The sequence below is a fragment of the Hirundo rustica genome, chromosome 3 (genome assembly GCF_015227805.2).
Source record: "Hirundo rustica isolate bHirRus1 chromosome 3, bHirRus1.pri.v3, whole genome shotgun sequence".
In the NCBI taxonomy this organism is placed as follows: domain Eukaryota; kingdom Metazoa; phylum Chordata; class Aves; order Passeriformes; family Hirundinidae; genus Hirundo; species Hirundo rustica.
In genome coordinates, this window is record NC_053452.1 from 76739697 (window position 1) to 76883875 (window position 144179).

The 144179-nt window shown below is 36.7% G+C and overlaps 1 protein-coding gene across 3 annotated transcripts; it reads right to left on the minus strand.

Moving 5' to 3' along the window:
* Positions 1-4274: 4274 nt before the first annotated feature.
* On the minus strand, positions 4275-104409 carry MANEA (mannosidase endo-alpha). Of its 3 annotated transcripts, XM_040058424.1 has the most exons (6): positions 104360-104409; positions 98591-99183; positions 95184-95293; positions 92887-92963; positions 8705-8931; positions 4275-4321 (listed from the first exon to the last, which is right to left on the minus strand). In XM_040058424.1, exons 2-6 carry the CDS (start codon positions 99138-99140, stop codon positions 4311-4313), a joined length of 975 nt encoding a protein of 324 aa, XP_039914358.1. In that variant the 5' UTR covers positions 99141-99183; positions 104360-104409; the 3' UTR covers positions 4275-4310. The 3 variants fall into 3 exon arrangements, with proteins under 3 accessions (XP_039914358.1, XP_039914356.1, XP_039914357.1); XM_040058422.2 differs by lacking the exons at positions 4275-4321; positions 8705-8931 and adding an exon at positions 86605-91608; XM_040058423.2 differs by lacking the exons at positions 4275-4321; positions 8705-8931; positions 104360-104409 and adding exons at positions 86605-91608; positions 102722-102774.
* Positions 104410-144179: the final 39770 nt, after the last annotated feature.

Genomic DNA, 144179 nt, shown 5'->3' on the forward strand with positions numbered 1-144179 from the left:
CCATTATGAATTAGCCAAGAACACAGATGTCATAAATTTGGAAAAAGAAAAAAAAGACGGTGATCTGAAAAAGTAGTTTCCAACTTGATCTTATCCACTACGACAAATACTAATACTGAAAGAGAAAGTAGGATAGGATGATGGCAATTCATTAAATTATCTTTTTGCTCCTAGGCTGTGGATGTCTGCTATACAACTATAATTTTTAGGACTGTGTTGCTAGTTTTATCTTTTTCAATTAATTCATGACTCACCAAGGCATTTGATTGGAAATACCTCATTGGCTGGATTTGGAAGATTGTTATATATGTAATATTTTTTGCAATACTATTTTGTCTCGTATTTTATATGCAGCATCTTTAAAAAACAGCATCTGGAGGAAATAATTGTCTTTCCAATTCTTCAATAGTACAGAGATTTCCCTATATTCCACTTTCCTTTCCCTTCCTTTTTCATTTTCTCTCTCATTTTCTGTGTACCCTCAATACAGGAAAACCACTGAAATCATAGGAATGAAACTCCCAAATATTTTCAATACTGTCCTCTCTGTCCTTAATGTGGAGTAAAAAGGTTATGATTAGCATTGTCAATAGCTCTGGTGCTGCCAAAGGAAAGAACACAGGAAGGACAGGAAGGGAAGAAAATCCTCATTTCTTTAATAGTCATGGTAAGACATCAGGGTTATATTGTAAAAAAATCTTGACCTTAACCCTATGTTTCTGCATTGCTGTGATGGCCCAGATTTTTTCCAAGTCAGCTTTGACAAGCTAGTCAGAAGCTTATTATACAGCTTCAGTGCATTATGGTCTTGCTAAATTTTCTCCTCTCCCACTGTTAAATGAGCATGACTTGAAGTTATACACTCAGCTGTAACTAGAATAAAGATAAGGAGTTCTATGTGGGTATGCAGGGAACAGGCCTCTTACCAGAAAGTGCTTTAGGAGAACTGGACTGGTAGCTACAGACAACTTACAGATGATGATTTCATAGCATAATATTAAGTATTTTTTTTGGTGAAGATCCAGCTCAAACATTTAGTGTTAAAAAGCATATGTTCAGGATATTTTCAGATATGGATAAGAGAAAGTTTTTGTGATTTGAAAAGGACTGCAGTGGGTAGAGGTTCAAGTGACGCATTTCCTCATTTGGGTAATATTCATATGGCATAGGCAAACAGGCTGCTTTCCAGGGCTTTCTCATTGCTAACTCAGAGTACTATTCAACACAGCCCATGGTGGTTATGGTTACTTGGTTCTTCTCCTTTAATCTACCAGACTAGACATTTTATTCTAGTGATCCATTATTTCATAAATGTTAGGAAAGAGTAATTTAAGAGATTAAGTGAGTGTACACTAAAGATTTAATCACAGAGGAATCTTGGTTTAAAGGCCTTGTTTAAACCTCGCATAATCAAAGTGAATATTCAGTGAGTTATTGCAGTTTTAATCTGTGCTGTTATATCTGTGATTCAGCATGACACTACAGCTTTCATATTTTCTCTTCTCCATCTAAAAGCCTTTGAAGGATAGCTTCTGCTATTCAATGCAGTATTTGGACATTCTGGGGAGATTTTCAGTAGGAATGTCAGAGGACCTCCATTTTAAGCTTTGAGATTTATTCCCTCTGTCAGTGTGAAGACAGACCTTTAGTTTCTCTTTGTGCCTTAATTTATGTACAAAGTAGAGCTACACAAAATGAAGGGCTATGCAGAAATGTAATGCTATTTTTAGACAAGACATTTATTCTATGCAAGAGGCTCTACACCCTCAAACATCTTCAGATCAGGTGATATTTAATGTGTTAAGCCTCAAAATGAAAGACATCTTCGGAAGTACTGCACTGCAGTTAAAAGCAGATAAGCATCTAAATATAACAGCTCTCCTGGTGTCAAGAGAATCCTCAGAAAATTGACAGGCAATGGTGTTCCAGGATACCAGTTCCAAGGACTCCGGTGTACTGAATTAATGCTGTTGTTGGTTTCAAGGAATGCTTCTCTTTGGGGATGCTTTCCTACCCGTAAAGAGCAAATGAATAAAGATCTTGTCTTTCACAGCAAATAAATCAATATGCAAATATCTTGAATATATTAAAATAATGTGACTATATGGACAAGTCATACAGATATCTGGAGTGCTGATAGGTTATCTGTATCTGTAGGAAGAGCTTTCATTTAAAAATATAAAAAAGCCTTAATGCTCTCTACAGATATCACTATAAATGACGAACAGGAAAAACAGAAAAAGCTTTGTTCAGGTCAATAAGACTGTATTTTATCAAACTTTATTACGAGTGAAGACACATCTATTTCAGAGCTGATAATAAAACTGTTTTATTGAAAAAGAGGCAGTTTAAAATTGTTGTTTCTCATTTTTCTTTTTTTGGCTGAGTAAATCAGAATCACTAGCAGAATAGCTGCTAGTGATTTCTTTCTAATAAAGGTTGCTTTGGGAAAAAAAGCTGTCTTTCTGTCATCACGCAGCTCAAAAGATGGATTTTCATGTAACTTAAGACTAAAGGCAATTACATGGGTCACCAAAGAAAGTTGATATGAAAATTCTATTCACCCTTCTAAAAAAGGCTACCTGGGAAATGAAACAGATAATGGGGGAAGGCTGAATGTTTTTTTTCAAGCTAGACCATTACTCTTAAAGTCTTTATTTTCTGATTTAAAGAATGAAAGTTTGTTATAAGTTTTTAAGAGATTTGAAGCTGCTTAGAAAGTTAATCACACCTTTTTAAAATAGAATAGCAATATATAACCGGTATTTATATCACAGCAATATTTGACTGGTTTTTACTACCCATAATCTGTCAAAGAGAAAAAGCTTGGCAATTAACCCTAGAGGACTCCTGAATTCACATAGACATTACAGCCTTTCTATCTAGTAGCTTGAGAGATACATGTGCTCCGTTTGCTATTCTCCACTTTTCCTCCATGTAGAATTGCAACAGCGTGGCTGGACAGAAGGGTCAAAAGCCCATTCTCATATAAATGAGTATGTGTATTTAACATGTGAATTCTTGTCTAACGGCATATTCCCTTTCCTATGTGGCTTTCAATCTTAATTTTCAATTGTTTTCGCTCTTCTCATTTTGTTTTCATTTCTCCTTGAATTTAGTGGATTTAGTTCAAAAGAGGGAGAATGCTGCAATTTTGTCTGACCAAGACAACATCCCTGTCTGGATGTGTGTTGAATAAAAGTTTTGCCATAATAACTAAATTTAAATGAATATAAGAAAGCAAATTGATTTCATGTTTTAGATTCTGACATAATAAAGGAATGATAAGATGTTCTTTTTCTGTTTGTTTTTTATACAATGTATTTTTCATATATAGTCTTGAGTCTAACTATTCCTATCCCAGGTCCTCTGGTTCAAAAATGATGGTTTATATTTGCTGGCCAAGCATAGTCACTGAGGATGTTCCTATGAACCTTTTTTTGAACCACTGAGTTTGATTGCATTGTATTGATATGAAATTTTCACCTCAAATTTCTCTGTATGTTCAAGAACACAGACACCCCCTCCACTGCTTGCAGTTTTGTCTTAACATTCTTTGGTTTTCCAGACCTTCCCTGCACTATCTCCCATCTCAAATTACTCCCCCATCCCTTGACCTTCTCTCTTGAATCACCTACATTATCTTACCTCACATTTTCTTCTTCCTCTTTCTCTGTTTCTTGTTTCCTTACCCTGAAGTATTCTTCTAATTCCTATGATAACACTTTGTTTATATTTATATCACTATCATTTAACTTTCCTTATCTACCAGTTTTCTTTCTCTTGTGCACAATTAAACACAAAATAACAATTTTAGTCATTTAGGCTTCACTCACTAGAATTAAGGATAACGGAAATCCTTTTGAAGACTTCAGAATATTGCCACACAAGGCCATGAGAATTTTTTTAATGTGCATGTCAGCAAGATTTGTGATGTAATTAATAGACCTGAAAGCACTACTTGCCATCTCCTAGGATGAAAAGTATATGACAAAATAAGGAAGGAAATATTCCCTAATTCCATCATTGCTTGTATGAAGCAAAAGACACAACATAAATCCCAGAGAATGCAATGTTTCTTTCCACAGATCATCACATAACCTGTTCACAAACTAATGACTTCACCTGAGAGCTAACAGATGTCAAACATGATCATAGTCCATTACAAGTGCACACCACATGCTTTGAACTTCCATCTTTCTAAAATACACACGTACATATTGTAACACTTTTTTTCTAGAGAGAAGACGGTCAAGCAGATCATCTAATACTTCCCTAGAGTTCTGACTGAAGAGCAAGGGGCACTTATGTTATTTCCAGGCTTACCATATACCAGGATAACACGGTGATCCACACAGGACAAGAACACATGAAAAGAAGCAAGACAAATGGACATAAGTGAATAATCTAGTCACTTTTTTCTTTTCAAACAGATGTTTTCCATTCCTACTACCAACTAGACTTTAAATATAGTCAGTATGCAGCATAGAGAAAGAGTGCTACAAGTATGAGGCCAAATAATTGCCTCCTTATTTTTATCTGTTACATTGAAGTAAAAGAAACTGAAAACAAGGTATGCTATCCTTACTCTATTTTTTATCTCTACAGTTGGGTAGAGTTGACCCATAGATGTTACACATTTTTAGATGGGAAAATAAATGCTGCATATGCTTTTCAAAGTTCCTGTACAGAGAGAAATATGAAAAAAATCTGGTGTGGAATTTTGGGCAAATACACAAGCATGGAAAACTAAGGTAACATCAACATCTTTGACTCTTTTCCTTGCAGAACAGTTATCACAGTTTGAGAAAACCAAGAAGTGAAGCTTGAATTGAAAGAAAAAAAACAAGCCAACTGTTAATATGTCAAGTGAATTGAAATGAAATAAAAATGAAAAATAGAAATGCAAAAGAATAGAAAGTATGATACTCAGGGATTGTCACTTGGGCTAATTGAAAGACTAATAGCTTTGGTGAAAAGAAAAGACAGTGGGAAGCTTGTGCATTTCACAAAAGACATCCTTTCTGCACCTAATCTGTAATCTGCCCATTTGCATCTGAAAAATTATATTGGCATAAAAAAAATGTTACTGTGTAACTGGCACTGTGTAATGGAGAAATGACAGACAACATGAAATAGGGCAAAAAAATTTTCCCTTGTTAAAATGAGTCAAAAATCAGGATAGAGAGGGTATCAAGAGGACCTCTCTGGCACTGTGGTTCCAGAGTAGTAAAAATATTTTTTAAAAATCCTATTTTTAGTTTAAAAAAAAAGAGAGAGAAGTATATGCATATATGCTGCTAATAATTGTGTTTCAGAAATGTCTAAGTATCAAAATAGAAAATCCCAACAGTATTGTTTACTGAGTACACAACTGGTCAGAGCAATTAAATTCAAGTGTTCTTGGAGCCTTTATAACAGTTTTTTTCTTCTGTTAGCTAATTTTAATATTTTTGACACTTTAATTTTCTTAAAATATACTAGAAATAAACGAATCACTTTCTTAATGTCACTTTGCATACAATCACATTTGTTTTAATAATGTTAAGAAATTATGAAAGACAGAATATTTGATGATAATATGGAAATATAATAACAAAGAGAATCATTGTATGAACATTTCTTAAGAAAGAGTCTGATGGGCTCTTGAAAAAAGGATGGAGTTTGTTCTTGACTATTTTAGAGAAGAGTAATTTTCATAATTTGACATGTTTGTTATAGCTTTGTCAGAGATGTCATAATTGAAATTTCATTTGTTTTCCTTGGTAGAATACGGCATCCTGATATCAGAAACATGAAAAAACATTTTGTAAAGTGGCCAAGGTTAATATTGCAATTGATACCAGAGATGTGATTATACTGCAATATTTCTGTTCATTAGGAAGCACAGAGTATCTGAGAAAAACCCTGAAGGTTTTTAAAGCCACACTGATCTGGGAGTAGCCAAAGAAATATAATAGATACCTAATTGAATCTAACAACTCAACAATAAAAATACTATTATAGGTAATTATTCAAACAGACAAAACCTGCAGGATTTATTGTGTCTCCATTTACCTTTCAGCTACATTTAGGATCCTCAAAATATATCACACTGTACAACTGCCAGCTAAGAGCTGTCCCACAGCCCTTTTCCCCCTGACTTTCAGTCCTTCCTTGCAAACAGCTCAGAAAGGATGGAGAGCAGTAGACTGACTCCTAAGAAGGTCCAAGACACGCTAAGTGGCTGGCCTCTATGCCAGTGTATGACACACAGAGGAAGGGCAGTCACATAGGGAGTTCAAGGAAAATCAAGAAGTATCTTAATTATCAGTGTGATCAGTCCATGGAATCAGAGCTATCACAAGGTAAATAAGTTACAGTACCATAATTCCTCCATCAAAAATTGCATATGAATTTTTTTGGCTTGTACTGCAAGGACGAACTGTACTATCAAAGTGAGTCAGAGTTCTAGAGAGGCCTTGGCTGCACCCTCAGGTTAAGGGCTACCAAGTTCTGAACTGGGTATACCTGTTACTAATACTGAACTCTAAAATCAAGTTCAACTCATTATTTCTGCACTATATTCAGGGAATTATCTGAGATGAAAATTTATGCCTTATTACTGATGCAGACCCCTTAATGGTCAGATGTCAGCACTGATTTGATATATTTTACAATTTTTCTCTGAATAAAACAAATGGATAAAACAAATTATAGGAAGTGAATGTGTACAATGAATATAATGCCCAAAACCCTCAGAGGAGTAATAATATAGTTCTGCTGTATTATTCATTATTTTTGGTTCTTTTGTGCTTTTCTTTAATGAAATGTGCTTTTCTTTAATGAAATTCACTTTTCTCCACTGGTCTTATATCTGTTATGCAGTCATGAACTTGCAATAGCAAGAAGTAGTATAAAATAAATTACTCTTATTTTAATGCTTACTGCATTCAAATAGATATTTATAAAATCTAATGGTCATATTTCTATACTTTATAATTTGTTCTTTTATTGCAGTGAAGATACTTATGACTAAATATTTGGGGCCTAAGGGAAAACCTGACTGCCAAGGTCTCTCATGATTGCTGGAGGAAGACCTGTCTGCACAAACTGAAGCACAAAAATTAAGCTGAGTAAAACGATTCTTATTTCAATACATAAAAGTAGAATAAACAAAGTTTATCAGTTCTCTAATATACAGTTCTCTAAATATGGGCACCTCATGCCATTTGGAGCTCTCTGTAGAATCTGAGCCTTCTGCTGTGTCCTTTGGAGGGATAAGCAGAAACCAGGGGAATGTTGTAATGCATCAAAACCACTTTGAGATAGTTATGTTTAGGCAATGAAATGTAGTTCTCTGTCAGATACAGCTGAGACAACAATTCATCTGATCAAATGCTACTGTCTGCTGAAAACTTAGTTGGATGCCTCCAAATCCATTGACTAGAAATCTGTAAGCATATAGGGCTTGAATGTTTACTTTGTGTGGAAATACCCACACAAAAGATACTGTGATGACAGTGTCTCTATCTGAAGTTGAATCCCTTCCTGGCACTCGGGTTCAAGTCACTCATAAAGATATCCAGAGAGATTCTTGTCTTTTTATACAATGGTTTTCAATGCAGCTAAATGCTGACAGGCATTTAGATGATTTTCTTTACTGTTGTTGAATAATACCATACCTATAAAATAGCAATTTTGCTGCAAGATGCTTTTATAGCAAGGGTTGTGAAAGACGGTTTTTTCCTTGTTAGATGCCATTACCTTCTTATGTGCATAATTTTCATCACTTTAACTGTAAGTTTTCATATTTGAGACACTGATGAGACAATCATTTTGGGGCAATTACCTGATCTTTCTTTTTATGTCCTCAATTCTTATACAATGAGAAACTACAGTGAGAGTTCCCTATTACCTTTTCCACGTCTTTCTTGAGTTTGAAAAGACATAATTACAAACACTTTGAAGTGAAAGCATGGGCATAATTGTGCAAAATGCTGTTCAGCTGTTGGCTACTCATTCTTTATGGCTTATATCTTCTGTTTGTATGGAATTAAGACTACATTGTATAGGTGTTTCCCTGAAAGAGCCAATGTCTCTGCATGTGAGGATGATGTGTAATAATAAAAACGCTATAAACTTTGCAGCTTTTTTTTCACTGGTGATAAACAATAGGAAATGATAACACAGAACCTTGTCTGAACTCTTCGTAGTAGACTATCACCTTGTACTAGATATAGGATATCTGAGATTCAGATAAAAGCATAGATTTTCCCCCACACAGGATGTTCATATCATAAGGCTATAGCCCCAGACGGCAAAGAAAATGGAAGGTGAGATATTGACTTTTCTGTCCTTCTTTAATGCTGTATAGAAAGAGAAATTTTTGCTTCTTCAGATACTGGCTTCATTGTAAATATAATATTTTCTATATTAAGGCTTTAAAAAGATAAAAGCAGATTTACAGCAGACTTTGTTATACAAAAATAAGGCAAATGTTGTATGCCTAAATACAAAATGTAGAAAATGTACACCTTAATAGAATAGTTCATTATCCAGAACATGCTTAATTTTTTTTACATAGAATTTCCTTCTTATTTGCGATTTGACTTTCTTTGATGTGTCCTTAGGTATGCCCACAGTTAACAGTGCAGAAGAACTTGATACTGGTGTTATCCCTTTGTGTAAATCCCAAGAAGATTTATAAAACAGGCTTGTTTACCTTGATTTTCACTCACTGAAATGAGGATTTGGTGCACCTGGACTCTGGTAGCAGCTGGTTCTGCTGGGTGAGTGGGGAAGTATCTGCCAAAGGCAAGTCTGGCATGGGTGTGAGTGTGGGCAGATGTTTCCACAGGTTGTCTGGCTCGAAAAATGCGTGAGAATATGCCAGGTTGCAGAAGCACAGTGAAAAGTTCCATTATCTCTAGTGTTTTACAGATATATTGGCTAGAGGAAAAAAAAAAGTTGCATTGTAATGCAATGTAAAACTTTTGAAATGCATTTCCTTTTGAAATGTTCTGCATTGTAAAACTATAAGATGCAGACATTTCAAAAGGAAATTGAGATCCCAGAAAGTTTGACATTCATATTTTGCCTGCTATCTTTCTCAAGGAGTTCAAGCTAATAGCCATTCCCAAAGAAAGTGTGCAAGGACAAATCACAAAATTTGTTAGTTTTGTTCTGGCTTAGCCTGTGCAATGGTGGAGTTGCTCAAACTGAGGTAGAGTAAACCTGTACAAAGTCATATCCAGTGATGCTTGGGACACCAAAGAGTGAAAAACCAGGGCAATAGAAAGGATATAGATACATTCAAGGAAGGATAACATAAGAATAGACATGTTTCTCTGTGTTTGACTTTATTATGTGTTTTAATAAGATTGTAGAATACCATAACAAACAATACTAGAAAAATATAATCTTGAGCTGTCTGCCTTGAAATGACTATTATTAATAAGCACACGATGCTTCCGTCCCTTTACCCATTTGATGTAAGTCCCATTCAGCATTAGTATAATTATTCTTTAAAGAATATATTCACTTAATAATGTAGATGTCATTTATACTAAACAGCACTTTTTGCTTACATAATAAAAAACCCAACAATATAATAGATCATGTTTTACACTTCTGCAGGGAATGTTCACAAAGCTGACCACTGATGGGATAATATTTTGTAATTTTATGGTTGCCAGTAAAGTGTTTTACTGCTTTGAACATTTTCGATGCAGTCCCACTCAGAAACTTTTTTTGGTATCTGTCATGGTTTAAGCCCAGTTGGAAATTAGGCTTCAAGCAGCTGCTCCCTCAATACCCCTCTCTCTCTGCCATTCTGGTGGAATGGGGAGGAAAATCAAAGTAAGACTTGTAGGTTGATATAAGAACAGTTTAAAAATAGAAAACAAAGTAAAATAGAGTAAAAACGGTTAATGGTAATAATAGTAATAAAAAATACTCTTATTTATAATAATATGATGGAAAAAACCCTCAAGTGATGCATAATACATTTCCTCACCACACACTGACCAATGCCAGACTCTCCTTCCTCAGTCCAGCTCATCCCCCTTTTCAAGTAACTTCCCCCAGTTTATATACTGGGCATGACACTCTATGGTATGGAATATCCTTTTGGCCAGTTTGGGACAGCTGTCCTGGCCATCCTCCCTCACAGTTTTCTTTGTGCGCCTCCTCACTTGCAGAGCACAAGACCAGGAAAAAGGTCTTTGGCTTGGAATATACACGACTTAGCAAAATCCAAAACATCAGCGTATTATCAACACTATTCTCATTCCAAATCCAAAATACAGTACTGTAACAGCTACTAGAGAAGAAATTAACTCTAGTCCAGCTGAAACCAGGACATTATCTTAAGATCAGGTAAATTTGAATGAATTATGTAAGACTGATGTACCAACTCCAAGAAATAAATCACTTGCTAAACCCAAATTGCAGAAATTCCACAAACTGAACCTGTTGTAATGCATTAATTGGGTTTATATTTCATCGGATTTGTAATGTTCTTTTCTATCTGTCCTTGCCCAGCAGTGCCCATCCCCCACACTGAAATGTAACTTAACTCTGTTCCCCTCCCGCTTCTCCCTGATCAGGTGGTGCCTCTGGGCCCTGCCTCTGGGCCCTGCCCCCTGGGGAAAAAGCCACGATGGGGGAGAGGCCAGGGCTCTCTGGCATCGGCGAGTCATCGGGAGAGGTCTCCAGCAAGCAAAGCAGGCAGAACTTGAGAATAAAAGCTGTAATATCCAACCCGGTGCCAGAGAGCAGACTCTTTTGCCATTGGCAGCCATCTAGTCTCATGGGGAAAACTACATGAACTTGAGTAACCAAACTTTAAGCTCATAATTATTTGTCAACACATGACAAAGCTTATGATAAAACCCGCTGAATATGAATATTTCTTTTATCTGGAGAAAAAAGGAAAAAAACCAACTCTCATTCAACTTTTAATCTGCAATATAGAACAGAAAGATACAGCTTGTCCTGCATATATGAACTTAACCTACAGATTAAACCAAAATATAAGGAGAATATGGATATTTTAGCTATGAAAATTTCAAATATGGGAATGATAATTTCAAGTATTGTGTGTGATAATTAATATGAAACAGAGACAAGTCATTTGTAACTATCTGATGGGCTGAATATCTAAAAGAAGTCTAAACTAATAAACAGTTCTCAAAGTAGAAAGTGATGAAAGAGAATGAGATGAGATTTGTCATTGTGTGATCAGGCAAAGAATGTTGGCAACAATGATTAAGGAAGGTATCAGTGAAGAGGGACTCAGCACTGTGAAAGTACATCTAAAAGGCTGCCTTCAAACTCTGGGAACATTTTTGTACATTGCTACAGTTGTGTCCTTTCTCCACCAAGTGTATTTCCTTACTAGAAATATCATGATCAACATTTATCTGTGAGTAAATTATTCACATCTATTTAATAGCTGAACTTGTAAAGTCCCCAGTGCTTCTTGACCCACCAGCCTGAAGCACCTGATTAGACAGGTAGAAGTAAAAGGCTGTAGGAATGTCACAACCTCAACTCTTCTCATTGCAGTGAAGTTCTACTTCTCATCAGATTTGTAATTGATCAAGAACTGTCACTGACAGCTGACTAATACAAACTCTGTTTTCTTTCCCCAACAAGACTGGGAAATCACAAGACTCATTTGATTCTGGTAAGTTATTTCTGTTCCCTGAGATTCCCTGTCAGCAATGTAATCACAGGTATCCCTGTGCTGTCCTGCAAAGTTTTTCTTATTTCATTTTCAATCTCTGTTATCTATTGGAACTGAGCAAGATTTTGTCCTCACTGAAGTTACAGACAGCAAAGAAAAAGAGCTGTGCATCAGGAAAGAGTTGTTTTCTTAATTTTGTGAAGCCTCTAGCGATAGACTTCACCATGTACCATATGATGTGAGCTACACTACATGTAGGCTCTGATTCAGCAAAACACTTAAGGGCATATTTTGAAAGGAACAAATGGCAGTTATGCAATGATTTGCAACTGAGGATGAAAATCTTAACTATCTGGCTGACATCTGTGACCTTTAGATTTGGGACTACAACCTGTGTAGCTGCCAATACCTCTTTCAGGGCATAACAATTCAGCAAAAGGTAGAAGTGTCTGACTTGTTTTAGGACAAATTACCACCAAATCTTGTTGTACTCACAGTCACCTGTATACAGAAAATGCAAAAGCACATCCACTGTAAGACTTAGACAAAAAACTAGCTGCTTTCTGCACAGAGTAGATCCCTTGGGAACAGAATGCTTCTCCCTTGGTAATACTAGGTCTTAAAAGATCTAATATTTGCAAAAAAGAGGGAATTAATATTTTATATATAACAAGCTGGATGCAATCTTATCATTGTCTTCCCACTTATGCTAACACAGAACACCTGGAGGTGTAATAAACGTTTTGTATCTGTGTTGAAATAATGTCAGTCAGCACTGTAGCAAAAGTGTTGAAATGCAGTGAAGTCTGGAGTGACAGTGTGAAATGATCATGCTGACATTGTATATTTTTTGATGTCTATAGTTTGCTTCTCTGCCTCAGACTTGTCTGGAAACATTTGCTGTCTTCGAACAGCTTTCCATACTTCTGTAGACAAGAAGAAAGAAAAAATTATAGACTGTATGAAGCAAGAAGAGAAAAAGTCAATAAAATTTATTTCAATGGTTTGCCTCTTAAGTCACAAAAGCAGAAGCCAGGAACAAACTCCCTAAAATCAGTAAGACAAATTAATTTTTGACTCATGTGGAAATCAAGAGTAATTTTAATATCAATAACTGTAGTGAGAATAAGCCTAAAGTCTCACATTGCTGTTTGGAAAGGTTGTGAATGTAAAGATGCCTCTTTCAGCCTGACCTGCCCAGGAGCAGAAACAGTGGAAATATCACAGGAAATGATCTTCTCTCTCACACAGTATTATTCATAATAAAGCAACTTGCAAAGCAATATGAATATTTTTTACTGTCAAATATTAAAGATTACTGGCATGTTCTCTGGCATGTTCCTAAGGGTTGTTTTGGTTTAGGGGTAAATATCACATGATTAAGCCATTTAAAATATATGTCTATTATTCTTTGCAACAAAAAGTTCTAATTATTTTCCTGGTTCAAAAGATCTTGAAGCAGATTGTCTCTGAAGAAAATAAAAAATAATAATTTTGAGACTGATTCAGGGTCTTTGGAAATGATGACAAATCTTTTCAAGAATGTCAGAGCAAGTCTGTAATGAGGCTACATATATAAGAAAAGTAAGGAAGATTTAGCCATATTAGTTTTCATTAATAAAGACTGATGTTCCCTGGGAAATGTGTAAATCAAAACTTAATTTTGTGCTTGACATGCTTATTCCATTTTGAGAATTTGATATTTTGCAGTGAAGACAAGACATAATTTATATTTTAAAGGGGGTGGCATTTTTCATGCTTTTGATTAATAAATGAGCATTATGAAGCTGATCCAGGAAATTCCTGCATATCTTGTGAGGCGCTGATTTTTCTCATAAAGTCTAGAAATTTATGTAGAAATTACAATGAAAGTTATCTTATAGGCATCATATATAAGACATAAATAAATTCTATGATTTCAAATAAAAACTGAGCATTGTAAAATCCCTTAATGCAATAGTCCAGTGAAATAGTTTACATATTGAATCTGTTGTAAACTCCCTGCTTATACATTCTTTATTAATATATGAGGTCTTGTTATTCTAAGGATGAAGAGATTGGGAATCTTCTTCCGAGTGCAAAGTTGGCTGGGCCCCTCTGATGGCAAAGTGCTCCCACTCTCAGCCTGTCCCTGGCAGCAGACTCCCACATCACTTTTCTTGGCTCTTTTACAACCTCATAATGAGCCAATTTAAACTGGCTAAACAGTGCTAAAGCTCAGAAAAACATTGAGTGTCTTTGTTACATTTTTTTCCAATTTGTTGGTGAACCAGATTATGGTGCAACCACAAAAGATCAGTTTCTGGGTGGTGGCTAAAGGTCAGAGGTGCAGACCTGTCTGCACATATGCCAGCAGCTCTCAGATGAGCTGAATCTTATCTTTATTAAGTGTCCTTGAGTTCCGGAGGTTCTCCTCTCAACAAAGCACTATGTCACATAACAAGGCAAAGAAACCTGACATAAAGGAATTTGTCTTTCTAGAATCAAGACAGAAAAGAGAGTTGTGATCAACCCATGAGGTAAAACATGCTGGTATAATTTAGGTTAAAATAAAGAAATCTTGGGGCTTGCAGGGAAGCTGGCAGGGAAATAAAATACTAGGGTGGGCGGGAGTCCAAAGGAAGATCAGAAAGGGGAATGTGTACAGGCTGGACCAATTTTGCAGGTGTTGATAATACTTCATACTGTTAGTGTGTGACTGAAAACAGAATTGCCTCCTTATTTGTAGGTCAGGAAAACTCCGTGCTATTGCTAATAACTTCACAAATCCTTGTTGACTTTCTAGTTATGTTCTGTCTGTGGGAAAGGGAAATAAACTTTGAATAATAGGCAACACTACATTCATTCAATCAGGGACAAATGTCCTCAAAATTTTTTGGGAACCAAGTCTTCCAGGGACTTGCAGAGCACAAGTCTTCCAGGGTCTTGGTTCTTCAGAGGCAAGTGAGAGGTGTTTTACATCTTTTTGTGTTAGCTATTTGTGATCACCATGACTCTAGTGTTATTCTCAGTGAACAGATGAAAAAGTATTTCTTTGAATTCCTCCAAATTAGTAATTTTTTGTTTAAACTTTCTCTGTTTACAGAAAACCATTGGTAATTACCACTACCATTGGTAATTCTGCCACGAATGGTCATGGAAAGAGACTAATCAATTAATGATGGTGAATATATCAGTCAAATTTCACTACTGATTTTTATAAATGATAGTCATTTATTGATTGAAATTATTTTTACTATAATTGTCGCTGTGTCCTTTCTCGGAGCAGTGGCTCCGTTCACCCAGGCTAGCTCTGACACTGCGATCAGTCGGGGAACACTCCTCTGGATCCTGGGAACCAGAGGAGCAGCCAAGGGGGTTTTCCCCTTATCATGGGAGAGACCTTGCCGAAGACAGGAGTCAGACTCAGTTAGAGGGAAAAGTCCAAGATGTTTATTCAGCCCCACTTGGAGACACCAGAGCCTGAGGGAGGCTCTCCAACCAAGCCACCTGGGGTGGTGACCTCCAGGATTAAATACAGGGCAGGGACTAAGGAAGAGGACAAACCAATACCCAATGACAGACAAGGTGGGAGTGGAACCGGGTTGGAGGGACATTCAAAGAAACCAATGGGAACATAAAGGGAAGAACCTCCTCAGCTCCTGCCCTATCTCTCGATGTCCTTACCCGAACTCTCCAGAGGCTGGGAGGAACAATCGAATGACAGACAGGGCCCGTAGGAGGGGACCGGGAGGAATGTGGGGGGGTGAACAGGGAAGGGGGGCAGGGATAAACCTCAGAACATAACATTTCTTAGGAGAACAGGGGAGTACAGAACAAACCATTACAGCGAAAATAAAGAACATAAAATACAATACAAAAATAAATAATACAGAGCACAATGCAACACTGATAGTCATTTATTGAGTCATAATCTTTCATTTCTTTTGTCTTGATATAAAATGTCTCATCAGCCTGCTATACACAGGTACATACAATTGAAGCAAATTTTTCTGACAGCTGAAAGAAATTTGAAAGAGAAGCTTAAGAGATTTAAACTATTTACATCACCTAATATGCATTGTCTGATTGTAAAAGAAGAAAGTTCTTTGGTCTTTAAGGGTTTTGTAAACTTAGGCTCAATAGGAATTTCCATTTGGGTCTCTGGATGAAATCTGAAAGACCATTACTTTATAATCAGTTGGAACAGAGGAAAGGAGCAGTTAGATGCAGAAAACCCTGAGACAAGCAGTTGTGGGTTTCCAGACAGTAAAAGTTCTGTGGATGAAAGGCAAAGAAAAGGCCTCCAGATAATAGGAATTGATGGTGACTGGAAATAACCCCAGATTCTGTTAAACACCACACTTTTGCCCCTCAGAAAGCAGATGTCTCTGCCCTGGTTGGCTGTAAGCTCTGTGCAATGAGTCAGCACTGCTCACAGCCAGGGTTTTATAGGCACACATTATGGATTAAAATAAATTCTTTTGAATCCTGAATGTATCAAAATAAGCTGACATTCCCACAACAGGATCTATGTTTTACATCATTTTGTGTTAGCTTAGTTAACTTCTCCTTTCTGTAATTTGAATGAAAGAGAAGTGTTTTTAAAGATCATTACCTTAATGGACATTAGTGCCACTGTTTCTGCAAAGAAGCTTTTATTTTTTTACCAACACTCTTGGCAAAGAAAAAATAAAGTACAATAATGACTGCAAAACCATTCCATTTTGCAAGGGTAGATCAGATTAAGCTGTAATATGGACTGAATTTTATTCACTTGTCTAAATCTAGTAAATGTTTAAAGTAATGATAGTAACTGAAAACTTCTTTTTACCAAGCCTCTCTGTTTTCTGTTTCCTTCATTTTCCCAGTTTAAATTAACAAGAGTACAGCCGAGAGTTACACAATAGCAAACAGAGAAGTATCACTGCAGTATTTCTAGCTGAAACAAGGATATTATATACTACATGAACCAGCCAAGCACTCAGAGTCATCTAGGATATTGACTGCAAATTTTTGAGAAAGAGCTCTCCATTCACTGGTTATTTACTCATTCTAATAAATTTCCCCTGCTTCCCTCATTTGTTCAAGTATTTGAGAATAGGTAAGTAATCTGGGAAATTTTCCAATTTCAACTATAAAGTAATAAATAATTGAGCTCCTTGGCACTTAATGCATGAAATAGGATCCTTGTGGTCTGAAACAAAGACTGAATTCAACAATTTCACTCTGGCAAACTCTATTTTCACAGTGGAGTTAGCACTATGAAGTTACAGTTCTGTCTGCAGGAGACAGAGGTTTCTCAGAGGCTGTTCCAGTACTGAAATGAATTGATTTGGGAACCATGAGCTGTTCATGATTGTCTGTAACTTTCACTTATAGTGAAAAGCATTTTATTTTTACCAGATAGGAGACATTTGATTGCTTATAAATCTGTTCCAGGGAAGAAATGCAGAATAAAAGAACTCTGTAAGGTGAGTCCTAATCATATCAGCTAATAACCACCCAGAAAGTGATGAGATACAACAGAGAAGAAAACTGGCATGAAAGAAGGCAAAAAAAAAAAAAAGGAGCCTGGCTTTTTTCATCTGAGAGCATCTGTTCTAAGTGCAGGGAGTCCTGTTTCTCACACTGAACAGTGCTTGCTACAAAACCAGAAAAGCCAAAGGGGTGGGAGCTCCATCTCCCAAGGAAAATTCTGTAACCTTGAGATACCTGTGGTCTTTTTTTTTTTTTTTTTTTTCCCCCTGGGGCCCAAGGTGCCAAAACTCCCACGCAGTCATATCTGCTCCAAAAGCTCAGGAAGCCTTCAAGAGTGAAGTTCACCCTAAGGTAGGCATCCAGAGACAGGCCAGCTCATGTCCTCTCCAACTCCACCGACAGCAGTGGAAATGTAAGCATCTGATGTATGCAGACTTCTTTGCGTGGACAACCAAGTCTGAGAATCTTAGCCTCAAATGGAGCCTCTCCATGCATCGCTCATTGCCCAAATTGCTGCTACATCTGTGCTGTTAAAAACAAGAGAGGTTCAGGGCATGGGCTTGGTGTGTCCTAACCAGATTGTGTTTAGTGGTGTAGATATACCTTATGTAAGCCCCTGAATCCCTTCGGGCTACAGAAGGCAAAGAACATCAGCAGCTGTGGCAATAACTTGTTGTATACCTATTACCTCTTACCTCAAAGGAGTAGGATTTCTTCCTAAATAGAGAGAATTCAGCACTGCTTTGACTCACTGACTCACCTAATGTAATGCCTTGTTCCTAGCCACGAGGATGGGCATAAGCAACATAAGTAGCAACTGCAGGAAACTGAGACAAAATAAAAGAGGATTTTTCTGGTCAGTGAGGGAATGGAGAAAAAGTCTTAAGTTTTAGATTCCAGTGTCTGCAATGCACAGAAGTCCTCTGCTTTTATTTGGATGTAGCCTATACCCTTCATCTGTGAGAAATTTGCATCTAAAAGGAAAATAACATTTCTGATAGAGATACGATTATGAAACTGCTTTTGGAGCACCCGGGCCAGCATTTTGCCTGGTTTGTTCCCCATAGTAATCATTTACCAAACAGAACAGACAGAAAAGCTTTCTGTTACAAAGAATGGTTAACTGGGCTTTGGTCTCTCCTGGTGGTGCAATTTATTTAATAAGTCTTTTAAGCTGTTGTTTATCCTGGTATTTTACAATGTATTACTGGGAACATAAAGGTTTTTTTTCCCCCTTTTGAACGTGATATAAATGAATCTCATGAATAGTGTCTGTAGGTAACATTTGGCTGTCTTCCAGAGCAACAAAGAAGATGACGCTGGGATAATGCTCTGGTTTTTTGGTTTTTTTCCTTGATTTTTCAGTGAAAGGGGGAAAAAAATTCTATCCCACTGTGAGTTACAATCACTCTTGAAAGCTTTCTCCACAAAAACAAGAATGGCTGAAATGTTTGGGTACAGCAGAAGAATCATAAAAATGAGGTACCAAAAGCATAAAAATTACTGATTGTTTACCTTGTGATTCAGCCAGTAACAACCCCACAGAGAACAGAATATGTAGCTGCACAGGATATAATATATACCGAAAGACAGTGGAAGATATTTTAGTATTTGTTTGTTAAATCAAAACTTTTCCCCTTTTCTGTACCCACAGAGTAACTTTTACTCCTCTCCATCAAGCTGAAATTTATGGCTAAGATTTTACCTTGCTTTTTCAGTAAAAATTGACAAAAGGAAGAGACTCTTAAAATTGTCCCCACGCTTGCTATATTACTTGGTTTAAACTTCCCAGGAGCTGTCAATTTCCAAGGACAGCACTCAATCTTTCTTCCTTTAGCTTATCAAAGTGTTAATAACAGGTGAATAACAGCCCTCCAATGCAACGTTTGCTGCTTCTGAGAAGGGACTCCTATGTAGTTTTGTCTCTGATCTCTGAAAGCAACACAATCAGTTTATCTGTGCTACATGAGATAATTTTTACTTTATGTATCACCCTTTTAAAGTTCACACCTCCTTGGTCACATCATGAATTTTTGAGAATGGGTGAATTAATTGAACAAAGTAATTGCTGGGCGCTATTCTGTAAAATATGACTGCATACATCTTTAAAAGCTGCATTCAATGAGGAAAAGGCCAAATTCCAGACCCGAGTGCTCACTGCAATGTCTTTTTCTTCACTGTTTGGCAGCTCTTGATGTCCCTATGTGACATATCCTATTCTCTGAGCACACACAAATGTAAAAATATTCTGTATACTGAGAGTGCTAATGTCCTCACAGCCCCTTGAATCTCCTTCAGAATTTATTTCCTATGTAATTAATATTGGTTGTGTCTAGAAGTCCTGATTTTAAGCAGTGATGGATATATTGAAAGCAATAGCCAAATCTTAGAGTATTTTAATGGCAATTTTGAAATAAGGACAATCTTAATATGAAAGGTCAATTTATTCTAAAATGAAATATTTTTGTCCTTATGTACTGAATCATATTTAAATACCTCTGAACATTATTACTTTTTGAAGTTCGCATTTTCTGTCATGCTTGCATTTTTCCCCTGACACATTGTTGAGAACAGTGGTAAAACTATATAGTTTATATCCGTCGTTTCCAGTATATAAAATGTCTCAATTTATAAGAAATATTGGCAAGAAACCTATATGGGAAGAAAGAAACATTTTAAAACATCATTGCTAAAAGTATTGCAACATAGAGATTCAAAAGAAATGGGACTTTCTATAATTAAAATTTATGCTAATACTGTTCATTACTCTTGATGTGGTGGAGGTTAATAGGCTTTTTTTTACTTTATAAAGAAGGGTATGCAAATCAGACTTCTGGGCATGAGGCAGTTTTAAGTTTTAACATGTGCTAATTCTTCAGTGGAAGTTTTGGAACCTGATTTGTGTCTTTCAGTGGAGATATTTTTCAGGGTGATTTCACAGAGGGAAATGGAAGAACTGGAAATTACTATGGACCAAGCAGGAACATCAACAAGGCAAACTATTAAAACATTGCCAGTCCAAAAGTATTGTCTGGAAGTCTAAAATTTGACTTTAAATATTTTCTTTTAGTGTTCATCCTGCAGTGGCAAAATGGCAAATATTCTGTACTTTCACAGAACCCCTAGCAATCAGATGATGTTCTTTATATGTCTGGCAAATTATTCTTTGCTATCATTCTCCATTCAAGAGAATTCCTACCAATTTAGAAATTAGTATAATTTTCTTTCCAGTCCCCAAAGAAGGGACTGATTTTATTTTATATATATATATATATATATATATATATATATATATACACACACACACACACACTACTGTTACAATTTTGTGCCAATATTTAGTGATAGACCTTTACTGTTCAGTGATCACAGTAATATTCATTAACAGTAATTTGTAGTAGCATAAGAAATTGAAACAACATTCTTCAAAACTAAGTCTTTATCAACAAGATCAACTCTGCTTTACTTTAGTGGTATAAGTGGTATTTTAATTCAATTATTTCATTAATATTCAATTTATTGACATCTTTTTAGGGACTGAGTCAATGAAGACCATGAAAAGAACATCTCAAATTCTTGGGGAGACGGACCTGATCACGCTGGAATACCCTGAACTGCCTCTGAAGAACAGAAAAGCACACATTGGCGAATGCAGGAGTAAACAATACCATATTTTTTAAAGGTAATTTTCCTAACCATTGTTCAGCTTAAGAACAGGGAGACCTAACGAAATACTTATTCCTTCTTTTAATCTTTGAACTTTCCACTTGAGGCTTTAAAAGTCTGTTCTTTAGTTTTTGACTATGTCTTCACATGTAATGAAGGAATTATTCTGTAGGATGCTGGGAATTTGCTCTGTAACTTGAGAGCAAAGGTAGTCAAAAGGGATTTTTCTTCTTGGAATCAAAGTATCGGACAGTTAAGATTTTACAATGTTTCTCACAAAGGTAAGGGTTAAATACAAGTTGGGTTTAGAAAAGTTCCACTCAAGGAAGGTTCCACTCAAGATAGATAAAAGACTATAGATTTAATTTCCCACAATGCCTTCTTGATTTACCTGTGATCAAAGAAAAAAATTATAGCTGATGTTCTTACAAGCTGAAAATCCTCTGCTAGGATCAAAAATCTTTATATACTAGAGAGTCTAAGGGACTCAGATTGACCTGAAACCCAAACTTTGATTGAACAGCAGCTGTTCATGTGGTATGGTTTAGGCTATTTCTTATGGCCTACACACCAAAAGAGTCTCAAAACTCAGATTTGGTGAGCTAATAAAATGCAAACTGGCTACTGAAATCTTTCCCTACCCAAATTACTCACCAAAGATACTTCTGGATGGAGAAGAGCCTCTCCACTATATACAGGTTTGGAGTGATGCAAATGAGTTCAGCAGAGGGAAAGAGGAGATATGCACACATCTCAGCTCCTCATGCAAGTGGAATCAGAAGCAAATGAGGGGGAAAAGGACATTTTGGCAGTTTTTGAGAAGCCACATTACTGCAGAGCCTGGGCTGCTCCTGTCCTGGGGGTAGTGAAAGATCTGGCTCCTGCAGCCTGCCAGAGCAGAGTCAGGGGCATTCTGCTTGTGACACACTGCTCCGGAGTTTCCCCTCTAGTTGTTGTCTGAGAAAAGCAGCTCTTTCAATGGCTGTTGCTGCAGGGAGAAACCATCTCAGTCCCTGTGGCTTAATCCAACTCATTCAAAGTTGCTCATTGACTAATTAATGACATCTAATTAACTGACAATCAGTGCGTTATATATCCAGGATATATAACTATATATTATATATACTATATATAATATATAGTTATATACTATATATATATTCAGGATCAATATTGACAATCCAACAAATAAATGACGATACCAGACACGTACAGAGCATTAATAAACAATTCATTTCCCAGCCCCAGTAACTAATCCCCAGGAACCTCTCCTCCCCTGCCTCCCCCTCCCCTCCACCCCCCAAGTCCCCAGTTATCCCCAGTCTGCCCCGGGCCCATGGATCACAAGCACTGCCACCCTACCCGAGTACGTTGCTGCAGGTGTCACTGTCAGGGCATGGGCTCCTACCAGGGCAGTTCCCTCCTTTTTGTCAGTGGAGGGGGAAGCACACAGGCATTCCCAAAACCACAAACTAATCTCCAGGAAAGCATCAGCACAAACCTCTACACGCAGATACTCACCCCAGCATCCACACAGCCTTATGCTTGACTTATTCTCCTTCTGGGTTTTGGAACAGAAAAAAATTTTATCACTTGTAATAGGACTGACAAGGGATGTAAACACAGTTAATAACCCTTACAATAATTTAGTCTTGTTAGTTGAAGTACATTTTCTTTTTAAATGAAAATTTCCTGTTTCTGCCAAACCTACAAATATAGGAAGGGTTCTTATCTCCCCACTAATTTACAGGCTATGCTAACTGGGAAGCAATCAGCCTTTATAGCTGCCTTCCTCTACAGATATTAAAGAAAAATGAAGCTATTAATGGGATAAAATCAATTTTACCGAACAGTACTCTGATAAAAAAAAAGGAGTTGATGGTTTCAGAAAGGGGGGTAAGGAGTAAATTGATGTGCCACCAGTGAAGAGTCATCACCCATTAACTATAGGAAAGTCAACACCAGCAACATGGAATTCCCTTGATTTTCTGTGAATATGTTAGGAGGCACTAAATATCTTCATTCAAACATGGTGTGTGATCTTAATGTCACGTGGCTTCGTTATGGGTCACCACACCTCTGGGCTAAACAAAAGACAAATAAACAGGCTGTGTAATACCTGCACAATAGTGGGCCTTCAAGACATTAGTGTTTTTTTGACGTTAACCAGGGGAAAAAAGATCCACAGACTTTAGCCTGCTTCCTTGTTTGTATATAGTTAATTTTAATTTTCAGACCTAAGAGCTTTCAGATGTACAAAGTACAAGCTGAGTTGCACAAGTGGATGTTACTTAAGTAAAGTTATTTTTCCAGACTAGTTTAGGAAACAATGTCAATCCCTAGTGTGATATCTGGTAACACTTCCATAGAAATATGACAGAGTTGGCTCTGATTCTGCATGCTGTTATCTTAATTTCAAATTTCATGCTAACATGCATGACCAATTGATTTCCTGTACTTTTTACCTGGAAATTGTTGTCATTTCTCTTTCATCAATTCACACACACTGCCTTTTTGGCTTTAATGACCTTTCCTTGCAAGTACCATGCTATGCCAACCAAAACTGACTTAACAAAATTTACAGACATTACTGCACCTTTTGGAAATACAGGGTGTTTCTGGAGAGAGAATGGGCCATTTTCTCTTCCTTTCCTTCTAGTTCTGAGTGTCAGAGGTGCTGCTTTCCTTTCCCCTCATGTGATGTATGAGGCAGAACAGATAATATTCATCATTCTGTCAAGTGGTTTCCTTCAAAGTATATATATATATATTTATATTTATATTTATTTTTTATATATATTTATATTTATATATATATATATATATATATATATATATATATATATATATATAATTAATTTTTTTTTTTTTCCCCTGAAAAGAGGATGTAAGTTTCCTGGTTTGAACACCTCCAGCATGGTGTGCATGATCTCTTACTATTCTCTTAATTGTGTTTAAGGGAGTCAATGCATTTTCAATGACCACAACTTCACTGCAGCTGCAGATACACACACTGTGCTTTGTAGTTTTCCCCATGAGACCAGATGGCCGCTGATGGCAAAAGTAACAGTCTGGCTCTCTAGCACCATGTGGGATGTTACAGCTTTTATTCTCAAGTCCTGCTCTGCTTGCTGGAGACCTTTCCTGATGACTCCCCGATGCCAGAGAGCCCTGGCCCCTCCCCTGCCATGGCTTTTCCCCCAGGGGGCAGGGCCCAGAGGCAGGGAACAGAGGTTACATTTCAGTGTGGCGGATGGGCATGGCTGGGCAAGGACAGATAGAAAAGAACATTACAAATCTGATGAAATATAAACCCAATTAATGCATTACAACATTTTCCCTTTTCTTATTAAATTAAGAAGGAGGAAGGCTCGGTTCATGGGAGATGCTCAGAGTTCAGACCTTGAGTACCTTTAAAGCTGCAAAAGAAAAATGATCTTTAGTGCAAACTGTTTAGAAAAACACTGTTAAGGAGTAATGATAATTAGAAGGAGAAGGTTCGGCACTTTCTCCTCCTCCAGGCAGCACTGGCCACTTGTGGGCCCTCTGCAGGGGGTTTTGCAGTTTTAGGGATGAAAGGTTTCACCCACTCAGCTGGCACCCTCTTGAGACTTGGGGAAGTGGACACATAGGCGTACCCACGACCCCAGGTGACCTGATCATGAGGACTTTTTGTTTCTCTGGTCGCTGGATCCTTTACTGTCATATCCAGTGACTTTTGCTGAAAGGCAGAACTGGTTAAAGCAGGATTATTTAGTTTAACATTTACATTTTCTAGTTTCTTTGAAAAATTCCCTTTAGCCCTTTGAGACCTCCCACCCCCATTATCCCAAAAGTCCAGAAATGGCTTCTTCAAAGGGCATTGAGATGCCCAATGTCCAGCCTGATCGCACAGAAGACACATTGTTCTTCTCTTGGGCGATGGCTGTGGTACACGAAGCACAGTGTTTACAGCGGCTTTTTGTGGTGGCTTGACTCTGGAATTGTGGTTTTGATGAGCTTTTACAAAAGGAATCTTCCTGGCACACACGTGGAGCATGTCATGTAAAGTTGGAGCTGGTTCTGTGGACAGGCTGAGGATAGCTGCCTTGCACTGTTCATTTGCATCGGCCAGAGCCATCTCCTCCAGGACCTGTTCCTGGGTTCCCTTATTCTTAACCTGTAACTCGATAGCTCGTGTTAAACATTCCACAAATATTACTAAAAGTTCTTGATGGAAGCTGCTCTATTTTACTATAAGGTTGGAAAGACTTATCGGGCTGGGTTGCTAATTGAATTGGCAGATTCTTATTACCAACAGCCATTTCAGGATTTTGCCAAAGCTCCAGAAGCAATTCTTTTTGGAGGTCTAAGGGAACTGTAGTATTTCTTGCTAAATTTGCTTTTAAACTGTTGCAAAAGTATTCTCTTTCATATCTGAATTTGGCCTGAGCTTTGCATAAACCCTGAATCGCTTGTTGGGGGAAAGGGTCCCAATTACTGTGGGCAGCACCCTCTCTTTTTGATTGTTAATACGTGAAAGGGGTGGCAGAAAAGTCGGGATCACTTCCTGCTTCTGGGTTCCCGGCTTCCCCCCCCTCCCCCCTCCCGGGGTGTGGGAACTGGGACTGTGGGCAGGGAAACCGCGGGAAGCAGGGGCAGGGAGGGGCTGGAGGCTTGAGTCACACGGGGAGGAGTCGGAGGGCAGAGGTTTGAGGGTAGGGGGCAGAGTCAGAGGAGAGGGCGGTGCCGGGGGCAGCACTGAAGGGAAGAAGGGGTCTGGGGAGAAGAAGGGATTGCGGGAAGGAGGGACAGACAAAGGGAGAGACACCTCCTGGCTCGGGAGCACAAGGCTTCGGCCATTTTGGACAAAGGAATCCCCTCCATCTTGTGACCCCCCCCCCCACCTGGGGACCAATGAGATGGGAGGTTTGAGCACTCAGACTGCCTGCAAAGGTACAAGCTGGGGAAAATTCACAAAGAACTGGCTTTTTTTCCTTTTATTTTGCTTTTGCAATGCAAACTTAATTTTTAAGCTTTAAAAGGCAAAAAAAGGAGGCATCTTCTTTGTTCTTAGATGAGCCAGATCCAACTATTTTTTTTCTTATAGCCTCCCAGAATTCTGGGGAGCTTATTTGCTCTAATGATACATGTGGAAACTGAGAAAACAACCACAGAGTTATTTTTTTTCAGCTGTTTCTTTGAATAATGGGTCTCGTCATTATTCAAGGTATATAAAATGTAATAATAAACTCTTTTGTGAGGAACAGACAGCCTAGCACCCATTTTTGGCTCAGATTTTGAGTTTCTGTGTCCTCTTTATTGTGACTGAGAAACTGAAAGGAAAAAAACTCGCTGGAGAGAAAAAAAAGCCAAAAGGGGAAACAGTTTCCTTTTCCAGTCCCCCAGGATGCAAAAGAAGTGTGCTTCTAAAGCACTTCGAAGGTTTCCTCTGAAAGCAAAACCTTCCCCAATAAAAAAACCCCTTTCCCTGAGGAATCCCACCTCTGGAAAAGATTTTCCCTTAGAAAACCAAAAGTAATACTCACCAAAATTCCAGCGTTCCTTTCCTTTCTTTCCCAACCACTCCTTTTGCCTGAAGACTGACCCTTTTTGGTGCAAAAAGAGCTTCTAGTCTTGGTCTCCAGGATTAGTTATCCACGAACACGTGGTCACTCTCCGGAGCTGCTTGCCGGTCGTTAGAGCTTCTTTGCAGCATTCCGATGGGATTTTTGAGTCCAAGGGAGAAAACTGCAGGCCTGGCCTGCAGAATCCTGTGTGTTGGAGACTCCACAGTGAACGCCAAGACAGACAGGTCTGTCTCTGCGTGGGATTCCTCGGCCACATGCTCCCCGAGTGGGTCTTCCAGCTTTTTGGGAACCTTTTGTGGCTTCGAGCCGCACATTGTGCGCCAGATGTAGCTTCCCCCATGAGACTAGATGGCTGCCGATGGCAAACGTAAGAGTCTGCTCTCTGGCACCGGGTGGGGTTTTACAGCTTTTATTCTCAAGTCCTGCTCTGCTTGCTAGAGACCTTTCCCGATGACTCGCCGATGCCAGAGAGCCCTGGCCTCTCCCCCATCGTGGCTTTTTCCCCAGGGGGCAGGGCCCAGAGGCACCCCCCGATCAGGGAGAAGCGGGAGGGGAACAGAGTTAGGTTACATTTCAGTGTGGGGGATGGGCACTGCTGGGCAAGGACAGATAGAAAAGAACATTACAAATCCGATGAATTATAAACCCAATTAATGCATTACAACAGTGCTTTATCCTTTTCACCCAAAGATCTTGGTGAAATTAAGGTACATTATCGGAAATGGAGTGTTCAGAATACTCCATGTTAACTTTGGTTTGAAGGAACCTCTGGAGGTCATCTAGCCCAGCCCCTCCTTTGAAATGGGCCTTCAGGAGCAGCCACTTCTCTGCATAGGCCTAGCAAGAGAGAGAAATGTGCATATGACATTTTTGCAGAGGGCTACTAGCCAGGTCTGCAGCAATGGAACAAATGTCTGACCCAGTACATGCAAGTTAATTTTGTCAGTGTGAAGAGAAAACTAGGATATAGGAATTAAAAAAAAAAAAAAAAAAAAAAAGAAAAAAACCAAAACAAACCCCACAAACAAACAAACAAAAAAACCCACACCACCAAAAAAACTCAATGACAGTTTCAATCAGTAGCCACAACACAGCCTTTTCTCCTCTTTTCAGCTACACTGCATTTAGTTTCTCAAATTGTATGAGATGCTTTTTATACCTAATTTTCAGTCTTTTATCTGCTGTAATGTTCTCAATCATCTCTTCATACTTCTTTTTTTCTGCCTGCCTGAATCTTGGTTTGTGCTGAAATAATTAGTTTTATCTGTGATTTTCAAATAATCTTTTCAAATGGACATAGAGGTCACTGAGATTAAGTGTTCTTATGTACATAAATATTTTTTGAAAATTAAATTTAATTCCTAAGCCAACTAGTTTATTTTGAAAATTTTCCTTTATGCAATATGCACAAGCCAGAAAAGGAACTAAGTAAACAGAAATCTCAGTACCGCCATGTGTTATGTGCAAATGCTGGTTATGTATGAGTATATGCATGGATAATATGTATTTTGAATAAATACAAACAGAGTATTTGTGAAAAATACATTTAGAAATATTGAACTACGATAGAGGATGTGAGATAATGATAATAAAAGGGAATACAACAGACTGGAATTTAAATATCACCTTCTGTCACACTAGACTAAAAAATCTGGAGAAAGTACCTATATGTTTATAATGATAACCTGCTCCTTCTCACTGAAGCTGATGAAAATTCTCTGTTTTCAGTTATTGTAGCTTCAGCTTTTCACATGTATTTCAGAAAGTCTCCCTAGAAATCTCAATATGAAGCAAATAATTCCTTCAGCAGGCCAGGTTATCTGTCTGCTAATTAAATGAAACTATCCTCCCTAGTTTGTACATTAAGACCTTTTTAGGTAATTAGAATAGAAACAGATAGAATTCTAATATTGCACCCCTTTAGAAGTATTTATTTCAGTTGGACCTAAGTCCAAGTGGACTGGACTTCAAAAACCTCTAACAAGGTTGGTCCATTCCGTTCATGTAACTCCATCAAAATCCATAAAGCTGTGATTATATTACTGAGCAAGTTCAATGGGTAAGACTTGGTACCTGACTGAATAATTCATTTAAGAAACCTCTGAATATGAGGTATCTTTGAGTTAATGCCTTGGTGGGAGCAGGATTTTCACAGCTAATACTGCTGGTGAGGCACATGAACAGTTTTGCTGTGTTAGGGATAAACTCTCTGTGATAGTTAGCAATGGAAATGACAAATCATTTCTCAGAGCAGTAAATGCAATCTTAAATGGATCTTCAATAACATGCTAATTCAGTATGGTATCTTGACTGTGGAATTAATTTTCTAATTGCCAATTTCAGCTGGCCACGCAGCTGCTTCTCTAAATTTCAAGGTGACCTTTGTAGGGCCATATGATACATTCTACCTCAGTGAATAACAATGTTGAATCGTTTAAAGACCACTCTTAAGATTTTGCAATAATATATCCCCAGTGAATGTATCGAGCATAGGAAATACTAACTGAATGGCCTTGTCAAACATCTCTATTCACTGCCAAAACGTAAATGTTCAGATGCTAAGGAGAGTGGTTGTTGTTACATTGAAATGATTGCTTCTCATATAAAAAAATCCTTATTTGATATAGGGATCACAGGCAGTGGAAGAAGACAGAACAGGAAAGCAGGAAGAGGGAAAGCAAAGGGCATTTTTGGTGAAAAGTGCTGGAAAGGAAGACACCTGGAGGGCACAGGAAAGGCACTTGCTGCTGATCTTGAGCATGATCAAAGGTAGGCTTTCTAATACTGCTTTCTAATAATAGTAAAATGCAGGGCCTAATATTGGGTAATTAATTGAGCTGGAAAAATATGATCTAGTCTGAGGGAGGCTTTGTCACAAATCACTACATAGCTTTTGTGAGTTTTTTTAAACCTGAAAACCAAAAGAACAGCTACTCTGATTTGTTCAAGCAAAGCCCAAAGTAAATTAACTCTCTGTTTAAAATCTGGAAAACCAGTTTACTTTTTAGTCACCCATGGGGACTCAGTGATACTTCTTTGAGAAAGACCTGGCAGAGATCATATCAGGGCCAAACAGAGCAGAAACCCATGTTCTTGTGAAAGCACATTTGATTGCCATCCTGTGGGAAAGATGTCAGTTAAGGGTCAGAAACCCCCTCGATCTCTCCCTCTCAATTCTAAGTGAATTGGCTTAGCAGTGAAATGAAAATATGCTGCAGCCATCTAAAAGTATCAATTATTTTCCTACAGTGCAACCAGGCTGCTTTGAGAGAAAACCCAGTAATAAAGGAAGCATCTTTTCCAACCCTGTGAGGCTATGCATCTTCATACAACTTCTCACAACAGGCTGTGCCTGAAGGCACAATTTTGTACCCTGCTGAAATGATCAAATGAACAGCATAAAACTAAAAATTCTGCTAAAACTGAAAAGACTGTTTCAATAATCTGGTAGTATAGATTATAAAATTCTTTATTAAATCTGAAAGAAAAATCAATTAGTATGTTAACTGAGTCAAAAAAACAGACCTGTGTGCCAGAGTAATACAGCTGCTTCTCTGCTTCAGGATCCTGTCCTGAAACCTCTTTTGATTATCTTAAAAGAGCTCCTAAAAGCTCCACACATATCATCTGACAGAACATCCAAATTGGAAAATAGAAAAACAGAAACCTGCTTCAATTTGTGGCATCCTTGAGAAAGGGAGATTTTCTTCCAAACTAATTCAGACACAGTGAATATCAGTGCAGTTGTGTTACACACAGTGTACTAAAAAAAACAACCTAGGATTTCATATAAAAATAATCTGGATCGTTTTTAATGTACATAATATTAAAATCATACAGAAGATCTGCATATTTTAAGTGGTTATAGGTATACTTCACCTAGAAATCTGCATTCCTACCCCTTGACATGCTCCTCTTTGCTCCAAAGGGGAAACACCTTTAAATAATTCCCCTTAGAGTACTAATACATATGTATAAAATACTTATAGTACTAATCTTCATCTTGATGATCAGTACTCTCAGGCAGAGGAAATGCAATAATAAACAAATGGGGCTGAATTCCTTCAGACAAGAAAACCATCCCAAATCTATCTTTAGTTAAGGGATAGAATTTATCACAAAGGATCTATGGCCCTCTAGTTTTCTTCCAGCATGCTATTTATTCTGCCTGAGACCATGGTGACTCTGCAATTATAGCAGAGATTTACCTTTAAATGTCTCTAAGCCTTTCTTAACCTCTTTTTTTTTTTTTTTTTTTTTTTTTTTTTTTTTTTTTTTTTTTTTTTTTTTAATGAAGTAAGGTTTTTCAAGCTTGATTTTTTTCAACAATTCCTCTGCAGTCACTAGGCTAACTCTACTGCTTCAATTTGTTTAATTGATGGAAGCTGGGGTGTGTGGATTTTCTCAGCTGAGTCTAATGAAAGAAGCATTCACTTTATAGAGAATATCTTACACTGCAGAATGTAAGTCTGCAAGTGAGGAGACCATAATTTTCTTCTTAGCTCCTGAAATGATCTGTAATGGGATGCTGGCCAAATAATCTCATTTCAGTGTTACAGGACTCAAGCAAATGACTTCCACTGAATTTTGATTGGGGAATTAAAGAAGTCACCAGCTTCAGCTGGCCATCTCCAGCCCTGCAACAAAGCCTATCACAAAGTATGCCAATACTTCAGCCATGCCAGTGCCTGCCTTAGTAGGGCAGACTGCAGGGAAGATTGATTACTGTTGGTGCTCAGCTGCACCCAGGAGGGACAGAGGCACAGAGTGTTCCTCTCCCCTTGCCAACAGACAATGTGTCTGGCTGTGAGACCAGCCTCTGGTGGGAGAGCTGGGTGTCATGCAGTCTGAATCTTCCTTATAAGATTCAAGAGGAGAAATTTGTCTGTAAAATCATGTTTTGTGTTAATTACTTTGCTTCTACAATGACAGTGGATCTATGAATAGGAAATTGTACATAAAGGATTAACTACCTGTTTTTGTTAAACCAATATTTAATTTCCATTGATTTTTTCCCCTTTTTCTTCATTTAAGATTCAAGGATATTTTTAGCTCTAAAGAAAACTTTAGTTTTTACACATTAATATTTTAAACTAATCACATGTGATTGATTTTTTATTTTAGGCTGAACTTTTCAGGGGCCTCAGTAGTGATTTCTCCTTCACATTGAAGATACAAGCCAGCCATATGTAAAAAATTAATGTTTTGTACATGAGATGCATTTGAAAGAAAGGCAAGAATTTAGAAAGTATCTATGCAGAAGGTCTTAAATTAGCCAGAGCTAAGAGGAGGAAAATCCTCCATAGACTCTTCTTGTTAATGAAACTATCCAAAGAACCCAAAGGCTTTCAATCTCCTATACTAGATTTTATTAGGGTACAAAATAATATTGTCTGCTACATAATAACTCTTTCAAGCAGGGAAATGGTTTACAACCACTGTATGAAACAAATTAAAGAACATCCGGGAGAAAAAAAAAAACCTCAACAGACAGCCCCTCCAAAACACATCTTTGCAAGCTGGGTCACTCCAGACCAAAAGGCTGCACAGTGTGGTTGAGGCCAAGACCTATGTGTAAATACAGTGTTCTTCTCAGCTTCCTGTCCCCACAATATTTTAAACAAAATACGTAGTGTACAATACCTGTGCTGATACCTGAAAAAAGAACACTCTGTATGGGCCCAGTGTCTGTCACCCAATCACGGTGCAACTAAGGCTGCGCTTCCAGGATTCCTCACTGGAGATATCTCAGAACTGCCTGGACACAATCCTGTGCTCTGTGCTGTAGGATGACCCTGATGGAGCAGGGAAGTGGGGAGCAGGTGACCCACTGCAGTCCTCTTCAACTTGACCCATTCTGTGATTCTGTGATCAATTACCCTTTCAGGTTGTTGCCTGAAATGAACAGTTCCTTCGTGGTTTCTCCTAGGGCATTATTACTTTTTCTCTCTTAAGTTAAGAGTTGTACAACAGTTTATCAATGTATATATCTTTTCTTTTGGATAAGGTGAATAATTTTTCTATTTTTGATCTTCTGAGTCAATGCTCAAGAAGATGTTATGTCATTTTTTCAAGAACCTTTATGTCCCTGTTTGACTAGGCTGAGTCAGGACTAATTAGGTTTCCTCTGGTAGGCTAGCTTTCAACCTGAAGACTACGCTTCCAGTTAATCTGTATTTCTCAGAAGTGGTTTTATCTGACTACCTACACCACCTCTAAGACTGGAAAAGGTGTCCAGTTCTGTAGATCCACTTGAGCATTTTGGAACTCTTGCAAGCAGCACTGTAAAATTACTGGAAACTCTGTGAAGAGTAGATTTAAAAGTTTGTAGTTACTCAGTGCCGTGCCAAGTAAAAGAAATTAGTTAAGCTTCTGATGCAGACATTTCTACCCTCTGGCATTTGTGGTATGAATATAGACATAGCATTATCAAATAAATCAAGATGAGGCAGTAATTTTTCTTTTTAACTTGTATTTTCATTGCTCTAGTTGAAGTATTAAGAAGCTGAGTCATCTGCCTTTTTCTTGAATGATAATCCTGATCAGAATTACTGGTTTTCCAAGGAATTTGAAAGCCCTGTCACCTTGCATATCTTTTCTAATAATTGTAAGTATTGATACTAATGTTAACATGGATTCATTAGATACGTAATAGATGCATATAAACAGATACCTAGATAGATATAAATAGGTGTATCTAGAGCTAGATTTTTATCTAGACTCTATGAGTGCTTGCTAAGCCAGAAGTAGTCATGGTTCATGATTTTTATGATGTCTGGACACTGTAGAACAAAAAGGTACAGTCCCTACCTTCAGCAGTTTTCTAAGTATGTATAAGGTCAGGGCAAGAGATGAACTAGGCACTACAAAAGAGGAGTTAAAAAAAAAATACTCAGGATACAAGCTTTGTTCTCAAAGTCAAGTATAGCGATTTCATATTGTCAACCTTGCAGTCACTGTGACAAAAAAAAGGATAATAAACAGCTTTGCTGATGTTATGAGAAATAAATCTGAGGTGTGAGTTTGGATAAAAAGATCAAAATTTTTAGGAGTATTGTTGGTTTTGATTTTTAAAAAGCCAAATATTAGTGAAGCTGACTACTCAAACTGCCTGGAAGTGGGATCTGACATTTCAGCAGTAAGTGAAGTCTTCAAAGGTAAAGTGGAGGTATCTGCAAAGGGCCTTGATGATGAAGACCTTCAGGTTATCTTTGTTAGGAAACAGAAAAAGAATGATGTCTCAAGAGGAGTCACACAGTTGCTGTGGTGGACTGAGAAAATATCCTGTCCATCAGAAGGAAAAACAATGTGGGAAAGGAGCAGTTCCTTCTAGGCATCTTCTGGGAGATAGACAATTTTATTGCTCTTTTGAACAGAGAGTGTTCTTTACCAGTGCATCCAGTCCCTGAGAAGAATTTTGACATATTTAGATTCACTTTTTTCTACCACTAGTTCCTAACAAACATCCAAGATACCTGGAACAAATCCTAGCAAAAGGTTGAGAATAATCAGTTTGTTTCTACAGATCCTCTCAAGTACAAAAAATGCCCTGTGAGCTTCTTTCAGCTCAAAATATCTTTGCTAAAATACCCTTTTTTCTGTCCTGGATGCTTGCAGCCTTACCCATGTTGACTCTGACAGTTCAATGTTTGACAAAAGCATTCATCTGAGCTGTTTGGATCTTTCTTAACAAGAGGGTAGTACATGGAGCAGGGGATTCCTCGAGATCTCAGCAGATTCTGTGACTCAAAATTTCTCAGGAAAATATGTGGGGTAGGGTGGGGGGACTGGGGGTTGGGAGATGGGGGAACATTGGTGTGTGAAAATACAAGAAAGAAAGTTGTGAGGAGGCCCCCAAGCCTTATATGAGATCTAAAAGTTAAACTCTGTGTGGGGGAGAAAGAAAAAGCATGAATTAATAAATGATGCTACATGTTCTGCAGAGAATGGTTTTACAAGGCTAAACAGAATAAGAAAACCCAGAACTGAAGCAGGGGGAGCAAGGGGTATAATTCATACAAATAAGCTGGATGTTAGCTTCAGGAGAAAGGTAAAACCTTTATAAAATCTAATGATGTGTAAATACCACCTGCATTAATTATGCGGCACTATTAAATGTTAAAAATCTGAAGCCTGGAGCTAGAATAATTAATCTGCCCTTGTGATTGCCTTGGAAGAGAAGGAAAGTTACTGTTCCAGCAGTGCAAGCTAAAGTTACAAATAAAGAAAGAGAGAAGAGTTCCGGCTCTGCTTTTGACAACAGATAGTTTCTCTGGGTAGTTTGCTGAAAGTCTAGGGAATAGAGATACTGGAGATACTGTGGTTTTGTTTGTTTGTTTGTTTGCTTGTTTGTTTTCCAAAGAACCTGAGTAATTTCAGCCTGAAGTCCCCAGCAGAGAGCAAGCAATTTTATAGACCTCATGAGCTGGGTTCCACAACAAACTTCCCTACAAACAAAACCCAGTCCCTGTTTTTACAGTATTCTGTCCCATCATGAAGGATGTGCTATATCAAGTATATGTGGAAACAACAGTTCTCTCTTCTTGTTGCTGCCCTAGAGAGCTTACTTTCCCATACTGTAATTTCTTCAAACAGGGTTTTTTAAGCTGTGGATGCCAAAATGACATTTCAACTCGGAGTCAGCTCTTTACCGTCTGTCTTCCTGTCCTAAATTTCCAGAAATTCAGAACAAGTGGCTTTGGACATGGAGGAACTATTTGTTGGAATTAATATAGCATCCCAAAAGTCAAAGGAATTCAATTATTAGAGGCACGTATGAATGAATTTACCATAATGAGAGATATTCTGGTTACCCTACTTTTAATGTGAGAGAGGGAGACAAACCCCGATGGATACACCTGTCATAACTGACATTATTTTATAAGATATAATCATATTGCAAATAAAATGTATCTTGGTTTTAAGTAGTAAAACTGTAGTTTGGACTGTTTGGCCTTTCACTGAAGCTAATATTTTTGTTTTCAAGTATAGATGCTTAGGGAACACAAAAGCTAAAATATGGAATTGCATTAATATAGATATGGAAATGTTCTTTGTCCAGCTACTTTAAAATAAATCATAAAAAATTGCATGCCAGAGAGAAAATCCATCTTCCATCTGCACCACGTTGATACTTCTGTCTATGGACACATTTAAAAAAATCTGTCTTCTTTGTATGTTTTAAATAACAAGAAAGTTGTAAACCCTTTGGGGAAAAAAAACAAATCAAGAATTCATTGGAAAATTATCTTGTAACTGTCTTTGATAACTTTGCAATTTTCCAGTATCCTGGTTTTTTGTTTTTTGGTTTGTTTGGTGTTTTTTTTTTTTTTTTTTTTATTTTTTAATGGGAATGACATTTTCTGATAAAGCATATACCAGTTCTTTTCTTTTTCTTTATGGGAGGAATTTAAAATTAAATATTGATTCACTGCAAAAATAGATAAAAATAAACAATGGGACCTAGAATAGGTATCAGGCTGCTATTGCAGGAAGTTAATGCAATTATTTTTATTCTGGGGAAATTCTCTAAAGAATAAGGTCTAGCTGTCCAGATTCAGATTAATGGACACTAATAGCAGTTTTCATGGATTAGTTTTGTAAAAAGAATATTGTTACCCAGCATTAGGGATAGCGTATAGAAACAGTAAAGAAATATAATTTTTTTTATAAGTGAAGACTCTTTAATTATGTACTGCTGAGAGTTTATTTTTTACCTTTGTTACTTTGTTGGTATATGCTTTTTTTCCCTCCTCCCTCCCTTGATTTATTTACCTTCTATCTCTAGAAGCATATTTTGAGTTAAATAAATTGTGTCTGTAAGAATCTGAAGCTCTTCATACTATAGACGACTTACTAAATATTGATCACAAAATCACTTCAAAATGTATCTACTTTTATTAATTTTCTTACTCTGAAATATTATCTCCCTCAAAAATCTCCTGACAGTTATGGAAGTTTCCCTTTGGTTCCACATTCCTTGGCTGTGAGTGCCTGTATCTTTAAGATGTCTTTAATAAGACATTTTGTTTTCAAAATACCCATTTGAATGTGAAATGGTAATTTCTCAGATGTTTAGACAAATAAATTATTGACCTTGAGAAGAAAAATTTAGAACAAGACCGGTATGTTAATACTGAGGAAAATACAGACTGAAAGAACATATTTTATTTCAAGTCTGTATTGCTAGCAGACTATTCCTTGAAAAATGTGAGTTGTCTGATCAGCATCCTCAGTCTGTTGGCATGGTCACTATCTAGTTTCCTTTTTTCAAGATTACATTTCTATGACCAGTGTGTAGGGGTTCCCCACTCGCTGTGATTGTTGAATCATTTGAATACCTATGAGAAATTCTGCTCCATATTTTTATTCTGCCAAAAGGAACATGAACCTACGACTTTCAAGTTATAGGGATTCCAGCAGGAGAGACTGAGGGAGTCTCTACTCCTTTGCATATCTCCTAAGCAAGTACTATAAGGTTCTCATAAAAGCTGACCACCCTGGAACCAAAGTCCTTCTGTGTTTAAAGCTGAGATGCATTTCAACTAAATTATCTCATGCTAGTGACCGAGCCAGGGCCAATTCATTTTTTATTCTTGTACTGTTCTATCTTGCATGGAATAATTGAAAATTAATCCAGTTAGAGAGAGAAAAAGAATTAGAAGAATTGTCTGGGATGCTACTCAAGGGATTTAAGTAAAAAGGTAGTAAGTGAGAACACTTAGTTTCCAGTCACTGATCAAAATAAATTGTAAATATTTTAGAATAAATTGACCAGCTGGAGAGTAAAAGATGGAGAGCAGCCTACTCAGCTCAGTGAGTTCTTTAGCAGTTGAGGCACCCTGCATGGAAAGTTATATTCCCTGAGGCAGAGGAGAGAAATAAATTTGAGCTATATCTGCTGTAGGTGAGTGCTCTTGAATAAAAAGTGAAGGACTGCTCCTTCTCATGTCTGGTTTGGGGAGGGTTTGCCAAATATATCTCTTCATTTCATTTCTTTGCTTTGCTAAACTTACCTGAAATGAAATTGAAATGTTTGGTCCTAGAATCACTTGAAGACGTATTCCAGTTTAAAATTTTTACATAGTCAGTTTTTCTTTAGTTTTTATTTTAGGAAAATAATAATAATAATAATAATAAAAAATTACGTGATCAGATTTTTTTCTTTCAGCAAATTCCACAGAAAAAATATTTTTCACATTGTCCTAGGGTGACTTTATGATGCTTGTATCCCCAGTCATCTGCTCTGTTTGTGCTGTATATTGAGTTCTGTGCCTTTAAGGCTGGTTCTAAGAGCAAGGAGAAGCGCGGAGTTTGTTTTGAGAAAACTGCCTGACTCCTCCACATTCTTCTCCAGATGGCGGAGGCTTGGAGAGACTGCAGGACAGAGAACTTTTTGCTTTTAGTTTCAGCTAGCTAGGGCAGAGAAGTTCCCTGGACTGTTTTTTTCTTTTTTTCTTTTTTTTTTTCCTCGAGACTGTTTAAACCTGCTCTGGACAGAAAACCCAGGGGAGCTCTGGGGGCTGCACCTGCGGCCCACCGGGGCCTGGAGCTCGGCATTTTCCAGCAGCGCCGGAGGGACTGGGACTGAGGAGAGACTGAGAGAGAGCCGAGCTACACCCACGGCAAGGACTTTCTCAATTTGCCATCTCACTTCAGAAGGAGAGGTTTTATTGTTTCATATTATTCATTCTTTGTACTTGTGGGCACTTCGTTTGTTAAGTAAAATAGTTTTTTCCGCTTTTCTCTGAAGAAGTTTTTACTAGACCGGTTGGAGGGAGGGGCCATTTGGGTTTGCTCCCTGGAGGGATCCCATTCAGGGGGTTCCCTCCCAAATATTTCCCTAAACCAGGACACACATAGACAACATTCTTTACTGGTTTTGCTCCTTCTACTGTAAAATTTATTTCTTAGTGTTCCTATGTAGTCAGGCTTTTACAAAAGTTCCCTAACTCAACCAGTGCCACTAAAACAAAAATGATGTATCAAACAATGCTCTTGTTAATTTTTCAACAACTTAGTAAACGGATTAAATGATTTAAATAATGTTTGTCTTGGATCTCTTCCAAATGAATCATTACTCTAAGACAGCATTAGAAAAAAAATGAACAATTGTGGGAATGAAAAAAAAATTATGTGGTGCTTGGGTAGATGAATACTTCAGACAATTAGGATATCAGTTCATAACCTACATCATTACTGCAATAAATCTTTGCACTGATTAAACTTTCTCAGTTAACTCTTCAATATTCAAAGGATTTTTGAAGGATTCAGAGAGAATTAAAAGGCATGACAACACTGGACATTGTTAAACAAATGCTGATTCAGGTGAGGATGATCAAAAATCATCAATGTCAAGGCGGGACTCTGTGTTAGCTAATTTTTAGGCCTTCCACCATGTGTCTCTTTTCTTATACATCAGTCACTCCATTCTTCAGCAGATGTATTTGTCTTCTGTTGCAGTCCAGCCCTAAGCAGATACATCAAAATAGTTGAAGATATTAAATTTCCATTTAAAATTCATATTATGATCTTCTGAATATATACATGAGGATTCAGTGCCAAATTGCCACTGAAATTCATTTCAGAGTAGTTTTTGTTTGTTTGTTTGTTTGTTTGTTTCTTAAACCACAGTTATGTATTTTTATTTGTACAGAGTTAGTACTATAGGTCACAGTTTTAGGTGAGACTGAGAAACATAACATGTACTGGTAGCTGATGTTTCTATAGCATGAGGAAAGACATTTAGGATTATTATAAAATAAAGCTGTCACCACTGAAGAGTGGATACTGGGTAAACACTAAACTGATTCCTCTGATACGATGCATCTACTCTACCAAGTAAATGGAGCCTCCCTATGAGGAGAATCTTGCAGATTCATAAACAAGTGCTCAGTCTGATGCTCAGTGATCAATACTATCTCCAATAAGTCTGTCTTCCACCTGGCATGGAATGTTGATTTCTCCCATGCTTTATTCAATGGATAAAATCCTGTCTTCATTACAGGTAATAGGGCTTGACTTTCTGCAATTCTTCTTTTCCTGGTAAAGCTAGGAAAGGGCTTCAACCTGTTATTCTCACATGCTACTTCCTTCATGTGCAAGAGGTTATGTGCAGACTTTGGGCTTCCAAGGATGAAAGCAAAACCTTCAGGCAAATTCATCCCTTGACTTTCAGCACTAAGGTATGCTGATCTTGGAATAAAATAGACACTCTGAACAATTATAGAAAGGGAATGTACCCCAATGGTTTAAAACTAAATCCCTGAAATGTATCACTGTTGAGTGGTGGTTGCAGTCATAAATAAAAGTATAGTTTAGACATACCCTTAACAAATTCAAGCATCATAAGACAGTTGCTCTACAGATCTCTGAAAAGTATGCCAAATTCATTGCTCTAAGTTTTTTTTTGTTTTCTTTCTTATTGCAACAATTTTCAAACAAGTCATTGTATGTTGTGCTATAGACACAGAACTAAATCAGATAAAAACAACTCCAGTATTTTGTTCTAAATCTTTAAGGACTATACTGCAGTGTGATTAAACATACTTATAAATGAACCCCTCAGTTTAGTGAGCAAAAAAAGCTTGTGCAATCATATATTTTAAAAAAATTATAAAACGCTTATTTTAAATTTAACTTGACCAAAAAGATATTTTCAGATTCTAATTTTCAGGGGATTTCTTGGAATAAACTTACTGGCCAAACTTTGAACACTTGCAAAAATTAACCTTCCTGAGTTCAACACAAAATTCCTAAAATTTTGTGTCTGGATAAAGCAAACATGACTTTTAAAATATGTTTCATTCAATGCAAATACCCCTAAAGATCAGATTTTTCTATTTCAGGCATTGCAGAAGCAGCTGTATTGTGCATGTGTTTATTGGACAACTAAATTCATCGATGAAAAGGAGTCAAAATAAATGCATAGAAGAACTTACTTGACCTCACAATGTAAACATAATTAACTTTATGTACATCCACTAATAACATTCTCCTATTTTCTGTTTGGTGAACCATGGGTAGAATTTCAACAGTTGCTCACTTAGATTACTTTCAGCATGCAAGTGGCCTCAGTAATTTCATTGGAATACTGAAAGGCATATCAGGTGGCAGCGACTTGATCCAGGATCTTCCCTTGCATCACGGAAATCTGATTTAATGGAAATGATTTAAAGACTGTCAGCTCAAGCTGGTAAAAGCAACATTACAAAGTTAAACATGCAGTGAGAATAAACAAAAAAAGGTCTATTAAGTTGGTGTTAAAATAAAAATGCTTGAAAAAAACACTGATAAAATAGAAAATTCCCTACCTCTGCAGGGGAAGATATCCCACAAAGGACAGATTTATGCACATAAGGTGTAGATGGAACATTTGTGCCTAAGTTCCCGGCTACAGATGATAGTAATCTGTTTAACTCACTGGTGAGTCACCAAGATATTATATAAAATGTGGGCATCAGCATCAGAGGATGACATTGCTCGTGAGTGAAGTCACGACTAGTCTGACTTGTCACTAGGTGCCTAAAATATCATACCTGTCGAAGAAGAGATTCAGGACTTTATTAAGTAATTCATTATTTGTCTGTCTTTAAATAATCTGCCATATTTTTTTGTTTGATTGTTTGTTTTTTTTATCTGCCACTCTCTGTGTCCAGATTTTCTTTTGCAGTAGTTTGGAGAATTTAAACATTAAACATGATATACTGTTGGACAAAAATTGTACCCATACTGCCATGCTATCACTTAAATGCTTAAATTTGCAAATCTGGGTTTTCTCTTAAATCATCATGTTAATTTTTGTCCTTGTAAAGTAGGAGCTGAAATAGCATGAACTTTGGCACACAAAATTTACATGTAGAAGCATATTAAATCTGTGGCTAAGGTCATTAGGTCAATTAAATTTCATGATGTATTTTAGCTCAAAGAAATAGATCCCAGGAAGAACATCTTCTCAACCCTATAACTACTAATTGTGCCAGTGAGAAATTCATTGCATTTTATTTGTGTATCAGAATTAAAAAAAAAACAAAAAAAACAAAACAAAACAAAAAAAAAAGTTTAGGGTGAGGTGAACACCTCTAACCTATCAATGTGCTGAATGCATTTCTGCCTTAACTAGTTAAGAAAAGACTCATAGGGATTGTTTCTTCTCATTACCCTACTCTGATTTGTTTGATAATAAGTTAAGTTCATTTTTTCCTGAGTCAGCTCTCTTTTGCCCAGGATGGAAATTGCTCACTGATCTCTCCCTGTCCTTATCTTGCCTCATGAGCCTTTAGTTATGTGTTTTCTCCCCTTTCTAGCTTAGGAGAGGAATGATAGAGCAGCTTTGGTGGGCATCTTTCATCCAGCCATGATCAAACCACCATGATGAGTTACCCAAAAGAGGTGACTATATGTCAAAACAGAATAGCAAATACTACATACATTTATTTGTATATTATAATCTACAGTATGTTCTGCTCTCACTTGATATCACTGTGTTAGTAGGTGTGTTTATATGCATATATATAGCTGGCAGGCAAATTGAGCTTGAATTGAACCACCCAGTGCAATTAGATATAAGCCATCTCTTTGTGAAGTCAAAAGTAACAGAAACAGACATATATCATGGTACCTGTAACAGTTCCAACTCAAGGATATTCAATTACTTAGTGACAGCTGATTATTAGGTTACATATGTCCGGTAGAAAACTAAGGGTGAGAGAGGTTTTCATTGAAAGAGAAATGCTCAGAAGCAATTTAATTTCTAATTATTTTTCCCTGAATTATTATTTTTTTCTTGTCTGAAAAGAGGATGCTATGTAGTATGGGGGAATCAGACGAAGATGAAATTACCATCATTTATTATCCACTGAAAAATGGGGCCCTCTTTTCCTTGAAAAAACAATTATAGAAAAGGTTGCTTTCATTCTCTAATGGAAAGAGGAGATCTGAAAAGATCATCTAGGTGAATGCATGACAACCATAGAAGCTAAATAACATCAGGAGGAAGGCCAATATCTTTAGTGCTTTGTGGTTTAATGGAAAATCAGCAGCAGGATGTTAAAGCTAACTATGCTGTATCTTAAATAGAGCAGTCAGTATGAGGCATCCAAACCATGACTGAAACAGCAGAAAAAGAGAATTTTTAAAGGGTCTAATTTTAATAATTTTACCAATTTCCAAAGACCTTTTCAAGTTGCCAAGTCTCCTTCAATTGGCTCTAAAGCTGAACTGTATCGTAAGTAATTTCTAGTTTTAAAGTAAACACAAACAATGTTTTAACAGTTTTCATGCCCTCTCAGACTCTAAGTAGTTTTGGTGACTGTCTGCCAAGGCAGTCAGGGTGTCATGTGTGCCGTTTTTATTTCTACTTGAAGAGGCTGTGACCAGACAGCATGGAAACACCACAGCAGTCTTATTTTCATACTAATTCACTGTTATTCTGATATTATAGGTAAATTTTGCATCTAATGCCTGAGATAATAAGACATAAATATTTCTAAAAGGAGAGTTTTATTCAAGGATTATAAAAAAAAAAGTTTCTCCTGGATTGCCTAAGTGCCAGCTACAGCCAATAAAAAAAATATTAACAAGTTCTCTTGAGATTTCATATTGATGAAGACCCAATGAGTTTCATCATAGGGGAGTTAAAAAGAATGTTGGAAGGAAGCCAGAATACAAGTGTCACCAACACTTTCATGTTTAAATACCTCAACAGAGTAAATACTCAGTTAAAGAAACCTTTGAAGTCCCAGGCCCATGAGCTTCTCTACAGACTACCCTGAGAGAATAGGATCATCAGAGAGGTGGCTCAGTGATACACAAGAGGAACAGGGATACTCTTCCAGGATGATCTTTAAGGTCCCTGTCAACCCAAGCTATCCTATGATTCTGTGATTCCATGATTCTGTGAAACTCACAGTGGGACACTCAAGATTCAGGCAGACTCACTCCCACCTTAGGTGCCTGAACTTCCATGAGTATCCAAGCCTTAGCTGCAGATTAGATGAACAGTGTAGTGTAAGGTGATGATTGTGTTTCTATGCAGCAATGTTACCATATCTTACTGATCAAAGGTGACACTATAAGACTTATGTCGTCAGCAACACAGGTATTATAATACCAGCAAAAGTGATACGTTGGTTCTGCAAAATATCCCAATCATATTTCAACAGATCCATCGAGGTGATGAATACATGGTTTTTGAATCATGTTCAGGTAAACACGGGTACATTGTAACACATTTAGACATCTTTATCCTAAGTTTATTTTTACCTTAGAGTGAGGAGTAATCCCTGCCATTGGCATCTATCTACAAACAGGAGTCTCTAAGAAATATTTTAAGACTTTTGATAGATAATGAAGCTGATTTTCTGTATGTTCTTTGCTTTGTTTGAACTCTAGAAGTGTTCTGTATTTGGAAAATATATGTCTACTATGGACAAAAGTGGAATTCTGTAAAAATTATACTTTATCTATATTAAAATATCTCAGAACACCTGAATATACACTCAGTGCTCTGCTCCAACCTCCCACACAAAACTCGTCATTTGACAATTTATGTCTCAAAAATTCTGCTCTCATGTGGAACCACTGGAGTCTGGGGGTCCAACTGGAATGCTTTGGAAATGAAAGATATTATCTTAATTTGCTCTGATAAAACAAGATACTTTGTTTTTATTTGGAGTACACAGTCCATAAAGCATTTGCAATAGTACATACCTGTAGTTGTGATTTCCAAAAGCATTGCTTTGTGCACTTGTTCATCAGCGAGTGAGAGTTTTACTGAGGCAATAAAAGACTGAGAGCATCAACAAATGTTTCCTTCAGCTTGTATTTCTTTTGAAAATCTCCAATACACACATAATGGCAGCCTTCTAAAGAATTCTCAGATAACTTGTTCTGCAATATTTATATCATTGTGTGGCACCTTTCCCCTGCACTTCTACCTCTAGCCAAATAAAAGAGCTAACACTGCTTTAATCATGACGCCAGTTTTCTGTTTGAAATGAACACCTGTGAACTTTGCACATCAAGGAAAACAACAACATAAAACTTTATTTATTTATCAAGCTATGTGCTTCCCCAAGATGCACAAAAAATTTCAAAATCTCCTGCTACTCAGATGACATTATTAAAACTATGGAACTCCAAGGCTAGGAAACCGGTTGGTCTTTGTTGTATTGTAATCCACACTTAGCAAAGGAAATGCTTTGAAGGAATGCCCTATCTGAAGAATCCCGTTACTAATTTTATCAAGTATACTCAGATCAAAAGTTTGCATTTTATATGAAATATACACTTCAGCATCCAGTCCTGGCTCCCCAGAACAAGAGACATCCAGTCTTACTGGACTCAGTTCAGTGAAAGGCCAGTTAGACTATTATGGGATTGGAGCATCTCGCCTGTGAGTAAAGGCTGAGAGAGCTGGGGCTGTTCAGTATGCAGCAGAGAAAAATCAGGGGGATCCCATCCATACACACAAACATCTGAAGGGATAGAACATTAAGGGCAGGTCCTTTTTCAGTGGTACCTAGTGACAGGGCCAGAAGCAGCAGGCACAACTGGAAACCCAAGATGCCTTGAACATCAGGAGACACTCTTGTCACTATTAGGATGGCCAAGAACTGGTACAGGTTGGTGGGAGAAGTTGTGGAGTCCCCGTTCTTGAAGATACTAAAAAAACTCTCTGGGTATGGTCATGGGTAAGTGACTCAATGTATCCCTGCCTGTGCAGGGGAGCTGGACCTGGGTGTCTCCAGACCTTCCTTCCAACTTAAACCAGTCTGTGATTCTGTAAAGAAAGACAGGGAAAATGTGAAAGTGCATTTGTTCTTTTTAACCTGTTTACTTTTTGTCTGGCTCTGTACATTAGCAGTTTGCTCAGGTATCAGTATTCTCTGATTCTTAGTTCAAGTTCTCTGAAACCTCTGCTCAGATCACCTGTAGCTCTGGCAACAATTCTGATTTGATACTCCCTCAGGCATGACTGTTGTGGTGCATTAATTGGGTTTATATTTGTAATGTTCTTTTTTATCCGTTCCTGTCCAGCTGTGCCCACCCCCCTCACTGAGATGTAACCTAATCCTGTTTCCTCCCCCTGAAAACTGATTGGGTGATGCCTCTGGGGTCTCGCCTATGGCCCCTGCCTCCTGGGGGAAAAAGCCATGGCAGGGGAGGGGCCAGCACTCTCTGGCATCGGCTTTCCATCGGATAGGGTCTCAAGGCTCAGCAGGACATAAGAATAAAAGCAGAACCATCCCACCGAAGTCAGAGAGTCAAGACTCTTCCTTTACCTTCGGCGGTGTCTAGTCTCGTGGGCAAGGTTACACATGACCACTCATCAGCTACATCTGAGCCTTTAGAAACTACTGACATGTTTCTCTGTTGGCTCCCTTTGTGTCTCTAGATCAATGTCTAATATTAGAATGAAAATATTGGTATTTTGATTGTATATAATATTAAAGAAGAAAAAAACCCATATTTTTTGTATTGATTACTCACATCTTTTTCCCTCAAGATTTCAAACAACTCTTCTGAAGTTCATATTCGACAGAATTGCAGTGGAAAGGGATTGATTCTCTTACTAATTAAAAGACAGAGTATTTCCCAGTAGCTTTTCCTTTTTCAGAATTTATTTTGCTATTTCTGCTGCAGCTGCTCCCTATGTCAGTCCTCTTCCCTGACTGAATCTGTCCACAGCTCATACATTTTCATTTAATACAAGTATTTTAATCTCTAAAGTCTGTCCCTACAAGTATTTTAATCTCTAATGTCTGTCCCACACAAAAATCTAGCAGTAATGCATTGTTTTTCTGTCTTGCTTTAGGCTTCATGGTAGTAGCAAAATTTTAAAGCCATGATTTATCACTGAAATTCTTTTTCAGTTTTATGATTTTATTAGAAGCTAAAAACTGTGTTGCAAACAAAAAATCCAAATGTATATTTTATTTTCTTAGTCTTACTGTTGTGGTATCACCTAGCAAAAGGCTTGGCAAAATTTGCTTGATTGGAGATCTGGTTTTGAAGGCCAAAAATAAATGGATGCATAATCAGGAATATGTACTGGACATAAATGTTAGAAACAAACCAGAGCCCAAGAAGCTTAGAAAACTTTGAGGCTACCCTTTAAAGTTTTGCCCTCTCTATACAGAAGATACAAGTAGCTGGCTTTCCTTTACATTGAATACTCGGCTGTCATTCGTGAATCAGGAATCACTGTGAGATAGAAGTCTACAGCAGAGAACATTTCCAAATTTCTGTCAACAGTTTTCAGAAACAGATAGAGAAATACACAGTCATGATAGCTCTGTTCAGAGTGCACACTTAACATCATCAAGTTACCTTAAAACATTTCATGCAAGGCTTCAATATCTGTCTTGTTTTTTAAACACTAAGCATCTGAAGATCTGAATTAAAAATATTTTATCATCTTTCTCTCTTGATTTATAGGAGAATCACACCTCAGATACCATGTTAACACTGTCTATCCATCAACAGCTGTAAAATGAATATTCTCATGCCTCCCAGAATCTGAGTATCAGTATTAAGTGTTTCACAGAAACACACTCTCACAAAGAGCTTGAATATCCCAGCTAAATGGCGACACACCTATATTTAGGAAATGGAACAGCAGGTATAAGGAACTATTACATTATCAATGTATATGTATTATGCTTAGTTTAACTTGCATACAAAATCCAATGCAGTTGAGAGATGTAATAGGGTAATCAGCCTTGCTCTCTCAAGGCTACTCTAATCCCAGCCTGATACAAATATAAGAAGACCAGAATATTTTGTCTTGTCAGTAGTTCATTCAGAACAGAAATTCACATGATTCATGACAAGAAACAATTTTAAATTACAACAATGACATTTATTTTGCAGATATCTTCACTGCTGATAAATTGAAATGCCTTTTACAAGTGAAAGCCATCAAGGTAATCATCTTGCAACTAAGGAAAAGATTCTTTCCATACATCTAGAGATGTGCCCCATATACGGCTTTATGAAGCCTAACTTAAGCATTGATACATCTACCCACTATCCTTGAGCAGGTAATTCAACTAAATTAGCAGCACAGTTCTCAAAAAGTAACGTTTCAGATATGAAATTGCAGATGTTGCACAAGCTATTAATTTTGAGACTGAAGTGTGGAGAATGAAGATATATTCTAGAGGTCTCATGCTATTCCTTCATCTTTGTCTATCTCAATCATACAGTTGCATTGTGTAGCTTTGGTTCAAAGTGGAGAAGGATAAAAGGCATCTCTGGTGCTGTGATACTGAGAGCAGGCAGGTAGTTTCTTCTATCTTGTCTGACTGAGACAACACAATAGCTCAGAATGTAAAATGTAATCCAGTCTGGATTATTTTTGATAGAAGCAAGGAAAGAGCTGAGCAGATACTTCTTCTTTGATCCATGAACCATAGTTACGGTATTGTCTCCTTCCACTCTCTCTTCACTTTACACTGTTCTGGTGCAGCCCTACCTCAAATACTGTGTGTAATTTTTGGTTCTTCAATATAAGGAAAACATCAAACGATTTGAGTGTTTCCAGGGAATGGCAACAAAGATGGTGAAAGATCCTGAGGACAAGACTTAAGAGGAATGATGGAGGTTTATTCAGCCTGGTTTATTCAGCCGGGGGAAGAGAAGTTTGAGGGGCGATCTGATTGTAGTTACCAACTTTCTCAAACAGGCAAGTGGAGCAGATGTGTGCTGAGCTCCTCTCTCTGGTGACCAGAGACAGGATAAGAGGTAATGGAATTGTCTGGACAGTGCTCTTAGTCATAGAGTTTAGTTTCAGGTGAGAAACAGGGAGTTGGAGTTGATGATACTTTTGGGTCCCTTCTAATTACAGATATTCTGTGATTCTAGATATTTCTAGATCTGTATTGCAAGCGTTACAGACTTTCTGCAACACTGGAGACTGGTTTGGGAAAAACAACACTACGACGTTTCTTAATCTCTGTTTAATCTTCATAAAATTAACTAATGGTATTTCAGGCTTCAGTACAATGACTGACACACTCTTCCATCTCTTTTAGTATTCAATGAACTTCGCACTGTTATTAACTTCTGGATAAATGTCAGATGCTTTCGTGGATGACTTTATTCACAAGTGACTGTAGAAGCTGTCATGACAAAATAATATTATCACTTTCCCAGTCCTAGCTAATGAATTTGATTAATCCTTCAGCATGAAATTTTATTGAGCACTGATTCAGAACTGGAGGGAGAGAACACCAGAACTTATCTGTACTTTAATGTCAACTCCTGTCTGTAAATCAGCTCCTTGTAAAACTGTGTGGATATTTCTTTTGGTTTGGCTTCTTTTAACTCTTTCTTTTGTAGCACTAGATAATATATTTCAAATTTATCCTGGATAGAAAATAAATTTTCCTGGGTTGGCATGGATAAAATGAAGCATTACTTCAAATTGACCTTCAGTTTGTGATGGATGTGGTTCAAGGTTGAGCCTTTTATTTAGCATCTTTCATGATACTTCCCAGACAGAGCTAGGTTTGCTGACTAGTTTGTAAGTGGGACTAAAAGAGAGATTGCTTTTGGTGAATGCAAGTAATTCAGAGTTTTTAGTCTTTTAGAAAATTTGGAATCTGGATCATGGTATTATTTGCCTTTTTTCTTCTTAATGTTTTGTTGCACAAATGCTAATAGCTTTAAGGATAATGGACCTCAGCAACAATGATCTGCTTTTCTGATGCAGTGGAGGACCTGTTGTTCATTTTCTTCACTGAAGCATTTCACATTTGTGCATTGTCACGTAGCATATTACATTTAATCAGCACTTGCAAGACCCTTGTCCTTTCAAGTATTTTTTCTTATGACAGATGATGCTTTCTGCCTCATTTGTTGTAGATCTGCTTGGAATCTCTCGGTGAATTTCTAAAAGTTGTTTTTCTTTTCAGTGCCATTGCTGTTTTGCATTTTTGACTCTCCAACAGCTTCCATTATAAACATTCCAGTTTATAATAAGCATTTCCAGTGTTATTGGATCTATAGCATCTCACACATAGTCACCAAAAATCTTCATTCCTTTGCCTGAAAATTTTAATGTTTGTACTTTACGCCTGAAATAAAAAATAAAGATATTGTAAAGAAGACCAAGAAAAAAGAGTAAAAAAACCCACCAGAACAATGTGAATGGGAACAGTGGTAGCAGATATGAAAATGATACTCTGGGATACAATTTTCATTTTTGAGAATGTCTTTTAAAAACTGCTTATCTAGAAAGATCATTGCATAAAACATATTGTAGGCATACGGACAAACTGGTATCATACAAATTTTTCTGCTTCTAATAGTACAATTTATTTCCTCAGCTTGTGGACTAAATGACTTAGTTGACCTTTTTAATAGACAAAAGTTAAAAGAGAGAACAGATTGTGAAGTAGAGAAGAATGTGTGTATCAGCTGAAATTTCAAAACCTGTGTACAATATATCATAATGGGTCATCAATTCTACACCAAGAATGGGAAGAAATAAACATTTTTTTCCATTTGTTCTCATCTAAAAAATAATTTTCATTTTAAAATCAAACAGATAAAAATTAAAGGTGTATTAGGAACACAGACAAAGATTTTATACAGATAGCTATTTATCTTCATTTCCATTTTATAGTACTCCAGTTCTGATGAATCTTTGTAATTTCGAAAGCCAAAATTATGCAGAAGACAAAGCCTGATGACATAGTCTAATCAAACTTTTAATCAGGAAATAAGCATGCAGAACCAAATCCTTTGAATCACATGACCCTGATGGCCAAAAAAAACCCCCAAACCAGGCCTTGACCTCTCCATGTGGCATTTGGAGTAATTCTTTAGGCAGAATTAGCCTAAATGTAACCCAGTATATAGCAATTTAATCAGGTTTCTTTGTCCCCAAGAAATACTGCTTTTCACTGAAAGTTCAGTTTTGAACAACTCCCCAGAATTTGGGAATTCTCAATAAGGCATTGGTCCTGGCCTCAGGATTTACTTCATGCTTGACTATGTACCAGTATCCAAAATTATCTAGAAATTGATGCAGAAATTAATTTGTGTGAAAGAACTTTGTGGAGGCAGAAATGGTGACAGGCCCAAGGTAGGGAAGCCTGTTTAGTTACAATGCAGCAGTTTCCCCTTTTCTACAGAAAAATTGTGATTTTATTTGCCAGTTCTGGACAATTTACTCTTCTGTCATTGAACAAGTAACGAGACTAGATAATTTTCAGAAAAGTTCAGAGAAAATGAATTTCAGGCTTTAACTTCCCACTTATTTTGAGTCAGGTATTTAATGGAAAGAAGTAGGGGAGACTATAACTAATGCAAGGGGGTAGGAAACTTGATCTCATTTTAATTGAAGATACAATTGGAAAAAGTAAGGGATGCAAGGAAAAAAAAAAAATGGGAAGATCCTCTCAGACAAACAACTACTAGAATGCATCTTCTTTGGCCTCAAAGCAAGTCTGACAGTGGGACAAATCCATACACAACTTGTTGCTTTGTCTAGAAATTTTGTGAGTTTATCAGGACTGAGGGAGAAATCGTTATCTAAACTAAGGAAATATTGGTGCAAGGACAAGGCATATATAAACCACATACTTAGACTGAAAATGAAGAAGATAAATTCCTAGGCAGTAGAGGCTTCCCTCTACTTATGGAATTATGGAACTGCCTTCCAGTAGAAATAATACGATAAGCTATTGTACACTTATTGTGATAACTAGATAAGTAGATTCTGCTTGACCTCATTTGCAGTATTGGTCAGCCTTCCACCAAACTGCAACAAAATGACACTTGGCAACAGTCTCCCACCTTAAAAAACCCTCCCATTTTTATTTGCCTAAAGAGGACTGGCTGAAAAACTAAATGTACTCCCTAGTCAATATGTCATGTATTGGATTGTTTTTATTACAAATCTAAACCAGTCAGAAATAACGACGGTCTCAGTAACATTGAATTTATTTATGGTTAGTGATAGACATGTGCAAGCAAATGTCAAAGGACTTAATCTAAACTCCTGAGAACATTGGAATGAGAAAAATTATTAATATTATAAATGTTCTCCCCTTTGTAACTGGAGTGTAAGCTGAAACAGTGACTCGGATGTCCAATCCAGCACAAAAGAGAGCTGCAGAAGGAAGATGGATTGAAATACAGAAAATATTAGAATTTAGTAGTTCTGTGGCAGATATTGTATTTATCCACTTACAGACAAGAAGTACTAAGAGTGAACAATTTTCAAAAATACATAATTTTGCCTTTTTGTGTTGGGGAGAAAGTAGAGTGGAGTTCATATTTCTAAGGCTGGTTACTAACCTTAATATAAAGATATCTCAATCGTACCTTCTACAGGAGCTTATGTAACACATAATACTGCACAATTGCAGTACGTTCTATATTATTTTCATGCCTGTAGGGAGACAAACTGTGCTGCTGGAACAATAAATGCCATTAACTGTCCAGAAATCTCACATTCCTATTGGCCTCTTAACTATAAATTGCAGCAACATCCTAACTGGGCTTCATGGCATTGTGAAGCTGAAAATTTCTGCTGGAAATTTCCCCCAGCAGAAGCCTCAGAAATAGGCAGCAGTTGCATGGACTAACAAGGCAAGGAACTGTTTTCCAAGATTTCAGTTTTGTTCATTGTCCTTTCACTGCATTTACTACTAAATTTCAAGGTACACTATCTCCCCCTGAACGTGGGAAAGAGGGTTCTTCTGCATGGGCAGGGCAGCAGCCATGCTCTCCTCGTCTGCAACAGAGTATTTGCAGAAGTGAGCGTCTGGGAACAGATTATTTCAGCTACGGTAATAAAGAGATCTTTTTATTCTCCTTCCTGTGTGACAGGAGGATTTTAAGCACTGACATATTGATATCAATAGACTCATAAATTCATTTAGCCTGGAATAGATTATCAAATCCAGCCATTAATCTAGGATTGCCCAATCCACCACTAGAACATGTCCCTTAGCAGTCTTTACATACTTCTAGAGATCACTTCCCTGGGCAGCCTGTTCCAACTCCTTACAACCCTTTTGATGAAGACATTTTTCCTAATATCCAATCTAAACCTCTCCTGTTACCACATGAAGCCTTTCTTTCTTATCTCATCTGCTGTGACCTGGAAAAAGGGAACAACCCTGACCTCACTACCATGTCCTTTCATGTAGTTTTAGAGAGTGATGAGGTCCTGCTTAAGCCTCCTCTTCTCTGCTTTAAACAACCCCAGGTCCCTCAGCTGCTCCTCATAACACTTTTTCTCTAGACCCCTAACCAGCCCTCCTGCTCTTCTCTGTACATCATATAATACAGGACAGATGGTATGACAAGAGAAAGGTGACTTGCATGGGACATGTCCTGCTGGAACATCCTAGTCTGTGTTGTTTAATAAAGTTGCCTGTAGCTAAACTACCTGTTCAAGGCCTTCTGTGCATTGCAATAACAACTAGAGGCAATGTTCCCCCTTGCTCCAATGTTTTGAACAGCCATCTTCCATGATTTTGATCTATTAAATTTTATCTGAATACAGTTTATTTGCAATTCTAGTAAAAACCTCGTTATCTTTTTCTCTTCACTCTGATTCTGTGAGGTTCTTTATTGTCCTCCCAATGCTCCTCATTGAATTGAAGCTCAAAAATCTTCTTTATCTCACAATGTGCTCTGCATCATTCCAGTTAAAGTTATTATAATAAGAAAGGTAAATACTAAAGGAACTAAGATGCAACTGTTGTGGGAGATTAAAGATAAACAATACATGGTAAAAACCACTCAAACATCGGATCAAAAAGATGTTAGATGGCCCAGGACAACTTTTTCCAGTGAGTATTTATGCACTGTATCATAAAACCCAATTAATCTCATCATATCCTCATTGATCTGCTAAGGCTGGAGCCAGAACTACTGACTCTTGCTCCTATATTCTTGCATGGGATGCTGTGAACAAGATACTGATACAAAAAGTATGGAGAACACAAGGATGACACTGGCTTGATAGGGATGCTGACAAAAGTAGGAATTTTGAGAATGATCATACGTATACTGAATAAGAGTCAATAAAATGGGTCCTTTGGGGAAAGGGAAACATGGATGGACTGTTTGGAAGGAGAATAGCATGGAAAAGGAGGAGAACCTGGAGTCAGAGCTATCTGAGTAGAGAGATATAGGTTCAGTCTGGTGGGACATTTATTATGGTGCCTCTGGATATGTGTTGTCAATTTTTTCACTTGTATGATGTATACTGGTTTATGGAAAGCTTGTCTTTGATGAGAAGTTTGATATGCTGTGGAGGAGTACTTGAAAGCTCAGGAGAGTAGTGAGGGTGACAGAGGCAGAGAATATTCTGGATGAGTTGTCTTCCAGAATAGGCTGTACATATTTAATGATTTGATTACACAGAGTGCAGCATAGAAAAAGCTCAAGTCTAGTGTATACTTCAATTTTAAACACAATATACATTGAAATTTGCTTAGTGAAATATTTCATCTATGCAGACATGTATGGTCAGTGGGGTCTGTTGTATTTTTTTTAGTTTCTACTGTAGCAAATCATGACAATATTAAGGCCTGATTTATTTGCTTAGAAGAGTACCAATTTTTGGAGAGTATCATCTTCAGAATGTTGAAGGTTTTGTGAGTGCTCTTTGCAGATCAAATGCATTGGAGTATCTGTAAATCATTATTTTTGGGGAGAGAGTTTTCTTGAGGCAAGTGTGCTGATCTTCGGTTATCCTATTTAATAATGCATAGCAACATAGATCATAGTGCTTGTGCTCACAAAAAAACACCTAAACAAGTATACTCTACACCTTCATGTAGTGCACAAAACAGCATCCTTGAAATTACTTGGATAAAACAACACACCCACTGTGTACTAAAAAAAATTAACACATCAAATCATTGCAAGACTTTTAAAATACAGCTATCACTGGGAAAAAAACCAAAAACATTTCCACAGACCAGCTACTTCATCTTTGACAATTCAGTCCAATATTCAGAGGAAACTTATAAAATATTTTCAAAAGACAAACCTGGGACCTAAAACTCATCATTCTACCAGATACTTAAAGTTATAGACCCAATACAGAACCCAAGAAATATTGCTTTGTCAATAAAATAAATAAAATTTCTTCCTTCTCTTCTGATTCTGAAGTAATTTCTCAATGTTGCTCATGATTTAGGTGATATTTCTTGCTCTTTTCCTAGACTGGGACCTAATGATCTTATCACCTATTTTCTTGTAAGCTGCATGCTCTGCTCCACTTGTGCTTATCAGACAATGGAAGCTCTTGCTTCCCATCTGGAGGAAAGGCTCAGGCTTTTTACAAGCTCTGTCAGCTGGTCTAAGAAAAGATATTATTTCTTTTTCTATTCTCAAAATATTTTAATATTTTCATATTTTTATTTTCTCCTGGTTTGATCCTTGCTATGGAAACACCTTTCAACTTCTTATCATGAAATACCTGCAACAAGAATTCAAGCAAACAAAGCCCATGAGCCTGGTCATGGCAGTGTCCTCCCGAAGCTTCAAGCTTTGCTGATACCTGATTTACTGCTATGCTTTTTACACTTGTTTAGAAATCAAATCTTTGAATGGAGTACCAAAAACCACTGTACCCTGACAGCATGCCTCCTAGCTTATCACTGACATGAATATACCTCAGTGCATCTATAGTCCTCTTTTTTCACTCTAAACATGAAAAAATATATTAGCATATTTCTTTCCTTGACTGTGGCTCTGAATCCCAGATTACTTAATTTATCATTAGTTCCTATTTTCCTGATACCTCTGTATGGGGAAAGGCCAAAATAATAAATTCTTCACTGGTTCAGGAATCTTTAGACAGAGAGATCATTACAGAATTAGAGCTTTGGGCCATGAGTTTTACAAGGACCTTTTAATACAAGCGCCGCTGCAAAGACCTGCACTGAAGGACAGATTTAGGAGAGAACTGCTCAGAGATTTAATTGTTTTTACAGTGGCTGCCAGCTTAATGAAAAGATGCTGATTGATAAACATCTGCCAAGAAAAGCTTGTAAGATAGAAACATAGCTCAATGAATCCCCAAAAAACATTAGGGCAGCAAATGCAAAGCAAGTCTGTATTTCATAGTCAGGGGGTATTTTTCAAAGGGAATATTGGATGGAATATTAGTGCTTTGCATCACTGGTGCTGTCAGCCAGGATGATTAGCACTTTGATCTGTATGCAATTATGACTACACATTTAATCAAGGGTTCAGTAAGTGTGCTGAAAGTTGATTCGTTCTGTGTGTGTATAGAATGGAAGGTCCTTCTACTAAATCTCTCATATATTAGGGCTTTACCTAATGATAACTGTTACATAACTAACTCTGAAATGTGAAATACAAAGAATGTTATGTTGAGACTCAGGGTGAGGATATAACACAACGTTTCTTGTCATAACTCAGGAGAGATGCTGGAGCTGGGAAGGCAGCCTGATCTTGCTCCTTGTGTAACAATGAGCACAACAAAGAAAAGGTAATGGGTAATAGTAGTAGGCAACTCTATTCCCAGAGGAGCCGAGGATCTGGTGTGCCCCCTGGAGAGGAGTGCTGCTTACCAGGGGCTTCTGCCGCCGATGAAACTTTGCATGCTAGATGAAGGAACTTTGTAAAGTAGATTTATAGTGTTGGTTATTTTAATAGCAGTACTATAGTATCTGTGTTGGCGTATGGCACAAATGGGGCGGGACCACTGGGAGATGTTCCTTTGAGCCTTTATTGCAACATCAACATCATAACAGGTTGAGAAAATTGAAAGATGGGAACACCACGTCTTGCCAGCAGCAGCTGAAGGTTTCTTTGTTACAGGGCATTTAAAAAGTTTTCTAGCCAATAGCACATTGCTAAAGCTTACAGAATTGTTCTAGCCAATCACTAAAAGCACATATACACCTGCTTGCTTATATGCTATTAACAATACACAATATTCCATTATTAAGCTTAAAACCTACTATCTTGCTAAGCATACTTTTCTGTAGTCTTAAGGTCTATTCTAGCCAAGTCTAAAAACTCAAACTATTGTTTCGTATCCTTGCTTACTGTATCATTGTATCTTCTCTACTTTCAGACTTTGCAGCTAATTCTGAATTCTTCTGCTGTTTCTGGGGCCCGCTTTCATAGCTTCTGAAAGTCTTCTTACCTTTAGTATTTCCCACAAGGGTTGACACTCAGGCTGAGGTCTCATACAGTCCACTGTTTATCATGTGCTGCTGTTGTTTCATGTGGGCACCAGGGATACTGCCACGAGCACCCTGATGAATATCAAGGATTAGAGCCCTGAGAGCAGCAGTAAGGGACTCTGGAACACAGGTAGGTTTTCCATCAGTCCTCCCAATCAAAAGGAAATGTGTTTGAGAAGACCAGTTGAATCTGTCAGATCAACAAATGGTTACAGGACTGGTGCCACAGCCAGGGATTCAGCTGCTTAGATCACAAGACTCATCTTTTGCCTGTTTGCTGTGGGATTGATAGGGTCCATCTGCCAGAGAAGTCAAAGTGTTATCTTCAGTCAAAGACTTGCCAAGCTGGTCAAGAGGGCTAAAACTACAGTTACTAAGGAAGCAGAACCTCAGCTCATCCCAAACCCAACAGTTTGATGTCAGGGCCAGCAATAGATTCCTGGAGCCTGGAGAGAGATCACACATGAGCAGGAGAGCACCTGAAGAGTAGCACAGGAATTCACAAAATCAGAAAATATTCTGAGTTGTGAAAAACCCACAAGGATCAAGTCCAGCTCCTAAGTGAATAGCCCATAGAGAAATCGATCCCAGGCCCTTGGAATTACTAGCATCATGCGCTAACCAAGTGAGATATTCTCAGGTTCATTCCAACCACTGCAGCCAGTAATTCCGCTTCACTGGGGGCCTCTGTGCAAACACACACAGAGTGGGAAATAAACAACAGGAGTTACAGACATACATATACTGCAGAGCTGTGATCTTCTCGGCTTCAGGGAGAAGTAGTGGGATGGTTCCAGTGTTGAGATAAAAGGACACAGGTTCTTCTGGAAGGACAGGAGGTGAGATGAGGAGGTGCTGTTGCCCTATATGTCATTTCCCAGCTGGAGTGCATGGAGCTTCACTTGGGGATGGATGAAGAGCTGACTGAGAGCTGCTGGCCAGGATGAAAGGGAGGACAGGGACGGGTGACATCACAGTGGAGATCTGCTACAGGCTGCCCGACCAGAAAAACTGAGTGTATGAGGCCCTCTATGGGCAGACAGCAGCCCAGCGTTCATGTTCTCAAGCCCTGATTCTAATGGAGGGACTTCAACCACCCCAATACATGTTGAAGGGACAACACAGCAAGGCATAAGCACTTTTGAGTCTTTTGACTTTGAGGACTTTTGACTTGTACCTTTTTGTCTGGAAATAGATTAGTCTTACTCTCCAAGTCAGAAGTCACTTAAAGATCCTTCTTGCTGCTCGCCAAAGAGTTTTGATTATTGCCTGCCAGAAGAGATTATTGTCTAGTCAGATTGCATTTAGTGTCACCACTCCCCAGACAACCCTTTCACTGGGATGGAAAAAACATGCCTCCATTCCTGATAACTCTATAATTCTATTTTAGTAACAGACTTGATGACAGTTGTCAGCTTATCCCATGTAAAGGCTGATTGTTGCCCTCCATTTGTGGGTTCAGTCAGTGACAATGATTGTTAGGAAAAAAACAAGTTAATTCTATCTACCAAGATTATTATTATTATTATTATTATTATTATTATTATTATTATTATTATTATTAACAACAACAACAACAACAACAACATACTTAAATACAATTAACCGGTTCAATAAATTGCAACGGAAAGATGTTTTATTAAAAGTTGTTTCTGTCCCAATATTTGCCCTATTCAGTTGTTAGCTCATTATCTTTTTATGGTGGTGTTTCTGAACTTTTTAAAGTAAGGACAGTGAATGCCAGCCAGATTCCTCTGCTCTCTAAGCACTTTCCCATGGAGAATGCATCTTACAGAAATGGCTTACAGCTTGTCAGAGTAGGGGAAGTTATTTCAGCAGATTCTCTCCAATGCTACTCTTTGGATATGAACCTTCTATAAAGAGTAAGTGCATTAAAAATTTAGGTAGCTGAAAGGCTCTGGAAACATAGCCAATGCAACACTGGGAGTGGGCTATGAGGAAGCATTCTCTGAAAACAGAATTTTTTCTATTTTACAAAATGTTTTTTTGAGATAGTGAAGTTTTAACACCCTAAGAGTCCTTTCTCTTCTAGTTGCTGAAACTTGAATGAAACAATCTTTTCAGCACTGGACTTTACTTTCTCTATCTAGGATGAAGACATAATGTAGAACAAGAAGAGTGATGAAATGAAACCTGAGACATAACATTCTACAAGAGAAGAAGGTGTTTAGGGGTGCAATATCTACCTAATTTGTATGATTCAAGGGATCCATCAACAAATACTCTTAGTATTTTTAAGGCTGGTCCTCTTCTGGAGATCTCCAAGGAGAATGAGCCAGAATATTGTTACTTAGTTTTAGCAGGAGGAATAGTTATTCTTGGAAAGGTGAAGTGCACTTGTATCATGTCACACATAATGGAAGAGCCTGGTCTGCTGATTCCCACATGCTCTTATGGCAAAATATCAGCAAGAAGCTTGGGAAAAACTTCCATGGCACATATAAGGTCTGAGAAAATTAACAGTAAACACAAGAACACAGTATATAACAGAAAGATTTTCATTAGCATGCTGGTCATGCCTTTTAAGCTAATGATGCCCAGCACAGATCTATTCTTTTCATAGTCTCCTTCCATGTTAAAACCTTATTTTGAAGTCTGTGCTGAAAGTATATTAAGAGACAGTGCTTTCTCTTGTTTGAAATTTATATCCTAACTTAACCTGTACTAGCTAATCCATGCAGGCATAAAGTGTATATAACTAGCCAGGTAAGGCAAGGTACTGGGTTCCTCATTTACTAGCTGATGCTTTTAAGTATTATCTGTTTAACGATTATTGGAGATAGAAAATACTATTTCAATGTGTAGTCTGTATCTGTGCCTAAGGATGAATGATGTGCATTATACTCTTATCAGTGTTTTGTCCAGCTTCTGTACTGTTGGAAGAAAAGGATTGTAGCAAGGTAGGGTACACTTACAGCCCTGATGAGAGTGACTGTGGATGCTCCTGACTGTGGAGGTGGAAGAAACAATGAAAACCCTGTAACTGGTTTTATCTGCCTTTTCAAATTTATTGTACTTTCCTGTGACAACAGGGATTATGGACTCAACCATGAAACTAAAAGAATCTCAGCTCATAATCCTTATTGTTTTGCCCATTTACACAATGACAGAACAAAGCAAAGTTGCTAATACTCAGATTTCTTTGGAGTCCTATGCCACTGGAAAAAATATACCTGAGACTAAAAAGGTGAGTAAACCAGCCTAGGTGGTTAATGAGTACTGACTTAGCACTTGTCTGATTGGGAAACAGCTATAAACTCCTCTATAAGTATTTCTTCATACAAATGGAATTTGGTAAAATTGACAAAGGTGTTCAAAGAAACCTTTTTTGGTTTTGTTTTTATTTCTGTTGAAATGAAAGAAACCAATAATATTCTTTTACATAAAACAGTTAAAGATTTTAAATACAAACACCTGTTGACAGAAGATGTACCATTCCTGTGTTTCTGGCAAGGGAATGTAATTGCAACTGGCCAGGCTGTGAAATAGACATAGGGCAAAACTACCAAAGCCTCCCTTGCTTTTTAAGCACCTAGATGAAATAGCTTGGAAATGTTGAATATCCAGCAATGCCAAAAGCATTTCTACAATGGCTGATGCTGCCTAAACACTTCCAAAGGTGTATTCATGAATTTAGAAGGATTCATGGAAAGGAGAGAAAACTGAACTTTAAGCTTTAAGAACATGGAAAAATGCACAAATGAACTCTGACTGCTGATGAGTTAACATCAACCACACAGAAATATACAGATATCTCTGAGAAATAACATTATAAATGTAAGGAAGGTATAGCAATAATTCTCATGGAGTCAGCAGAAGGTGAATATTCTGAAAACATAATCTGAAATCCCAGATGCCTTCCTCTTGCAGCTGAAGTAGCTTCAGCTGAGGGTAGCAAATACATGACAGAAACAATCTTCCATCATTAATCTCAGGTCCCAGTTATGTTAATCTTTTTGAGTAATTATAGTTTAATGAACCTGAATCGTAATTAACTAGATTTGAATTGTGTTAATATACCTTTTCCTATCACATATTGTCTATAAATTACATTCAGATAGTACCTGTATTTTACAAAAAAATACCATTAATTATCACTTCACCTTGATAGTTTTATAAATCCTCTTGGTGTTATGGTTCCCAGTTTGTTTTATGGGCTTGAGATTTATCCTTAACCCTTGTGGAAGTTTAGGCTCTCCAATCTATAAAGCCTTTATGAATTTTCTGTGTCTAGCAGCATGATAGGTATATAGCTATGATCATCAGGTCAATTGAATCTGAGCTCATGTATAACAGACTGTGCTGGTTTAGCATGGATAGCAAAAAACAATTAGTGACTGGCTTTGAAATTGACAACCGGATGAACTAATTATATATAGGGATACGCCTCAGGGCTAAACAAGTTAAAAATCAGAAGAATCCAGGGAAAATGCCTTTTCCTTCTGGCCTTGGAAGAGATAAGAAAGCAGCCTGCTCCCTCCTTGCGGGGACCGACCGGGTCGGCCAGGCCTGCCTGGGCCGAAGTCCGCCGGGCCGGTGACTCCCGGGCAGGGGGAGGTGAGGAGAACATGCTCCGTCCCGGCCCGGATCGGGTTTCCAGAAGCTGTTAAAACATCCTGTCGCTGAGCCACCACCCCTCCTCCGGTGACTCCCGGGCAGAGGAAAGAGGGGGAGGAAAATCCCAGCCGTGTGAGACATCATGCAGCTGAGAATAAAAGTGGTCCCGCAGCAGCCAGAACCCCAAGATCCTGGCCCAGCTTCAGTGCGGCCTGACCCTACCGCCATGGGAAAGAACCATCATGCCCGCTGCAGGCCCGGGCGAGGTGTTAACTCTTTCCTTACACAGATGAAATTTACAAACCCTTCTCTGGGTGAGAGAAAAAGTCAGAGTGGGAGACATGTAAAGAGACAGTATGAAGATACCGGGGTCGGTGACAGAGAAGTTATATCCTAAGTGATAAGGAGATGGAGAAGATATCTTGGTATTTGGGCTGAAAGCCTTTTGTGAGCCATAGTAACTGTGATATATGTCCTAAAGTTAATTCGTGTTGATAGATAAAATTTAATATCATCTAAATAAATGTAAGGTTTTATTTTAATCCAACAAACTCTGAGTTAACTCAGAGTTAAGCAACTCAGAAGAGGGTGCAGGAATTCCTCTCGCTTGAAAGGACAAGGGAGGGGGAAACACGAGACATAACATGATTAAGAATTACCAGGAGAGAGACACAAACATGCTTTGGCTACAGATCGTTAAAAAGGAATGTAACATCTGCTCTGAAGTTACTTCATGTTAATAGAATATAAATTGTAATACTGAATGTATGATTATAAGTCCTGTATAAAATAGCATGTTAGAAGTTAGGTTTTGTTTTAGCATTTTGTGGGTTAACTTGGGAAGAAGGGGGATTCAACAGAATACAAAATATCCCTAGCCTGAAAAGGTTTGGGAGGGACACGGAAAGAGCTTGATTGGAATTACCAGAAAGGAGGACAGAAGACTGTCACTGCCAGGAATCTCTGAAAGGAAACAAAGGGCAACGGAACACAGAGATGATAGCCCGGAGAACCTGATGATGGTTTCAGATCTGTATCTCGATGGTCTCCGGCCAAAATCAGCATGTCTACACCACACCTGGAACCGACCATCGACAGCATTGTCCTCCTCCGCTGATCCATTCAGACTCTTAGAACTGAAACTTGCATACTTAATGAAGCTGCTTCAGATGGAGGACTTACATCATCTCAGGCCTCTCTCCGCGATCCAGTGTATAAAAAGAGGCTGCTGCAAACCCCAGATGTGAACTTGGGGATAACAGACTGGCAGAGTGTGTTATCGTTGTTCACCCGGCGCCGACCCCAGGCTCGACGCTGTCCTTTTAATTGTGGCTGTCCGAGACTGTTATTTTGTCTCTTAATAAAATTCCAAATTTTGATTTATCGAATTTGGTCTTCTCATTTATAACAGTAACAGACTGTAATACGCTAGAATATTCCTTTAAACCATGGAAAAATATGCATTTTGGGGAGATGATGAGTGTATTTAAATTGTAGATAAGAAAAGGCATTTATGATGGAGTAAGTGAATTTTGATCTTATGAGAAGCTGTGGTCCTATAAGAAGTTTGAACAAAGAGAGAGATGAGATATATATGAAGGCCTTTGTCCAAGGGAAGAAGAGAAAAGAGATCTCTGTTCCATGAGATGAAGAAAATCCTTTGCTTTTGGAACCATATATCTTTAAAATTAATACCCCATGACTATGTAGGAGTCCATGGCCCATATGTAGCCGTGTTATGGGAGGTTCACAACTGCAGATTTTCTCCCAGGTGGCTGCTTTTGTGAAAGTTAAAAGCCACAAGCGGACTGTTCTTTCTTGTGGAAAGTTACCACATCAGACCAAAAGAGACTTCTCTCTCTAAATGGACTGATGAAAGACTATTTTATAAGTGGTACTGACCTAGAGTTCTGACTTTTGTCTTTATACGTTGTCTGTAAGAAAGAAAAGAAGCTGTTGGGGGAGGCGGAAGTGTTTTGAAGGTTTCATTTTGATTCTTATTTTCTTCTTTTAGTGATTGTTAATAAAAGTATCTTTGTACCTTTTGAGCCTGCTTTGCTTTTCTTCTAATCCTATTTCATAGCAGGAAAAGGGGTAAATGATTTCAACAAACACTCAAACCACTACACAGACACATTTAGATTGTCCTTGATTTAGTTATGTACAAACTAAGACACAAGATTCAGAAAGAAATTACCGGTCCTATCTAAAGTTTGTTATTCTTTTAAATGGTGTATAGACACTGTCCTGTAATAACAATATTCCTTGACAGAAGAAATTAGTGATGACTTAATTTCATCTATCAGGAGAAAGAAATCACTGTATTCCATAGTCTTAGTCTCACAAAATTTTCTTGAACCAATGTCAATCCCAGTTGGAGCTGGTATTTCTTCTCTCATGCAGACACTGCCATTGTTTCTCAATGCTGTTGTAAACCCCTAGAAACAGTGCTGCCAATACACCTGAAAAAACAGATACCTACACAACTAGACAGATAGATTTGCCAACTGTGTTTTTGGTTTGCATCATATATCTATCATCCTTGAGAAAGAAAATTATCTATTCTTGCCTCAACGCCACTAGTTGTATTCTTGGGAGGTGAAAAGCAAGATTTAGTTTGTGAGCTTTTGGGGTTTTTTGTGTGTGTTTGGGTTTTCTTGTTTTGTTTTTTTTTTTTAAAAGGAGCTTCGTGGAAGCTGCATAACCCACAATTGATGGCAGCCCTCCATCAATTAGAGCTCAAATTTTCTCATGAAATAAAACAGCAAAACAATACAGCAAAGCTGATGGTAACCCTCCACTAAATACCTGGTGTACAAGAAATTATTATTTAATTTGTTCTCACAGAATTGGGACCTAAAAAAATTCACCTGAAGAAATTATCAAAGCAAGGATTTTGTGTCAATAACATGGCTAGTGTCTAAGAGCCCTGGGAGATTTAAAGTTTGTGCAAAGCTATCAGCAGGAAGGTATTGAGGCAATAAGGAAAGCAAACAAACAAACAAACCCCAAACAAATGAACAAACCCCATGCAAATATTCAGATTTCAAATCAGGGTAAGTCTGCAGCCTTTAACTCAAAAATATGATTAGAAATTTTCTTAAAATTTTGAAGGAACATTCTCCTGTCTCCATTGTAAACACACCACTTTAAAAACAAGGTGATATTTCAGGAAGGTGAAAAAGGACACATAAACTAAATGACTATTAGATTTTGTCCCTGTTTTGGGGCTGTGTTTAGCATATCTGTAAAAAGGGTGGCCTAAAAGTGAAGCACACCGTTCTGTGAGACAGCAGTTCTGTGTTGACATCTTATGGAGAAAACATGAGGCAAGTGAAAAACATCAATTGATAGGCCTAAAGAATAGACTGTCAATGTATTTTCCAGTCAGTTTTGAGTCTCTATCATATAAAATTCAGCAAATTTTGTAATTCTAATCTTGTATGAAAATCTGAGTTGACTAACAACACCTACAAATGCTGAGCACTTTAAACATGTTCTCAGAAGAATGCTCATAAAGTTGGTATGTGACTACTCATATAGACTTTGATTCTGGACACTCCTGAATGCTGTGGAAGAGTAGATTGTAATTTTATAACACATCTATAGTAAAAACAAACCCAAACCACTGGTTAGCTGCAGTGTTTTGGAAAGACACAAAACATGTTATTGATAATTTATTGCAAATCTGCTTCTACTTTGAGGAGGTAGTGGAAAGCATCAGCCTTATTGGCTTCCTGCCAGCTCAGCCACCAAGGAAAGCAGGGCTGCTTGTGTCACTTCTGTCCTACCTACTGACAGGTGAAATGTGTGAAACAGTTCTCAAAATTATGACTTCAAAGGACAGGTTTGAACAAGACCAAGCAGTGAATGAATAAAGGAAACAGCCTCCTCTCTTGGCCTAGGCTGTGTGATGTGAATGGCAATCCCGTTAAAAACCAGAAAAATCTGATTCCAGTTTTGTGAAGTTTCTCTTGTAGCTTTGTCTGTAACCTTGCTACTTCTTTGGGCCAAACAGCAGAAGCTGTTTGAAGACAATACTTTCCCCCACTTTTTTCTCTTAAGAGACTGCAAACCCCTTACCAAGAAAATTCAAAGATATGTGAGTGTTTACTTGAAGACTTTGTAAAGTTCTAGAAATTACTTTTATGGTTGCCCTTGTTACTTAAATGCATGTGACTTGAATATTATCTGAGAATGACCATGAGACTATGGCACATCCTTGTAGATTGCTTCAACACTTACATTTCTTTGCTTTTTGTAAAAACTGGTTTGACACAGGTGTGTCAGGGGCTAAATTCCAGTAACAGCCTCTAAACATTGAAGACCAGGACATCTGCTCGAAAACTCAGACAAACATCAGAATAAAAGCTGAACCTTAATATTCCACGACACTTAAAATTCTCTACCTAGTTTATTAAGAAGTACAATGGAGGAAGAAAACCTACTAAAATTAAAAATGTACTTTTTTTTTTTTCTTTAATTTTTATTATTCTGCTATTTGAGGGTACTTTATATATATTTCTCATAGTAGAGGGTGATCTTCAATGAGCACCATTGAGAAGAGGCCAAGTTCTCTCTTAAGAAGCTGCAAACAGTTTTGAATAGGGCATTGCAATGGAATGTCTTCATGTATGTTAGCTCTGTCCTTTTTGGTCTTTGATCACTTGGAGAACCAGAAGTTTTCATACATCATGGATTTGTAACTTCGTATTGATTTTCTTGCTGCTTTTCAGACCTCTTGTTTGTGTGGTTTTTTTTTTTTTTTCCTGCAAATACTTCTTTGTATTTCTAAATCATTCCTTATAATAGTAATTTTTATCAAAGCATTCAATAAACTAATGATTGTGCAATTATCTGCTCATTTCCCTCCCGCTTTTAATCAGCAAATTCATGTTGTATGAAACTACAATAAATTATATATATTTATACAAATCTGCCTGTGCAGAAAACATGGACAGACCTCAGTATTGACAGAAGATGAAGAATACTTTAAAATTGTGCTGTAAATTCTATTTGCACAGTTATTAGTCCTACATGGGTTGCGCTTGCAAAAACAAAGTAAATGCGTGTTTAAATTCTGGTTTTCTAAAAACAAAGCAAGTCAAGTAGTCAAAGAACTTTTAAAATAACAATCACATCCAATTCTGATGTCCCTAACGTAGGAAAGATGTGGAGCTGCTGTACTGAGTACAGAGGCGGGTCACAACGATGATCAGGGCTAGAGCACCTCCCCTGTGGAGACAGGCTGAGAGAGTTGGGGCTGTTCAGCCTGGAAAAGAGAAGGTACCAGGGAGAACTTACGGAAATCTTCCAGTACTCAAAGGAGTTTTACAAGAAAGCTGGAGAGGGACTGTTTAGACAGGTATGTAGTTATAAGTTAAGGCTATCACTATGTGTCCTTTAGATTGAACTGGCTTGAAATTGAAAGACAGCAGGTATGGATTAGATATTAGGAATTCTTTTCTGTGAGGGTGGCGAGGCACTGGAACAGGTTTGTCAGAGAAGTTGTGGATGCCCCATCCCTGAAAGTGTTCAAGGGCAGGTTGGATGGGGCTTTGAGTTATCTGGTCCAGTGCAATGTATCTCTGCCACAGCAGAGGGATTGGAACTAGATGATCTTTAGGCTCCTTTACAACTCAAGCCATGCTATGATTCTGTGATTCTATGATTCCATGATTCTAAGATTCTGTGACTCCATGATTCTATGAAATGTGGTCTTGGAAACAATTATAGACATTCTTAGCTCTACATACAGGTACAGTTTAATATTGTCATTGGCTTTACAACCTAATTCAGGAGAAGCTGAAGAGTATCATACCTCTTTAGCACCCATTCTACTTTCCTATGAAAACACTGTGGAAATGATTCTGAGATGCTATAAAATACAGAGCCACTACAGCACTTTATGGCAGCCTCAGCAATCTTTGTTTCTACCCTTTGCTGGGGCCCTGAAAGCATCAACAGGCTCTGCAGTGTCTCTGTCCTTCGTGGCGATCTGGCTGTGGGCACTCAGACCAGCTCTGAGATGATGTGGTTGGGCTGTGTGAGTAAGAGCAGTGGGAAGACAAGGCCCCTCCACCTGGGAGCCGTGCTGGAGTTGAAGCCTGTGCTTTCAGCTCTGCATTGAGGACAAACCAAGGATTGTGCCTGGCCATGGACCTTGCTGATACTTCATTTCTTGGCTTGGCCTCGGAGGTGACTCAGCAAACTTCAGCAGCTGAACAGGAGCAGGGCTGTGCAGAGCCAGTTGTCCAGGGGTGGTCTGACCCACTGGACACTCCCAGCATTTGGCCCCTCAGTTACACATGATGGTACCACCACTTTTGTTCAGTTAAAGCAAATATATTTACAAGGTCTTTACCTGCTACAATATATCTCTTCTATTTTAAAATACAGTAAATAAGCACATCTTTCCTACAGGACCGTGGAGATCAAGCCTATAAGGTGAAGCAATTTTCCTATTATAACAGGAGAATGAAAATAAGCAATATGTAAATTCCTCAAGGACAACATTTAATTATATTGCATACTAAAGAGGACACTCAATGATGCTGCATGATAGATGGCAAAGCTGAATGAGCTCCCATTAACTCTTATCTCTGAAGCAAATTTAGTGCAATGATTGGCAAAGTCCATTGTGTTTCTGGAAAAGACAGCAGATGAAATAATCTTGTATTTGTAAATTAAGCGGCTCAGATTTTCAAAACAATAACTCAGTGTTATGGTAACTGAAAGTATATATTTGCTTAGCAATTATGACTTAACCAAACAGGGAACAGAAGGTTCTAAAAGCAACCCACATAGACAGTAACCTGATAAACAGAAAATGACCAGGGAACAGAAACTGTAAGAACTATGCTCCATTTAGTCAGAGTCTCACGATTTAAATGTTAGAAAAGGACTTGTCACACCTGCTTTCAAGTAACCTATTGGGCATTAGGTTTGTGGATTCACAGGCAATACAAGGTAAGAAAGGAGAAAGAATTCAGTCCAGAAATCATTTGGAGTTTATCTTTTCCAACAGCACTCCTGAGCCATACTTAGATATTGCAGGAGATATTGTATGAGCCACTGTTGACTCAATTACTGAATTTCATTTGAATCAATGGTCTAGGAATTGCCTTCTTCTGAACATATTTTTAGAGAGAAAATACAATCTTTCATGTTCACATCACCCAAATGTAGAGACAAAAAAGGGATTGATGCTTGTCTCACTAGACTCAACTGAAAATTCACTTTTGCATATTTTACTTATTTTGAATAATTGGCATGTACAAAGGAGCTTCAGAGGTATTTAAAGATATGCACTGACTTGAAGGCTCTGTTCTGACAACATACATTTTCATTAAGATATATTTAATGAACTTTTCACTATATTTGACTGTTAAAACTACTTGATCAAATATTTTACTGCATATAATTTCTGCCAGCTGTTTATGATATACAAGACCCTAACATCCTGGGAAAATATTGCAGAATGTGAATCCTATTGTTAGTTGGTGTGATTACGTTTCCTTTCACAGGTTTTGTAAATTAATACAGAAATCAGATTCAAAAGAGATGCAGGCAGAGGATTAAAAGAAGCCCTTCAGCTATTTGGATGATGGCTGCTGCAGAACTGATAGAGGGTAGAAGAGATCAGTTGTTGAAAGTGTGCTTTGTTTCCTTCCTAGGTGACTTGTTTTTATTATGACATTCTTTTTTTTAGTCTAAAAAATACAGCTTTACTGTTTTTCATTAAATATATGTGGAATTTTTTTTTTTCTTTTTGCCACATAAAAGGGGCATCTTTCCCTTTTGCTAATGAGAAGACACTAGATTCTGCCTAATTTGATTTATATAAGAATCTTTATGGGGATGTAGCATTTTAGGGGGCTATGACAGAGACACAAAGACCTATTCATTGTATGTCACATGTAAAAAAAGGGATTGCATACATATTCATTATTTTGTATTTTTTACATAAGAGGAAAAATTCCATCTGTCCCCCTTGCCGCAGTTTACTTTCCCTGTTTTATATTCTCTATTTTAAGTGAATAGTGAAAACAACATGCCAACAGTATAACACTGCATAGATTGAAATGAAACTATGCTGCATAAACTAAAAGAATGTAAAAGAGAGTGTTTAGAAATAGAAAAGCATTGCTGTTCTCTCTTCCCTCAAGCAATTCATGCTGACTTGGTAACATCAGCTGAATCCAAGTGCAAGATTTTATGCAGGCTCCTCAGAGCACACTGTTTTTCAATTTTTGAAATGTTCAAAGGTCTGACATGGTTGTCCCCTGAGCTTCCTGGTAGCTATGTTCCTACAGAGAGAATGAGGATTTTACACAAAGTTTAATACAGAGTCCAGAGAACTGCTGTGTGACTGTGCTATAATTAGAGGAAAGGTTCACTAAAAATTAATACATACAACAGCAGCCCTGAAGCACTAGAAAATTTGAAGGCCTCCTAAGAATGAACTTTGACTCAGCATAAAGGTATCACTGGTAATCCCCACAGTGCCAAAACAATCATAGACAAAATGCACTTTATGTTATTGAAAATGGTACTAAAAAAATCTAGCTGTTCCATGTATCTTCCTTGGCTGCCTCAGGACAAGAACCAGGGGAAAAAAACAAAACAAAACAACAAAAAACAAACAAACAAACAAAAAAACCCCCAACCAAACCAAAAAACCTGCACATCAGTCCATTTAGTTGTATTTATGTGAAGATTGCTACTTAAGGTGAGAATTACTTTCCTTACAACTCTGCTTTACATGTTGAATAATTTAAGAGGCCTTTTATTAATTTAACTTTAAAATTCAATTTCCTAATCAAAGGCATCACCCACTTCCTTTGCTTGATCAGATTGTCTGTAACATTTACCCTCCATTCTATCTTTGACAAAATAACAAGTTATGGAAGCAAGGACCAGTAAACGGTATGGGTAAGATGCTCCCTTGTTAATGTTCTTCCTCTCCCTCTCTTAGGTCTTGATGCCTTAATCTTGATGCTTTTTTTTCAGTGATGTAACATTAAGAGGGAAAGTAGAAAGTGTCCTTCCTTAAGTTAAATAACTAGTAGCACAATACGAAGGATGATTTTCTAGAAAGATGGATATTACAGGACAGCAAATCTGATTCTCCCAATTCCTTGCCAAATGTTTAGTAGGCTTTTTTCAGAAAGGGAGAGCAGTTTTCATTCTAGACTTAACCTCAAAAGAAAACAGTTGCCATAATCATGTTTTTGAAGCAGGATAATCCCTTTGCTGTGTCTTAGGAATGCTCTGAGAAGACCAGCCTCTCCTTCTGATAGATTCTTGTTGGACACCAAGTCAATCTAGGCACTGAATTACTTAACTATGCCAAGGTTGTCTTAACATGGTCACATAAAAAAAGGGAAAATGCTATGCACCAGAGAGACTAGGAGTTAATAAAATGAAATAAAATGTATTTATTGCTTGAAGACTAAAGAACTACCCTTTAAGTGGAGGAAGATGAAAGGAATTCAAACTGCAATTCTGAATCTAGTACTTACCTTTGATGCAATAGCATGTGTCCTGTTTCTGGATTTTATTTAAAATCTCTGTCCACATGAAAAATTTCAGGGGTGAAGACCCTGAAACCACAATGACATATGAAGAAACCAGGCTCCATCTCCAGCTCTGATCCAAATCCAGTAAAAGCTCTCCTGCCTTTTTATGCTTCTGACTTAAACTAAGAAAATAAACAAACAGAAGTTCACAGGAGCTGTGCGAACAGCATGATGTCAGTTTGGTGGGGTGAGCTTTTCACACCCTCAGTCAATACAGCTGTCTGGGCTGGCTGCAGGTCTGTGGCACGGCCTCTTTCTGCTCTCGATAGGCAAGATGATCTGAGCAGTTGCTCAGGACACAAAGCAGCAAGATATGAATGGGCACCAGAAATAGTAGTTTTTATAAAAATATGAAAAGAAAATAAGATGAAGGGAAGAACTGGCCATAGTGGGGAGTGCTTCTGGTCACACTTAAATGACTACATATAGCGTTGTCCTGAGCACTGCCTCTGCGAGCCAAGTGGAAAAGGAGGAAATCACATTGTCATTCTGCCTCCAGGCAAACAGGATTTAGGAAATCAGTGAAATTCAAATGCAAGAAAAATCCATTTCATGGTGTCCGCTACATGCATCAGAGATTAGGAAGGGCAGAGAGAAAGATAGAAATCAAGACTGACACTTTGAAAATGTATTTGGGCCATGCAGTCAGTGTGAGGAGAACTAAATGTTAGCTTTAGCTAGGATGGCTGTGCAAGCTTAGACTGAGCAGTAATTTCCAAACAGTGATCCATTGGCTGTCCCATCATAACAGACAGACACCTGCACACACAAACACATGCTTGACAGTGAACAGGAAAATGATTCATAACAGGGAGCTGGAAACTGCCAAATCATCCTAAATCCTACAGCCATTCAAGAAGAGGTGCAAACAGTGAATTTCTGTGATTGGAACAATGATCATGGCCCGCAGTCCTGACATCTGCATTCTCTCATGCTACAGTGGGAAAAGAAGATACTGCATTTGAGCACTGCAACTGGGACAAATGAGAAGTGACATGCTCCAGAGAATGTACGCATGTATAGACAAGGTCATCAGAGCACTCCTGCTTTTCCTTCCTCAGAGCTTTGCCCTCAAAAAAATTGGCTGACCCCATATTCAAAAATGGAGAAAGGAATGTGATTATATACCACAGCACTAACTTGACTTTGAAGTGGAGCACAATGGTATTTCAAATGCTATTGTAAGACTAAAGAAGCATAAAATAACTCAGGAGCCAGCTTAAAATATCTGGTGAATTCAAACCTTTATGCTCCTTTATGCTTTATATATCACTCATTCCTGGGTTTAAAAAGATGTTCCCCTACATATATATGTTGTAGTATTATCATATTAGATTATTATCGTCTTACAACCCCTACATATATGTTGTAGCATTGTCATATTAGATTATTATATTCTTACAGTTGCACGTTATATTGTGATTATAAATTATTATATTACAAGGAAGTTATACATGTACCCTTAGCATCTAGGACAGGCTGGATATGCTACTCACATGAATTCATTTGCCTTTCCCTGTATTTCTTCTGCACTTGACTGCATATGAGACAAGTTTTTTACGAAGTAAAAACCAGCAGTAGAAAATGAGTAAACAAAGACTAGCTTCTGTGCTTAGCTGCAAAAGTAGACCATTTTCATTGATTCCTGTGCACTGAAATTTTCTTTCCCTCTCCTCTCCTCTCCTCTCCTCTCCTCTCCTCTCCTCTCCTCTCCTCTCCTCTCCTCTCCTCTCCTCTCCTCTCCTCTCCTCTCCTCTCCTCTCCTCTCCTCTCCTCTCCTCTCCTCTCCTCTCCTCTCCTCCTCTCCTCTCCTCTCCTCTCCTCTCCTCTCCTCTCCTCTCCTCTCCTCTCCTCTCCTCTCCTCTCCTCTCCTCTCCTCTCCTCTCCTCGTCCTCTCCTCTCCTCTCCTCTCCTCTCCTCTCCTCTCCTCTCCCTCTCCTCTCCTCTCCTCTCCCTCTCCTCTCCTCTCCTCTCCTCTCCTCTCCTCTCCTCTCCTCTCCTCTCCTCTCCTCTCCTCTCCTCCCCTCCCCTCCCCTCCCCTCCCCTCCCCTCCCCTCCCCTCCCCTCCCCTCCCCCCGGGAGGGATATTACCAAGGTATTGGTAATCTTCAAGGAAAGGACCAAGTATCATACTATTATATTTAAATATATTTCAGGATTCAACTCCTATAACACACAAATATTACTTTCATACCATGATATTTGCATTTGCAGTACCCTTAAATGCCAAAGCTTCATTAAACATGATTCTGCAAATGTTGCTCAGCTTTTCCCAAAGCCAAGAACAAGGCTAGGCATATACTTAAAACTAACAAAACTAATGAGGTTACACATAGAAGAGTTAACCTTCTTTGATGTAAAAGAGCATAGAAGGATTCAAAATGCTATCTGAATATTAACAAATTTATTAGTAATCTCTGGAGATAATTCAGATTTCTTGCAAAGATAAGGATTACCCTCAGAAACAAAGGTTTAAGTGAAAAAAATCTGCAATATTGCAGATGTGCTTGGGAAATGGCGAATATGAGGTGTCTGACTTGGTTGTGCCATTTGCTGTCTCCATCTGATCACATTTCAGAAGGTCAAGGTCCCTTGTACAGCATCTGAAACTGATGTGGCCACACTTGGCCATGAAATTCGGTGGTCAATACACTTTCAAAGGAATTATGGCTCTCCTTAGTTTGATCTCAACCTCTTCTCAGTGAAAAGTGATTCTCTGGTTTCAGAAATGAAGACTTCTTGGTTAGAGAAGTTCTCTAGACCATCCAAATGTAACCTCTACAGTCAGGGTCTGATCACAGCAACCCTAGCCACCATCGTTACTTGAATTCACAAGACTTAGTTTAAGTTCAGTGACAAATAGCTTTGCTCTCAACCCAATCCATGTCAATAATTTTACAATTAGAAAATCCTCCAAGGAAACACAAAAATGTGTTTGGAAACCAAATGTTTAGGAGACACTAGAAGCTAAGGATCTTTCTTCATGTATAAATGCAGAAATTTCAACACATTTAAATAACAACTGGTATCACTTCTTCCACCTGTGCTTTGTAATAGAATGCAAAGCTCTCTCCACCAGCAAATAAAATATACTCTCAGTCTTCATCTGTTGCTGCTTCTGGCTGACAGAGAACATCCTGCAGCCACACTGCTGAACACTCTCACCATCGAAAACAGAGGCACATCCAAACTTCCATTTGGAAATTATCTATTGATGGTGTTGAAGCTCGAACTATACCCAGAAGCTGTTAAATACACAAAATAGGCATTAGCATTGGCTAAAATTGTGACAGGTCCATTCTAAGACATCAACAGCATAGGCTAGCAGCAGCAGTATCTAGAAATTTATTTTACTTACACATCAAAGCCTTCAAGGGCAATTTGGAAATGAGAGATTTCAATATTTCTTCATTATCTGTAGAGAGGGTGTAGGAAAACAAGGCTTAATGAGGTGCCTATTATAAATAAATATGGATCCAGGCTTGGCTGACTACTTTGGGATAAGGGGCAGCAGAACAGGACATTGCAGTATACATGGGGCTTCTTTAGATGAAATACCAAAGAAATTTTGCTGGTCCAGACTGAAGATTTTTTACTTCTGCTTGTACTTAGAGTGGCCCAAGTCCCAACAGGCCCAAGCACACCACACACTTGGATTCAGTTCATGACTGTGCACTGTCAGATTCAGAAACTAACTACTACCAGTGATTGGATTTGGCAGATGTTTTCTGAAACTCTGTCACATGCCCAACATTTCAACCCTGCTGGCAGGTGCTGTTTTCCCTCCAGGACAGGTTTTGCATCCTATGCAGAGCTTTGTGCCAAAGCAGCCAGCCTGCTGTCCTGTGACTGCAGCAGAGACACCCCTCAGGGGAGCCACAGGTAAGACACTTTCCTCCCTAGTCTCATCCATTTATTTTACTAGACAAATGAATTAACTAACTCTGAAATACTAAAGGTCTCCTTGGGTAGCAAATTGCCCTTAACTTCACTGGTTTCTATGAGAACTGACATTGCTCAGTAACTCCCCAGTTTTGCTCAGCACCTTGCAGTACTATGTCCTAAAGGATTATCACGGATGTGAATTGAATACAAACAAAGCAAGACCCATGACATTATGAAAATTCTATTGCAGATATGTCTTCTAAAGGTGTGTCAGATAAAATGTTATCTATTACAAAATATGAGAGAAAATTAGACACCTTGTCTTGACATTCACTTCTGTCAGAAAGATCACACATGGGAAGAATAAATCTGTAGCTCATATTAACTAAGTTATGAGCATTTTGTTAATTATAGAAAGATGACCTTCTTCGGAGTTGTACTGTCTGGTCTTGAACACCTCCAGGGATGGGGAGTCCACAAACTCTTTGGGCAAATTATTCTAGTGCCTCACCACCCTTATATTACAGATTTTCTTCCTAATACCTAATAAAAATCTATCTCCCTTCAGCTTAGGGCCATTCCCCCTTGTCCTACTACTACAAGCCCTTTCCAGCTTGTAAAAGGTCCCTCTCCAGCCTTCCTGCAAGCTCCCTTTAGGTACCACAAGGTTGCATTGCAAGATCTCACATAACTAAGTTTAATTACTTTCACAAGGTAAAACAAGACAGTTATAAGTGTAGTCTGAAGATTTATAAATAATATCATGATAGCCTGAAGAACTTCCCCATTTATTAGATAACAATAATAATTTTCAGGCTAATTTCTGAGGCCAAAAGCCTCATAGTATATTAGGGAAGGATAGGATTAGTACTGGTAAATTATCAAGAAGCAACCTCAATCTATTATTAGGATAAAATTTTAATTAAATAATCAATTTCAAAGACATTAGAAAGACTTGCAAAAACAAGCCATCAGATTAGAAAAGAAAAGCTGAACACTTAGTTTAAAATCTAAGCCTTTTTTGGGGCTTATTTTCTGTTGTTCTTGTCCTATTTTCTTCACATTTTCTGTGTGTATTTTCCTCTGCCTTTGTTCTCCTTATTCCATTCTCATTTCTCTACTCCTCAGCCTCAGCCAAGTCCTTTCTGGCCCAAGAAAATGCAATATATTTGGAATGACTTATTCACAGAATGTACTTTGTTCTAAACCTTCTCCTAAAGCTGTCTGCTTTCACCAGTAATCATCAGGGCAACAAGGTTTTCCAGTTTCTTCATTACACCATATTTAGATATGCAAAATGAAAATTACATGAATATTCCTTCATAATTTATCAGTGGAGCTGGGACATAAAGACTAAAAGATCTCCAAATAATACAAAATATAGCCAACAAAGGATTCACAAAGCATTGGTCACCTGTAGATCTCGCAGTGCTGTGAAAAGAACAATCAGTATTATTAGTCTCAAATGCCAGGACAAAGCTGGAAGAACAAATTGGGAAGATGGCTTCTCAAAAGCCATGCTGAAGACTGGTGACAGGGTCTGGAACAGGGTACTTTGCTAAATCATCAGGCTAATTCTTCATGTCCTATATCAAATAACCTCTCCTGGCAAAACTGCTACTTGCTTGGCAGAAAGGCTTAAGAAAGGTCAATATGAGTTTTGTCTTCCCAAAGCATGTAAAAAAAATTGAAGAATGTGGCACCAAACATATATGCATCCATGTATGTTATGTGTTATGTGTTATGTGTTATGTGTTATGTGTTGTTATGTGTTATTATGTATTTCTCTCTTTCCCAAATATTTTGAGTATTCTAGATGAAAGGAGATGAAAGATCAGGAAATACCTTAACATTGAGAACGCAGGTTACAGCCAAGTAATGAGAAATTTCAGTATCTCATAGGTATGAGATACTACATACTGAGTACATGCATTACACGAAGGTGGCATTACGGCGGAACATCACCCTTTCTCTAATCCTCTCTCAGCTCTCCCTCCAAATCCGAACATTGCTTCAGGAAAAGCTGGTAGAGGTGTGCAACAGTATCTGCACAACCTTGTTTTGACTGTCTTGGACAATTCAATTAAATATTACTGATGATGCACTTAAACAGAAATAAATACAGTTTATTTCTGGAATAGGTTATGCTTGTGTTTTGAATGCCCATTTGCCTTTTTGCTGATTTTCAATTATCAATGACACATTATTTTGAGAGGTTCTGCTAAACTAAATTGATGCCCTTCTCTGCATTCTATTAAATGAAAAATACTGAGAGCTCCTGAAACATTTTATTTCTTAGAAAAAATCAGTATGTATGAAATGATATTAACTAAGGCACCCAAATGATTTTAAAGGTCCAAGTGTTGTCTTAACTCCAATATACCTCCTGTAATTTATATCATGGGTACTGTTGCTCATTCAGATAAAAAGTTATAAACTAGCTATGCTTTTAAAAATTATCGTTATATAAATAGGGAAAAGGGAATATAAATAATTTAGCCAAAATGTTCCAAATCATGAGACAAAAATAAATTAATGGAACATTAGCAAAACATTACATAAAATGCTCTAGGTATGGCATAGTTTTCTAATTAATACTGCTGACCATTTTACAAGGTCAATTTAATGCAATATATCTATGTAAGTCCTAAATAGATTGCTGAGATTTGTACAGACTATAGTTTGAGACATTAATTGATTTCTAGAAGAAATTAATTAACAAATAAAAATGCTATTGCAGTCATCCTAGGAACGGTGTTGGAACATTTGCTGTTGATCACAGCTGCCTTTCAGTTTGCACCCGTTTCTATTCCCGATCTGTACCTTTCTGGTACAGTCAGTTATGCAGCCATTGGTGGTGCTGGCCCCATTTTACCTGAGGGCATCTGCAGGAATGGTTTTGGAAGTGAATATAGGAGCATCCAGCTGCCTTCTTGGAGGGGTCTCAGGTCTTTCTCCCTTGCACCCTTGGATGATAAAAGAACTGGCATGTCCTGGGAGCTCTGGAGTTGCTGAATTTGTGTGGGTTGCTTGGTGCTGTCTGAAGTCTGTGCAGGCTGTTTCCCTGCACACCACTCACCCTGAGCACATGCAATAGCTCAGCCCTGCACACACACATTGCATTTGGTGCTTCCAAGGTCCACAACTTGCTCCTCTGCTGAACAGCAATTAGGCCAATGCTTTCAACAGGTGACCAAGTCATTGCTTGTATAAAAATCCATTGCCTTGTGAGTGTGCCATTTACACAGTGATTTATTGTTATAAAGCCTCGCCTGCTCTTCACAGGTGCAGTGGACTTATCATATGGAACAAGGTAACCTGCAGTATGCAGTTCTCTCCTCTGTGAGACTGGGAGGTTAAAAAATTACTCACAGCTCCAGACTAAGTTTCACCTGGACTCAGTAACTAAATCTGCAGAGCTTGTAAAACTTTCAAAATTATTTAAACCCATTTAAAACAAAAGAGAACTGAAGCACTTGGTTATCATGAGGAGATGAATAAAGGGCTCTAAGGGATGCAAAGAATTAAATGCATCTCTACACCTACATAAAAACTCAATGGAAATAAATATCTATGTGTGCATAAAGCTACTCTATAGTTACATAATAAAAACTCATTAATTTAAGAGTGCTATGAGGAAATCGACTCTGGCTACCCCACATACCAATGAATGTCTGTTTACGGTATGGAAAAGAGACCAATGTCCTAAGGATATCTAAAAACACAGTAACCAACAACCAAGCCATTCATAACCTGTGCTAGGAAAGAAGAAACATACTTAAAACTGCAATAAAGGATCCCCATTTCATATAAACTGCTCCTATTCTTGTGCAATAGTTCTGACAGTAATGAGCAATCCACAGTGACTCCTCCATTTAGCAATTTGAGCAAAGCATAAAAGGAAATGGAAGTCACATAAAATCATGTTCTTTCCAAAGTCTGTCAGCCACAAACTTCCTAAGAAGGTTTTCCCAGTTTTTATCATTCTTTTTCTTTTCTCCCCATGGCACAAGTCTCACCTGAACCCAGCTAACTCTGGATTCCTGACTGTGTGCACTCAATAACCTGCCCAACCACTGTTATTTTCAAGAAGGGAGCACCTAGACAGATAGTAGCAGTTCTTGCTATATTTGCTGTTCTTTCACCTTTCTGACAGTTAATGTCTCAACCTTATCCTACTCTTTTAATCTGCTTCCTTAGATCCTTGCGACCCATACTCTGACAGACTTTCTGAATCTCACTGAGCAACTTCTTGTCTGCAATATATTTATCTGATTTGCTACCTTGTGAGCAAGTATTGCTCAGGCATTAAGTGCCATCTGAGCATGCAGGAAAGACTCATGATCAGAACTTTGCTCTTATTGGCAGGTTAATACCTATTCAGAAATTTTAAACTGGCAAACAATATTTTTGTTTTAGGATACCCGTAAATGTAGGGTCATTCTTCATCTTGCACTTGAAAGTGGATTTGTTAGTCAGCAAAGTGTTAAGAGTACAACCTCTTACTTTACATTTTCACCCATAGGATTTAGTTTTGTGGTTAAACACCTGGATGCCATGTTGCAGTCCAATGCTGAGGTTACCCTCCATGCCTGTACACCACTCTCAGTTTACATTTCTGAATGACCCTTTTCCACCAAAGAAAATGAAAGCTATTGAGTTTTTCTAGAAAATCTTCTCTTTCACTCCACCCCTCCCTCCCTCCCTTTTGCTTCTCACTGAATCAATCAGCTACTAGAAAACTTAGAAAATCTTAAGTGATGGGTAACTGTGAAGTAAACAGGAGGCAGCAAGCGTGGGAGTTGGCACAGGACAGTGAGACTGGAATGCCAAATGCAGGAAAAATAGATGTCATAAACCCTGCAAATTATAGGAGAAGGGCATGAACCAGAAAAGTAAGAAAAAGTCAAGTTCTTCACTCACCTCAAATAGTTGCTGCAGTTCTAGAGGAAGGGATTCTGGGACAATGTTTTCCTCAGATAATCAGCACATGCAATTTGCGGCATTCCCTGAGGACCTCAGGGTTCCTCATTTCTTTCTCATCTAAGGGAACTGCAATATTTACATGTCATCCTCTCAACAGCCCAGATGGTATAATTATAGTATCTGGTGATAAAATAATTCTGCTATCTTTTTTCTCCTGCTTTAGGAAAAAAAAGGTATTGGTTAGAAGACCAATTCTTGTGCAGCTGAATCTAAAGCTAAGCTTTAACTGCTCTACATAAAAACACAAACATCAGGCACCTCCAGAAGAAAGCTCTGAGATTTTAGCTTCTGAAGACAGCTTGTTTTAGCAGCACCTAGATATGCATGTGACAGTGACAGGGTACCCTCTGTGCTTTGCACATAAATTGTTGTAAGCAGCTGTCTTTGCCTGAAAAAAATACTTTTGACAACTGAATAAATCAGACAGCCAGATCATAATAGATATGGAATATTACTTCTGTTTTACACACTGGGGACTAAGGCGATTGCCTGAGGCCAGCAAGTTACTGTAACACAGCTGGGAACAGAATCTTGTATCTTGAGTCTTGTGCAAATAAAAAAAAAAAAAAACAAAAAAACAAACAAAAAACAAACAAACAAACAAAACAAACAACAAAAACCCCACACTCCTTACTCTTCCTCTATGAATCTCACCAAAAGATACTACATAGCTATTTTTCTGCATCTGTGATGCAATAAAATATGCATGTGTAAAGATGGAGAGGCAGGGGGAAGGGCTTATAGGAAACACTTATGAATAGCATAATATTTCTATAATGTCATGATTTGGGGTTAACAAAAAACCCCCAAAAACCAGAAACCAACATTTCAGAACGACACTCAAAATTTTCCACATATCTTCCACTAACATACCTCTGGTAGCATTAGATTCCCATTACATATTGACATGATTGACACTGTATGTTTACTTTATGTTTGTTCTCATTTGAAATGCTTTTTAGCTGTTGCTGTCACACTTTTATGTACATAGGATGTTAAATATTCTTATCACCCATATTCTGACTTCTCTATTATTTTAATAGATTTTGGTAAATCTGTTTAAGGTCTAAACCAAAGCTCAAAAAACCACAAATAAGCCCTAATATTCTAATGTTCTGTACATGTTACAGATTAAAATTTTATGAAATCTCAGCTAAAGAAAATATTGAGTGTATAGGGTTGAGCACATGATATGATAATCTTTGTAGGTTTCAAGCACTGGCAGAAAAAAAAGAACAAATCCATTATATTTTGCATTCTCTGCTTGTTCACTTTCTTGTCATAAGTTTCCATTGAAGGCTGAATACTGGCAGAGGAAAACATTTTTATAATCATGCCAAGTATTAAAAATTTGCAAGCTAGGTCTAGGAGGTTTTTTATATGTTTCAATTAATCTTAGAATTTTAACTTTTTATGTATTTTTTCATTAATAATGACTTGGCACAGAAATATACTTAAGATTCCAAATCACAAAAAAGAGATCTAAGTGCCTGTGAACACAGAATTATATAATTTGGCAAAAATGTAGAGGACAACATGAAAATATTTGAAAAGAGCACATTTTTTCAGTATCATTAATTGTTCATGTGTTTACTGAACAGATTTGGTTGTACAATATTTAGTAGTATATTACTGTGGAGAAAATTTGTTTAAGCATTACATTTTCATAGACATAAAAGTATACAATATTTAGTAGTATAATACTGTGGAGAAAATTTGTTTAAGCATTACATTTTCATAGAGATAAAAGTATGAATTGATCTGCATAAGATTATCAACGAACCCTTTGTATCGCCCCTATACTCCTATGCATTACACATATTCAAAATGCATCTATGGGATGTGCAATCCCTCTTTCATTCCTGATACAAATAAAAGAAACAATATAGATCCCTATAATGAACAAAGATTTTAACTCAGGAGAACACACTTCCTAAATAATAGGTTGCTAAAATTGATAGCCTAATCATTAGGTTTTGTAGATTCATTCAAAAAGCCTTTGGATGAATAAGAAATATGATTGAAAACATTCCACTTTAAGAACTGGCTACTTCACAACACATGGATAGTCTCACATTGCTCATGTAATGCCGTGTTTCAGCGAACATCTAACATATTTCAACTCCCACTGAACTAACTTAATCCAGTTTCTCACCTCAGATGTAGCTGGAGATAGTTCAAGCTGTGTTTAATTTTACACTAAAATCTTCTAGAAGTGATTCCACCGTCACTGGCCTAGCTTTATCATAAGGGGTAACTAGCAGTGAGCAGTACAAAAAGTTTTGACATAATGATTAAAGAATTTACTTACTCTTTTCATGTAATAGGATTAATCACAGATCAATTTGCAGAATTGCATGAATTCTGAAAAAAAAAGACTTTACAAAATTTAATTTTATCACGAAATAAAAGTTGCAGGTGAAATTCAATACATAAACATTAATGGGTAAATAAGGAAAAAGATTAGTTTGTACAAAGTTCCCCACTGCTAAACTGAAATTTGTGGGGTAATAAAGCAAATTACATATTTATCAAATTACAGTCTTCTGTGCTAGATCCCCTGGAAGCCCTATCGTTAATGTTCTGGTTCTCTCCTTCTTTACATCTATAATCTGTATTCAAAGGCCCCTAAAGCCACAGAGTCTCTCTGCTGAACTCCAAAACTTGTGCAATCAAACTGATCATCTGTAGTGCCAGGCTGAAGAAGCTAAACAGAGGTAGTCTGAACTTTTCTGTAATCTCCGGACCCTTTGGGGTTTAGTTTTTATGACACATAAGCAGTAACACCAGAATCCTTTAATATCTTCAAGAATAAATGCAATTAGTTCAGCAAAGCATGAGTGGTTACTCTTATGATTGTCCAGAGCATCAAGCCAGCAACATTCAAACTTACAGAAAGAAGAAAACTAAAATATTAATTAGTTGCCACTAAATCAGTTTCTTGCTCTCCAATATGAATATCCCTCTTAATTTCAGAAAAAGATGAAGAAGTTTTTGATTTTCACATATAAGTCAAAACACCTTGCAAAATATCTACGTATAGAACTCATTTAATTCCAAATATACTTTCTCTTGCTTTCTGATAATCAGTTGTTTAGAGATTTTTTTGAGGCAAAAGTTGCACCTGGACCACCCTGCTTATGAAGTCTGATCAATGCTATTGTGACTTTGTACCTGTTATACTTTCAATTTCTCCAATATCCTGTAGCAGTACATTTGATAATTTTATTATATTGAGTGAAAAAACCCCAACTTCCTGGTCTATGTTTTAATACATTATCAGAAAATTTAATTAGATGATCTTTCTTTGGCATAAAGAACAGAAAATTGTTACTGTTCTCTATTAACTTGCTTTATGCTCTTTAATGATCCACTGGCACATTCAGAGGAACACCAAGAATCATATATATGAGAAAAACTAAGGACTGTGGAGCTTTTTACAAGTAAATGGCTGGCTACTTCTTTCTCCCCTGAAAAATCTTAGGATAGCTTCTCATTGATTAACAATGCTTCCTGAGGTTAATGGCTTCTTTAGAAGCCCCCTTTAGTTTCCCCTTTAAAAAGAAGTATTTACTGTTATTAATTTATTTTGAATAGTGGCAATGGTATTATCAAATATTGTATTATTGAAATACATATATATCATGGGTTGGCACAATTTTATTTTCTGGTTATAGAGAAATGTGAGATGTTTTTCCCTGCCCTAACCATGGTTTGTTGGGGGAGGACAAGGACTTATCAAAAAGCTGGCAGCTTTTTGACATAGGCAGCTAAGTTGACTAATGGGAAATATCGATGCAATTTTGGAGGGGACATTTAAAACTAATCTGCTGCTGATCGGCCTTCTTTCGCTTTAGAATCAACCATGAGGTAACATCGTAGGTGGCCGGGCCGGGCTCAGCTGGGCTTCTGAGGGCTGCTGCCCACACAGAGAGGTCCTGGGCCGGCTGAGCCCCTTCCCTCTGCTTGCCGGCAGGGAAGAGAAGCAGCTGCAGTTCGGCAATGCTGGCCACGTGCTTGGACCATGGCAGAAAGGGCCAAAACATGGCCCAGCTTAATCGCCACTGGCAGCAGAGAAAGAAAGCCTGCAGCTTCATAACAACTTTAAACTGAGCCGCCCTGGATGAGACTGAGGGGTGGAAAAAAGGACATCTACCAGCTTCCTCCATCAGCACAGCTTTGCATTTTCTTCAGCTCATGCAGCCTCGGGGCTTGCACGTGGCCCTTGCAAGCCCAGGCAGATTTAACTCTTTCTTAGTAGCATAGAATTTTTAAAGCACAATTCTTCCTTGAGAGAAAGAAGAAAGAAAACAGAGGGTACGTAAAACGGACACCGAATGAAGTCAGTTAGATTAGAAGTGAAAAAACTAATAATATTGGAATAGGACTGAAGAAGTGGACATTTTTAACTGGACTTTTCTAAGGTAAATTATGGAGAAATGGACTGTTCTTTGCAGCATCTTAGTGTCGTTGGGTAGAATGCTATTCTAATCAAAATTAAGAACTGAAGTAATTGAGATTTATTTGGGAACTTTAAAGCCCCCACTCCTGAGTTAAAAGGAGGTCTCAGCCTTTGAGACAAAGATGATTTTAGACTAGAAGAAGTATTTGTACATAGTACCCCAGATACACTGAGAAGCGCTGCTGCTAGAACATCACAGTTTGCTAAAACTCAGGGTGGCAGCAGATGTGTGACATTGGGAGCACTGGACTATTTTGTCTTACGGCAAATGTCTTCATAAAAAATCTTAAAGAGACTCTTCTCCTAAAAAGTAATGAGTAATTATGTCTAAATAGTGAAACCGACTGAAAATCTCAAGTTGTGTCTTTCTATGTTGTTCAATAAGAAAGTTAATAGCTTGTAAGAGGAGAGAAGCGTGTTTTAAAGTGTCATTCTGATTTGGTTTTTCTTTTTCTCAACATTCTTTTTTGCTTTCATTCTTTTAGTGTATGTTAATAAAACTATTGTTGTTCATTTTTAAGCCCAAGCCTGCTTTGTTTTTCTTTTCTCCTAATCTCTCCCTCCCCAAAAAAGAAAATAAATACTAAACCCTCTACATTAATGAGTGTTTCTGCCCAGTTTTATTAAATTAAAACCATTACAATATAGCATATTTAAAATCATATTTCTCAAACTTTAACTGGCTGTCTGATCTTAATGAACAATCAATCTCAGCTCTATGAGAAAAGTATTTTCTACCATACTATATTAGAATTTTCCAAGAAACTTCCATTTAAATCACAACAAACCAACATCCTAATTTTCCCCCCTATTATTCTAAAAATCAACTGAAGTTATGGGTAGTTCTTTGTTTGTTGAATCACACTGCAGTTGGAGAAATTAGTCTTGAGAGATCATGCTGTGTTTCCATAGCAATGACTTCAAGTTATAAAACCAACTCTGAAGACAGGGTCCTGCTGTCAGATACACAGTGCTCATTTCCATGGACTAAAAAAATAACCCCAAAAACAACCAACCAAACAAACACATCCTCCCCCTCAAAAAACAACAAACCACCTGTCATTGTGTTGGTTCTATGGCTAGCTAGCAATACACCTCTTCACGGTTTTAAAAAACAGCTATTCTAACTAAATAACAATGTCTTAAATACTCCAGGCAAAGACCAAATTTAAAAACTAAATTGTTTTCTAAAAGAGGCATATCAGCTCTGAATGCAATAACAGGCATCAACTTATCTAATAAAATAATTTTCCTCCAACACGGATTTTAATTAGCTAGTGTATACTTTTGCTGTATTATAATCTATGATGAACAGTTTAACCACTTCCAAAATTCTCTGATTTAGAAAGGTTCAATAGATTTTTACCCATATCTTTAGACCAGTGGAAATGAACTTGAATTCTCGGATTATTTCTGATGATCCACACTACTTAACTGCTATGATCAAGAAGTGAGCCACTCTGGATCACTCCATGAACACTGACAAGATCCGGGAACTGACTAAAACTGCTCTAGATTTTTTTCTATCCATACAAGGGCAGCAGCACTTTTCACAAAGATATTAGGAAATATTGTGTGTTCATATGTTTGCATACACATATTCTAAGATCTAAATTAATTAAAAAAAAAAAAAAAAATCTTAATCATTTTTGAGAAATGAGTGCTAAGCCAGCTTTGAATACTAGCAATGATGGAATATACAAAATAGAATTCTTATCTCTCCATAAGATCACCATGCTGCATGATAATTGTATGTACAGAAATACACAATACTATATGTGTGAATTAGCCTTAACTTCTTTCATACCAGTGCAATTAGTTCGTTGCAATGACAAAACGATTTTTCAAATACCAAGGAGGTAATTTCACACTGCCATGAAAAATAAAACGGCAATGCTTACCTTCCAAGCTTTATCTATCTGAAGAGCACAGTATACTGTCAGAATGAAACAAATACTTCATTCACCATTTGGCCTGTAAACCATTCTCTTGCAAGGCTAATTATTTGTGTGCCCCTCCCTCCTAAACTTCAGTATGAACTGCAAACTTCAGTTTTACTTTGTCAACATACACTTGTACCTCAGGACTCAAAAGACACTTGCACTCACCAGCCTAATAAGATTTAACAAAATTAGGCCTAAAAACTTCAGGAGTATTGCCTATTTAAAAGAAAAAAAAAAAAAGATAACCTGTTGTTTTGAGTCTAATAAATTCTACACACACATAGTAATAGAAAAATAAAATTTAACCTTCAAAACTCCTACTATGACAAGACGCCACTATCACACATTCCTTTAAAAATCACAATTTTTTAGCATATATTTATTATTCATTTAAAAATTCAATTCAAAGCAGAAAAGTCTTCTGTAAATATCATAGGGGATTAAAACAATTGCTTACTTAAAAGTAGGAGAATCCAGCTTGTAATTTTATTACAATGGTATATTACTTTGAAAATAATGACTTCAGATATATGCACATTTCTAAACAGACACACACACACATTTTTTATTTTTATACAAGCAAATTAATTTCTGTCACAGCCACGTAGGGTATTAAAAGAAAGGTATTTTTTATTTGTGTTCAATGCATATCAAAGACACACTATCCATTCACAACAAAATCACCTATACAATATCAAATTCACATCAGCCTTTTCTGCAGTGCCATTAATCTTGTAGATTCTCTTTACTGAATATCCCAACTATGAAATCTTAGAAATACAGTCTCTTTAGAAATTTATAGAGTATTTAACATGCTGACCAAAAGTAAAAGACAAAAAGGAACAAAACATTGACACGATCTTAACAAAGTAAAAAGATGAAGACAAGTACTTGCAGGACTAAGAGAGAGATTTTCTTCTTATATGCAGTGGCAAATAATTTGTTTATAAATTCTTTATTTCCTCTTTTTATGTTCATGAGATTCAGGAAAAAAAGTGCCCTAAATCACAGTAAGTCCTTATCTATGTACCCAGAGATATATTTACTGGCAACATAGAGCTGAAAACACCCCTGAGAGATGCTTCCAATTGAATCTAAGAACCATGTGTGAATGTTAATTCAAACTATGCAGAGCATATACATACCAAGTTTCATAACAAAAATGTTTTCACTGAAGAACCTTCTGCTTCAACAACCTCTTAAGAGACAAATCATTGGCACCTCAAAAGAAATGCACTAGACAAATACGATGAACATCAAATCAAAAACTATATTCACAATAATCTACAACTTGCCTCTGAAATAGTAACAGCATCAGTACGTGTTTGCCCACAAAATTCAGTATAAGATTACAGATCTGACAAACATGCACTACTATACAAGATTTAATACACATTCTTATTTCAGAGTTGATGCACTAAGCTTCAGTTCTGAGACAGCTCACAGAACTAAAACAATTTACTTGATCATAACTCACAGAAGCAGAAATGAACCTATAGATTTTCTTTTAAAAATATGTTCTCTTTTTACCACAAGGACTTGCTACTTGTCTAGAAACCATTTACCCCCTGGTGATACTCAGTCAGCAGTATGTGATTGATTACTTCAGGTATTTCTGTATTTGCAGAGGCATAACATGGCACGATCTCTTTTAAAACTTCCCATATCACTCTAAGTCCTATGAAATAATGTAACAAGATGAGTTAATTGCATTTAATCACTGTGAAAATATTAAAAACAGTCATTGCAGTATTTTGCCCCAGATGGCCAAGAAGTATAAGTGGTGGGACACCAAAATGAAATGGGATCTGGATATTCCTTAAATCTATTTCAAATCTCAAAATAATTTCAAATGTTCTCCCCTGCCTCCCAATTTTGGTTGTACACTGGAGCCCCCTTTTTTCCCTACTGTAATGTTAAAGCTTGGAGTAATCACCTTCTCAAATACATTCACTTTTCTCCTCCCTTGCCCCAGTAACTGTGCCCTTGTAACCATCTTATTCCTTTGCATTTGTACAAATCCTTTCCCACAGACATATTTTTACTCAAATTTCAAAGAAGTATCACGACCGCAGCAATAGTCCATAAGCAAAACTCTCCATTCCCTATAACAAGAAGCAGCACATTGATTTAAGTACAGAGAAAGTATTGGTCAGGCAGGTAGTTCTAGTAGCTGCTATTTCATCAGTTTTCCTTAGGATCATCAAATTAAATTCTCAATTCTGAAATATTACGTGAGGTTGCATATTTATGTTTTAAAACTCATCAAGCACGTAAAAATACAGTAAGTGTTCAGGGGTGATGAAATTCTAGGCACTTAATTTTCATTCTTTTCTAGAGAAATTCTGTAAATTCTTCTGAAGGTCCCACTGGACGTCAGTGTGCCATGGCCCAAATTACTTCACGGCAAGGGTTGAAAGATACCTTTACAGTGATTCCAAAAGTCTTTTGGTGTAATGAAGATCCATTACATTGTTACCAAAAATTGCATTTTAAACAAGATGGATTACCTCAGTTGTACAATACCATACAATAGATTTCAAATGTTTCTATACACAGCAACAAAGGAGTGACTTTCACAGTCACAGAGAAAATAAACTGCCACTAGGAGAAAGTAAGGGCTGAAAGGTGAGTGCAAAGTTGTCAAGACCAGTAAAGTGCTCAGGTAACTACAGAGAGAAAAGACCAGTGGATGACAAAAGTTTAAGCAAAGAGACTTGTCATTTCAAAATGTTTGAAGACACTGCGATTTCAGAAGATCTTTTAATAACATATGCAAAACATTTAATTGTTCCCTCACATTTAAAATAAATATATGGACTCTGGGCTGTAAAAGCACAAACATACAACAAATTATAAAAATTAGTTATGTATAGCTATTTAAGGGAGTTACAGTAAAATAAGTCATATCAGATTCCTTAAAAAAAAGGAGTAGTTAACTTGGAAGTGGTCAAAGCCTAAGGAGTGCTTTTTATGTCTCAGACACTATTTTTTGACTGTGGTCATACCTATGTCTATGTCAGTCTACCACCTGAGTATAGCAAAACAAAATAAACATTAGTAAACACTTCTTTAGAGACATTTCAGACTTCGCAGAAATGCCATAGGAAAATGCAAAAAAATATGAAGAGAGATTAATAAGACTCCAGTAACTCTAGAGGTACACTTCAGCATGCCAGGTCATATATCTGCCATCCAATTTCTGTAATTTTTCAAGCACCTGAGGGCATTAGATGACACCTCATCACTTGAACAACCGCAAAGAAACGACAAAAAACCTACACTGTAAATAAGCAAGAGATATATAAAAAAACTTTTTCACACCAGGAAGACTCTAGAAATTTATAGTGGTAACTGGTTTAGATTTATTTGGAATGATGTTTTCTGGAAAAAAATATACTCGTTTGGTTTCTGTTTTAACAGAAGTCCTCACATTTACCTTACCTCTTAACGCACAGATTACAGTGAGTAAAGAATGTAATTTTCATGGGTTGTGCTGAAATCAATGGAATTCTAGCTGTTACAACAATCTGAGCATATGAACTAAAACACAGGATCAGAACCTTATATGTAGATTAAAAAAATAAACAACTAAGAAAGAATCCACTTTGCTAGGATTAAACACTTGCTGCAAATAAACAACACTGCAATTTCTCCTATTCCAAAGTTTACAACTTTGTTATGAAATTCTATGAAAATCCCAAAAAATGTATTGCTGAGGCGGTATGTCTGTGTGATTGAACCTTTCAAACCTCATAAAAAATGCCAGTTAATAATCACAACATTTGACAGGTGAGATTCTTAGGACTGAAAATACTCATTTCCAGCCACAACACAGTCCTACAGGTAGCATTGGCAGGGTGCTTAGGTGAATAACAAGATTTCAGCATCTACAGTTCTGAATCCTGGAATAACTAAATGGACTAGATGAAAAAGAGAAATCTCAGATTTCAAATTAAATAAATGAATGGGTAGTTGTTCTCATTGGTAGTTGCTCTCTCAATCTGGTTTTGTAGTTGCTACCAAATTAGGTTGCTCCTAAATCAGAAACAAAAAACATATTTCCAACAATTAAGTTATGTAGGATGAGTAAGATATTGGGTTTAGAAACTGTAAACATTTAAAAAAGCACACTAGGTCTGTGTATGCAACCAATTAGCAAATAATATAATGAGCAACAATGGAAGTTTTAATATATTTTTACATCTTTAGGGGGGTTTTCCCCTCAAACAATATTTTCCACTCTAATGCCACTTTTTTTTGTTGTTGTTTTGTTTTGTTTTGTTCTTCAAAGTAATAGAAAAAAAAAATCTTCCTGGTCAGTATCCAGTAGTCTGAAAAAGTCTACATCATGTACCAAACAGAAAAAATGTACGTAAACTAGAAATCTTTCAGTAGTTCTTTGAAACTTTCTTTCAAATACTTTTTTTTTAAACAAACCCCAGTGGTGTTGCATCACACATAACTCTTCAATGCTTTTACCACAAGCTAATCATATGTCAAGAACTCCGTATGCAAAGCATCAAAAAGCATAAATGTAGATTATTCCCCACACAGTATAGATGTGCATCCTGCAAGAAGCTATGAGGATTTAGATTACAGCATCAGTTTGTATAGAAAAACAACTACAGAAAGGAAGGAAGAAACTGCCAGGTTTTTGTTATACTTTGGTCATGTAGCGTTATCCCATGCAGATGTTCTGAAAACTCAGCATGCAGGTTACAAAGTTAAAAAAACCCCAAAAACAACTGAACAAAAAACCAGCTTTCCCTAAATATTTTTGAACTAAAATATCCAGTAAGGCAGAATTGCCAATATTCTCATGATCTTTTTACTTTTCAAAATTAAAATTCAGTAGTAGTGCATACACATTCAAAAGACATAATAAAGACATTTAGTAACAGATTCTTCAGCTCTCCATTTCTTCCTCAATACAGTCAATGCATTAGGAAAAAACTGCAGCTGGGAAAGCTCACATAAGCCACTGCTCTTGCTCTTTCCTGTACTTCTCAGACCACTTCTGAGTAAGCTCTAGGTAAACATTTGGTTTATGGGGTTTATAATCAAGGTAAACCACCTGTCCAGTCCGTTTAGGGACAGCTTTTTCAATCTGAGTTCCCTCGTGCCACTCATTAAAAGATGTAATGGAAATAATTTCTGGTCGCACCAGAAGGGCTGCACTGAAGGCAGTCTCATAGTACTTCCCATTGACACGGTTCCGGGTGTTGTGGTTGTTCCATGGTCGGATGCTGGTATCAATATAACCTGGCCCCACACTTGGAATAAACATTAAGTTGTTACTATCACAAAAGGCCTTTAAACTTGCCCAATTATGATGAGATGAGCCGTAGGAGAAGCCATTGGTGGCAAAGTATGTGTACATTCCATCAAAACCACTTCTGTGAATGTCATGCTTATGTCTTTCTTCTACAAGAAGTGCAATGAATAATGCATCATAGGGAGTATTTCGAATACTCTGGGATCCAGAGACAGTTAACAGATTTGCCCATATTTCAGGAATTGTTACGTAAGAGTCATAAACATAAAACATGGGAAGAAGTCTGCCTGTGCTGGTCTTATGCCTGTAAAAGGCTGGATGGCTTCCGTATCTATAAAGCAAACAAGCATCATTAAGACAAAATTTGCCATTTGGAAAATACTGTTGTACAATCTGAGCTGAAGACTTTTCCCAAAGATTAATTTAAAAAGACAGGAGATGGACTTTGAAACATAGTACATCATATCCACTTTCTGTCCAGTGTTTGCCAAGGTATCAAACAAAGGCTCTTCAAAGAACATTTAACTACAAATTAGCAACTGTTCTGGGTTTAGCAGGGACAGAGGTAATGTTCTTAGTAGCTGGTCCAGTGCTGTGGGTTTTTTGATTTAGCATGAGAATAAAATTGATAACATGCTGTTTGCTGCTAAGTAGCGCTAACCCTAAGTCAAGGACTTCTCAGTGTCACCTGCTCTGCCAGTGAGGAGCTGCACTCAAAAAGCTGTGAGGAAGCAAGGCCAAGGACAGTTGACCTGAGCTGGCCAAAGAGATATACCACACTTCAGAATGTCATGCCCGTATATAAACTCAGAGAGCTACCTGGGAGGGAACTGAACATTGCCAAGGGCTGGGCTGGCTACTGCTCTGTAGGTGGTGAGCAATTCGTCTCAGGTTCTGGTACTCTCTCTCCTTCTCCTTTCCATTAACATTCTCAATAACACTATTGGTGTAATTATTATAATACTTACTATTTTGTTTCAATCATTAAATTGCTCTTACCTCAACTCTCAAAGTCTACCTTTTACTTCTGATTCACTTTGCCAGTGTTGAGAGAGGGGAAGTAAGGGGCAGGCGGTTACTTCGGTTGCTGGCTGGGCTTAAATTGCGACAGTAACTTAGTGTCAAACTGTGCTACAGTTACCAGTTTCCTCTGAAGGGCAAATCTCTAATGCAGTATGAAATAGACACTCTAAGCAGCATTAATAAGCAAAACAATTAGTAGCTGCACAGAATTAATCAAGATAACTTAAAATCATTAGAGGTCAACACAATAAAGCTCTATCTGCTAGTTTGTCACTATCAAAATGTACAGTTTATTTGATTTAATTTATAGATCATGTTACTAATATGAAATCTAAAGTATGACTTGTGATATTAAAGAATGTTGAAAGCAATTTAAAAAAAATTGAGACGCTGTTTAAAATTCACACTACAATATTTAAAAAACAGACTGAGGTTTGTGGCACTGAAAGATGAAAAAGTTCCTTTCAGTTCTCTTCAGTCTCAGCAGACCTTCTTAAATATTTTTATAAACTTTAGCTCATATATCCTAAAGTCCCCTAAACCATCACATAAGAAACCCCAAGGAAACAATTCTGAAAAAACTCACCTGTCAATGATGTACTTGACGTTGTGGTACATGCTGCGATCATCTCTGTCTTTGTAAGGTTCAATATGAAAAGTAACCTGAAAGATGAAAACGTAAGAGCAACACAAATGTAAAACACTACTGAATACATTGTATGTATTGTATGAAGCAAATACCAGTCACAAAAAATATAATTCTTTACAGACCAAACATTTCATCAGTCTATACTGAGAATAATCCAATTGTAGTACAACTCCTATACTACTGACATTAGAAGATTCAGATTCCAGGAAGTTTTACATTAAAACAGAACACTGCTTTTGTTTACCCTAGATTACAGCAAGTGGTAATCATGCTTCAGAAAACTTAAAAAGCTACAAAACCTAATATTATCTGAGTGTCAAAGAACTTATAAGCCAATGAAACATTTTAATTTTTAATTTCTAACTAATGTATTAAAATCTGCTAAAGATAATTCTCCAAGAGTAGTTTTCAAAATCAAAATACATTTTAAGATATGGGAAATGAAAATTTTAATTTAGAATTTTATAGATTTATCAACAGCAACAAGCCCTTGGAACTAAATCTAATATAATGTACTGCTATTGCTCGGAATGTCAAGCTTGGAGCTTATGGAATTGATTAACTAAGTATGTGTGAATGCCAATGTAAAAATGAATTTGTTTTCAAATAGACAATCATGGATGAATAAATTACATTAATCAAAGCAACAAGTTTTTCAGAAGCAATTTTAGAGCAGAATGTAAATTTAATAAAGTCTTTGACAACTCTGCAACAGTAGAAAATTTCCATTGCAGAGCCAATCTTTCTCTCTATTAGGTAGAAACTATAGAAAAATAGCATTAGACTAAATCACTAAAACTGACAGTAGAGGTTGAAGAGCACTATAATTTCATCTTTCATCTTCAACTATCAAAACCAGGCAAATCAAAAGTGCGTATCTTCTCCCAGCTTTCTATTTAGCACACATAGCAGAAACATACTTTGTATACTGGCTTTGGTCTACTGAAACTCCTAACACTTATTGCAATAACTTACTAGTGCAATAATGCTTAAAAACATTACAGTGAAGGCAGCATTTGCAGCAATATCTATACTGAATATCTGTATTCCAGTAGTTCTTCCAAGTGATAACACCAGCTTCATCCATACTGCAATCATTATCATACAATAACACACTATTGTATTTTCCTTGGTAGCTTATTTCATTTGGCCTTGACTCTTTTGAGACTTGAATGTTAACAAGTTCTTTTAGGTGAGAACAAACTCTGTTAGATGGTCTGAAATTCTTGGGAAAGGCTAACACCTTTTTCTGTCTTTTTAGAAATTATTAGATAGGGTGCAACTTATGTTATATGATACCAACCACAAAGTATTTTTAACAGTTTCAAAATTACTTTTGTAGGCAATTTAATCATCCTATTTTCCTCCTGCTTGCTAAGGCATCTACAGTTACCCCCAGTGACAGGAAATTTCACGGAGAATCTGCAACTTGCATAAACAACTAAAACTCAAGAAGAACAGGCTGTGTTTTCAGTACAAAGTACTGACAGCATGCTCCAGAGATGAAACATATGCAGCTACTTAAAAACTCAAATTTATGACTTGGGAGAGATTAAAATGAAACACATTTTCATTATCACAAAAGGGAAATACATATTTTATTCTAAAAATAAACAAACCCAAACCACAATTTGAGATTCTACTGATCAGTTCATGTAATCTTTAACTGATTTTTCACCTATTTTAAGAAGTCAGTCAGTCTTTCTATCCTGTCATGTCCTGAAGTAACCCTAAAGTCTGAGCAGAACATCTCTGACCATACAGTCTGTGGCAAGTGTTCCCTGTACCTTCTGGAATAAAGACATTCATTCAAACTAGATATTCTAAATCTGTCTTTATTCCTCATAGATGCTTTCTTCTGAGTTCTATAATTAGGTGCAAGCAAGTTATGAAATAATGCAAAATGAAGATAAGTCTTTCCTCTTTCTCACAGGTCCTCAGTATACAGCCCACTGTATTTCACTCCCAAGACTCACTGGAAAACAACGTAATGCCTTTTTTTAAAAACTGTTTCCTGAAAAGAAATATAAAAAAAAAATAAATATCCACAGCACTATGCCTTAGATCCTGCCAACTAAAGCAGATTACAATATTTATTACACTTATAGGGGAATATTACTCAGGCCCTAAAGTTCAGTGTAATTCAAAGGCTTCCATGACCAAAAGAAGCGCAGTATAATAGCAGTGTTTACTTTCCTAATTTGTCCTATTACATGCATCTACAAATACTCTACCTTTAAGTTATATTTGTGTGCATAGTCCAAAACAACTGGCACCAAATCATCAGTTGGTTCTCCATTTTCATCAGCCATACCTGGTGGGTACCATGAAAGCACTATTACACCTGAAAATACAAAATTTGAGTTTTAAATCATGTTGTTTAACAAATTACAGGTATACTGTAACATTGTCATGAATTACAATTATTGATGTGAAATCTATATAAAATAAATCAGAATCTCAAACTACTTTTTAATCAGCTACAAAGTCTTGGTATTGTCAGAGTGGATTTTAAATCCTCTCCTTATAGGACTGCAAAAAAACAGTGGTTAGATAATTAACAAATCTGTACTCAGTGTCCTAACCCTAACATTTAAGAGCTGTTCCCTCCCACTTTTCAGCACAGCATTGCAACCTTCAGGTTGTACAAGAAGAAAAGAGTGCTCCCCACTACGCCAAGATACAGGCAGAGAATATCAAGATACACAGGTTATAGAACACTCAAGAGATGAGAACTGTGCATGTGATGAAGGAGATTCTTATCTCACAGAACTTTATTCCCCATCATATTTCTTCATTGTACCTCTGGCTCACATACAAAGCACTATTTATTACTAGAAGCAGTGACTTCAAACCCACAATCTTCTTTCTTGCTGGTACAGCTACTATAGTATAATCCACCCTTTGAAGCATGTGAAATCAGTTTTTAAGTTTATTATCTTCAAAAATGCTTGAGTAACTCTCAATAATTTAAGGATGCTACCAATGCTGTGGAGAAAAAAGACAAAAAATAACGTATCTTCATATTGTAAATTTTTCTGATGCTCTCCAAGAAAGCAAAAGAACACACCCTTCAGAAAGGCCAAACCCTTTCCTTCTAAAATAAAATGCTGTCAGATAAACAGATTAGATCTTTTAGATGCGCAGCTGGAAACAGTATCAAAAACAAGCTAAGTCTGAAAGAAATACATGAAACACTGATGTAGAAATATTTTCCTAGCAATGCTATTTAGAACATATAGAAGCATAAGTCAATGTGTTTCTTTTTATCCAGCTAATGATTTAAGTAAATTAATAAATTCACTGAGCTAGGGAAATATATATTCTAAATTCCACCTACTTTACTAACATAATAACATTTCTGACCAACAATTTCCAACAAACAATTCCAAAATTAGGAAAAAGAAACCATGAATTACAGTGAATATAAAATACCCAAACCAGAATCTGTGCTCACTACACACAGAAGGGAGTTCAACTATCTTTAGACATATTTTCACTGCATTTTGTCAAAAAGAAAATCACAACAGATAATCACAAGAGACAGTCTACTCAAGGAAAGCAAAATGCAATATTTTACTCCATTTTGTCAGATTATCTTTTATTTCACAAAAAAGAAAAGGACTAAATGAAAATGAGTAAGGTATAAAGGACAAGCAGAACAGCAACAAACTGGATATCTTGAATACATCTGACAAGACCCTCTTTTACACCTTTAGGAAATACATAAAAGTTCAGGAGAGAGTTGTGATCAAGGAACCTAAGGTCACATCTGAATTGGTTTTTTCCTGAGAAAGATTACTACACATTTTCTTTCCTGTAGTTAAAAAATAAAGTTATGTACCACTTCAAGAGTCTAAAAACAAAGAATACACTTGACACTAAAAACAGTGTCATGAATGTTTAGGGTCAGAATAGTCACTAAAAAAAAAGTCTGGTGGAAAAAAAATAAATTTCCCCAAGCAATTTCAAGAATAAAATTTACTGTATTAATCTGTAAAATATCAAGAAATTAATACATAAGAACTGTGAAATATAAGAATATAGGGAAGCACTGCATGAGACTCCTGTTGCTCCATTCTCTTAAATGCCTTCAATCATTCGACAATATTTGCTGAAAGAACCACTTACATTTTCCTTTTTTCACAAGATCCTTGATAAAGCTTCAAAAATAGCTATAAAAAATTATTATGTGACTGTAAAATACAGTCATGGCTGAGACATTGGCTAAGAGAGAAAAAGGAGGAACTTTTAGTAATAGTTAAAGTAACTGTAAATAGCCTCATAGTACACAAAAAATGAACAAAATATTATTATAAAAAAAAATTTGATGATTTGTGTTAGTCAAATCTAGATGGAAAAGAACAAATTTGTACTTAAATTCTTAAGTCAGAATAACAGCAGGAAAAAAGTGACTCATATTATAAATATCAGTTTTGTTACAAAGAGTGTCACAGGAAGCCTGAACTACTCATTCACATTGCTGAGTTTTAAACAGAAAACTAACGGAAGTTACTAAAAAAATTGATTATGAAAAGCGTTTTTCCTAGTAATTGGCACCTTTTCCACCAGCAATTCAACTTTCTTAAACATCTATATTAAGAGAATGAGAAACATCACATATTCTTCTAAAGCTGCAAGCACCCCCCTTGCCCTCATCACTACATTATCTTGTTTTAGGTAAGACTGAAACAGTGCTTATTGGCACTTATATCGGAGATTTCTCTGCAACAGTCTTGTTACTCCTCTTGATGGAGTTATATTATTGAAGAGAGTGAGAAATTTCCTATGTTTGCATTAACCCTTGTCGGTTAAAACCGACAAGATGACAACAAACAAGAAGTAAACACTACACAAGTAAACATCACTAACTAAAATAAAACAATTACATTAAACCTTAATGATTAGGTGAATGAAGGAGATTCAATACAAGGTGATTAGCAGTATCAATAATGAGCTTTGGTCATGTTGCTCCAACTACATTAACAGAAGCTGTTCAAAGTTCAATATTAACCTATATGACTGGTTATTTTAAAGAAGATTAACATAAAAAGGACCAAAAAGCCCAACAACTAGGACTGACACCAAAAAATATATTGAACATTCTTATGTATACAGTTCATCTTATTTAGAAAAAGGAAACATCAATTTGTATTGAAAGAAGATACTTTTGGACAGTAACAAATTAATACATAATTGTTATTGCACAGACAGCAGTCAGAGAAAAAACCTCCACTCATATTTGACCAGACTTCTCTTTACCCATGTTAGCATAATTTACTGACACCTGTTATTTTAGCTGAAGTATTCGTCTCCAAAAATAAAATACACAGACAATATATTCTAGTCAAGGTTTCTGTATTTTCACTTGTTATCACTGTTGAGCAGCAAGTCATGCAAACGATGTATCTACAGTATTACAAACACTATTCTTACGTTTCTGTGCTGTTACACTCCTCAGACACAGCTCTGAAGACGTAGGTTTCAGTTGGGGGTTAAAACTCAAGAGATATAAAGACATTTACTAATTTCAGACATTTCCTGAATTATACAGAAAAATAGAAGGATAGCTCAGTTGTGCTCATTCACACATGTAAGGCTGGATAAATGAACAACATGCTGAAACATTAACTTTCATTACCAGTTGAAGCTGAACGCATTTGTTTCATGTGGGCTTCTATGACAGTAGGGTCTTTGGAACTGTAAGATCCAAGTTCTGGATAAAAGTTGGCCCCAATGTCCTCAGGAGGATTATGCCTTCCCTTTGGATAATTGTTGGCAATTTTGGGATCCCAGTGTGGCAACAATGGATGATTCCAGTGAATATATTTACCATCAAACTGTGGATTCCCATACCAAGTATAGTAGAATATGTGAAAGTTATAATTAGGAGAAGACAGCTCCTCTTCCAGCTTTTTTACTGGAGACATAGATGCTTTCATAGTATTGATAGCAATACTATGCAAATTACTGACACGTGTTACAGTATCTCCTTGAGCCCTATTTAGTGAATTCTGTTTACTGTCTAAGAGCACTGTCCGTTGTTGAAGCTCCGGCAACAAACCAAGTCCAAATGGATCTCCAAAGCCAGCTCTGTCAGGTCTGAGAGTCTTCAAAGCCATCATTATGGAGCAAATAAACAAAATAAAAAGCAACAAAATGATGCATGTTCTTCTGCGAAATCTTGCCATGATGTCATAGTTCAGAATCCCCACAGAAGGATTTTGGCCGCAACTGATCAAAAGACAAATATTTCCAAGTCAGATTTCTTATTACCTAACATTCAGCAGTTTAAAATGCTTCATAAAAATCTCAACATAATAAAAATAACAGAGACAAATGTGATGCGTACGCTGACAACAGAACTAACAGACTTTTCGGAGGGTAGGGTACACAAACAAAACCCCATTTCTTTCTTTGAGAACATGTATCACATTCTGAGGCTCTACCACCAAGGACTCAAATTTTTTATAAAGTATTTTACTATCGAACTTAATTTTTATCCTAACCCAGATAAATCCCATGAAATGGAAATTCTGGTTACGTTATTTCAGAACAATGTTTTATAAGTGCCATTCAGGTAAAAATAATAAAGAAAACAGGAGAAAAAAAACAGAAGCCATGAAAGGAGAATAACATAGCAGAACAAGAGTGAAAAACAAAATGGAGTATGACAGATCTACAGCTAATGTTCAGAAGGCAAGTTTTATTCACTAACCTATTTATTGGCTTCAGACCAACCACTTTGTGTTCTGTTGACGAATATATTAACAAAATACTCCAGCAAATTAAATCTGAAACCATGATCGTTTGCAACTTTAAAGATCTAAAATTTTAATTTTTTTTTCTGACTCATGTAAGCAAAAAACAGCATAGCACTAAGGATGTCCCTCAAGCAGAAAGTCTGCAAGTTAGCTGCTGGCAGCCAGTTAGTACAATGTCACAGTGGCCTGACACTTCATGTAGCGTTCCAGGGCTAAATTCAAAACAAGACCAATGGTACACAGCAAGATTTGAACCATGAAAGTAGGGGGAAGAAAATCAGTATAATGGAAGGCCTGATTACTTTATTTATAACTTTAATTCCTGTACAACATTATCACAAGAGAACCAGAGAAAAGGATTAACAAAATTTAGGTTACCACAGAATTATGTGGAACAAGATTATGTATAAAACTGACAACACTAAATTGGAAAATCTAAGAATAAATTTCTGAATCAAGGGTCATTAGACATAGCATAACTGTGATTTGCAGTCCTGTCACTGACCTCCAAATTTTTGAGTTCTTATTTTAATTAACTGAGATATACACAGGCATTTTAAAATACTTATAAATTATTTGACCATAGTTCCCTACCAATGTTATAGTGCATTATATTGAGCTCAGTTGTCACAATATGCTGCTTGCTACTGCTATGATAATTTTAGATAAGCAATTTTAGAATATGCTTTTTAATAATACAGCCTGAATTGGATTAGCAGTATTACACTGCTACAACGGGAACTTCTACTTCCATATCCAGTATTACTTTGTTCATCCTACTGTCTATTCTTACTTCTGGGATTCATTCATGGGTTTTCACAGTAAGGTCACTCATTTATTTTAAGAGCAAAACCAGTTAACATTTCAAAAATAAACATCACAAAAATCCCAATGCAGTTTTACCTTTACTTAGAGAGTGGACTCAGTTGAACGAGTATCACAGCACTAAAGCAAACAAAGAACAGATGGAGCAAGGCAAGACTATGAAAATAATATTGTTCATTTTGCCCAGCTGGATTCTGAAACCATACGTTTGGCTACTGTCAGGGAAAATGATCTTCCCATACATGCTTAGAGGATTTCACATCACTTTACGTCAAATTACAGGGTTCTTCTTCTATGGCTAACAATCCATCCCATGATTTTAGAATTCTGTCAGAGATTGTTAGGAGTACAGAACATCTTACTTTAACAAGAAATTAACTTTAATTACACTCAAACTGCCCCTGCTAATTTTCATTACCTTATCAGTCTTCTTTCTAGTATATTATGCTATCACTACCTGGTAATTTAACTCAATTTTCAGATTAGATAAACTGAAGTTTTCTGAAGGGTTAGGGTTTGTTTAAGGAAACAATATTATTCATATGACTAATGTATTAATGTATTCCATTTAATTTAACCCAGATGCCACTGATCATCATTAAACAACATACAGGACTGCCAGAGATAAAATATCTCTGCAATTATTATTTTATCTCTTCTGTGAAAAAGAATTCATAACTGCAACATCTACAATTGTAATGTTCACAAGGTTTTTCATTTGGGTTTTCCTATTCCATATCAAAGTAGCTGTTCCTTTTTATTCTTGGTTGACATATCAGCCACTCAATTCCTACTGTTTAGATCAAGATTTCCCTATCATTAAGTAACTCATCTGAAACTGATCTTGGTGCTCCACCAAGCACCAAGTTATTCCTTCTAGATGTATTTTTTCAATGGAATATTCACCACTGAAGTATACTAAAAAGTGAGCAGCATGCTTACTAGCATGGGACTAGTACTGACACAGACCTTGGTCTACTATACTGTATTACGAACTTCTGCTATGCTTACACAGAGGCTCAGCATCAAAGTGCAAAATTTCTGGAACAAGTAAGTGAGATCTACGGTAAAGGCTTGTGTTTTGGGGAGACATCAGTTTCAATGATGATAATATAATTCAGACCTGGCACAAACACCTATACTGTAAAAGCTGCATCGAATAGCTACAGGTTGGCAATGCTTCATGTGCCATTTAATCTCGTTCAGATCTACTTTTCAGAGATAGTGACAGATAAATTACTCTCATTAATGCTATTGCACAACAGCAATATTGGGGAAACAGACTGAGTAAACATGCCCATGAAACAGTTTCATGAAGTTATGTCTATCCTTGGAAGTGAAAAAACCTTAAAAATTTATTTCTGATTCAACATTTCGGAGTCATTAGACAAAGCACAGCTGTGATTTTGCATCTGTCGTGGACATTCAAATTTTAGAGTCTGACTGCAATTTACTGAGGTACACATCACTCCTATACACCTGGGAAGTATCTTGCCTTAGACTTTTGGGTGCACTTGGATCTAAGAGCAATTGACGGTCTCAGTAGGAAAAAATCAGGCTGAATAACTTCAGCTTTATGAATGTTAAGATCTTACATGCAGTTACCCTGACTCAGAAGCTTTTGGATTCAAACTCCACCTTGTATGTGTTTGTTGACACATAAAGGTGTACCAGACAAAAATGTAAGTAGTTTGGGCTCTTTCTTTTGCCTACTAAATAAATTTTAAAAGAAGAAAAAAACCCCCATCTGTAACAGGCCAGAGTTTCTCTTTAATGAATAGAGATAGTAGTGTCCTACATAACATGAGAAAAATACCAGGAAAATACCAGAAAACTTTACCAGGAAAAGTTAAAATCTTTATTTCCTCATCATCCCGTTCTCTTCTCAAAAAAACCCCCAAAATATCTGACACAGCTGTTTAACTTTTAGTTTGTAAGCTACTATACAGAATTAAAAGCACAAAATACATATAAGTCTATCCCATTTTGATAATCTCTGTTCCAAATTATTTTGGGTATTTTGATAATAAATAGCATGAAATTCATCACAGTCGGCAAATTTTCTAGCTGTTCTTTTTAAAACAACTCCTCCATGAAGAAAGAAAAGAAAAAAGGTCTATGAAAAAATCTGAAGCATTTTCATAACTGTTCCACAAACTTTATTGAATCGCTCAAGCTCTTACCTGACAGTGATTTTTTTTTTTTCTCCCTCACTACTGCTTTTTATACCCTTAAGTTGCTGTGCAGGGAAACCTTCTGTTTGTCCTTTCCACTACATGAAGGAAAAAAGCACAGATGCGCAGGTGATGAGTTTTTTTCCCCCTGACATTTTTTTCCCAAATAAGAATGTTTCGTTAGTCAAAGAAGAAAACGCAATTTAAAAAAAGTGGTAATTTTGGTCAGGCAACTCAAGCTTCAGTGCCCTGCCCAGTGGGTTGCTTTTTTCAGTTTTACAAATTCCAAAAATGAAATACACTATGTAAAGAAATTAGGTTCACATAAAACAGATTTATCTAGTTTAGTAAGAATTATCAAATACTATAATTTATTTGCTCTGATGTTCCTTAACCATAATAAACGGAAATGCACTACAACGGAGACTTCTGAAAATCTATCTTCTTGATCCAGGGTAAGAAGCCACTGAGGCTCATAGCTCATGGATGGGATCAAAGCTTCTCAACTAAGTTATCTAAGCTTAGTTTCTACTAAGTTTTCCCAGCTCAAAGAAACTGAAAACTCTGAAGCGACAGATCAGCTCTAGATAGAACTGAAGCTCCTAGGCCTTTAAAGCCCTGCTTCTGGAGCTAAAGTGCAGATGTGCACCTAGAAACACTAATTCAGTTTCCAAGTGATTGACCAGGTGAGGTTTACTAAACTGAGGACTGGTTTAAAGCACCACATTAACACAGCACATTTGATCTGGAGATCACAAAGAATAAGGAGCAAGAGAGGCTGAGCATATGTGTGGGAACCTTGTGAGTGTTTCTAGTATTAGAAAAAAACCACGGAATTTCTCAACAACTCTCTGTATATGAAAACTCTTCTTTTAATAGTTTGAAAATCATTAAAGATGTAAGAAGACACTAGGCATGGCATGCAGGCGCTTCAAAGCTGTGTTAGGTGCTAAAAAGGTATCTTTTTAAACACTTCCAATAATAGAAAATTTCTTTTTCGTCTACCCAGTTTTGAAAAAGGTATTTGAAATCTGACAACCAGAAAACAGAGTGTGATTTGAATTTAAGAAAGACAGCAGCAGTAACAAAACACAGTCCTTCTGGATTCTTTGCTGTAAACATAGTATGGGAGCCTCCAGTATTGCACTAGACTATTTGTTTTCAACATGCCAGCTTTCTCCTGCTTCGAAAGGACATGGAAACACACACGCAACTCTGGCGGCTGCAGGCCGTGAGAGTCAATCGATCTCCAGTCAGGGAGCTCCCCGGGGCAGTTCAGAGCCAGGCTGCTCGGTAAGAGTTGAACGCCAGGGCGGGAGCAGCCCCAGCTCGCTGCGCTGCTCCCACCCCCTGAGCAAGCCACTGCGTTCCGAGCGTTCACACTTCTCTCTCTGGGGACCCAAGAGCCAGCCCCTGAGGAACCAGCCCCCGCCACCTGAGGAGCATCGGCCGCGCACGGGAGGCGCGGCGAGGCTTCCGCAGGAAGGAGGAGGGACGGCACCGCCCGGGGGCCGCCGCGGTCCCTCTGACAGCGGCTGCGAGCGGGCGCGGGCTCCGTCCCCTCCTTTCCCGGCCTCTCCCAGCCCCCAGGAGCCCTTCCCCAGTGCCCGGGGCCGGCCGGGGCCCGGGGCCGGCGCCGCTACTCACCCGCGGGAGGCAGGGCCGCTGCCGGCGGCGCGCGCGGGGGCTGCCCCAGCGGGAGCCGCGCGGGCCGGGCCGGGGCGGGGCGGGGCCGGCGCGTGCGCCAGCCGGGCGCATGCGCGGGGCGGGCGGCGGCGGGCGGCGGCGGCCGGGCTCCGTTATCCTGCGGGGAGAGCCGCGCCACTCTCCCGGCTTTTTCGCTGGGAGCCAGGGACGTGCTGGGCTGCGGAAAGGCCAGGGCCTCCGCTGGGCTTTCAGATTATTGTGTCTTTTTTTATTATTATTATTTTTTAAAAAACTCTTAAGGCCTGAAAAGTCTTTCAGTTCCTTAAAAGCCTTTGCTGGATTGTTGGTTGCTTTTCAGCTGCGAAGTGGTAGTCACTGAATCAATTTAGGATGAGATCATCAATTCCTTGCTGTGACCGAACACCTCCCTGTCAACTAGACTGTGGCACTGAATGCCACATCCAGTCTCCTTAAACATGTCCGGGGACAGTGGCTCCACCACCTCCCTGGGCAGTCCGTTCCAACGTCTAATCACTCTTTCTGTGAAGAAATTCCTCCTGATGTCTGGCCTGAATCTCCCTTCAGGCTGCTTAACGCTAACAGCATCTCATCCTGTTACTGGTTGCCTGGGAGACGAAGCTGACCCCCCAGCTGGCTACAACCTCCTTTCATCCCTTTAGTCTTCTCCGGGCTAAACAATCTCAGCTCCCTTAGCTCCTCCTCATGCTCCTTGTGCTCCAGGCCTTTCACCTACTTTGGTGCCCTTCTCTAGACTATTGCCCAAAACTGGACAAGAAAATAAAACTCTATAGACAGATGGCTACAGAGCAGGTATTAGTTTATTCTGTTCTGGGAGTGAGGGAGATCTTTCTGCCAAAAACTTACTCAAGCCTCTTTAGCTTTTCGTTACATTTTTATGGATAACATCACATTTAAACGATATCATTAGCATACTCATATTTGCATAAAGCCATGTCATGGTTTTACAGCAGTTTTTTGCTTTGGCAGATGCATTGGTTCCTTCTGTGATGGTCGTTAGTCTTCTGGTTGTCTTGTCATGAAGGCTTCTGTAGTCTTCCTCACATTCAAACTTTTTAACACTATTTTATGCCTGGTGCTCCTTGTGCTTCAGTCTAACTTGTTTTTAGCTAATTTTGCAGTTTGCATGTTCACTTAAAACAAGAGCTATCTTGCTCTTGGTGGCACTTATCTCATTGGCTTTTACTTGCTTGCTTTGCTACCTTGCTGCCTTTACTTGCACAACTTGTTACAATGTTCCTCGTGGTTAACCTTTTATTACCTACTACTTAGGATTTAAGGCAGAGATGGGCAAATAATGGATGGATAAAGCCTGGGGCTTGAATCTGTGTGCAGTGTTGTGTATGGCACTTCTGCACCCTAAGAGTGGGTTTTCAATTTTATATTAGAGTAGGGTGTTCAGTACAGCGATACATTGAGAAAGTCAGTGCACTGGAGGCTTGCCCATCCTTATACCCTGTCAGCTATAAGGGCATAAATCATGAAAAAAGTATATGCATAGAAGTTCAATAAATAATCCTGTTATACAGTAATTTTGTAGTTACATGTGATTGCAATGTTGTAAAAATGGTTTCACTCTACTTTCATACACTAACGTTTCATGTGTGCTTTATTTTTTTCCTAAGCAGTGAAAATGATCTATGAATCATTGTCATAATGAGATTAATAACCAAATCAATGAAAGAAATACATTCTCGTTGTCTACTGTAACTGCAGAAGTCTGAAGAACAGAAAAATGTTTGTGTATGAACACTGCAGACTGACTCAATGCAAATTGTTGCACTAGGTAAACACCACAATCTTCCCATTGAATCAAAACATTTCTTCCCTCTGCCATACGAAAATGACTGTAGTGAATTGGAACCCTGGTGTTTAGTTTGCCTGATTTTTTGTTAAGAATCTCACTAAGCCATGAGAGAGAGTACAAACACTGATCAGAATTGTGGTTTCATCAGAATCAATAGCAAAAGTCTCATTGATTTCAACAGAGACCATAATTCACCTCATTGTGAATGAAAAGACTTGGAATGAGTGTCTCATAGTGTAGATACAAACAAGTAAATACAATAGCTCCCATGGTTCTCCTTGAGTTCTGAGAAAATTGAAGGAATTGTTGCATGATTGGTTTTTTATGCTGTCTGAATGATCTTATGGGAAAAATATTTGCAGTGATTCTAATTTCTAATATTTCTTGCATGTATCTGAATAATTTCATAAACAGAGTGTGTTGTGATTCAGAAGTGTGTTTATATGAATATATAGTATGTATGAATACATATGAATAGTCTGGAGATTTGTCTTGGATTATGTAACCTAAAAATATGTATTCTATTTCATCTGTTGAAAGCTATTTTTTCGGTAGATATTTTATCCTTCTTTTGTGCCTCCAGGGGGGAGGGGAGCAGAAGCCTTCTGATAATGGCCCAGCCATTAAAACCAGGTGGGGCAGTGTTTCTTATCTCTTTCACCTCCCCACCATCCTTCAGGGGGACAACTTCTGACAATGGGCCATTAGGGCCCACCAATGACAGGACACATTCCATCAACCCATTGTGAGATGCTCCACCCAGTGAGGGAGGAGCCAGCTGTTCCCAGCTAGATAAAAACTGGGACTGAAGGACACAAAGTAGCTAGTTTTTCCACTGGGTTCCTGGAGGAAGACTGGACCCATCTCACCACCACTGGACTTTACATCTCTACTCCACAGAACCACGTCTGTTACTCCAGGAGGACTTATTTGGACTGCTTCCAACATCCTGACCAACAGGGTCCTGGGTTGTATCCCTGACTCTGTCACGGTTTTTCCAGGATTTTTGTTTGCTTCCTAGTTTTTTTTGGGTTTTGTTTGTTTGGTTGGTTGTGTTTTTTTTTTTTTTTTTTTACTACTACATTTGTTGTGGGTTTTTTTGTTTGTTTTTGTTTATTTGGTTGGGGTTTTTTTTTAATGTTCTTAGTAAAGAACTGTTATTCCTATTCCCATATCTCTGCCTGAAAGCCCCTAATTGCAAAATTATGATAATTTAGAGAGAAGGGGGTTTGCATTCTCCATTCTAAGGGAGGCTCTAGCTTTCCTTGACAGACAACTGTCTTTCAAAACCAAGACAAGATCAACCCTTGATATCTTTTCCATTTCCTCACAGTCTCCCCAATTTTTTCTTTACTGTTTTCTTTCTTTTATCTTTTCCATTCTCATTTTTTTCCTTCTTTCCTTCTTTACTACTCTCTTTCAAAACAAGAGGTGTTGTAGTGGTGCTCTTGGCTTCTACTTTATGGAGGGCATAACTTTAATTTTCACTTTCTCTTTATCATGTGGGAGAACTTCTACTAGAACTAAGAGAATTTGTTTGAAAATGAGATAATCAGACAGTTAAATAATGGAAAGAATAAGAAAGCAAGAAAAGGAAACCCATATCACTCAACTTCCTTCAAGCTTTTTTGCACCCTAAGTAAATGAAGTAATTATGTTCAGTTTAAGTTTAGGTGGAACAAGGGATGTTAATATGTTTGTAGTAGTATTATTGATTAACTTTGTTTTTTAATGTCTTGCATTGTATACATTTTCCCTCTTTGGTCTTGTCACTCCTGATTTTTGGCTGTATAAGGTCAAGATGTACTTTTCCCTAGCCTACCTTCTGATATTCCTACCTTTCCTGTAGCTTCCATTATTTTCTTCTCCATTATATCCTGTCTTCTCACTTGTACTGTATTTATGGATATAACAGCAGGATACACTCTTCTGGCTTCAGAACAAACACAGAAGAGGGAATAGTCTGTGCATATAGCCTTTTCTTCTATTCTCAATAGTCCTCTCTCCAAATAATGAATCTCTCTATTTTCCTTCCAGTAATCATTCTTAAGCCAGAGATCCTCCTTCAAAGTTTCATGAATCTCTGCCATCTTATCTGATACATAGCCATCTCTCTGAATTTTTCTTCCCAGAGCCTCTTGCTGCTTCATCCTATATTTTTTCTTGAGCATAAGCTAAAGACAACCTTTCTTTTATGCTACAAAAAACAATGGCAAAGAGGTGGTCCATTTTTCACTGAAAGCTGTTAGTAGCAATAGAAATACAGTCACAGTTTGGTTCAATTTGGATAACTATATTCTTGCTTCTTTACAAATTTCAAAAGATAACTATGAAACAGTAATTTTAAAGTTTAAAGGGACCACATACTTAATTACTGCCTTTTCAAATCAGTATTATCATTATTAGTGATAATTAATGACTTTTTTTGTTTTGTGGAACATCAGGATGAAAATGTAAAAATATCAAATAATGCACTATACTTGCATTTCCAACTTTTTACTATCTTTTATTTTAGGAATCAATGAATCATTAATACAATTCACATTGAAACATGTAACTGTCATACAAAAGTGATTATATTTTCATTTTGACTGCTAGGTACATGATTAATCTATAGGTGAGTAAATGGTAACAAATATACCTTTTTAATTTAAGGAGTGCTAGTAAGCAAAGATATTTATCTTATTTCCCAGTAAACAAGTTTAAATACTTTCATATATTAAGTATAAATATTGGCTCAAGATAAGCCAAAGGGTATGCAGTTTCTCAAACCACCAAAACCTATTGCATGAGTTGATAATTGTAGTGCAGCTGTGATGACAGAGGATTACAAAGCAGTGTATATTATGCCTAATTAGGCTGCACTGTTAAAAATGCTGCCATTGAAGCAGTCACAGAGGAATGGAAGGAAATATGTAGAATTAGAGGATGGAATGAGAACTTCCAATAACAGAAGCACTATCAAACACAGATTTTCCTCATAAAGAAAAGAAAAAAATAAATATGTATTAGTGTTAAAGTATTTCTGTCTTCCATTCCAGTTAGTTTGAGCTCATAAACTGGAATGGGAATTGTTTTATGATTTTTATTACAGTGTTGTTCTATAAAACAACACTTTTTTCCGTCTGTATGTCTGTGTGGATATAATTGAGATGTATAAAACATTAGGAACATATTATGGGCAGAGAATCTGTATTGTTCTTTCAGTCATTTTCTATTGCATTTGGAGATCTAGTCTATCTTCAAAAATGTTTTGTTGTATTTGGGATCTTGTTTTGGAAGATAAATAGAATTTGGAGTAGCACAGAATGATCATGGAGACCAAGAATGAATGCATCAGTTCACAAAAACACCCTGTTTGTACAGTATAGCTAAGCATTGGTGCCTGAGAAGTTGCCAAGTGAGTGCAGTAATTTCCATAATTATGCAGTTAAAACTGTCTTCATCATGAAGGCATCTGATTAATTTGAAGATCATACTATTTTATAGGGTGAGAGAGGAACTTCATGCAGCTTGTTAGTAGCTGCCTTGAGACTGTAGATAAACTTGTCATCTGATTTATCACAAAGAGAAGAGAAACCCTGAGAAAGCTGGCAAATTATCAAACACTGCAGCTTTCATTATTACAAACACTAATGACTTCTGACATTAGGTTATCAACAGTGCTTCTTTACTAATAAAAATGAGAACTTATTACTGTAGCACCTAATTGGACGAAAATGCTTCTCAAAATAGGTGAAGAGAGATACTGCCTATCTTGAGGGCTTCTCAAGCATGATTTGATGTGGTGTTAGAAGTGAGATGTAGTCATGGGCATTGATGTCTTTATACTATATAACTGTCATTTGTATATTGATAGTTCCAAAAATGGAATAAGACACCAGGTTTAGTTGGGTAACTTCCTGTAGGGTCTGCAAAATAAATTATTCTGAATGAAAACCTTAGTGGCACTGCAAGTCAGCTTAGAAGAAAATATATGTAGGATATTGGAAAATACAGACAATTACATAGATGAGTGTGGAAGCTGGTAGCAAAATACCAATTGGGAGCACATATTTTGCCTTTTTGTTGTGGTTGTTCTACTAAAACAAATATAGTAGCCAGGTGTATAGCTGTTTATGGTTTACTTTCAGGAAAAAATACTGTAAAGAGATGATATGCCAGTTGGTGCTCCCTTGGAAATATTTAGACTTCTTGATTTTTCTGTGGAGTGTCTTTCTTTGGGGAAGAACTTTCTCTGCTCTCTATAACAAACCACATGAACTGTTCACTTTTAAGACCTATTGTAGGATTCATTTTCTGTCCGTTTCTTTAAAATCAGCTTATTTGAGCCAAGAGGTTAATTGAAATGCAGTTCACAACATAGATGATGAATTAAAAATCATTTTGTAGTTACTGCTTTCCTATTGTAAAGATAATTAGCCCAGCTTCATGATACAGTATTATGCTGCAGGCAATATAGATGTTGATTGGCAACTCTGCTGTGGGACTGAATTTCTTCTAGGAAGTCACTGGAGATAAAATAAGCATGTTTCATGGAATAAATATATCCCTCAATTAAAAACAATTCAGTCAATTTCATAATTTTGCAATTTTCCTACAAATAAGTAGCAGATTATGAGAAATTACACTTTCTGTTTTGCTAAATTAGAAAGCATTATGAAAGGCTTTTTATCCACAGGAGTCAGCAGAGGGTCAGGTACACTATGAAAAGCTAACACAGCTGCAAAATTGTTCAAATAAGTTCTGAGCTATAGGCACACTTCAGCCTCAACTCTTGGTTCAAGGACATTGCTCTACATGAACTTGTAGTATGAAATCTGCCTAGGTGATAACTTCTACTGCCTTGAGGGTATATTAGGGAGTAGAAAGCTTTTCAATGGGCATGACAGGCCGTCATAATATTTACATGGATATTTTCTTTTATGTTTCAGGGATGTTTGAAAAAACCCAAAAACCTGCAAAACAGACACATTTAACTAACACAAAAATCACTGAATCAAAGATAATAATTTATAACCTATCTTACAGTATTGTATCATGTGAAGCAAAAACAATGCAGCACAAAGAGGGAGATAAAAGAAACAGTTTAATGTTAGCACTGATGCGTTTCAGTCACTGCTTTCTGAAAGTGAACCTTGACAACTTGATGGGCTTCTAGAATTCTGTTGCATTAATTTGTGAATAAAAACAGCAGATGCTTCAAAACAACTGTTTGCCTCAGCCTCCTGTGAAAAATGGATGAGAAGAAAAAAGGCAGGTAGTTCACTGTATTTGCTTTTCTTAGTGGGGTTGGAAGTGACCTGTTCTCCAGTTGGCACTAAAAATAAGAAAATAGCAAAAGATGTAAAAATTATATGTGAAACATGATATATTTTATACATAGTGATTGATTTTTTTGTATGCCTATTGGAATCAGGGACAAGTACACATTCTGATCATCTTTTATGAGTGGCTAGCAATGTGCTGGGAACTAAGTTACATAATAGCGCATTAGGAAATAGCACAAAGAAAAAGTCCTTCTCTTTCTTTATTTATTATTCATTATTTATTAGAAAACCCTGATGGACTGTGAGCATTAAAACTTTAGAGAGCAAGAACGATCTTTTGTGTTCTGTACATGCAAACTATGTAGAATAAGTTGGGTTTAATCCTTGGTTATAACCTGTGCATGCCACTGAAATTAAAGTCAGTGTGCTATACAAGCATGCAATACAAGTATTTTCTGTCACTATTTTCCTCCATTACCCCTGTTTTTAGTCTGAAGTAGAACATATTTAGTTCAAGTCCTCAGACATTCAGCTTTTGGAAACTGGTTTAGATAGTTCCTGTACTAGTTTAATTTACCTCCACCACAGCTATGACAAAAACATCACCAAAAGATTTAAAAAATTAATTATTAGGACTCAACATTGTGATGTTACCTAAACAAAGACACTCAGTGCCATCTAAGATTCACTAAATCATCATAAAACTCCCATACATTTGTAGCTGTAAGTTTCAACACAGCTACAGATTTCTTTAGGAGGTGACTAAATTCAAACCTTGAACCTTCAGTGACCTCACTGGGCAGTGAATCCATAATTACTTATTTCCTTGTTACTTATTTTTTATCTTTCCTTAAAGAAAGATTCTTAAGACTTTGGTCCATTGCAGCAGATTCTCACTACCTCCTTTTGGTAAAACATCCATATCTTACAATTAAACATGCCGAACAAGAAGGCATCAGGAGAATGAGGTTGTTTAGATAGCTGAATTCCACTTGCATTACCTCCCTAGTGTTTTCTACCTTCTACATGGACTGCAAGGCTTCAGTCCCCCCTTTCAAGGGTGATGTAGATAATTCTGTGTTCTTGAAATCAAGGTGCACTTTCTGGATAAGTGGATAAGTTTAACTATATGGTGTGTCATGTTTCTTTCTGTATTCACAGTTCACCAGGTGCTTTGAACACTTCAGCATCTCAGCTCCTGCTTGCTGATGTTGCACCTGTGACATCGAATGAAAGTTCATATATCAATGGGTCAATTTAAAATTCTTGTTGTGAGTCTAAATTTATAGTTAAACATGAGCATAATTTTCATATCTCTTTTATAAATGTATATGTCCTGTTATAGTCCTTGGTAAATTATTTTGATGTTTAATTGTTAAAACTTTGTGCTCTTGTTCATTAGCTCTTACAATGTCTTATATCCTAGTCTGCTTTGAAGATCCTGTTACTTTTGAAATTTATATTCTCATGGTGGTAGAGAGAGTAAGTCACTCTTTTGTTTGATAAGATAAATTTAATTCATAACTCTAGAAGAGATGCCTTTTATGGCTTTGATCTTTCTTGTGAATCATTCCCAAATCTTATCAGCTTATGTGCAGTGCAAACTCTAGCCATAAGAACTAGATACATTATGTTAACTGAAAACAATTTTTTTCCAGTGGCTTTTTTTTCCCAGGGAAAATACAACTTACAATGATATATTTACAGGTACATTTGATCACTGGAAAATAAATAACAGTAAAAATTATTATCCTATCCTTGGATACATTTTTGTGCATGAAGACAGAATATATTGTAATTGTGTCACCCTTAAAGGCTGCTTGTAAAATATTTCCTCTAACAGGTTACACAGCCTTTCTTAGCAACCTGTTTTTTGACTTCACTATCCTCACTTTTCAAGACTTTTTCATGATTTCCAATTAAAATCTTGTTTTCTGTATTTTTCCCTTATTGCTTTTTATTTTGTCTTCAGACTACAAAAGATGGATGAATTTTCTTCTTTAAGATGTCCTTTTGCATTCTTAAAAGGTTATTGTGTGTGTTGTAAGTCAAGGTATGTATAATAATGATAATTTCTTATTGCTTCTTTTGGACTGTCTCAAATAATTCTATATCTTTCTTAAGCTGTATTCCTTCAAAATAGTGGGGAAAAAAAAAAAAAAAAGGGCCAGCAGATGCTTGAATAGTATTGACATGACAAAAATACATATTCCAAATGTCTTTAATGTACCACTCTTGCTTATAAATCCAGAATAGTTATATTTTATCACAAGAAAATTATATTTTTAACTTTTGTTCAGAAGTTGTGATCCAGTGTAATATTAAATCATTTTCTGCACTGTTGATGGCTATCCAGTCCAGTCTTGCATTCATCCTTAACAAACTGTAAAAGTTGCTTTTCTTTTTGTTATCTGACATGAGACCATATTAATGCCACTTTGATGGTGAGCAGACTGGAAAATATTTTGTTCCCCAGCAGGCTAATAGTAGTGACAGTTTCTTTTAGGTCCTTATGTGTTTACTTTTAAGGTGAAAACTATAGGTTCAAATATAGATTGTTTCTAGAGCACTCAACTTTCATCCTTCCATGTGAAAGGCAAAATTGAGTGTCACTCTTGCTCTGCATCAAGACTAGGCTTTACATAATTTCTGTGTATAATGCTGAGGATTATGACATCCTTAGAAATTTATTTAATACTTTAATAAGGAAGGAGAATTAGTTCCCTTCCCTCATTTGCCATAAGCAGGACTGTATTTTCCTGTTCTACTTATTGCTCTGAATTTGCTAATCTTCATTCAGCCAATAGTCCCATAGAGGACTTGTTCTTGTTCTTGGAGGACTAGTATGTGGTACATGCAATCACAGAGAGGAATGTTCAAAATAATCAAGAAAGAATTGAAAGAAAAGTACAATAAATTAAATTTTCTGTCACTAAGAAGTTAGGATAAAATATATAAAATTAGACTGTTCAAGTAATCTCTTTTCCATGCTGAGAAAGGCCATCTCCTAAAGTAGGGAAATTCAAGTGTTCTGTTCTTTTTGTATGTGTTTATTATGGTTCATTTTACTCAGCAGGAGAATAAATCACTTTTACTGTATAGCAAACTACTTCCTCTAACTTTTAAATACCAGAGGAGATGTATCGTGTTGCTCTTTTCTGTCATAATAATAAATGAATGCACAATAAATTAATGTTTTGTTGTTCTTATTTTTAAAATAGCATGCCAATTAGGAGTAGTTTCATACAACATCCTTAGTACAGTAGAATCCACAAATCTTTTGCACAAATAACTAAGAAAGAGGAGTGGGTTTGATTTGATTGTATTGCTTTTGTGTGTCTTTTCCTATCCCTGATAGTCAACAAATAGTTTTTCTTATAAATTACAAATTTGTTTTAGACAGACCTACACACCTCAAAGTAATTTAGGCTAAAGATTTCAGGTGGTTCAGCCCATTTTTCCTGAGAATATTTACATAAAAACAGAAGGAAAGGGTTCCATGGCTAAATAATGTTCTGTTAAACTAGAAAAAGTTAACCTGAAAAAATCCACCTCACTTCTACACTTAAAATGTGAGTTTGCAAGTACGTCTTTGCGTGCCTCATACTGCTTTTCAGAAAAGTACTTTTCTTCCAGGTTGCTATTAGTAAAGTGGCTTTTATCTGTTTTGTGTGTTTCACCATGCTCTTTACAGTCCACTTTCAAACTATTGGATAAACTTTTAATGTGACCTGACAATGACAGCTTCCTGCCAGCATTAATAGTAACTTTTTTTTTCACTTATGTTGCAAGTTGTTTATGTTTTGAATATCTGCATTCTTGAATCTTTCTGGATATCTCTATTGCTTGTCTTTGAATTCCAGATGGTGCTCGCAAATGGTCATGATCACATGCAGCAGAACAAATTTCTATGGTTAAACAGCAGGTTTTAAAGTTAAGTAAAATATATACAGTACAATGCAAGTTGCAAATAAATAAAGAAACTAGGCATCATTATTTGTGAAGTTCTCATGTCTCTTTTTTGGTTGCTATCTAGGCAGAATTTCAGAAAGCATTTGTTGTGCCTAGCTTTCTTTAATCTTCAGAACAGGAGATGAAGTTAGAATCTGACAGGTGAGAGAAAGGCTTGGCCAACTACAAAAATGGGTGGATATGGATGGCAGTTTGCCCGGCCTTGACAGAAGCAGACTAGAGCAGAGAACTTGGAGGAGGGTAAAAAAGTGGGTTATGTGAATTCTCAGCTGAGTTACCGTTGTTCTGAGGCAGGATGGTGTTTATTCGGCAAATGAGCTTCAAGTTGGGGGAAGACTGCGGCTGTGTAATCATAATGCTTAGATGTTGCCACACAAAAGGGCTTCTTGAAAGCATGTGACACACAAGGCCAGCTTAAAAACTCAAACAAAACATGGAAATAATTACTTTAGGAGGATCAGTAGATGAGAAGCAGCATGAAAATAATGAAGACTAAAAAGAATGGGGAACTTAACAATGTATTCAGGATGAGAGTCTATTAGTTAGGATTTCTGATGCGAGATAATACAGAAAGAGAAAAAGAATATTATAGCAGGAAAAGAGGAAAATATGAACTGAATTCTTCTCTCTTAATTATCTTCAGAGAAACACATCTTTAATAACTAAAAAGTTATGTCTTCCAATATTTTTTGCATAGATTTTGTTACAACTGGCTCTCCTAATGAATAGCAACCAGACCCATTAAAAATTTCTCCAAAAATGTGTGTCCATGGTAGTGCAGAAAACTGGATAATAAAGGGACTAATGGAATAATTATAGTAGTATAATAATAAAGGGAATAAATAGATCACATAAGCAAGGGATATGTGTGTTTTCTTTTTTTTTTTTTTTTCTGTGTAGTATTTAGATTTCTCTAACATGGTATTTTCTCTGACAGCTTGCAAGGTGGAAAGTACAGTATCACATTGTCTGTAATTTTCTGCAAGATAAATCTGAATACATCTGTTGAAATTGTACTTGTAGTTTGCTAAGAAAAATATCATCCAAATCTACAACTACTGTTATTTCATATAGTATTTCATAAGACTTCAGCAAAGTCAAAAACTCTAAGAAAGCCATAGTCTCCTGAGAAGCTTCAATACCCAAAGGCATAAAATCTATTTTATAGCAGGGTTTCATAATGATTAAAGCCATTGTCTTAAGACCTTATAGTTTCCTTTAGTCTCACATGGATTGTGCTGTAAAGTAGACCTAAATAAAGTATTCTATAACTTGATTTTTTTTTTCTTTTTGAATCAAACAATGATTATGGTATGAAGTAACAAGTTGATTCTATCTGGTTTGCATAGGATGCTATGCTGTTTATTACTACAACAACAATCCTCCAGTGTTTCATTAACCTAGGGACAGAATTTGCGCTACTTTATTCCCTCTTTTTTCTTAGAGTGAAAAATTGTATGCCAGGTTTTGCCCTGTTATTAGCATTGCAGCTGTGCTACTGTTTAGTGCACATGGTGTTTTGTACTAATTTAGTAGGAAATAAGTTCAGAAGAAAGACCTTGTATTGCTGCCAAGTTTTGCAATTATTTTAACTGCTGGGGAAAATTATATTTTGCACATCTGAGTTGTGAATTTTGTAAACAACACGTATGATCCATCTGGAGAAGCAGCAAAGTGGTGACATCCATCTTCTCTCCAGAACTTCAAAAGAGTTTGAGATGTCATCTCCTTAAGGATCAGGCCAGTGAAATGGTTTGATATACTTCACTATTTCAGCACTAGGTTAGACAAAAAGTACTTTCCAGCCCATAATGTCTTTTCTTCTGTGACCCACGAAGCACCTGAATTGATCAAACTTATCCTGAGTTCTCTAGAAGATCCAGCTTGCCTCCAGCAGTCAGCTGTGTACCAGAGACTGTCTTCACAGGTTTTTCACAACGGATTTGTCAATTTAACTTTGGAATTGTTTTCTACCTTTTCTTTTATACCACTGACTTATGTAAGTTTGTGTAGCAGTATGGTTCTATACTTCAATTGCCTGTTGCATGTGTTAGATGAAAATTCTTTAATTTTTATTTAAAGAACTTCCAACTTGTTGTCTGATTTTTTAAATTTCTTTTTTTTAAATCTTGCACAGTGAGAAAATGGAAAGTAGGTGTTTCAGTTTTATGTGCTTCATAATTTTATAATAATTTATTATCTCTCCCACCAGGAGTCTTCCCAACCAACAGGAGAGTTGTCATCAATTCAATTCTTCTTGTAAAGAAGCTCTTTTGTTTCTGTGTTCCTCCCTGCCACCTATATAATTTTAATGGTTTTATTATAACTTTACTGAGATGTGGAGGTCAGGACCACACACAGTATTTGTCATAGGCACCTTGGCGTGATACTGGTTTTGTGTTTTGTTCTTTATTTCTTTCTGCTATTTGGCTTGCTGATCACTCTTAAGCAACTAGTTAGATTTTTTTGTAAGGCTGTGTCTGTGACCCATTTCCTTAGCAATAGTTGCTAGTTGCTTTTGGTGTTTTGCTCTTTTTTCCATTACTTTTTCAGTTTGCTTTGTTTTGTTATGAATTTATTGACATAGACTTTTTTCTGATACATTAATTCCTGGTCAGCTATTATCATAGGCAATTCTTTTCATCAGCTTTTCTTTTAATAGCTTATCCGCTTTTAATAATCTATCCACTTACTCTTTAAAGACTGTATTCATATCTTGATATTCTTTTATTACCAGCTTCTGAGTGCCTTTGTACAGTCTCTATACCAACCACATTGTTATCTTTTAACCAATTATTTAAAATATTACTTAAATAAATTTAATTTTTATACTTCTTCAGAAGTTAAAATATAATAGGGCATTCCTTTAACTTATAAATGTATTACATGATATGAAAATTGAGTATATTATGGTCTTCAAGTGTCACATTCTGCACCAAATCTTAGGCCAAACTGAAGAAAAATCTCTCTTCTGGTGTGTTCCCTCATTAATTGCTTCAAGGAGTTATAAATGGGGGATGTAAATGCCACTTCCATTGGACATAACTATTATGAAGTCCTCATATGCTAGCCAAATCTTTCATTAATAATGTCTCTGACTTCCCAGCAAATTGTTCTCTAAACCATCATGGGTGTTTAGGCAAAATATTTTCCTTTATCTATACTGCCACAGGTTTCAGTATGCTTGGTTTCTGTGCTCCATGTTGATGTGGATGATGTATAGTTAACATGATTTAATGTGTAGCTCCTTTCCTCTCCTGGTTTAACCTGTATTCTGTTTCTCTATAAATACCCCATAAATACCATTCATTGCTACCTTCTGGTAAATGTTTGAGATGCATGATCAATATTAATTAAAAATGCTATTATATAATATCTTAAAATGTCTACATGATAAAATAAATTCATGATACATGTAAGCTTCTATCTATTAATAAATTGATTTCTAAACTCTTTGAAAACTGGGTTTGATACTGCAGTCTGGACTTTTTCATTCATTGCACATTTTAACTGAGGAGTGGTTTAGACTATATAAAATTGAGAGACAAAAATAATTGCAGTAGCTGATTAAAATGGCTAAATTTAACACATCTACTGGCATTATCTTACAGAACTGAAGTTAGCCCCTCAAAATGAAATTCTCTCAGGCAACCATAGAAGCTGATGCTTGTTTTGAAATATATCTTTGGAGGGTTATCTATTAGGCAGTATTTGTCTCCTGTGTCTTGCAAGTCCCTGCGCTCCAGCTATCGCCTATAGCAGTAGTAGTTGTCCTTTACAGAGCTTCTCACATCCTCAGAACACTACACAAATACTAGTAATATTCAATAAGTCCATCTGAGGTAGAGGTCTATATTATTAAACAGTTTTTCATTACATGATTAGAAGAATTTCTGACAATGCAAAGCACTATCTGAAAATGGTATAAATTCTTTTCTTGTGCACTTGGAGTTTGTTTCAGACATTGTTTAACATTTTAACTATTAAATGCCTAAGTGACTTTTTAGTTTCTTTCAAAAGCAAAAGGAAAAATATTCAACAGGCTTTCCCAAAAATTTAGGAATATGCTTGATAAAGAAAAAAAGAAATTACTTTATTGAATTTATCCAAGAGAAACTGACGTCTTATCAGGTCAAACAGATTTTTTTTTTTTTTTAAAGGCTCACTGAAATCTCTGTTGTCAGTGGTATTTGTTGATAAATCTATGTATTTAAGTAAGTGCTGAATCCTTCTGTCCTCCATGAAAAGCTACAATTCTTCTGAAGACTGAAATAAGCCAAGAAATTATATAGCTGAGGAAAGTAGTGCATATTTAAAAAAAAAAAAAAAAAAAAAAAAAGTCCAAATGAAATAATACAGAAAAGATTATCATGGCTCCCACTCAAAGAGTGCCTGAAAGTTCATGGACAGAAACGAGACTGTGTCTTCCTTGAGAACACATTATACTACTATATTGAAAGAACCCTCTGAAAGGCAGGTTGGCCAAAAAGAAATGAGAGAAGTGGGGATGTTGGAGAGAAGGGATATTGAACAGGAAGTGAACACAGACAGGTCTCAGTGGTTTCGAAGGGGAATATGAAGGCATGGAAAGCAAATGGACAGTATTTAATACAATTCTAGAAGCTGCTGAAAGTTCCTAGGATAAGGACTGACTTTCTAAACTTTCAAACAGGCCTGGAAAAATTTATTTTCAAATCCCATGCTGATCTGTTGCAACTAGGAGAGTCACACTTTGTCCCTTTAAAAGATAACTTAATCTAATTTGTATTCTAATAATATGTGGGTATTAAAGATTCATAGGACCTTTGCTGTGCTTGCTTTCAGAAGAAGTTGCTGGCAACTCAGCCTATACATTTGATCTATACATAAAACAAAATCCTTCAGGGTAGAAGCTACAGCTTCTCTGTGTGATGATGTTTATTAATCTTCCCTTGCAGTAAGAGTACATTGAAACATTAGGCATTTCACTGTGTAAGACATCATTTCTGTCCCTGGGTCAGGTAATGGAGTTTCTTGATAGCCTTAAGGCACTTAGGTGCTGTACACTGTTGCTAAGCAGATAAGAATCTAAAGTAACAACCTAGAATAAAATCAGCACTTTTATCATCCAGATGAATTTATTTAAATAATGAGACTTTGACTGTGAGAAAGAAAATTGAGTTGAGAAAACAGTAAGATGGATACTTTTGTTTTTGTCCATTAAGTCAAAGCTTTTGTGAACAAAGCCATTAGTCTATAGTTCACTCTGTTCTTAAAGCTTTAACATAAATTGTGACTTTCAACACTTAATGACTAGACTTGCATTATCAGCACAAGTATAAGCATCAGCAATCTCGATTTTGTCATATGCTTGCTTGTACAGATTTTTATAAACAGTATAAATTATTGGAAATGTTGATTTGAAATCTCTATGTGCAATCCATTTAGAAGTACTCATGATTTTTGTTTCCCACTCCACCCCTCCCTCCCTCAGATATCTTAATATTTTTCTCTATATGCATAAAGTATTTTATTATTTCTGAGATTAGTGTTTAGAAAGAGGTGTCTGTAAGATGACAGACCTCATCAGAAGAACTAAAGCCTCTTACTATGCTTTTTGTAGCAAAATACAGGTCTTTTGTGATCCTTGTGTGTGTTTTTCAAGCACTAGAAATCAGCACAATGAGTTTTAGAACAAATTACAAATTAAGTGGTCCACACATCCTTTGAAAATGATTGCTGTCATGCTTTGCGGTAGACATCATGCACTTCCTTCAAATTATGCTTCATTAACAAATATGAAAGAGTATATGTTAAAAGCAATGGTATTCCTTAAAGCTTTTAAAGGGTAATATGTCACTTGCTAATGCATTTGCTATATTTTGAATGTTTAGAGAGGATGAAACAGCAGCTTAATACATATTGCTATTGCAGATGAGAACAGTGAAGTGTTCACAGATGCATTGCAAGGGATTTGATTAAAAAAAAAAAAAATCCAAGATTTCATTTGGACAAAGAAACTCTGTTGTTCATATGATTTTTGTGTTTAATTGGACTCATAGTTACAGTAAACATTAAACTGAATAATTCTATTCAACAATATATAAAAGCAGATGTTTGAAAACACTTGTAGCAAATTTACGAAAGATATTTGAAGTTTAGTGAAAAATTTCTAGAGAAGATAATTTGCTATTGAACATCATTGATATAAATTAAAGGATTAAGTGGTTTCACTTGATCTGAATTTGAAATATTATGACTTAACATTTAAAAGAAAAATGGGAAAAAATCCCTATAGGTTTTCTGTTTAACATCATTGGGGCTGAAATTAAATCTTCATGTTTGGATAGGTAAAATTTGCCTCCTAGTTTTGCATTTTGCTGTTTGAGTGACACACAATATTTGGTGGAGACTGACATTCTGTTCCTGCAAACCACAGTAAAAACTGAAAGTGATTTCTTTCCTACTAAATTCAGCTCACTTTAAATCTTAGAAGAAAATCTAGCTTTAAACAAATGGATGTAAGAATTTTGGATTTCAATCTGGTGCAAGAGAAGCTATCTGTAAAATACTATTGCAATTCTTGCCCATATGGGAATTATGAGTCATGAGGCATTAAGGTCACATGAGTGCAGACTGGATTAGCAGTGAAGCTAGAAAGGGAATCAAAAGTCTTCTATTTCCTGATCAGTGTCCTGCTCAGTGGACCACAGCCTTTTATTGTTGCTCTTTCCACATGGGAATACATTTAGGTGCATCAGGGCTTTCCTGTATTTTGCTCTTCATGTTATTCCTTTAGCTTTTGTGACAGAGGGAATTTGATGGCACTTTCCACTGTCCATCTATGCTGTGTGGTGTCATTAAAGTGAAAGCAGAGAAACATTGATTTAGCTCTTCTCTTGACCAGCAAAAGAGAAAGCATGCTATAGAATTTTAATGAAGTCCTGACAGGAGTCATTGCCAACATCACAACCCCTTCACCTTCTTTACCTGCTGGTTAAGTCAGAATTTAGGAAATTTCACTTGTGTTAATGGGTTGTGTGCTTAAACTGTAACTAGAATGCTTGAGTATTGATGTATATATGGACATTTTGAAGACATTGTCCTGGAAAAGGTCCTCCTCCCAGGAGCAGAGGTGAGTGGTAGGTGATACTGCATCTGTGCTTTGATTTTAGTGGAGAGGTGGGAATAACAAGATTTTCCCTAAAAATCTTGTGCTTGCTTGCTCTTGAGAAAAGCAGAAATGAGAGGGAGATCTGCAGCAGGAGTGGCAATATCAGCTGGTAAAAACTGTTGTTTTCACTCACCTTAACCTGACCCCAGCTAACAGGACTTGTTCTCCATTCTCCTCGTTTTAGGAAACAGCAGTTAAAAGCTTCAAAAGAGCTTTTTAAACTTCGTTTTCAAAAATATTCAGCTCACTTCTCAGTTTGACATGGTGGCCTGAGATGCAGGATTCCACAGAGTACTCAGACCTATATGATATAGACTATGTGATATAGGTGTGATTTAATATGCTAGGCATTTTTTTATTGTTTAGATGTGATTGACTGTCCATAAGACAGCATAGATGCAGAAAAGGGAGAGGGCAGGGCAGTCTGGTGATTGAAACTTGATGGGGAGAGAAGGAGGGTGGCAGAGGAAATATTTCATATTTCCTTAGAGGCATAAAATGACCCTGCATTTCTTATTCAGAGTGGAGTATTCCTGCTTCTCCCAGCACTCAATGCTTTACAGTATAGAAATGGGAATCCTGGGGATGAAACAGACTGAGAAATTCTTGGTGATAAGATAGGTAGGAAAAAGAAGTTCAGTGCTATGTATGTGATAACTGTATAGCATATTTTTTTCCCAAAGTAATTTCTGATGTAAAGGTTTTATTTTTGAATTCTGTATTCTCCATGAATAAAGATTCAATCTAATGTCAGCAGAAAATTCTACTTTTAGACAGCAAGGAACTTTTTCCACATTCTCTGAAATTTTAAGAAATAATTGTCACTACTGTTGAAACAATGTCTGCAATATTTAAAGTGAACACAGCCTGAACATCTGACAGCATATATTTTTCTAAGAACTGAGGAAGGGATATACACATCCAAACTCTCAGAGGGATTTTTTCAGACTGTCTCTGCTTATTCTGCCTGTGTCCATATTTCCTGCCTTAGCAGTCTCCAATCTGTACATGCGCTCCAAAAAACCCCAAACCAAAAAAACCCACAAAAAACCTGCCCCTCCACACAGAACTGTTCTAAGGAAAAAAACAATGTTTACAATGTTAAGGAAAAAAGAGCCAAAAAAGTCTTAAAGAACAAAAATAATCTCTGAAATAAATTTTAAAAAAGTACATGCCTATTCTTTCAAAATATAAGGAGGTGATTATAAGACAAGAAAAAGATTCTCATCTGCTATTTATGAAGGGGTAGAATTTAGTGCCATTTATTTTTATCTCAGTGAAATATTGCTTCAATGTTTTAAATTTTATCAATAAAATTCACAAAGTTTATAAAATATATATATCATACCTTTCTTCATGGAAGCTTCTCAAAACCTCTAAGGGTAATAAGACATTTCTTTCTCTCCCTTCATTCTATAATCACAGCAAATTCTCCAAAGAAATAAGAACAAAAACTTGTTTATAAAGCTGGGCAGCAGATGAGGTTTATTTTAGAGATGTCTTCCTTTTTTCCTTTTGCTTAATGGACTCATTGATATTTTAAATTTTCAATTTTATCATGTCTCCATGATAAGTATTTTGAGTCTGTCCACATAATTTCAGATTTTATAAACTTCTAATTTTTTTTGGTTAAATTCATGCACATCCTCATTCTGTGTAGACCTTCATTTGCCTTCAAAGATGCTTGAAATTTAATGGAAATCTATATACTAGAGGTTAAAAATAATTGGCAAGAATTAGCAAAAGAGTATTTTAATTTCCATCAACATAGAAAATGAAAGGGCTTCAGTTACAAGAAGCAGGTAGTGACTGTGGAAGAACAGCTGCTTGCTGTTTACTTTAATTAAAGAAGTTGGAACAGCTAATGGATAATTTAGAAATAATTAGTTTTGAAAGTGATTTGAATCACTATTTTGATTATCAATAATTGAACACAGAGATCCCAAAAGGGAAACTGGAAATTACATTTCCATTCAATACTTTTTATTTTAACTCTTAAACTAGGAAAACTCTTGAATTATGTACAAAATACTGCTTGTGATTATATTGTACAGTAACATTACCTTCTAAATAACAATTTTAAACAACTGCAATTAGGATCTTCTTTCTAATTAATTGATTTTTTTCTTTATTAATTCAAATGAATTCATAAAATAGTAGCTGCATAATAATAAGTCATTTTACACATTTAAAAAATAATATGATTTTTACAGGAAGATATAGTTTGGTTATAACCAAACTGTTCTGCAAAGGCACAGGTACAGCATCCACCAAAGGGTGAAAGTCAAGGCCAAATTCAAGACTAGGAAGTTTCATATTTCTTATATATCATCCATTTCACTGTGAGTAAGATAAATTTCTATATATAAGATAATTGAGATGTAATAATTTTTTTTCTTTGAGCATTTCTGTGCTGTGCACCACTTTCTCTTGTTATTTTCAGAACTATATGAGAGGGGAGACCCATGGGGAATTTGTGGGAGGAGCAAGGTCTTTCAGGTTCCACAAGACATCTGAGAAATACCTTCAACATCTGGGAGCTTTCGTGATGTCCATATGTTCTGGAGGCAAAGTACTTTTCAAATGAGATAGGGCAAATCTAAAGTCTCAGACAGAATGGTTCCTGGGGGGCTGCGCATTGAAATTACTCAACCAGGTGTATGATTTGCCTCAGAGGCCTGGCTGGGACCCAAACGACACCAAAAGTAGCTGGAGTTCACCATGCTGTCTTGTTTATGCAGTTAGCATCAAGGGTCTCAAAGAGATGCAAACCAGTATTTTCATTAAAATTATTTTTGAAGTTTTTTTTTTTTTTTTTTCCCTAAATATAATTGATGAAGTCACCTTTTTAGCAGGGAAAGTCAAGCCTGAATAGTCAGTTTCAGGTTTTCTGACTTGAACCAAATTCCACTAGAATCTCTAAAGTTACTGTGTAATAGCCAGCTTATCATGGAGAGTAATTAGACAGACTTGCCTTTTTTGGTTTCTAATGGTGGAAAGCATCATTAGCCTGAAGCTATGTTTCTTGTTAAAATGAAGACTTTCTGATCATGACCTGATTTTTTTTCCTAATTATATATGTATATAATCATGTTGCATTTATAGATTATTCAGTTTTGTATTACCAGAAAGTAATTTAGAGATATAATAACTTTGAAGCTGCTATTCCTGATATTCTATAAATGTGGCATGAGAACATAGATATGGACCATATTTCTTGCCACTGGAACTGCCTGAAGGGCTTGGAAAATGAAAGGAAGAGAGATAGATTATTCTTCCAGATTTGAAAAAGCTTTTGGTTATTTTTTTGTACATGTTAAATGTAATTTACTTAGTGTTACTGCTATATGCTTTCTTGTTTCTTTGAATATTATTTTTTCTTCCTGCATTCTGTCTTTTGAAAATTATATGTGGCATACCAGGAGGTTGAGGTTTTAGTCATAATTCTCTAATGCTCATAACCAGTTTTTATTCCTTGTTGTTTAAATCATAGAATATAAAATTCTTTATTTCAAATTAGAAGATTTGTCCCAATTTTAACTGTCTAGAGTGTTGTCCTTCAAATATATGAAGACTAGTAACCAGAAATGGGAAAAATAGCACTATAAATTATGGTACATGTGTGGCATATGATGTATGATTCACTACGGATGTTTATTTATTATGCATGTTTTTTTTTTGTTTTTTTTTTTTTTCCCACTGGGTAACAAAGGGAATGTTTAAGCATTGGATATTTTTAAATATAAAGACTCCTAAACTGGAGAATAATGCTTTGGGTTTTGTGTTCTTATGGAATTTAGGCTATGTGAATTTGATCAAAGTTATCTAATTTGTTTTTGTGAATTCCTGCCACAGTCTTAAAGGAAAGAAAAAAGAAAAGAAAAGAAAAGAAAAGAAAAGAAAAGAAAAGAAAAGAAAAGAAAAGAAAAGAAAAGAAAAGAAAAGAAAAGAAAAGAAAAGAAAAGAAAAGAAAAGAAAAGAAAAGAAAAGAAAAGAAAAGAAAAGAAAAGGAGTTGCAAAAGACTGTCCATCACAATCTCCATCTTCCCTTGTGTACCAAGTACTTTTTTAAGCTTCTTTTTATCTTTCAAGATAATGAAGACACCCTACAGAGCTTAACATTCAAAGTCTACAGCAAATTATATGTACTGTTGAGTTTCATTAGGTTAAAAAAGTTTAAAAGATCCAATAAATTCCTGTTACACTGTAAAGACCTTTCTACTATAAGGTGATTAGCCAAGTTTTCAGGCTCTTAGCCCTGTGCTTAGTTGAACAGCTATGTTAAACTATCTTGATATATGCCATAGAATTCAAAATACCAAGCTGCAAGATTTAACATTTAAATGTAATTTGTAATTGAAAATTACTCAGAATGCTAGGATTCCCTCATTATAAATTGCATCAATAATATAAGATAATGATCTCTGTCTAAAAATTCTTCCAAAAATAATTAACTTTATTATATTGCAAGTTTTAATTAACAAGTGTTAGTTGATAATTTTAACATCCTGCACCAAGAAACTGATACTGTAGTTGCTTTTTTTTTTCGTTAGGGTACTATGACATAAGGAGTTTGGGTGTTCTAAACTTTGTGCAGGAGATGTGCCTGTTTATAAATAACAGACAATTACTCAGTTGAATAACTTGTCTCAAAATAGAACAATGGTAACAATGTGGGAACGTATCAAAATGACCTGGTAAGAAAAAGCATATTTTTCCTTTTAAGTGGATGAAGTGAAACAGAGCGAACATTTTACTCCATTTTACTCTGTCTTTACATTCCCTAACTTTCTTCTTACGTAATTTTAGAGATTCTAAGTAGCCCACATATTCCAGAAGATACACTGAGGACCAGATGGCGCTTTTCTAGGATGAAATGGGAAAAAGCTTTATTCAATCAAATGGATAATCTAAACATAGAAGTTTTATTTCTGCCACAGCTCTTCAGCCTAGTGCTAAGTTGGGCTTGACTTGGGAACTCTGTTATGAGGTTTGTAAAGACCTTTTGCTCTTCATTATCAGTGGAAGTAAAGTAATGATCAAGCCTTTCCTTTTTGTTTGACTGGTTTTGATGCATGCTGCCTGCCCCTTGTAGGAACCATAATATAGAACCATTCAAAAAAGTACACTAAAAGGGTAATTCAGGAGTTTAAGCACATACATTAATAATTTGAAGATTTTGTCAATGGAGAAGAAAATGTCTGCATTTACACTGCATTTAAAGCAGAAATCCTAAATTTTCTACCAATGTGAATTTATGCTATTATAAAAATGATAATGACATTTTAAAAATAACTGTTGTATTTTTAATATATATTTTTCTGAATGTAACAATATTACATGTCTGCAATTTTCTTAGCTGTGAGGCTGTAAAGACCAAACCTCATTTTGACTAATGCAGGTGACCAAAACTAGATTGCAAATTCCGAAGTATCTTAATGTGTTCTGCATTGTTTTGTCACTCTTCTAACTAGAAGAATATCACTCTACTTCCTCTAATTATTTGGTTTATAGAACTCCAGGAAAAAAGGACTAAATATTGAAATCAGACTGTGATCAATTGAAGAGCATCAAAATAAAAAATTGAGAGGAGGAAAGAAAGAAAGGCAGAGGGGAAGACAGTATACTATGTTACATACAGCAAGAACAAAAAGACCTTATCTGTCTGCCCTTGTACTTCCTTTCCTGAATAATTTAAAGCAATAAAGTTTAACAGCCAAAATGTTATATTGACTATCTGAGTTGAAGTGGCTAAATAGAATATCTTGGTATAATCAATATAAGTGAACTATTAAGCTGAGAAGGGTCTTTCAAAGTCATTGTTTATTAAGCTAAAGTACTGCTGTATGTTACCTCTCTGTTTTGTATTAATGAAGTTTACTTCATATGGCATCATATTCCAAGGATCAGATATCAGATATAGCTTTAACTCATAAATCTATAATTTACTATATTTTAAAAAGTTAGATTTAAAAATTCTGACTTGATTTGAGAACCTGCTGATTTTAATTAGTATTATTTTGCTTCACTCCAGTGATCCTTCCAAGACTTATCTTCTACTTTTCCTAGATAAGTGTAAATTAAGTCTAAAATCTTGAATAGATACACTGCAGAAATTCTTCTGATTTCCTAGTAGCAGCACAGCACTAAAAATTTTATAACTGTATTCCTCTGGAATAGGTTATGTCATGTGTTAAATTAAGTGTGATAAAAATGTTGCGGGTATATAATTAGAATATAATTGCTTCAGTGCACACCTGTCTAAAAATGTATTTGCCTTAGTGATGTATATAGATGTACCTTGTATACTAATCTGCTTTTTCCTCATAATTGGATCTCCTGCAGCTTAAAGTACAGCACATTTTATATTAGCCTTTCCTAAGCTAGAAGGTAATATGGACATGCATGATGGAAGCCTGTTTCCACTGGTTTAGATGAGGTCTGTTGCTTTTGCTGAACACTGAGAATGACCACTGCTTTGCTTTGATACTGAGATTGAAAAGTGCATGTGGAACACAGGATACGGACCTTCTCAGGGAGAAGGGTGCAAAAGTGTTCTAAAATACATGAGAAGAAAAATTTTGTGTTAGAGAGCAAATAAAAAAAAGTTTTGAAATGATGCACTTCAGAGCAGTTCAGACCAAATATCCAACAAAATGGTAAAGGACTGAGTGTTGCTGTAAAGCACAATACCAAAACAGGTGATGTAGCATTTAATACTTACAACTAAAACTGGAAGTGTGTATCTCTCCAATTTAGTCAGTAGTAAGGGTTTGGAGTAGTACACCATTTGTCACCATTGATTCCAATTAAACTCAGGGGTTCTCATTGTAAAGAATGGTGAGTAATCAATGAGCAATTAAGAGAAGAAGACCTTGGAAGTAACTTATTGTACTATATCTGGTATGGAAATGTGCAGAACCATTGCCATTAAACCACTTACAACAGTGATAACAGGCTGCAGGTGACATCATATGCTTTTCAGCCGAGACTGTAAATCTCTGTAAATCGTCTGGAGCTTGCTGGTTTATTCACTGTAACCAGCCACTATGACTCCCACCTTTATTATTAGTAGCTTAGAAACAATAAATCAGGTCCTCAAAGATCACATAAGGTTAGAGTTATTAAAGGCAGAAAAGGTGTCAATACAGGGAAAGTGAAAGGTGAATTTCAAGAAAATTGAAACAGAAAGTTCAAATATATTAATTTGCCCTGATATGCTGTACTTTTTATGCCAGTACTGAGGAAAGAAAATAAGGTTAAATGAACTTCTGGCAAGCACCATTCATGCAAACATGATTTGCTTTTTTTTTTTTTTTTTTTTTTTTTTTTTTTTTTTTTTTTTTTTTTTTTGTCAAACACAATATTTAAAAGGCATCTTGTCACTCCAAAACATCTTTGTCGCGTTGCCTTTCTGTAATCTTGTTCAATTAATATATTTCTTGGGTGTTTTTTTTTTTTCTTTTTTTTTTCTTTTTTTTCTTTTTAATTGCTTCACTAACACCTAATTAGTCTTGTTCATGATTTTGCTTGTTGGAATTTGAGGTTAGGGAATGTTTTCTCTTGAATGTGTAAATGTTTTCCCAGGCAAAATACACAATGTATGGGAAATATAAATATATATTTATCAACATAATTTGGATTTATCATCTTGTCACTTCAGCTATCCAAGTAAATTTTGAATGTTATTCTGCAGATTATCATTGCATGAATAATTAATGACTGGAAAACCACTCTGCTTTCTGTATGGCTGGACACTTGTATCTTCTCTATTCTCTGATTTGTATATTGTTTTTCAAGTTACAGCATTATGTAGCCTTTAAATTACATTCCTGTGTATAACCTGCCTGCCATAGTTGTTAAACTCAAAATCTTGCAATGGACAAATGTGGTGGTGTGAGAGTTGTTTTATTAAGTTATTAAGTTATTTTTGTAAGATTTTGAGTTACTTTTGTAATGGTTTAGCTCACTGTATACCCCTGTGTTCTGTATTGGTTTTCCCCTTATGAGTTAGGTTGTTTAACCAGACGTTTTCTGTCATTCATTCCTTCCCTGCACCTGTCACAGTCAATCCCCCCCTCTCTCCTCGTGGTCGCCCTGTCTGTCACTCGGAGACCCTTCCCTGGCTTCTGGAAAACTCCAGGAGGGGTGTTGAGTGATAGGCTGGGGCCCTGGAGACCCCCTCCCATCATTTTGTGGTTGGTCCCCAGTTCCATGATTCACACCCCCGGTTAACCCCCCGATCCCTGTGACTGGCTGACCGGTTGTCGCCACCCCCGTTTCCACCCACCCTTAAAAACTGCCGCACGCCTGGCCTCAGGGTCTCTCCTGGGCAGCCGGTGCAGCGTGCAGAGCCCCGCGCTCCCTCTGCCTCAATAAACCTGCGTTACATCCTGCCCAGAAGAGTCCGCCTTTCATTCAGCTGCCGCAGTTGCTTCTTTCATCTTCGTGCCCGTCGCTGGTGTTGGGATCCAAGTCCCCACAGGGAGGAGGTGGCTCGCCATGCTTGCCGCTCCGACCTTACCACGCTGCCGCAGTGAGACCCACTGAGCTAGTCTGTGGCCGTGCTGGTCAGCGCAAACTGGACACTGCGACAGACAAAAAGGAGTACATAGATTAAATGTAAAACAAGGAAATATATTGTTCATTTCCTTTAAATCCTAAGAGATTTTATTAAGATGAAACAACGATATTACTATTAGTCCATTTGAAATTATACTAACAGTTACTGTCCAAATTAATATCAAATCGAGGCTGTTATTAATGTTTTAAATGGTTATCTCAAGCTTTGTGGTCATCCTTTTGTTGCATTTGTGATCCTAAATGAGTCAAAGTGAGGTTGCAGTGAGTTGTCAGGATTCAGAATTCAAGAAAATGTCGAGTTTGAAGTTTTTGCCCTCCTTTTTTTTTTTTTTTTTTTTTCTTGTCATTCTAATTTCTGCTGGAGATAGTTTAATATTTTCTAAAATTATTTACATCTTGTTTTTTTTTAATTGGCCTGCAATTCCATGATATATCTTAATTTGCAATACATAGTATATTTTGTGTAGGTGAGATATTTGTTTGTTTTGGGGCTTTGCTCCTTACTTGAAGAGCAGTTTTTTTCATACCTCTGAATTCTACATTTCATTGGTGACCCATGAGCTGCTTAGAGTCTTGTGTAATCCAGGGTTACTTTCACCTTGTTTTTAAGATCATCTTTTTATACATGAGAGAAGATATTTCTTTTTCTTGATCTTCTCAGAGCATCAAGCTATAATAACAATAAAAATTTTTCCTTATTAAAAGTTCTGATAACATATGTCAGTGGAGTTTATCACTCTCAGTTTATATGCCTACCCAGCTGAAAAAGAGAGAGAAAAAAAAAATTAGTGATAAATGCGAAGACTGAGGTTGTTGTTTTGTTGTTTTGTTGTTTTGTTGTTTTGTTGTTTTGTTGTTTTGTTGTTTTGTTGTTTTGTTGTTTTGTTGTTTTGTTTTTGTTTCCCTTCCAGAAACAACTCATATGCTATTTGGGAAATATACAGGGGTTTTTGTCACAAAATGTATATAGTTGTTTGTTTGTTTGTTTGTTTGTTGTTGTTGTTGGTATATTCCTTGTCGGACTGATGATAAAATTATTACTAAAAGTGAAGAAATATTCTTCTTTCTAAAGAAAATAATATATTTTCTTTAGAAACAAAACAATAATTTTCTATTATTCATATATAAATGAATAATATATAATAGTCAAATTATATATTATATAATAAAATCAAATTTTAAAAGTCATCTGAATTTGGGGAATTTTTTTTTTTAAAAAAAATTATTTAGTATCCTTTTCCTGAATGTTAATATGTTTAGATGGAAGTATTCTTACAAGACTGACAGTGAAATTACGTACAGAAAATTGATTTGAAGTAGTTTGTGGGGAAATCAATACCTCCCTGTTTCAAATACATTGGTTTGTTATTTTCTCTGGCAGATTAATTGCATTTTTATACCCATAAACATGGTCATAACACGCTGGAGGAAAAGAGTGTGCGTGGTTTCTCTATAAGGTATTCTTTAATCGGAAAACGAGAATTATGTGCGTTGACAGATTTATGTGTATTCTGTCTTGTAGCATATGGTGGTGCTGATAAGAATTTGTAATAGTCTCTCTAAAGACCTCACATCTTTGCAATGCAGAGCTAAGTGCCTGACATCCTATGCTCATTTTGAACTTCAGTAGGAAGGAAAGTGAAATATAATATTGGAGATTGAATGATGGAATTCATGGCACTCAATGTCTTTTCCTGGACAAGACTGATAGGGTGAAAAAACCCCACCATGACAAATCACTTCAGCTACTTTTGCAAAGTTTCTTCTGTTGTGCCAAAATAAAAGGTCTTGATTTAAGCAGAGAAAATTGATTTACACTTCAAGTAAAATTATTTATGATAATGTTTTTTAGATATATTTGATTTAGGTACTAAAATTTTCCTTATACCTCTGCTGCTCTTAGAATATATTTATGCTAATAGTACAGGTTTTTCTTGCACAGCAATTTGTGTGCATGCACCAGTTTAGCTTAGCTTTCCCTCCTCTAAGGAGCACATTCAGAGGCAACTCCATTTAAAATATAGGCCAAGAAATTTCAGGCTTAATTCAGAAATGTATGGACTCATCAACAGTGCTAAACTTGAAACCTTAATCTCTTATGCTCTGTTACTGCACAGTCATACCAAATGTTGTAGGTAAGGGGCTGTCATCAGTTTCAGTCTAAATGTAGATTTTTTTGATGTTATGACTTATCCAATGCAGCGGTGGAACAAATGATGTGTGTTGAATGATCTGCCTCTTTGGAAACTCTAGGCCTCTCAGAGACATGTGAGTGTTCAGAAGCTGTGAAAACAATTCATGCATTTTAGTAGCTTTGGGCTGGAACCATAAGCAGGAGTACTGAGGGGGAGTTATGGGTCAAGAAGATAGCAATAGTTTTGTCCTTGATGGTGGGAAATATTGAGCCCTTACCTGAGAAGTCTCCAGAACCTATAGAATTTTTTTTTTTTTTTTTTTTTGGTGAATGTACCAAAATTTTGTAATTTTTTGGATTGTCTGTCAGGTTCAGACCCTGTAATAAAAGGTTCTTGGTTTGGGGATTGAGTGAAGGCAAGCAGAGATGTCAGAGATGTTTACACTTCAGAAAATGCTCTTATTCTCTACAGCATAGGAGAAAATTTGGCATAGGGAATACTCTCCAAAACCACAAAAAATAGCTGTGATTTTTTTGATTTTTAACGTAAGAATAGATAGAGCATGAGAAAGGAAAGTTTTAATAGTATATAAAGGCAGTAATGTGGATGACATATAACTCATCAGGTCACTGTTTTCAATGTAGAAATGTCTCAACTTACTTGAAAGAAATCATTTCAAATACATCTACATTAATTTGTAGTCTGAACATGAAGATACTAAGTAATATTGAAGCTGTCACAATGTCTTTAAGAATGCATTTTTTGTTTAAAAAAATGAAGCAATGTTATTTTAAGGATTCATTTTGTCATTTACTGTTGGTAAATGAGGAGAAACATAATTTTAACTTGTGTTTTATATATACAGTCATGCTATCTATTACCACTTTTGATTACTTGTCTATATCTTTTCAGCTTTTAGTTCATGGGACACTATTATTTAGGAATTACATTATGCACAATAGGTTTTCATGGTTTTAGAGGTAGTGGACCCATACATGTTATAAAAAAATCTAATAACTTTTGTATATTTCTTACGAGGTCCTGATATGCTGAGGACTACACATAAAAATAGCCAAATTGTAGGAAATATAACTTTTCTTAGATGATAATCAAAGCGTAACACCTTCAATATAGACAAATTCCAATATTCCTAGGCATACTCATTCACAAACTGAATATAGAGCTTTGAAACTCCATATAGAGTGCCCTTCTCAGACAATTACCCTTTGCTGAGGTTACTTTAGTCAGTTCTGTCTCACTAACATGAGACATTGCTTAAAACAGGGTCACCAACAGCACATGGTATTTTACAGATGGTATATTTGTACCAGTTGCAGGGGTAGCACAATTTTGTACAAAGCGCACACTTCATTTTCATTAGCTGTGTTTGCAGTTTAAGATCCAGCTAGGTAGTCGGAAACCACCCTTAAGCCCAAGTGATTCTCTGATAATGTGCAGGTTTGGGACAATTTTCTTGCATTGGCTACATCTGCCATCCCATGTGGGACTTTGACTGTGTGGACAGTCAAAGCCTGGGTAAGCAGTCTGGCCAGGAAGCATGCCGAAAGTTAGCGAGCTCGCTCACAGGCTTCACTGCTTCAAAGGACAGCTGTAGAGAGAGCATCTGTCTTGGAGTGCCACAGTAAGTTTCATTTTTCAGGCAGAAGCAGTGCCTTTCACATTTACTTGATATCAAAAATTCTATGATAGATTTCATCATCTTCAGGCCTGCATATTTCTAATTCTTCTTGTGTATGTGTATTTTTGTTCCACGGACTGTTCCAGGCAATAAGGAGTGCCAATGCTCAATGTGCCTTTCTAGTTATGATAGAAGGGCAGAAGAAGTGCCAAATAGAGCCAGAAGATACAAGCAGAGTTATTAATTCATCTTCCTTTCCTCCTTTCTTCTGATGCAGAAATTTGTTGTCTCACAAGCCTAGAGCAGAGCAAGGACCTGGGCCAATTCTGGTTGTGGGAAATATATTTTTGCAGTAGATCAAGTGCCTTTCTGAGGACATTGACTCAAGAATAATGAAATGGAAATGAAGGAAAAATAGGCTATGAAGTGAATTATCAGGAGGTTATTCTACAGGTCTGATATAGTAGAGAAGGCGGTTGTGTGTGTCTATATACAGGGACTGAAATATCTTTGAATACTGGGGAAGTCAGCAAGTGAAGTATTATGGTAGCATTCAATTGTTACTTATCTTCATGTCCTTTAGTCTTTACTATTGTAATTATTATAAACATGATGATGAGGAATACTGGACTTAAATTGGGGGGACACCCTCCCCCAAACAAAACACTACCCTCTTTAAGATATTTCCTTTGTTTTGCTCAACAGTAAATTGAATAGACCATTACTGGAGTTTTAATAAGACCATAACTTTTCTGCTCTGTATGTAAAATGAAGCAGTTGATTTAGTTTATAATGACACAAACAAGAAAAGCTACTGTAAAATATATGTGATTCTGTGAAGTCCGAATTTGATTAGAAAGAATAATGCTGGAAATACACTGCATCTGACACAGCTAGACAAAAGAGACAGGAGAATAATTAAAGCATGGCATACTGATTTATTTAAAACTCAACGGTCTGCTTTCCAGCACATTCTGCACATTCTGCAGAACCAAAACATTCTGCAGAAGACCATTTTTGAAGGTAACTGGAGTTACCAACTAGTACAAGCTTCAGCCAAGGCAAAATACGTATGCCTCTTCCAGTCTCCTTGCCTGCAGGAATACGCTCGGTGCCAGTCATAGTTAATTTTTGCACTAGAAATCCACATGGGACTGCCAGCTGGAAGCAAGGGGAATGAAAACTTTGCATGTAAGTGCTTCAAACTGCTGGAAATATGGTGCTTGGCATTTAGATGTCAAAAAAATTGCTACTTGTTTATTGTCAAATTAAATGCCCTCAGACTAAGAGCTCATCTATAATTGAAGTTTATTTAAAAAGCAAACTTCAGCAACATCTCTTTCTGCCCTTGCCACCCAGTCGTTGAGATAGAAATTTCACGAAAGAGATTTCAAGCTTATGTGTTTTCAAAGAACCATAGATTATGCTTAGACACTTCATCTCATGGGATGAAGTCAAAATCAGCAAGCTGAGTGGTTTTCTATTTTCACCAAAAAAATAAAAAGGGGGAGAAAAAAAGCTATTATAGAACTATAGAGTAACTCAGGTTGGAAAGGGCCTCTGAAGGTCATTTGATCCAAGTTCTGCTGAGAGTAGAGATTTATAATATTAGTTGAAATTATGTAAACAAAATGAACTCAACATGGCTGAAGAAAAGGAGGGTTTTTTTGGGTTTTTCCTCCTCATCTCTCTAGAGTGGGTCTGAAGACTTACAGGTCAGTTTTGAAACAGACTGAGATATCTAGATTTGGAGACTGAAACTGGTGATGCTTATCTAAATCTGTGTTTTTGCAAGAAAATGATTTTTTTTTTCTTACCTTTTGTACCCCGCAGAATTTGTGTCTCTTTTTTCCTGTACTTCTCTAATAGTGCACAGAGCACAAATTCATGAATGTTTCTGGTGAGTGGAAGTCTATTAGGCTCTTGTTTCCACTTTACAGGTGGTGATGGACCACAGTAGGATCCTGAAGTATTTGAAAAGTGCATTAGCTCAGCTAAATTAGATCATCAGATTAAGAGGTGTTTGATCTAGTTGATCATTCAGTGAGAGTTTATATCTGTTGTATGGACTACCACTGTCCTTCATGAGGAATTCCTTTGACCTTAGGGGTTAGCTTGACAGAATCTGTCAAGCTAATCCCTAACGTCAAAGGGGAGCTTCCTTCCTCTGAGCTTTTATTTTATGGCCTGATGATCCATTTCAGCTTTTAGCTCATAAGCATTCTTAGTGCATTGTTCAGATTCAAGAGCTAGGACTCTCAGTAGCTCCCAAGCCTGCTATAGAAATTTCAGTTACAACTCTATGAAATTATGTTTTAAAACTCTTAGGGTTTAAAGGCTTCCTCCCAGACACCCTTGGCTCTTTGGCTGCTTCTTACAGCAGAGCATTGACTTTATGTGCACTGCAGCATGGCACAAGCAGAGCTTTTTGGGATCCATCCATCTCCACCAGGGTGACAGAAAGATATGGGAAAGGAGAAAAGTAATACAAAATAGAGAGGAAAACTAAGTTCTAAAAAAAACCCCCAAAACCTAAAACCCAAAAAAACCCAAATCAAAAAGACCTGTGAAATAATCTAGATTTATTTTTACTTCAATTAGGCAATCATATAAGGATAAAATGGGTATTACTTTAGATGAAGGTGATTTAAAAAGGTTGAAGTGACGGATTTAACAGCTACTTAATTTTCTTTAAAGATAGCCAAACAAAAAAATTACTTATTTCTGCCATAACTCCTGAACCATAACATGGCAATAAATGATTTTCTTCACTTGTTGCAATTTTATTGTGCTATAAGGCAAAGGTAGCCTGCCTGGTCCAGCCTATTATATTGAACCTCACCCCCCCCCCCCCCAAAAAAAAAACAAAAAACCAAAAAAACAACAACAAAAAAACCCCCAACAAAACAACAAAACAAAACAAAAAAACCCAAACAAACAAACAACAAAAAAACCCCAACAACAACAACAACAAAACCCCTGGAAACTTCAGGCAAAGGAAAGAAGATGAACAAGAGAGATGAAAAATAATTCTATAAAGGCATGATTTATAAGTAATGGGGATGGGAGGGTGAGCAAAATAGACAAAGTATGGGTAAAAAGAAGCAAGTGAAGCAGTTGAAACTAGTAAAGAAACAACAGAAATTAAGAAGAAGGAAGATTCAAATTATTTCTGAACATAATTTTTTTTTCTCAGGGTACATAGTACTTTTATAATACTTTTATAATACTTTTATACACCTTCCCTTTTGCTTTTTCTCTGTCAGTATTTAATTTCATGTCCAGCGTAAAGATGCAACTTATTATATACTATGTACTTAGCATTCACCATGTCAAAAATCAAAGAAATCATTAAAGAAATACCTTTCTTTCCACTATTAATAAAATGAAACAACTCCAAAACGTAGATAGATTTGAATAGACCTTAATTGTAACATATGGAGTTATGTGTTTCATAAAAAATGGACAAAATGCTAGATATTTTTATACTGGTTTTTTGCTGGTCTATTATGAATTCTATGAATTTACTTAATTTAAAATACATTGATTTCATTCACTCAATTAAAATTTTCCTTGTTGCCTCTTCTCTGTCACTTGCTTCCTATTATCTTTTTATATGTCCTTTTATGTCCTAGTAATGAAGAACTATTACCCCTTGGCATCTGTTTTTGTGTGGTGGTTGTTTTTTTTCCCCCAAGTCACCTCCTTTGACTTCTTGTACAGTTCTGTTGAGCTGATAATGTCAATATATGAATTTTACTTAAAATAATTTCCTATATATTTTATGGGTTTTGATCCACTTGCAAAGACTTGCCTAAATCTGTCAAAAGCACAGGCACTTCATGTTCTTTTGCATTGTTCTTGATTTTCATTCAATTCCTGTTCCAAATTCCTCGTTAGAAATCCCTCAGTTATTCTGTTATTGTGGAATATTTGGTTGTTTTCATTTATCCTAAGTCTTTTTTAACACCCTAAGTCAGGGGTGTTAGTTACTCTGTCCCTTAAGCCTGAGTACTAAAGTGATGACAATGATTTAAGAAGTTAGTCATTTGCTTGGTTCAGTAGGTATGCCTGAGTGACTTTTCTAACTTTTTTTCTATTTTTCTAGAAAGTTCATTCTGGGAAAGAAGAGACCTGACTTTCTATGTGACATACTTTGTAATAATACTCAGAAGTTACTAGAGCTGTCTGCTGCTGTAGAATTCTTTGTCTATACAGGCAAGATATTTTTGGTGTGTGTACAGTGCAAACTTCAATATAGGAACCCCTAGCTAGCTTGGCTAGTGGAACAGAAAGCAATTTAAATGATTTATCATGATGGAGCTGTAGGGTGCCATGTAGTTTATTGTGCATATGCGTAGATCACTGTGGGCTAGAACCCCTGACAGGCCAATGAGTGAAATTTATGCATCACTTGAGATCCTCAGATCTCTCACTTGCTGCCTGACATAATGAAATATCTAAATTTCCTCAGAGTACTGGCACAGGTACTGCCTAACTGAGGAAATGCTAATCCAATCTGTCAAATTGTTGAAAGCATATCCATATGCCAATGTGCTAGCTGAACCCTCTGAGCAGTCTCTTTACTCTGTTTATGAGACGTCAGGCCATGCCCTCAAAAGAAGACTAGGATTAGAAGAGAGTTTATAGATCTCTCTGAATGATGACTGCAATAGCAGAGGGCTGGCTATATTTTCATAAGTATATAAAACCCCATTTCAATTTCTACTCCATTCCCCATAGAAAAGCTGCTTGAGGGCTTCTTCTGACTTATCCTTGAAAGCTTATTCATAGCTGCATATGTGTTGACAATGCTCCTTCCTTGAAGTCACTATTCTTCCTCTTTAGCTCCTATCTCCTGAAGTATTTTAGAGAGAAGAGTTAAATTGTCTCTCAGACTTCATTTTGGTCTGTGAAAAAATCTAGAGGTATTTTAGTCCTCTTTCCTGTGACAGACTTTTTGTTGTCCTTACCAACCTAATAGCTGTTACCTAGTTTTCTTCCTTTTTATATCATGTCTTAAGATGGGCTGTCACCATATTCTGAATGATGGTGCGGCAGTATTGCATTTGCCTTTTAGGTAGTTGTATCACATTTATATCCCAGTATCCAACTAAGCTATGATCAACAAATAGGATTAGGTCCTTCTGCTATCAGATGGTAGAAATAAATTTGAAACTAAAAATATCTTTGAATATTTTCAGTTACATCAGTAACAGATGTATATTTAGTATTGTTGAATATCCCCTAACATGGTCCTTCAGGTCATTTACCCTTGTGTTTTCCTAACATTTTCTCCTGTCTTTGTGATGAGAACTCCTTTTCTAGGAATGGAAATTTTTAGAGAGATCAAACCAAAACCTAATTTTTTTCTTTCCTAATTAATCTCGCCAAGGAGTTTCCTGTTTAATTCTCTTTGGCGTTGTCTCCTGTTAGACCAGTTCCTTGTTCAAATTAGATTTATATTAATCTTTATCTGCTTAGCTAGACTACTATATTTCAGTGTGTTGGAGTGTTAGAGCCCAAATGGATAAGCCCTTAATTTATTACCCTATTGTGGAAAATAATTTAATTTTTTAAAAGCTCATGTTATATTTTTACATTTTTTAAGGAACAAAATTGAGTTTATAGCTAGATGGAAAATGTGTCCAAAACCTTTTGCACATTTCAGGAGTATGAAAAACTCTATATTTATCTGGTTATTCTTTTTCTCCTGAATACAAGTATTTTTCTGTTTTTCAGATTTGTTCTCCTCTTATGGAAGCTATCTTAAAATATATGCTGTCTGACCTGCAACTTCATTTTTCACTTCTTCCACAATTCTGGGATTGAGTTCATCTTGTTATTATGAGTGATTCATATATGTTTAGTTCTTTGCGATCCTTTTTCACAGTATTTTTAGGGTTTTTTTGTTAACATAAACTTTTATTTGCCTTACCGTTATTTGCAAGGTCAATGTCATGCTCTGTTATAAAATGAAGAAAATTATTTATTTTTTTATTATTCATTATTATTGTTCATTATTATTATTCATTCTACTTTGTCTCTATTTCTTTATGGTGTCTTCTAGCTCTCATAAAAACAAGGCTATGTATCTTCACTACCCATGGTCGTTTGTAGCAGATTAGAAGAGAACGAGTCTCTGCCTGTCAGTGTTGCTCACAGAACTAAAATTGGGTTGAGGCTATGGACAGCATCTGACCCAACCCCTCTGCTGAAGCAGAGACAGAGAGTCAGCAGCCCAGGGCCATGTCCAGATGGCTTTTGAGCATCTCCAAGCATGGGGACTCTACCACGTCTCTGGCCAATCTGTGATGCTTTAAGCTTTAGCTGTCATATTTCCAGATTCTGGGCTGCCTAGGTGTGTAGTTCTGAGCCTCATATTAAGTGCCATTAAGCTCTCTTCACAGAGTCAATACACAAAACAAATCCTTCTGCTGCTGATGACCAAGGACAATTTTCAACCCAAAAGCATAAACAATGGTGGACCGAAGAGAGAAAACAAGGACGAAACCTCACAACCTGAAGCTGTAATTGGACAATTAAACCTCAATATGTAAATGGACTTATAAAGACTTATAAAGACTTATAAAAATGTAAGATCTCCTGACTGGAGAACCATTTTGTGATAATTCTTAGTCCACCCTGGGTGTAGCCCTGGTCAGGCTCCTGTCCTGCCCAAGGCAGATCCTGGAGGCCTTTCAAGAAATACTTTAGCTCTGTCCAGTCTCTCTTTCAGGTCAACCTTCCCAACCTTCACCCATACAGATGCTTGATTACCCTCATGGTGAAAAAGATTCCAGGTGTTCAGAGGGAACATCAGAGTGCTCAGTTTGTGCCTGTTGCCTCTGGTTCTGTCACTGGGCACCACTGAAAAGAGCCTGTCTCCGTCTTCTTTGCATCCTCCATTCTGATGTTTATATGCACTGCTAAGATCCCCCTGAGTTTTCCCATCTCTAGATTGAACAATCCCAGCGCTGAGTCTTTCCTCATAGGAGAGATAATCCAGTCTGTTAATCATCTTACTGGCCCCACATGTGACTCATTCCAGTAGGACTTCGCCTCCCCTGTACTGAGGAGCCAGAACTGGATGCACAGTTAGTCAGGCATCGCCTCAGCAGTGCTGAGTAGCAGGGAAGAATCATCTCCCTCTATCTGCTGACAGCCAACTGCAGCCCAGGATACCACTTCTTTAGAAGAGACACGTTGCTGACTCCAGCAGGACCTCAGGTACTTTTCTCCAAAGTCCCCGGCATGTGGTGGTATGTGGTTCTACCTTTCAGCATCAGATTTTCCTCGTGTATTTTGTGTGATGCCTAGCCTCCGGACTCATGGCTCTAACTCAGCTGGAGAGAAAGGCGCCTAAAAGTTGAATTTGGCAACAGCTTTAATAGCTCAGTCCCAGGAAGATTTTACTCTCAGATTTGAATGTGTCACTTGATCATAAATGCAATTTAACTATACTGCTGGAGCCTTAAAAAAATTGCAATGTGTATTTACTCTTATAGCTGGCCAAACAAAAATTAGTGCTAAATTAAGGTATTGCTTCTGTGAATTTTCAGTTATCTCCCTCCCCGCTCCGCCTGCCCGCCCCCACCCCCCTACTTTTGATAAACTTGCAAGTTCAGATTCCTGTTACTTCCATATCCTAAACCAAAAGGGTTAGTGCTGAGAACACCAAAATATTTTCAGAAAGTAGCTATTTCTAGAAGCAAGAAGGAAGAAGCAACGACATAGATTTGACCTCATGAGAAATGTCACCTAATCATCTCCTTGACAGAGCTTAAGATAGAATAGTTATATTATTAATTTATATTTTGATTACAAGCTTCTTTTTAATTTGGGGTGTAGGTTGGGGTGGGGAGAAGAAAAGAAAACTCTGTTTTGAGGAATTTTTCTGCTCTCCTACTTTTCTCGTTCTTAAGCCTAGGTCGCTTTATGCTTTTAGCAATGGACATTTTGCCCTCTAGTGGTTTCTTTTGGTTACAAAAGTATCCGGGAAAATGTGTGCACTCAAATTCATCCACTTAGATTCTGTTGTGGACCTGCAAAGCAAAAACTTTTAAGATATGTTCTTTTTTCTTTTGTCTGTATCCATTAATACACCTTTATGACTCTACCTTTAATTACACTGTCCTCAGAATATATTTTATTCACATGGAAGTTTAAAGGCCCCTTTAATTTGAAAGTAGTGGCAAGGAAATTAACTGGCAAAGATTTGGATTTTAATTCAAATCAGTGACACCGTATTGACATTATGGTTAACATAATTTGTTGCTTTATATAACAAAACAAAGGAATGGAAGTTGTTTAATAACTGAAGCTGTAATGTATTTGCTAGAGCAGCATGTATATGCTATGAAGTTTTTCTCTAGTTGTATACCAATGGTCCAACTATGCTTATTTGGGGCATGACTTGTGGATAGACAGAAGGTATTTAGCTTTGTTCTAGAGTATTAATCACTCTTTTGATGCTCTGGGAGTATGAAACTTAAGTGGCACCATTTATATTGTAATACTTCTGATGCCAGCAGATTGGTTTTCTGTTGCAATATTTCTATGCATTTTTTTTGCTGAAGTGAATGGCATGTTGGCACCCTCAATTTTTTTGAATCCATGTCAAGGAGAAATAATACTGCATAAAATATGTAATATTCTTATGAAAGATAGGAAAAATCCTAATTAACATGCTTGATGCAGTACCAATTGAGATTAGATCTGCATGCTACTAAGGGTTGTTCTCTTCAAGGCAACCTAAAAATAAATATATAGGGGTTGTATCAAAATGCTTGCTTCAATGCAAAGTTTCATTGCATCTATGAATTCAAGTGCTTCCTAATTAGAATAAGAAAAGTTAATAGATTAATGATCTTAATTTCTTCTCTTCATGGTTCCCAAAATAATCAGTTTAACCAGTCCCTGAAAAGAACCACTGATGGATTGATGATACTCAATGGTTTTAGAATGACTGGATTACAATAAACCTGAGTCACATGAGGTTATAAAGCAACAACAGTAACAAAACTTTAATCACACTCTTCCTTTCAACATAATAAAAAAAATTTCCACATTAAAATATGCTGTAGAAAAAATGTATTTTATTTATGCCTTAAGAGTTTTCTGTGCTATTCCTTTCATTGCTCTATTTTTATTTACAAAATATTTGTTTATAAATATTTACTTTTTAAATCCTTTCCCTCCACTATAAAATTTGTAGGACTG

Excerpts from the sequence above, each read along its gene's own strand:
- MANEA (XM_040058422.2), bottom strand. The coding sequence starts at position 99,140 with ATGGCAAGATTTCGCAGAAGAACATGCATCATTTTGTTGCTTTTTATT. Across the intron at positions 95,294-98,590 it reads AATGCGTTCAGCTTCAACTG|GTGTAATAGTGCTTTCATGG; the intron begins GTAATGAAAGTT and ends TTGTATTTTCAG. Across the intron at positions 92,964-95,183 it reads CACACAAATATAACTTAAAG|GTTACTTTTCATATTGAACC; the intron begins GTAGAGTATTTG and ends TTCATCTTTCAG.